The 119,869-nt window shown below is 40.3% G+C and overlaps 2 protein-coding genes and 1 pseudogene across 9 annotated transcripts; 2 read left to right on the top strand and 1 right to left on the bottom strand.

Moving 5' to 3' along the window:
- Positions 1-1,659: 1,659 nt before the first annotated feature.
- Positions 1,660-69,161, top strand: LOC128733587 (probable beta-hexosaminidase fdl). 8 transcript variants are annotated; one of them, XM_053827275.1, is made up of 8 exons: positions 1,660-2,435; positions 13,680-14,025; positions 59,963-60,014; positions 65,849-66,120; positions 66,193-66,734; positions 66,796-66,952; positions 67,028-67,830; positions 67,886-69,161. In XM_053827275.1, exons 3-8 carry the CDS (start codon positions 59,985-59,987, stop codon positions 68,233-68,235), a joined length of 2,154 nt encoding a protein of 717 aa, XP_053683250.1. In that variant the 5' UTR covers positions 1,660-2,435; positions 13,680-14,025; positions 59,963-59,984; the 3' UTR covers positions 68,236-69,161. The 8 variants fall into 8 exon arrangements, with proteins under 8 accessions (XP_053683250.1, XP_053683255.1, XP_053683256.1 ...); XM_053827279.1 differs by lacking the exon at positions 1,660-2,435 and adding an exon at positions 2,486-2,863; XM_053827274.1 differs by lacking the exon at positions 1,660-2,435 and adding an exon at positions 12,115-12,393.
- Positions 69,162-74,370: 5,209 nt separating this feature from the next.
- On the top strand, positions 74,371-93,982 carry LOC128736496 (nose resistant to fluoxetine protein 6-like). The gene is made up of 13 exons (XM_053830981.1): positions 74,371-74,419; positions 74,484-74,629; positions 74,691-75,000; positions 75,062-75,208; positions 75,268-75,461; positions 75,596-75,765; positions 92,383-92,551; positions 92,624-92,817; positions 92,964-93,114; positions 93,254-93,440; positions 93,524-93,666; positions 93,728-93,842; positions 93,906-93,982. Exons 1-13 carry the CDS (start codon positions 74,371-74,373, stop codon positions 93,980-93,982), a joined length of 2,052 nt encoding a protein of 683 aa, XP_053686956.1.
- Positions 93,983-110,173: 16,191 nt separating this feature from the next.
- On the bottom strand, positions 110,174-110,306 carry LOC128738991 (U1 spliceosomal RNA; annotated as a pseudogene).
- Between the last annotated feature and the right edge of the window lie 9,563 nt (positions 110,307-119,869).

A 119,869-nucleotide genomic window follows, 5' to 3' on the forward strand; every position in this document is an offset into this window, starting at 1 on the left:
TATTTTTTCGTGTCGGTTACACATACACTCATCCCCCGCTAATATGAAAAACACCTCGTTCAGATCAGGCGAATTCATTTTAATCTGAATATTTGGTAACTCTATTCATTTTCACACACGCGCAAGGTGCGCACCCTATGAACTTGTTGTTTTGATTTGACGAAAACAAACGTTTTGAAAACATGTCGAATATGCGCGAATTCTTAACATCCAGATTGTAGAAGAGAAAATTGGTTCGACAGTTTCAACTAAAATGGTCTATTTAGAGTACTGGAGAGAGATAAGTTGCATATGAGCTATATTGCCGAAGTTTCTGAGCAAGGGGAAACGTATTGAGATTTTTTGCATTTTTTTAATTTGCTCGGTCAACTTAACCGTCAACTGAGTATGACGCTTGATCAGTTTTTAATACCAACGGGGTTCAGATTAAATATGTTCAGATTAAAGAAGGTCATTCCAGCGGGGGTACACGGTAGTTAGTGAATGACATTCTACCAAACCTGTTCTCTACTTTTCCAAGATAAATAGTGATCCGTTGTGCAGATGGTGTTACTGTTTAACGTATTTTGATTCAAATTTTCGGACACAAGCTTTTTAAGCAAAATGTGTGAGATGTCATGTCGGTTCGTCGGTGTTTCAACTGTACGGAGAATAAAAATGTAGTTTCAACCATATTTATGGTTATTTTACGCACAAACAGAAATTTCATTTTGTTTCCAACTGGTATGTATACGATTAAAATAAAAATATTTATTGTTGTATCAATGTTGGATTCAAATTTGAAAATACTATACTTTTAATTTAAAACTGTTATTCAAATAGAATTTTCTTTTGAAACAGCAATGTTTTCACGCTGTTTTATAAATATTGTCGAGGATTAAAGCAAAAACACTCCTTCAAGAAGACTGGCTACTCTGCCAAAAGTCGAGAGGTAGTAACAGCAATGCTATCTGCCAAGTTAAAGTTGAACCAACACATACTAGTGTGAGTAAATTAGAATATGGATGTACACAAATACGTATGCAATGTATTGCCACGCTCGCACACATTTATTCCCACCAATATATGTATACACATGCTTCAACTTTTGTCAGGAGGGGTGCGCTGTTGCATCTGTTACTCATCATTTGTATGGGCGTGAGGAAAAGATGCCAGTCTTCTTGATGGAATGTTTTTGCTTAAAGCAATAATTATTTTGTTTGAAACAAGGGACTGGCAACCCTATCCCTACTCAATGTGTTTGACAGTAGCCAACATCTACTGCCGGCGTGGGTGTTATTTGCAAAAATCTGGCTAAGATTTGAAAATACTACCCGTCTGCCAGCATACCGGCTTTGCAGAGTGAAACGAACAGAAAGTATAGCGGTGTCATGCTGTTTCATTTACGCAAATGGTTAGATGTTGACTCCAAAAACATGGCTGCTTAGCAGGACCGTGGTTTGAAACCAAGTTTGAAACTAACTGGAATTTTTTCGTTCAGTGTGCAAAAGCAATACACTTGACGATAATACGAACCACCCTGTCGTATTATTACCACAAGTGTACTAAAACTGGCATCACTTCGTACTGTCATTTAGCGACGCAAATGTTTACAAGTTTTGTTTATTCTAGAGCACTGCTAAAATTACTCTGCTCTCTGGTGCACGCAACCCAGCCTATCATACACCTATCGTTCGTAACTTGATTGCGATTTTGTGGCAGCAAGAAAAAACCGTCTTCGATTGTGTTTGTTGTGCAGCAAGCCTGCAACCAGCTCTGCAATATACACGTTCGATTTAATTCCTTCGCGAGTGCCGACGGACAACTCCTACTAGGTTGGTTATCGCGTAGTGATTTCGACCCCGATATCATCTTGCAGAGTGTGAAGATTGCAGTATCCTTCATCCAAGTTAGATATTTGTCTGATTCAATTTTCAACGCGACAGTGAATTCCCCGAAGCAGTCATCTTTTATTCCGTACGACGAGAGCGAGAGCTATTACCGACAGCTAGGTACTTTTACATCAGCAGTAAGAAAAAGTATCTTATAAAAACGAACCTCTTTTGGTCGCCTGTGGACTAAAAATCGAGAGTGGAAGTGCGGGAGGTACTATAGATTGCGAATGAAAGTGCAGTGAAAAGTGCAAATTTTGACCCCTTTCGAATTATAACGTGATATAATCAGCAGGGAAAGTTTTCAATCTATGCGTTGCCAAGTCTGTCCGTCCAGGCCCACTCACAGGATGTGAAATATTGATGTCAGAAAATGTCGAAAAGTTTGCTGGCGAATATTGCAGAAAAGGGTTGCATACATGAATAACTAACCACAGAGTATCGGATTAAGATTTTGTCTGGCGCCAGTGAGCCGCGAAATTTCACGGTAAAGAAATTCGAAATATCTACCCCAAGGGAGGAGCCTGCAGCGGAACGGGACGAAGTGGCAGTAGGACAGGACAGGTAAAGTGGGTTATTTAATCAATATTCTATCGGTTCCGACCGACAGCGACCAATTGTCTCTCTTTCTCTGTTTACAATGGTTCATAATATTCAATACGAGTACGACGTGGAACGGAAGGGAAAACCTTCGCGCATCCACTAAATAAATAGGCCGATAAAAGGAAAAATGCATCTATGAACGCTTTTGCCGTATCCATAGTATTTGCTTCTCGGTGAATGTAGGCAGTAAGCTGTTCCAATGGTGTTTTTTATGTTGCTTTTTTTCTCATTTTACATATTCTACACTTGGCAGGCTGAGCGGACAGTGCGTATATTTCATATGCGATGAGTCGCGTGTTCTCGTTTTTTTAGATAGAGGAACAGCTGTTTTTTGTACGGTTTCTCCTATCTTTAGATACGGTCTAGTGGGTTTTTCCTACAGAACCAAGGTGAGTGGATTGAATTGTTTACTTGTGGGTAAATTGTGCCACTTTTAAATGCATTGAAAGAGTCAATGTCCAATAGAAAAAGTTTTGAGAGTATTAGGTAATTCATACAAAACCATGCAAATGAATCCTTCTGTTCATGTTTTTTTATATAAAATTTGCATGGCCAACGTATTTAAATTTGTTTTAAAATTCAAATCACTCTATTTTTCGTCGAAACGATACGATATTAGGTCACTTTAGAAGCTCTACAGTAGAAATTAATTCCCTTTTTGTCATGTTCCCACAAACAGATACCTACTGGCTTGATGCGGTAATCATTATTTATTCATTCATTCATGTCGTTGACGGCATATAACGCAAAGCAAACTCCGTATTATTGTTAACCTATATACGGTCAATTTCACAGCTAGTTTTACTGAGCATTGAACGATTGTGATAGAGTGAAAAAAAAACGCAAAGTCATACAGCTAAGCGACATTTATACATGCATGCATTAGCGGCAAAATAGTTTTCTCTGATTCTTTTTCCTACATATTCTGACATTCCAGAGCAGCACATTTGGATGAAGTTTTTTTTTCAAATTAGCCGTGCGGTTATTGACCTTCAGGTGGGAATGCACACAACTAGGTTGAATAGGTTGAACTGTTACCAACAGCTGTGTGAAGTTCAGCGCAGCGTTTTCTGATTATCGGAAACTAATTGGCATAACGCCGTATATCGGCGCGCGAAGGGGATTGGCCTTTCACGCTGGCTGCCGCATCGGTTCGCTCTCGTTCGATGGGACAATATTGATTCTACAGAAATGAACGTCAAAACAGAGTTGGAACGATGTACAATTTGCCTCCGCTGCGTGCTGTGGTGATTCACCGTTATTGAAAAATAATAACATTTTCAGCTGAGGTGTAAACAACACCATGCCAGCCAGCACGTGCAGCCAGTCATACATTGTTTGACAAATTTGTATTGGTTTTTGTTATGCTTGCAATTACTATTGAATCAGCTGGTCGTGGTTGTTTTATTGTTATTTTATTTGATGTTGAGAAAGTTACATAGTTAAATTACTACTCACTACTGCTACTAATGGTGAATGTACACTTTTGTGATCAGTATCTTTGAAGTTCTGATAATATCAAACGATATGACGCTGGATTAATTCTATCCGATTAATTTGAACAGCATAATAAGGTGCCTCTAAAAGTGCCCCCCTTATTCGAGTACAAATACTGCGCAGACAATAGATATTCATTTTGATAAAGTCTAGCATAACCTAACAGTAGAAACTGCAATGTGTTGAGCAAACGATAATTTGCTGTCCAAAGCTTTTGTAGTATCGACACGGGTGATGCTAGCTGCTTCCATTCTATAGACAAACGAAATGACATTCCTATTTGTGCAGAATGAGATGATATTGCATATTAGCACGTTCGCGTCAATGCTATTCAGGAAGCTCCAATTTAGCCGGCAATCGATGTTGGATTGTAAGGCGCAGCAGTCAACTATCGATGCTAATACCCGACTGGACTTCAGGTTATCTGCGGACATGGACTGGACAGATTTTATGGCTGCTTACTTATCGCAAAAATATCGGTCGATTATATTAAAAACTCCATTAAAAACATAGTTTTTTACATTACTTTGGTCGTTGTTATCAGACCAGACCAAGTCGCAAAATTTAAAGAAATGAGTTAATGACAACAAACGATCAATAATTTTCTATGCTATATTTTACTCTTACTTACACTTACTTACATGTTACAATAGCCAGAGTTATAAGAAGATTTCGAACGTTTGATAGGTATAAACCATACAGAGCAGCAAATTTTGAACGCGTTTTGCTCGAAATCAGAGTTTTGTCACTTGGTTCGGTCTGACTTAACACCGACCATTTCATAGAAGACGGGACACGTGCCCGGCTGGGTACTTCAGAGGACATAAAATACGACTTGACAATCACAATAGATTCAATTTTGCATTTAAATTTGAAGTTGTATTCGGACTTGAATTTCGACTTGAAATTGGAATTGAACATTGGCGATGATTCAGCCTGATAAAAATATTTTCGTCATTCGTTCATGTTTTCGTCTGCACCGACGCACACGCAATATAAATTATATTTAAACAGTATAGTTTCTTATTAGAACAAACACAGTTCTGATTTAATCCTTAACTGGTTCACGGATTTCACTGAACAACTTACTACTACATATTCGATTCCATTTTTTCAGCTACCCAGCTGATGAGTAAAACGTTCTACAGGACGATAGCATTGGTTCAGCGATATCATTGAATATGCATACGAACACATTATTCCTGGTGCTCTGGTGCTAATTCAATATTAATGAAGGAGGTAAAATAAATTGAAAATAAATTTTCAATAAATCCAGTCAATTTATCTGCTTTGCTGACGACGTGGATGCTGTCGGCAGAACATTTGAGGCGGTGGAAGATCAGTACACCAGACTGAAACGCGAAGCAGAGAAGATTGGATTGCAGATAAATACGTCTAAAACGAAGTATATGCTGGCGGGCGGGACCGAGCGCGACAGGGCTCGCTTGGGCAGCACCGTGGTAATCGACGGGGATGAGTTCGAGGTAGTCGACGAGTTCGTGTACCTTGGCTCGCTGGCAACAGAGGACAACAATACCAGCCGTGAGATTAAAAGACGTATTATCAGCGGAAGTCGGGCCTACTACGGACTCCACAAACACTTGCGGTCGAACAATCTGAGCCCCCGTACAAAGTGCACACTGTACAAAACGCTAATTAGACCGGTTGTCCTCTACGGGCACGAAACGTGGACATTGCTAGAAGAGGACCTACGAGCACTCGGAGTTTTCGAACGGCGGGTGCTAAGAACCATCTTTGGCGGAGTGCAAGAGAACGGTGTATGGAGGCGAAGAATGAACCACGAGCTCGCGCGTCTCTACGGCGAACCAAGTATTCAGAAAGTGGTTAAAGCTGGACGGATACGTTGGGCAGGACATGTTGCTAGAATGCCGGACAACTATCCTGCAAAAATGGTTTTCGCATCAAATCCGGTAGGAACAAGACGAAGAGGGGCACAACGAGCGAGGTGGCAAGACCAGGTGGAGCGAGATCTGGCGAGCACTGGGTGCCCGCGGAACTGGAGATCAGTTGCCATGGACCGAAACAGATGGAGAAATTATACTGCGCAGGCCTTGTCATAAGACGTTAGGCCAATTAAGTAAGTAAGTAAGTAAGTAAGAAGGAGGTAAAAATAGAATGTGATACAACTTCTGCTCGATATGAAAATAAAGCGCGGTAGCCATATCTGTATGCATCATCTTTATCAAAATTTGGTCACTTGCTGGTTCAGCGATACCATTGAACAACTTCTTCTTCTTCTTCTTCTTCTTCTTCAGTAGCATAGAGCCGGGGTGGCTCGAGCCGTGCTGTTTCATGCACTCGTCTCCATTCAACTCGGTCTTGGGTAACTCGTCACCAATTTCCCAGTCGTCTCTACTTACTTACTTAGGTGGCTTGCCGTCCTAAGACAAAGCCTGTTGAACAAAATTTCTCCATGTAACTCGGTTGAGGGCTACCGCTCTCCAATTCCTCGGACACCGAGTACTCTCCGCCAGATCTCGCTCCACCTGGTCTAACCATCTTGCTCGCTGCGCTCCTGGTCGTCTTGTTCCTACCGGATTTGAGGCGAACACCATCTTTTGCACCAGTCGTCTCAGAAGTCGCAAATCGCTTTCGACCTGGTCGAGCCATCGTACACGTTGGGCCTCCCTGTTCCTGGTGCCGGTGGGTTTGTGGAATAGAACTATTTTCGTCGCACTGTCGTCCGGCATCCTTACGACGTGTCCGGTCCACCGTAGCCTGCCAGCTTTCGTTAGATGAGAGTCTCCCAGGCAGTGCCTGTAGCTCGAGATTCATACGCCTCCGCCACTCTCCGCTTTCAGTTTGTACTCCGCCAAGTATCGTCCGCAGCACTTTCCGTTCGAACAGGGTTAGGGTGCGTATGTCCTCCGTGAGCAGCGTCACGGCTTCAAGTCCATAACGAACTATCGGTTTAATAAGAGTTTTGTACATTTGTACGAACGCTTCCTGATCGTAGCGTTTTACGAAGGGCAAAGTAGGCCCGATTTCCCGCTTGAATGCGCCGCTGGATCTCCTTACTAGTGTTGTTGTCCGTGGTCCCCAGCGATCCCAAATACACGAACTCCTCTACCACTTCTAGTTCGTCGCCGTCAACGGTTACCGTCCGTGGGAGGCGCGCGTTTGTTTCCTTTGAGCCTCTTCCTTTCATGTATTTGGTCTTCGACGCATTTATTTTTAGCCTCCTTTTAGACTCCGCTTTCAGTCTGGCGTAGATTGCCTCCGCCGTCGCAAAGTTCCTACCTGTGATATCGAAGTCATCGGCAAAGCCTAGAAGTTGGCTACCCTTGGTAAAAATCGTGCCTCTCGTTTCGACGCCCGCTCGTCGGATCACCCCCTCAAGAGCGATGTTGAACAGCATGCAGGATAAACCGTCACCTTGTCTCAACCTTTGCCGCGTCTCGAAGGGACTCGAGAGTGTCCCAGAGATGCGTACGAAACACACCACTCGATCCAATGTAGCTCTGATCAGTCGCGTCAGTTTGTCCGGAAAACCGTTTTCGTGCATTATCTGCCATAGCTTGTCTGGATCGACTGTATCGTATGCTGCTTTGAAATCAATAAAGAGGTGATGCGTGGGCACGTTGTACTCCCGACATTTCTGCAAGATCTGCCGGGTAGTAAAAATTTGGTCCGTAGTTGCGCGAGCCCCCATGAAACCCACCTGATAATTCCCTACGATATCTTGTGAATCGGTGACAACCGGCGTAACAGGATCTGGGAGAGTACCTTGTAGGCGGTGTTTACCAGCGTAATACCGCGATAGTTGCAGCAGTCTGGCCGATCACCCTTTTTGTAGATGGGACAAACCACTTCTTCATCCATTCCTCTGGTAGCTTTTCCTCCTCCCGAATCCTCGAAATAACCCAGTGTAGAGCCTTTGGTAGTGTTTCTCCGCCATGTTTATAAAGCACTGCTGGTAGGCGGTCCATCCCAGCAATTTTATTGGTCTTCCCCAAGTAACAATTTGGGTTTCATTGTACTCTTATGATGGAATTTAAGACCAAAATTGGCCTTGAAAACCGCCATAAGAGTGCAATAAAACTCACATTGTTACTTTGGTCAGCAGCCCGATTTCTTGTTTGACTTCTTGAAGATCAGGTGCTAGGACATTACTATCTTCCATGGGCGCTCCTACGTTGATTTCCGTTCTGCCTCCTTCTGCGACTTCGCCATTGAGGTGTTCATCGAAGAACTGCTTCCATCTGTCGACCACCTCGCGCTCGTTTGTAATTAGATTCCCTCCCTCGTTCCTACACATATCAGGTTTCGGGGTGTAGCCCTTCCGAGGTTGGTTCACCTTCTCATAAAACTTGCACGTGTCATTAACTCGGAATATTTGTTCTAATTCTTCACGATCTCTGTCCTCCTTTTGGTGCTTTTTCCTCCCCAGCATCGTGGGCAACTGGTTCCTAGCTCGTCGGTATTTGGCCAGGCTCTCTCTAGTGGTAATACTTAAACAAATTTTCCAAGCAGTTTTTCCCCTCCAGGCTCCGATGGCCGAGCGTATTCTGCCCCAACCGTCTTCGAGGTTTGAAGCACCTAACTCCTCGGAAGAAGGCAGTGCCTCATTCAGTACTTGCGCGTAGTTCTCGGCAGCTTGCGGGTTATCTAGCTGCCTGATGTTCAGCCGAGGAGGGCGGCTTTGACGTGTCTGGTGTACGGTGGACAGCTTTGAGCGCACATGTACTGCTGCTAGGTAATGGTCAGAATCAATATCCGCACCCCGTCGGAAGCGTACGTTCGTGATGTTAGAGAAAAACCGGCTTTCTATGAGAACGTGGTCAATTTGGTTCATTGTACGTTGGTCAGGTGATCTCCAGGTGGCTTTGTGGATATCCTTGCGCCGGAAAAAGGTGCTTCGGATCACCATCAGGCCTCGGGAAGCTGCGAAGCTTATACATCGTTGGACTTTATCGTTCGTATCGTTGTGCAGGCTATGTGGTCCTACCACCGGTCTATATATTTCTTCCCTACCGACCTGGGCGTTTATATCCCCGATGACGATCTTGATGTCTCGTGACGAGCAGCTGTCGTACGTTGCCTCCATCCTCGCGTAGAACGCTTCTTTCTCATCGTCGGGTCTACCTTCGTGCGGGCAGTGCACGTTAATGATGCTATAATTGAAGAAACGGCCCTTAATCCTCAATACACACATTCTCTTGTTGATCGCCTTCCAATCTATCACGCGATCCTGCATTTCGCCCAACACTACAAAGCCCGTTCCCAGTTCGTTGGTAGTGCCATCGCTCTGGTAAAACTGGGCCTATCCGCCACGGCTCTTCCATACCTTCTCTCCTTTGCGACAGATTTCCTGCAGAGCTACGATGCCGAGTTTGCGGGGTTCAAGCTGTTCAATCCGCACCCGCTCGCAACCTGCGAAATTTAGCGATCTGCAGTTTCAAGTACCGAGTCTCCACTCGTCGTCCTTGTTCCGTCGCCTAGGTCGATGCCGAATATTCCGCTCCGAATTTGCTTGAATTTTGTAAGTTTTTTTTATTTAGGTGTGTAGCCGTACTGGGGCAACACTACCGAGCGAGTCTCGCGATGGGGCTGCCATCTTATAGTGCCGAGACTCTCTATACCTTCTTCACGACCTCTTTTGGTATAGGCTTATCACTTTGACCACAACATTATTGATCTATTGTAATGTTGCCCGGGTGTATGCTGTATTCTGCACTGCATTTCAGTTATTAAGTAAACGATAAGCTTATATTTTTTTCCATGCGTGCTTATGTGTATGAGGGTTTTACCCTTGCTTCGATGCATGTCCTACTATACTAGGGTTGGGAGTACCGACAGGATTTTTGAGAACCGGTATTTCGGTACTGGAAGGATCCGTACCGGTAATACCGGTACTGGTACCGGTACCCAAAGCTTTAAAATGAAAATTCTTGCTCTTTGAAAAATCTGCTAATACTTTTATTTGAGGTCCAATTCTTAAGTCACTCCACCTCACCTTGCGGTTACCATTTCATTTGTACTGTCACTTAGGTAACAGGAGTAACTAAGGTACTTTCAAAATTGCTTATTGTGTTCTCATTTAAGATCTATGAGAATAGGGCCCTTGTAAAAATGAACAGAATTAGCGATTGCAAAAATTGGAGTGATTCCAAACGATATCTGGCGAAAGTCGGGAGGCTACGATGGGTCGGCAATATCGCAAGGATGACGGATGACTGTGCACCGAAAGCTGTTCTTTTCAAAAACCCCACCGATACCATGAATAGAGGGGCCCAGCGACCAGGGGTGACATTGCGATTCTCGTTTCGAGTGATTTTGGTTCGTTTCACCCATTCGTTTAACGTTGTCGTGGTCGGTTTAACTTCGAGAGCTCAATGAATTGGTGATAAGTAACCTAGGACCAAGTACAGTGAAGACAAATTTTTGATACAACACGACCCCCCGGTTGTATGCTGCTAGAGGAGAAGCTTAAAAAATTCAACTTTAAGATGTACAGAATATTCAGTGTACTGTTCACTATGCGAAAACGAATCTGCCAGACACTGAAAATGCTTTCTCAGAATGTATCGCTGAAGCACAGGCTGTACTCAGGGTACCGAAAAGCATAATTCAATACTTCTTGCTCTTCAATCCTTGAGTTACATCGAAGCGAATTCATTCCGCAGAGTGTTTTGGCGTACAGGTCTAATCGAACTCCTTAAAGCTTGAACTGCTATAGGCGTCTGAAGTCCGTTCTAATTTTTCCCTCATGATCAGCTAGCCATATTCACTAATAACTAACGCTCAACAATTTCCTCAATCTCGTTACTTGTGTTAAATCGTTGTAGTAACTCATCCGCTAGCTTTATCAAAATATAGCGCGCGGAAATTATTTTAAAATTTTTATCTTAGATTTTAAGGCCGAATGTTAGAAAAATTGCATAATTGATCAGTACCGAAAGTACCGGTTTTCTCTTGTGCCAGTACCGGTATTTCGGTACTAGAAAATCAGCCGGTAGTACCGGTATTCCCGGTTCCGGTACTTCCGGTATCCCAACCCTATACTATACCAAACCTGTTTCGCTTCGTTATAGTTAGAACTGGTGAGTCCTCATGAGGTTCAAAACCATTACCTCAATAGGTCCTCATACCAGTATACTAACCATAAGAAGCGTCTTCGGGATAATGTAGAACTCAGCATGAAGGAAGGGTGATGAGGAGCCTGAGAATAAACCCATGCAAAAGTCACTTTGACATCCAATGGCCTGATTCTACTAAGATTCGAACACACGACCATTCGCTTGCACCTTGCGGCTACAGAGCCCCCTTAGTATACGACCTTAGTTTCCACCGGGGTTGGTTACCCAATCTCCGCTAAGGTTGCTCGTATTCCGCCTGGTACCACGAGGAGGTCGGGATCGGAGTTGCTGGATAAGAGGCTAACGCCCACTATGGGGTCTATATTCCGTAGCCTTGCAGCACCACCTATTGAGTTATTCGAGGAATTACTTTATAAGTATTTTGGTTTGTATCGTACAGGCGCCTGCTGGATATAGAAACCACACAGTATCGCAAGCTTAAAATAGCTGCTGCAACCTGATCATAGCCAGTATAACTTTAATTTAAAAGCGTTTTATTAATACCAAAATGTACTCAGATATTCAGGAAATGTTATCCAACCAATTGGTATGAGCAACTTGTCTCGAATATATAGAGTATCACCATAGTTCATGCATATTGTTCTGAAAATACCTTCCCGTACCCGTTTTTTATGGAAATATTTACGGGATTTTATTCATGTGCACGATAATTTATATGCTTTTCAAGTAAATGTGAGTTTCATCTTTTCGTTCTGTGCGACTAAACAGAAATAGGTCAAGGTTTCATAACGGAAGAATTTTGCTATCAGTAGAAAGTGCCGTACTACTACGAGGGTGGTATCAAGTGCTTTGAGAAACTTGATTATTGATACATTTATTTTCTGCCATAACAAGTACCCGATCTCACAATCAGGTCAGGATCTATTTATAGGTTTCATCTGGACTAATAGTAACTCTGAATGACAGCTGAGAAATAAATAAACATGCTGCATTTTATTTAGATAAGATTGCAACTTTATATATTGTAAGTACTACAAATAACTAAGCAATTGACTTTGATCAGCGTTTGATATGGTTTGCACGTACCTGCCTACGGTTTCGATAGTAGCTTTTTATAGCTTTACCGGTCTACTGAAACGGTTCGAAAAGTTCGGTCAATATTTGCCGTATAGGTATCTCGTGCTGCATTATTTCTTATCAGTTGTATTGACTTATGCGCGATAAATGTCACAGCTAACATTTCGGTTAACATGGTTTACGCAACTCATCGTGAGTGTATTATTTTGGTTGGTGGTCCGATGCTCGTTGAATGTGTACAGTATATCACACTAGTCGATTGTTCACTAAAATTCAATCATGTTGTACGTAAAAGTTAATAAGTTAAATTGTAAAAGAGGAACAGATTAAATTGACATTTGCGAAATAATCATTCACTCAGAAGTGACACGATGTCATTACCTGCATGACGTTCGATGGATTTATATCGAATTTTAATCCAAAAATTTGACAGAAATTAACACCAAATTTCTATTCTTATAAGTAAAAAAAATCCTATTCACAATTTCTAATGAAGAAACGACCATGTTTTAAGCTTCAGCATTACCTCTGTTCGTGACCTTGGCTAAATTTGATTGAAAGATTATGTCGACCAGTGTTATGTAACAGAAAAGAGTTGGCATTCATGGTTATCACTTTTGCAAGTTATCAGTATTATTCTGAACATGCTATTGATGACTATAGTATTACAAGTACTCTAGTGAATAGCATAATTTATCAGTATTTTTTTGTTTGATTACAAAATTCTAGATGGTAATTTTGCTTCAAACGTCTGATAATGTCGAAGTCTAGTTTACAGATATGCTACATAGTACTCATGATTAATGTGTTTGCAGTTTGTAGTATTCGGGACTGTCATGTTCTTTGTGCTTCAATGTTACTTATTTTACTATACGCCTTGTGACAGAATTGGAAAAAATTAAAAACATTTTTTTTGTTTGATTGTAGTCACTTTAACCAGCTTGGGTCGTTCGTGACTTCTGCTGGGTTGGAATTTGAACCCGGGTCCTCGGAGTGAGAGGCGTGGATGCTAACCATTACGCCGGGACTGGCCCATTTTAAAAACATTTGTTGAGCTGATTATTATCTACCATTGCGTTGAATCAAGTATTGCTCTATCTTTCGTATTTACGGTGCATTGCCAGTTAGTTCTCGTTAGCGCACAAAGAAAATTAATATTTTCTGTAAAAGAATTCTCAAAATTGAATTAGCTAGTTAATAATCTTTTTAAATCAAATTGGAATTTGGGTTCTAAGCGCGTTGAAAGCGTCACCAATCGATTTGTGGAATATTTTTCGCAGAAAAACTCATTTTTGTGCTTGAATTTTCCCAGGACTCGCGTTTCTGTTGAAAATATTTCAGGTTTTTATTCGGCTGTATGTTCATTTAGAATAAATAGTACCTCGTGTAGCTTAAAAATAAACATTAAAATTTCTCGAACCTGCTTTTATTCGTCCCATTTTTTCACTAATCTAATATTCCAACCTATTACATCTTCATTTAACCGGAGCTTTCCGGTGTGGTCCTCCACCCATCGCGCAATATGCGTCTTGCCAACAAAATTGATCAATTTACTTCTGTATAATTACAGCTCCCGCTGAATTCGTCACGATAGTGCATTTGGCTTGGCTTGGCTTGGCCTTTCGGGTGACCACTCCAATTAGAAAAAATTCAATTACCGCCGCTTAAATACCGTTCGTCGAGTGGACTTGCAACTGTGCATATGTACGTTCATTCTACTACGTAGTAGGCAGTAGTAGTCATTACCAGGTCTGCCGACCGGCCGGTTGTCGTCTGCAAGGCGGGCAAAAGGATGGTGAACTGATTTCTCAGTGAGTTCTGTGGTGCTGCGTTAGCCGTCGAACAAACAAACAAAAAAAAAAAGAAGGGACCAACCCAGCGAACGACCTTTGAATGTTCACACACGTTCACGACTTGTGAGTGATTGTTTTTTTTAATGCTTCTGTTGAGTAGTACCTAGCTAGCTGTAGCCTTTTGAATGGCAGCACCAGTTAGATAAATAGAATCGCTTGATTAGTTGCTAATAGACGCTAGTTGGGCACATTTCTGGGCTAATTAACACCTCTACTAACAACCGTTACCGTTGGCAAAGGTATGCTAATCGGCAAGTTTTGTGTCAAAATTTTAGCACATTTACAAATTGGTAATATTCTGGTTGGATTATATTTTTTTATTTGTGACAATTTCAATTAAATTTGAGTAAATAACAACTTTTAAGCAATTCACTAGCTTATAATAACAGTAATAATCTTATAATAATCTTATAATAATCTTACATCAAAAAATAGAACGGATATTACATTTTTTCATCACCTAGATTCATATCTTATACCCATTTGCAAGAAAAATGTGAGAAGTTGTTTAAGATACACAAAAAAGTTTGCACATGCAATATGTATTCAGCACAAAGTCGTCACCAAGCGTACTTCTGGATGAACGAATGATTCTATTCAATAATTTCTTCCAGTTTTATTCCACATGTTGATTCGCAATTGAGTCCAATGCGAATTGTTTGAGTAAAGCCATTTGCTAATATTTGCCCTGGTAAGCTCCACGCGGTCTGTAGAGCTGGATCCTGTTGTACTTTGGCGTATGTAGCGTAACTATCTTATCTCGAAACCACTTCAATTTGTTCGATTATACTTGTTCGTGTTTTATCATAACGATAAAGAGTCGCATGGTTGCTTCTTTAGGTGCTAATTTTAAATTTTCTTTTCGTTGCGTTATTAAGGTAGGGATGCGCAGAAAAAAGAATTTCGGGCTTTAATAATTAGAGGGAGCTGCATCCGTTTTGCTTTGAGTGATTCGATTGGTATGGAGCCTATCCCATCAACATGCAAATAACTATTGAATGTGACTTTTCAATCAATTCTGATAGTCTTTGTAAAAATGTGAAAGGGGAAATCCATAGCTGTTTAGTGTTGTCGCTGTTCTTTCCAGCGACCAAATAGATAAAGCTGAATTTCTCTTAGGTACAATCGTTTTTTGTTTCATTTAAATGAAATACATCTGTTAGAGGTCCAACTTATCAAAAATGAAATGTCAGCCGACTTTGACGTTCATCGAGTGTGTTTGACAGCACTAGGCTACGGCACCTTACTTCTTACCTCTGTCAGCCGAGAGCCTAAGTGGCTCTTACCGTATCAAGAATTCCTCTCCACTGTACTCGGTCGTGGGTAACTGGTCGCCAATTCCTTGCGCGTCTCGGCACACGCAAGTCGGCTTCAACCTGGTCGAGCCATCTAGCACTTTGGTTTTGTTCAAATATGGCAAGTGCATGCACGTCTTCCGTAAGTAAAGTTACTGTCTCAAGTCCGTAGAGGACTACCGGTCTGATTAGCGTTTTGTACATCGTCAGCTTTATGCGGCGACGTATGCTCCTAGATCAAAGCGTCTTGCGGAGAGAATAGTATGCTCGATTTGCAGCTTGAATGCGTCGTTTGATCTCCTTACTCCTTACTTAAAAAATTATTGTCGGCGGTGACCTGAAAATTCAAATATACCAACTCATCAACCACTTCCAGCTCATCGCCGTCAATAGTCACTGTCCGTGAGAGACAAACGTCGCTTTCTCTGGCGCCTCTTCCTACCGCATTGATTTGTAACCCAATCCTCTTACCTTCCGCTTTTAATCGGGCATACATTGTCTCTGCCGTCTTAAAGTTTCTAGTAATGTTGTCGAGGTCGTCTGCGAAGGCTAGGAGTTGGCTACTTTTGCTGAAGATTGTTCCTCTCGTTTCGATGCCCGCTCGCCAGATCACACCTTCAAAAGCGATGTTGAATAACATACTGGACAGTCCTTTTTCTTGCCGCAACTCTCTGCGCGATTTGAAAGGACTCGAGAGTGCCCCCGAAACGCGCACGTAGCACATCATTCGCTCCAGGGTAACTTTGATCAGTCGCGTCATTTTGTCCGGAAAACCGTTCTCGTGCTTTATCTGCAATAGCTATTCGCGCTCGTGTTACCCTGCGTATGCTACCCTGAAATCCACGAAAATATGATGCGTAGGCAAGTTGTACTCTCAATGTTTCTGGATTATTTGTCGGAGTAAACATTTGATCCGTAGTACCACGGGCCCCTATAAAACCCGCCGAATACTGCCTTTCGAATTCTCTTGCCATTGGGGATAGACGACGTAACAAAATATGAGGCGGTAGGCGGTAATTGCAGCAAACTAACCGATCGCCCTTTATGTAGATGGGGCAGACTATACCTTCCATCCACTCCTCCGGTAGTTGTACCTCCTAATTCCTTCAAATTATCCAGTGAAGGGTCGTTACTAGTGGCTCTTGGCCATTTTTGTAGAGTTCTGTAGGGAGTTGGTCCTTTTTGGTGGCTTCTGCTGACCGATTTTTCGCCAGCTCTCTTCGAGATCGATATCGTTTGTATGCACTCTTAAGTTAACTTGCGTTGCGTCTCGTTCTATTATATCACCGTTGAGATGCTCATCGAAGAACTGCTTCCACCTGTCGACTATCCCGTGCTTGTTTGTGACCAGGTTTCCCTTCTCGTCGCTACACGGATAAAAGAAGTTGTTTATCACATCTACACAAAAAGGGTGATCGGTTCGACTGCTGCCACTATAAGGTACTCTCCCACATCCTGTTACGCCGGCTATCACCGATCCAATCCGGGTTTCGTAGGGAATTATCAGGCGTCCTTCATGAGAGATCGCGCCACTACGGACCAAATTACCATCCGACAGATCTTGCTGAAATGTTGGGAGTGCAGCGTGCCTACGAATGTTATCTACATCGACTTCAAAGCAGCATACCATACAGTCGATCGAGTGATGTGTTTCGTGCGCATCTCAGGAACACTTTCGAATCCCTTCGAGTTTTGCTTCGGGGGTGAGAGTGGTCCAGATATTCACAACTATTATTTAGAGTTACACCCGTTTCGATCAGGAACCATATTCCGAATTCCGATTGACGTATGTTATAGAATTTGTTCTCTGACTACGCGGCTGGAGCCGCGACGAAGCTTATAACAATGTAACGGCTTATGTATCCTGCTCAATATTCAACATGCTTCTTGCGGGGGCGATCCGACGAGCGTTATCGAAACGAGGGGCACGACTTTCACCAAAGGTAGCCAACTCCTAAGCTTCGCAAGTGACTTTGATATAATACCTAGCAACTGAATGATGGCGGAGGTAATCTATGCCGGACAGAAAGCGGAGTTTAGGAGGATTGTGATTAAAATAAATGCGTCGAAGATCAAATACATGAAAGGAAAAGGCTCAAAGGAGACTAACGTGCGCCTCCCACGGACGGTAACCGTTGACAGCGACGAGCTAGAAGTGGCAGATAAATTCGTGCACTTGCAAATTCGTGGGAACGCTGGCGATCGTCGGCAATACAAGCAACGATAAACGGAAAAATGTGTGAGATTTCAGAGAGTACGGTTGTAGTCGCGAGTGCCCTAAATTAAATCGCGTTTTTGCACTGAAATTCAGTGCATTATTGTTGTGCAGATATACATGTATAGAGTGCCATTGTTGTCTATTAACGGTCAAATATCATGATTTCTGATGCAAATAGTGCTAGCACAGACAAACAGACGAGACACTCGCGTTAAATCCATCGTCCTATCAAACACCACTCATTTTTCAAAAAGCATGTTTCGCAACATGGCTACATCGCGGCGCGCAAGTGTTGCTTCCAGTTTTTAGTAAAAAACCATACAAATGTAATCATCCTGAAGCATAAAACCCTGCAAATGCAAGCTACTCCGCAACATGGCATAACAGAGGGTGCTAGTGTGCAAGCAAAAAGTGTAGGACGATGGTTTTTAAAGGATTGTCCTCTATGTGTCATGTCAGACTCGTCAGTGGTGCTAGATTATAGTGTTTTATGAACAATACAGTATGCTTCCCTAGAAAATTGTGTTAATTTGTGTATGTGTGAGTGCAGTCGCTTGATGCGCTTTTTCACACTGACTGTGTTTCATTCTTATTGGAACAAAGAGGAATTTCTCGGGCAATTTTTCAAATAGACCTATGTGGCAATGAGAGATTTTCTTCGCATCTCCTCTCTTCCGCTTTTTACAGCGATACTAATGTATTTTAACACATCAGCTTTGCATGAATCGATTGCCGGAGTCACTAGCTAGCTAGCTAGCTAGCTAAATGTTTTGAAAATTTTCTTTCTATGCATTTATGTAGCCGTGAAAAGTGGAAGAGAGGAGACGTGAAGAGAATCTCTCATTGTCACATAGGTCTATTTGAAAAATTAGCCGGGATTTGATTGTTCATTTGTGATTATGTCCTGCTGTATTAAAGTGTGTTGATATAATTCGTAACAGTCGCGTGGATAGTTTTTGCTTTTGTTACCATGCATTCGGTTCTATGAGAGATGTCGTGTTGCTTCGGGCGGGCGGCCTTCGAATTCGTTGCCGTTTTCGGATAGGTCGTTGTCGATGCATTAAGCTACCGATGATATCACAGTCTTGCTCGCGTATTTTAGTAACACTATGCTGTTCTTTATACTGATGAATAAATAAAGTGAACGTTCATTCAATTACTAATGAGGTACTAGCATTGTAGCTCCGTAACTACAAAAGATACAGCAAAATTGTAGATAACAACTAGTTCTACAAAGGTCATATGTAACTTTGTCAAATTTTGCTCGGCTGCGACGGTATTGTCAAATAAATCAAAATTGAGTCAAAGTGATTGGGTCGTCCCTGAATATAAGTCAGCCATTATGTTCTACTAATCTGCAAGGAACATCCCCTTAAAATGTGGAATAAAAAAACGTAAAATGCTTGAATATTTTGCAAACCGACAATCTAGTTTTCACGTATTCTACGAAAATATGCAATTTAGCATTGTCTATAATTTTGCAAAATATTCTATGTTTATGAAATTAAAGGGTGGCAGCTAAAGTTTTGGATTTTTTCCTCAAGCTGTCCAAAAAAGACAAAGTTACATGAAGGAGACCTGATTTACCGAAATTAAAGATACATTATCCATTGTTGAAAAAAATTAGTGTACATTTGAAAATGGTCCGTAATCGGCTATTCGGCGAAGCTTCCGTTTGATGTCGGAACAGGACCGTTGTACGGTCGTCATGTCAACTTTGCGAATGCATCTCTTGATTCTACCAATCAACTGTTTGCAATTCGTGACTCTTTAGTTATTTTTGACAAAAAGAGGAGAGAGAGAGATATGTTACCCGAGAGTATCTTTAGCCGCAAGTTTGCAGAGTCTGCTTTGACAAGCGAATGTTCGTGGGTTCGAATCTTAGTAGAATTAGGCCATTCGATGTCGAAATCCCTTTAGTATGGGTTTACTCTCAGGCCCCTCATTACCCTTTCTTCGTGCTAAACTCACAAGTCCGCAAAAGTTTATTAGATTATCGCTCACTCAATTGCGATTATAACAAAAAGAAATACAGTAACGTTACTGCAAACACAGTAGTTTGTTTCCGTTAAGAGATTGCGACGTTTTATCTTTAGTGAAGTGAAAACATTATAATCTTCAAATGTTTTTTTAACATCGAAGATGTTAAGCTTGAAACAAAAAAGTTATTTTTCCTATCTATTGCATTACCTACTCAAGCTCCTGTTATCCAATTCTAATAAAAAGAGACACTAATGTGATAATGTCACTAACGTCATTGAGCGGAAACCTTGACAGTTGTTGACGGCTTCGGGATAGGTTCCGCATTTTTGGGAATAGCTTTGAGGATACCAGAGCTGTGCATGCTAGAAAGGATTGCGGACTTTTTGAGGTCGCAGATTTAAATGTATTGTAAATGTAAATTATGTAGTAAATCGATAATTGATTCCATGGGCTGGTACCGAATGGCCGAATCACGAATGGCCGAAATCCAAACGGCCGAATTCCAACAACAGTCACAGAAGGCCGAATCACGAAAGGCCGAATCGTGAAAGGCCGAATCACGAAACGCCGAATTTTCCCGGAATACCTGAATCAACAAAATTTTTATTGCTCATTTTGTTAGACTTTACACATTTTAAATTTACGTTTATTATACGGTGCTAGGCCTTTTGATCGTGTTAGTAGCAAATATTTTCTAGATGATTCAGGGCGAGACGGCCGCAGGCCGCGAGTGTGCGCCGGTGACCCACCGTCGGAAGCGCCGGCCACTGCGAGGGCAGCCCCCTTGCAGAACCCGCTACTATTTTGGTGCAAGCATTTTCCTAGGTTTACTGACTAGTAAGGATTATTCCTTAGTTAAGTCCGAACGAGCGGTAGCGAGTAAGGACAGCATATATCCAGCATTTGTGCAGGCTGAAGGCCGTAATTATTTACGGCCGAATATGACATTCGGCCATTCGTGTTTCAGCCTTTTGTGATTCGGCCATTCGTGATTCGGCCGTTTGTGATTCGGCCGTTCGTGATTCGGCCATTAGATATGTTATGCCATTTGCTATTTCGGCCATTCGTGATTCGGCCATTTGTGTTTCGGCCATTCGTAGGTAATCCGATTCCATTAGTAGTGATAATACAAATAATTCCAGATTGCTACCCTGTGGTATCTCAGATAAATATTTATGAAAGTTTTTATAAATTTGTATGCACTAAATAAAAGACACATGTCTGAATGAATATCGTTTGTAAATTATATTTTTCTGATCCACTCTAATTCTAGTAATCATCACATCATCTAGCTTTGTTCAAGTGTGCTTAGAAAGTAAAATCGAACCAATCCAACACATATGCTTCATTATCATTGCCACTGTACTGCCTTAACAATAATGCTTACCATCAAACTTTATTTCTTCATATTTGAATACAATATAATTTACAAGGAATAGCTGTGTAACTTAATAAATTTATTAAGTATAGTACAGAAAGGTGAATAGAGCGATGGTTCAATCATTAGCTTACAATGCACAATACACCATGTTTCTGTTCCTCTAAAATGTTACAAGATGTTGATAGTTCTACCAAGTAATCGTTTGATTAGTTAGTCTTTGAATATCTAGTCTAAAAGCGTCAAATTCTCTATATCTAGCTTTTTTTTGTATATTTAAGGTCTACATTTTGAAGGCCATTGTGAACAATAACTTACTAGCATAACCTACAAAATACTATACTTTGCTGTTGCCGCCGCTTACGTTCGTCCCTAGACGTATCCGCTTGACTCCAACCGTAAGGCAGCTTCATACGTAGGCAGGCCGGTTCGGTCGATGATGTGACTCATATCCAGTCGAACTAGGCCATTTTCACTCAGATTATGAATGCTGCTGTCGCCTTGCTGCTGCTGCCTCTGTTCAGTAGCGAGTCCGAGTCCGTCGGTAGCGTCAAAACTACCAGTATCGACTGATTTATCATCATCATCAGTAGCAGCGACTACAGTTACTGTGGTTACATTAGCACCAGGAGAACCTACCTCAATGGTTGAAATGTTACCGTCGGTAGGTCTATTAGGGCGATTACCATTGCATCCATCCGCGCAGGTATTGTTGCCGGCCGGCGGGCTTCCGCCATTCATTATCGTTCTTAATGCGGCGGATTCTGCCAATGCACTGTCATTATTAGCATTATTATTATTATTTTGCTCGTCATTTTCGGTGTCATCATCGCCGCTTTTGCGATAACCAGCAGTGCAATGTAGTGTGACATTGTTATTAGTGCAATCCGTAGAATTGAGTTGGTTAGCGGTACAACCGGTACGACTGCTGCTGCTGCTGCCGTGATTCGGTGCATCAAGTGAATGAAATTGCAAATCTTGCGGCTCATCCAAGCCGATGTTGCGCTCGCGGTGTAGGTTTGGATCACGGGGAAGAGTGTGCACGGTCTGAATGTTGCCATTGTTATCAGCCATGTTCCCGGTACAATCGAGCAGATTGTCACCACCGTGAATGACGACCTGCCGGTGCCAATTGGCACCGTCGTTTGCACCGTAACCATCGCTGTAATAGTGGTTATCGCTGGAATGATTTTGCATTACCTCACCGTTCACAAATTGGCCACAGTTCCGGCAGAAAACCTGCAAGCTGTCACTCATTTGGCAATGACAATTTCCGCTCATCACTGTCTCTCCGCAGCCCGGTGATCTAAGAATTTCACTAAAATCGCAAAATTCGGTCCGGTCCGCTGCCGCGCGGTTTCGTTTACGTCGTTGATTAGCTCCAATCAATTCGCACAGTAGAGCATCGAACTTTCCCGCTCCGCGGGTGTTTGAATTCCCATCGAGTGGTGATAAGAGTCCAAAATCACTGCTCTTACGACGTGCCGAAGCGGCCATCTCGTCCTGGGCCAGGACCGTGTCATAGCTCGGCGGTGGTCCACCTGGGTACTGAGAGTGATGCTGGTAGGTCGAGGCCGGAAGCGGCTGGTACTCGTTGCCGGTGTTGTTGTCTACGAAGAACGAACCGCCACCCGTGGTGTCGGCTATTCCCGTAGGTGGATCGTAGCACTATAAACGGAAGACAATAAAAAAGCAGAAAGATGTGTCAGATTCCTCAGTAAACGTAATTGTTATGTGATTCAGTAAATGAAACTGACGACAGCGCAGCTAATTAGCAGCAGATTTGTCGGTCACTTTCGCTCCGTTTCTGCGCCGAGAAGGGAATATAAATCAATTTGGCTACGGAGTTGACTGACTTGAACTAAACAGCGGGACAATTCATTTTAATTATCTCTGCCAACTTGTTTCGCTGTTGCGTTTGCTATCACAGCTTCATGATAAAACTACTTCCGAAGAATGTTTCAGTGAACCAATGAACTATATTTTTTTGCGTTTGGTTTTAATTGTTTAGATTAATTTTAATCTCTGTTTCGAAAAAATAATCAAAGATTGTGGAACTCAGTGAAAAGTTTTACTGGTTTGAATTAACAGTCTTCAATTCGGTTGCAAATTTGCACACTGATTCACTTCTCCGTATAGTGACAACAGTTTACAAAAGAAATTATGCAAGATAAATCTGGGTAAAATTTTTAGCGGGACACTGTTTGTATTCAGGGATAGAGACTTGGTTTCTTCGGCAAAGTTGTAGAAAATGTAAAAACAAGCAACTTTGTTGAAGCAATGGATCTTGTATTTCCATCTGGTGCAGCTTTAAAAAATGCTCTTTCTTCGGAAATTCCTTAAAAATTAATTTTTCACAGTCACTTTTCTTAGTTGCATTTTACAAAAATACATAGTTCTAAGCAATTGTCAAACACTAACACACGTTTTTGTAGAAGACTGCAAATCTCAAGGACATTTCTTTACATCGCATATTCATACTTCAATTTTTCTTAAATTCACGAGCCTGTAGGATAAACTGGACCAAGTGGAGAGTCAGTATACCCAGAAACTTGGGTCAAGTGCTGCAAGCTTGTATAATGTCTCCACCGATTCCATGCACATCGACATCCACTAATTTGGCAAAAATTGCTCGATTAGGTCCCGCCCGCCCAGTTAGTTCCGGGGTACGAACCTGGTCTAACAAGTCAGTCGTCGTATGTTCGAATTGCGACTAGGCGATACTGCTTTAGAGTCAATAGGATCTTTGCACTAGCCCCGTGATTTTACTGTACTCTAATAACCGGCTGCGAAGTCTGTCGATAAAGAAGGGTTAAGTTCTTAAGGACGTTCATACCCATGGCTTTGCTTTTTGCTCGATTAGGAGCTTCTTATAGGGGGAGAACAATAAATTACGTTAGCTTCGTTAGCTCATCAGGTGTACCTGAAGGAAGCAATCTTGGGCCTATGCTTTTTCAATGACATTAGTTATATTATACCACCAGAATGCAGACTACTTTATGCGGTTGATCTTAAACCGTTTTTTTGTGTTACTACATATTGCATTTGTATTAAACTGCAGTTTAATACACAGATATCTGGATGATCTGTTTCAATGGTATTTATTTATTTATAGTGATTTCGATTATTTTTATTTTAGAAAAAAGCGACAACCTTCTCGTCCCGACAGGTTGAAGATTCTTTACGATGATTAAACCTACACAAATTTGAAGACTGAGTTAGGAAAGTGCGCCAGAAAAAGTGTTAAAGCTTGCTTGTCTCAACAGGTCGAAAATTTTTTAAGACTAGTGAAGTTACGAAACTATTGTCTAACTATTGAACTAACTATTGAAGTTACGAAATTGATCCTTTTTTCGCGATACTTAATAATTTTGAATCGATGCCTATTGTTCGATACATTCTAAGTATCGATGCATTTGGATTGAATCTAGAAGTATCAAAAAACCTCACTTACATGAAAAATAAAATGAGCACTAAGCCAGAGCACACAGAAGCCCTTCTTCACAGAAACCCAGAATTTTTTTTTGTAAAATTGCAGAAGTTCCTCTGTTCTTAATGTACGAACGGTATTCGTATAAGTTCGACCGAAGTTCCAATTTTAGTGGTTCTGAAGCTTTAATAATAGAAAAAAGGAGAAACTAAGTTTTTTAGTTAATGATGATCGAGCCGAATTTTCCCCGCAATAATCAAAGGTAAAACATTTTTCGAACTATCCGATGCTTGATTATATTCGAGTCAACTTGAATCGAAAAGAACAGGGCTAGCAAAGCGTTGAAATGCCATAATCTGATACTTTGAAGTACTAACAATCAACCTGTTCTTGCGACCAAGGCTTGAAAAGGAATTGCATGTTGACAGTGACTGTATGAATGCGTACGCTTTCTGCTTTCAACTTGCGCTTCGAACATCGAACAAAAGAAGTCAACAGTCGTTCTCCCGTTTGCGTTCACATTGAAGAGTGTAAATTGCAAACTGACTGGGAGCATAAGGTGACGTATTTTTTTGTTTCTCATTTTGTCTCCGAAGCGGCTAACCACAGTAAAAGTTTGTCGTCCGGCATCGGTCCAACGCAAGCAAAATGCTCGTTTGTGTCGAACGTCGTCTGACCGACTTCTGCGTTCTGCCACTGTTCTTGACGCATTCATTCTGCTGTACAATCGGAGGTATGATTGCGCCAACCGCTGGTTGTATTATGCATACCCAACTAGCAGTTTTATATGTATACTAGCTGACCCGACAAAGGTGAGATCGAAGTAAACCGCGACCGCGAAAGGACGTGAACATTTTTCATGTCAATTTTTTTTTCGTTTTCCGTAGACCAAAAATGATTTTGTATTGTACATGTATTGTTTTTTGAAAATGTGAATTTAGTGTTACTAGCTGCGAAGGTATTCAGAAAAAAGTGCGTTTAGGCGTGAGAATTTTCCGGTTTAAAAGTAGTTGTTGTAGCATTGAATAAAAAGGGCAGAAAACGAAAGGTGTATATGTTCAGCATCCCAAGCCCGTGCAAGACAAGATGCAGAAGAATGTAGTTTGAGGAAATGTGAAACAAGAAGAAACTGTCGCCGGTGAAACAACTGAATTTGAAAGCTGCTATCTTGTCCATCATTCAACAATCAATGGAAGCTCACTGGAAAATGGTGGAGCTGCTGTTACAAGAATTAACCAGAAGCAGCATCAAAATAATTCATGTCACGTCCAACAGAAAGTTAAATTAGTTCCATCCGGAAATAACCTATCTAGTGGATAAATTTTCAACACTGACTGGGGGAGTAAATAATTTCCTCTTATTTATTTATTTGATCATTTCATTAATATTCTAAATAATCAAAACAATTTAGAATATTATTCCTTGCAGAAAGGGATTGTCGTCTATTTTCAGAAAGCGAAATAAGGCGCTATAACCTTGGCCTATTGCAGCCTCATCCCAGAGGGTCCGGAGTATCACTTAACTTTTATTAGCAAAGATACTCCCAACGAAAACAAAGCTATAAATACTCAGAGACGGTTGGTACGAGACGTCCCCGTTTCTTCATTCCCTGTAGATTTAGAAATGCATCTATGTGTGAATAACTTATTCACACAAGATTCATTTCGTATAATCATCTTTGCGGCAATACTTCACAGTTGGCCTGGCCGATTAAACATTTGTAAGAAATCTCTGATATCTTGCAAATGTTAATACAGACAAGAAAATAATTTAAACTATTTCTATGATTAGAAATAATTAAAATTATTTCCAGGAATCCTTTATTGTGGCTGTGACGGTATTAATAAGATAATAAGATAAGAATAAGATAAGTATACTAGCTGACCCGACAAACTTCGTATTGCCACAAATTAAACTGTGTCATACATAAATCCTGAATCTCGGATGACCTTTGTCACAATCTCGAGTTTTGCAAGTTTCTGAGGAATTCATGGGTGTTTTAATATACAAATTTTCCTCACAGTAAAGTAGAAAACAACTCCCCCCATTGCTTAGCCTGATACAATAAAGCGGATAGCATTTAAATATTCGCCATCATTACAAACCATTTCGCCGAATACCATTTTGCGGAACACCAATTCTCGGTTGACCATAACGCGGAATATAGAGTTTCGCAGAATACCATCTCGCGAAAAACCTTACGCGGGATGTACCATTTTACGGAAAATCTTTTCGTAGAAAGTACTATTTCGTAGGGGTGACCCAACTGAAGGAAAGTAATAGATGTCAGTAGAACTAGGAAAATAAATCAACCTAGATAGAGGTGATCTCTAAGGGGGGCTCAATTTGGTTCCATTTGCTTGATTAGTTCTCGAGTTATGCAGAAATTTGTGTTCCATTTGTATGAGTTCTCAAGTTATGCAGAAATTTGTGTTCCATTTGTATGAGAGCCCCTCCTTCTCTTAGTGGGGAGAGGGGTCTCTAACCATCATAAGAACCTTCCCTGGCCCCAAAAACCTCTACATGCAAATTTTCACGCCGATCGGTTCAGTAGTTTTCGATTCTATATAACATCCCGACAGGCAGACAGACAGAAATCCATTTTTATAGGTATAGATAAAAGTTAAAAATCAGCATTGCGTTCATATATACGTGCTAAGAAAACGTATTAGATGCGCAAAATTAGCATGTCCGTGGTATTTTGGAGGCGATATACGTGATGAGGAATAAACCTACGCATTTTGCCGATGTAAGTAATTATATACGATAATATTCGATTAAGCCTGACCCCCTCCGTACTGCTATAAGATTCTGTGGCTGTGCTGAATATCGTAAGTATGTCAGCTATTAACATTATATATGACTGAAAATCAACTTGGGCGGACTTTATTAAGTTTTAGTTACGATTCAGAATTTGTTAGGAGTTAATCACGATAATTTTCGGTTATTGATGTACGATTTGGTGCTAACTGGGTAGCCTTCGTATTCCACCACTAAACGGACGGAATGAATCTGAATACGCATAGACTAATCTCAAGATTTTAGTCTTGACCTTGGAATGAGGTCATACATATATTTAATATTTTTTTGAAACGATGGTTCTACAATTGATGAAGGGACGGTAGGGGAAAGAAATGAAAATTTTTTGGTGAAGGAGGGGGAAGAGCGGAAAAGGAAGGGGGGGGGGGGTATTGGTAGCTATGCTTGACAAGTAGTCATTTTGACTCCTACCTTTTGTCCAATGCTGGAAAGTGCATGAGTCGAACCAAGCTGTAATCTGAGATTATAACCGGATTCGAACCCACAACACCCTCCAGGGCATGTGGTTCGCTGGTACTTGTACCTTTGAACCATAGAGGCGCTGGACCAGCGCCTCTATGGTTCAAAGGTACAAGTACCAGCGAACCACATGCCCTGGAGGGTGTTGTGGGTTCGAATCCGGTTATAATCTCAGATTACAGCTTGGTTCGACTCATGCACTTTCCAGCATTGGACAAAAGGTAGGAGTCAAAATGACTACTTGTCAAGCATAGCTACCAATACCCCCCCCCCCCCTTCCTTTTCCGCTCTTCCCCCTCCTTCACCAAAAAATTTTCATTTCTTTCCCCTACCGTCCCTTCATCAATTGTAGAACCATCGTTTCAAAAAAATACTGAATACGCAGTTGAAGCCCTACTCGTGACACCAGTTGACGAAACTATCCAGCAGCTTTTGTAGATTACGACAATCCTCAATTGATCGTACAAGTAGTTGCAATTTTTCGGTCGTCTGCGTACACTAACTTACAACCGTCACCAAGAAGCAAAGCTATTTCATTGAAGAGCAGCGAGAAAAGTAGTGGGTTTATATTGCTGCCTTGTGGTACACCCGATTTGTTTGAGAATGGGGTAGATAAACAGAAATTGATCTGTACACGTAGTGATCGATCGTATAAGTAGGAGCTTAACATCTCAGTACAGTTGGGTAAAGTAAAGTGGGTTAGAATGTGGCACTAATATGGGCAAGTGAGATCAAGCGGCACCCTTACCAGTTTATAGTACTTGCCCAAAATACTGATTTACATCTCTGTTTGCCCCATGCCACCCTAATCGTGAAGTTAGGGAAAAATAAAGCTTTAGTTCGCAATAATTTACAAGGAAAGGTTTTAGATTTTAGAGATTTGCGGTCATCTGCAAAAACGTGTGTTTTGAGTGTTCCGATGATTACCTAGAAAAATGTGTTCTTGTAAGTTGCAACTAACAAAAGTAAAGTATGAAAAACTACAATTTTTAAGAAACTTCCAAAAAAAAGCTCCATAACTCTGTACCTGAAAGAGTTATAAATGTCATTTCTTCAGCAAAGATGCTTAGAAGTTTTCTACAACTTTGTTGAAGAGCCTCTATTTTATTTTTTTAAATTTTTATCATAGTAAATGATGACAAACTTTTGACACTTTCAGATGGGAGGTTCAAACAAGAATTCCGAAGATACTATACTGCTAACAAAGGCACGGAAAGATAAAGGCACTAGGAAAAAAAGTACTTCTTTATGCCTTTTTGGAATACAGTGCAGTGGGTCTACTAAATATTAGATTGACGCATTTTTTTAGCGGAAACATTCTACGAATTGTTCCTAAAGCAAAATTTAAGCTTACCATTTTCGCCCATCACCCAGCCAAAAGTGCAAACATAGAGGGATCATTAAAGGCTAACAACATTTCTTTGTTGTTATGTATAATTAACATACAGCTTCGATCGTACCTCGAATGTTGCTTCGAGGCGAGTACCCAGTAATAGTTAACAGCGGCATAATTTTGAATATTTTATGTCACTTGCTGAGTTGCGAACAAGAAAGTTGCGTTCGTGGGTTGGCTTTGGATGTGGGGGAGTAAGTAAGCACATACAATATGGGGCCAAACGACAGGGAGCCGAGTCGTTCGTTCTAATTTTCGACACTGCCTCTGTTGATTGATGGGAAATCGTGCGGATGGTTAGAACTTCTGTACGGAGAGTAGGCAGAATTCAGGCACGTAGCCAACTACCAGTAGTGCACGGGTAACTTGATTGCTCCTGCTGTATGGTGTGGTGACATTTAAAATGTTCTTTTAATATTATTAATCGAAAAATTTCTACATCAATATATGTTTGGCATCCTGCTGGTTACTGTGAAATCCTGGTATTGCCGAATAATAATTTTTATTACAACCTTGTTTGGATCACGTTCCCATACTAAATAACACATGCTGGCTACAGGTCTGCCAAATATGCACATGAGTATAGGCATTAAAATACATCAGAGGGAATCACGAGCGAACGTACGTGGTGAATCATGTCAATTATTCCGATATTCATGAAAAATTACTGGAGAGTTACGCAAGATTGGTGTACACGTGCCCGTTCCCGGTGGCTGTTTGAGTGCAGCGTCAAATTCGGTTGGTGCTGTATTTCATTGTTATAGTGGAAGAGAATACGGTACTTTCAGGCAATAGAGTAAGTATATCCTACCTGTTCTACGCTGTAAATTTCCATATTTGCTTCGTTTTCCAACCATTGCTGCCGGTAGATGGAATTCGATCGCTTCTTGATGTTCCGATGGCAGCAGTAACAAACAAAACAAACGACAGTGATGACTACGGATAGCATGGCCCTGAAAGCATGGAAAGTGGAAAATCAATCACAAACGGTCAATTATTGATGAACGGTAATAATAAATGCAAGCTAAATTTGATTTGTTCCAGGGTACTTTGTATCCAGTTAGTTTGTTGCATCCAGAATAATACGTGTCGTTTCTGCTTTTAAGCAAACACTTCTGTGGGTCATTTTTATAATGGTAGTTTTCCACAGAAGAAAGTAATTAAACAAAGATATTGGAAGTGTTAAAAAGAACGGAATAAGGCGTGAAGGGCAAAGAGCGGAAAATTAGGCAAGGGAGGGTGAATGAATGAATGAATGAATGAATGAATGAAAACGCCTATTGACGTAGGATCACGCAGAGCTGTTATTTATAAATATACTTTTACTACGTTCTTGGGGAAAGTGGATACACTTTATACGCTCATAACTCAGCCATTTTCTAACAGACCTTATATATCAATTATCCATTGGTTATATGAGATTCTTAGTAATATGTTTTCCCTTCAGATATACTTGCATCAATCGATCAAATGTTTATTTCTAATCGACTTCGCGAAATCACCTTAAATTTAGTTTTGGTTATATTCAATTTCAATTGCTCATACTTCAACTATCTATCTACAGAATGCAAATATTCATTCAAGTGTAAAACGGCTTCGTGCAAGTCCATAGCTGCTATGAACAACATGGTGTCGTCTACAAAAAGATTGATATCACAAAAATGTAAAGCCCGACACGAGTCATTAATATACATAATAAACAAAAGGGGCCCTAATACACTTCCTTGAGGCACACCAAGATTGTTACCTGGACTAGATTGTTGGCTGGACTAGATACAAAACCATTAAAAGCAGTCCATTGAGATCTACAAATAGCTATTGAGCCACTTAAGTGCGGTGCTCGCAATTCCAAAGCGTTGGATTTTTCACAACGAAAAGAGTCCAGAAATTGTTTCAAAAGTGCGTTTTAGATCCAGGAAAACAGCAAATATTGTGTCTTTCTGCATTTTGCCAATACCAAGTTCAATGCGATTCCACAAGAATGGCTTTCTCGATAGTCCGATTGTTACGAAATAAACAAGGAATTCGTACTCAAATATTCCAGCAGCAGACCTTTAACAGCAAAGTTCTAGGTTTTTTTTTCTAAAGTGGGCAACATGTTAATGGAATGAAACTTTTCGGCTTTATTCGTTCTAGCTACTTTTTGAATCGGAGTAACCTATGACTCTGTCCACACTTGGAACACACCCAATTTGCAACGTTTCATTAATCACGATCAGCAAGGTGTGACCTGAAGGCATTCTTCTAATAACCCTAGCATTTACGTTATTCGTTCTTCCTAATGAAAAGCAAATATTTTTATTCTTTTACGAAAATGTGTGTAAATTTTCCTAAAAATGTTATAACATATTATCTGGAAAAAGTTTTTTATGAAACTTTCCACGGTAGTGCAAAACTTTAAAGAAAAGTTAATTCTACTGTATTTCATGCGACTTTCACAGACACGCGTATTTTCGTTACGACTTGTAATCTTCATCAGTGTTGCACGTTAGAAAGAACTGCCTGACAGTATCGTGAAATTATTACCATTTATTGAATGAATTGACAATCAAGAAAAAATATACTATTAATTTTCCAAGAATTAGTATATAGTTATTTTTGGGAATTTTCCACCACCGAGCCAAGTTTTCTGAATACTTTCACCAGATATTTTGTTCTGGACAGCTAAAAGATTTACTTACATTTTCATAAAAAAAATAGTTACTCTGCGATGCTCGGTTCCTGAGATATGAATATTCAAATCTCGAATCCTGCAAGGCAGCTACTTTGGCCCGCAGCTCTTTTCGATTGTCATAAATGGTAGCGTTTTACGAAGGACAAAGTAGGTCCGATTTCCCGCTTGAATGCACCGCTGGATCTTCTTACTAGTGTTGTTGTCCGCGGTTACCAGCGATCCCAAATACATGAACTCATCTACCACTTCTAGTTCGTCGCCGTCAACGGTTACCGTCTGTGGGAGGCACGCGTTTGTTTCTTTTGAGCCTCTTCCTTTCATGTATTTGGTCTACGACGCATTTATTTTTAGCCCAACCCTTCTAGACTCTGCTTTCAGTTTGGCGTAGATTGTCTCCGTCCAGTAAACTTCGAAGTATGATGCTGGTCTAACAAGCCAGTCGTCGTATGTTCGAATCTCGGCTAGGCGGTGCTGCTGGATAGAGTCAGCAGGATTGTCGCACTAGCCCCGTAACTGTCCTATACTTTAACAGCCGGCTACGAAATCTGTCGATAAACAAGGGTAATGTCTGAAGACGGTTATGCCCAAGGCTTTACTTTTAGATTGCCTCCAGCATCGCAAAGTTCCTAGTTATGATATCAAAGTCATCTGCGAAACCTGGGAGTTGGCTACGCTTGACGAAAATCGCACCTCTCGTTTCGATGCCCGCTCATCGGATCATCCCCTCAAGAGCGATGTTGAACAGCAAGCAGGATAAGTTGTCATCCTATCTTAATCCTCACCGCATCTCGTAGGAACTCAAAAGTGTCCCCTAAATGCACACGAAACACATCACTCGTTCCAAAGACCAATGCAGCTCTGATAAGTCGCGTCAGTTGATCCGGAAAACCGTTTTTGTGCATTATCTGTCATAGCTGATCTCGATCGACTGTATCGTATGCTGCCTTAAAATCAATAAAGATGTGGTGCGTGTATTCCCGACATTTCTACAAGATCTGTCGGATAGTAAAGATCTGGTCTGTAGTTTCGCGAGTAATTTCTAGTTTCCCCGCCTAGTAATTCTCTATGAAACCCTGTGTCAAAACCCTTCGCTCTCTAAAAAATTCACAGTGAGCTACGGCGAAGCTGAAACGGCTTTTCCTGTAGCCCTGTATTTCGTAGTGGACAAAATTACCAGATGAGTTAACATGCCTAGTAAAGCTTCCAATAACATCAATTTTATTTTCCTGTTTTAATTAATTGCTGAATGACAGAAGTACAAAAAGAGATTTAGCATGATTCATTTGTATTTGCTTAAATTAAGCAAAAGAAAAAAATGTGGACAAACGTGAACAAACAAGAGGTGGGTTGAGAGTAAGGGGTGTTGGCAATTATTATTTTTGTGTCTACGTGGTATCTAAATGGTCCTTTACAGTTCAAAAATATAGAAGTAGACAGGACAGTACATGTTCGGACGAAACGGAACAGGACCGGACAGCATTAGAACGAAGAACTTGGTTTTAAATACAGAAAAATGCATATTTTTTAAATATTTTTTTGAAATTTTTTTATGAAAGCTGAAGGTTTGTTAGAGTTGTGTTTTCTTTAGAGTTTTCTATTTGCTTGGTTTTTCAACTTCCCAAACACAGACGACACATGCATGTACATGGACTGGTTACTATGAATCAATTTCGTGCTTTGTTCGTTGCAGTTCAAAAATAAGAAAACAAACAGAACATAACGCATTCGGACAGGTTGGAACAGGACAAGACAGCTCAACAAAATTGTGGTACTAGCAAAAGCAGCATTGCCAAATATTTTATCTAGGAATAAGGATGTAAAAGAAATAAAAATCTGGATTTTTCTTCCGAATTCTTCTGAATAAAAATTTTGTATGCTAATTTTAAATAAAATTATCATATATTGCTTCTTATAGATAAAACTAGCTGAACGACAAACTTCGTAATGCCACAAATTAAACTGTGTTGTACATAAATCGTGAATCTCGGATGACCTTTGTCACAATCTTGAGTATTGCAAGTTTCTGGGGAGTTCATGGGTGTTTTAATATACAAATTTTCTTCACAGTAAAGTAGAAAACAACTCCCCCCATTGCTTAGCCTGATAAAATAAAGCGGATAGCATTTAAATATTCGCCATCATTACAAACCATTTCGCCGAATATCATTTCGCGAAAAACCTTACGTGGGATGTACCATTTCACGGAAAATATTTTCGTAGAAAGTACCATTTCGCAGGGGTTACCCAAGTAAAGGAAAGTAGTAGAGGTCAGTATTTAGGAAAATAAACAAAGCTAGATATAGGTGATATCTACGGGGGGCTGCCCCCCCCTCTCCACCGCAGTGGACGGCGCTTACGACGGCAGGTCGCCGGTAATACTCGCGACCTGTGACCGTCTTGCGCTGAATTATCTAATGTTACTATTGATAGTTTTTGCTAGTCTTGCTATTGATTAATGTTTTATGAAAGAGTCTAAAATTTCTCGAGTTCGATTAGTTTTTGAGTTACGCAAAAATTTCTGTTTTATTTGTATGAGAGTCCTTACCCCCTACCACAGGGGTGAGGGGTCTCAAACCATCATTAAAAAAATTCCTGCCTCCAAAACCCCTCACATGCCAAATTTGGTTCCATTTGCTTGATTAGTTCTCTAGTTGTGAGGAAATTTGTATTTCATTTGTATGGGAGCCCTCCCTCCTTAAAAGGGAGGGATCCTAATCCATCATAGAAAAAATTCATGCCTCCAAAAACACCCACATGCCAAATATGGTTCCATTTGATTAATTAGTTCTCGAGTTATGAGGAAATTTGTATTTCATTTGTATAGGAGCCCCCCCTCCTAAAGTGGGGAGGGGTCTCAATTCACCATAGAAAAAATTCTTGTCTCCAAAAACACCCACTTGCAAAATGTTGTTCCATTTGCTTGATTAGTTCTCGAGTTATGCAGAAATTTGTGTTTCATTTGTATGGAAGCCCCCCCCTCTTAGTGGGGGAGGGGTCTCTAACCATCATAAGAACCTTCCCTGGCACCAAAAACCCCTACATGCAAATTTTCGCTCCGATCGGTAGTTTTCGGTTCTATAAGGAACATAGAGCAGACAGAAACCCATTTTATAGGTATAGTTTTGTATGGGAGCCTCCCTTCTTAGTGGGGTGAGGGGTCTTTTGCCATCGAGAGAACCTTCCTTAGCCTCCAAAACCCCTACATGCAAATTTTCACGCCGATCGGTTCAGTAGTTTTCGATTCTATAAGGAACATACGGACAGACAGCCAGAAATCCATTTTTATAGGTATAGATTGCATCTTGATTGAATTTGCTGGGGATATTCTAAAAAAATTGTGCTTTAACGAAGGACTACGTCTCACGGCAAGGTTTTTCTCGATTGTGTGATTTCAAACAAATCTATCTTGATCAAGTTTTAAAAGTTATTAACTTAGCGGTTTCTTAATCGATTTTCAACATTTTTGCACCAATCAATCGTAAAAATCTTCCACGCGGTGACCTAATCGATTCTTATGTGTACACTTTTGAAAAATTGAAAATAATGAAGTATTGTCTAACTAGAAATTCACTTTTCGTGATTGATTGAAAAACGTCAGCAAAGTGAAAATGTTCTTTCCGGTCCCGCTCATAAATCAATCAGTTCAAAGATTTCGGAGATATTTGCACTAACTGATCGGAAAATCTTCCGTACATCGATTACAATAAAGAAAACTATTGATTTTGAGGTGCGCGCTATTGTAAATTTGGAAATAGTGTTGCTTTGTCTAACTAGAAATTCTCGCTTTGTGATTGGTTAGAAAAAGTTAGCAAGCAATCACTAATGAAGCCTGCAAGTCGTAGACGAAATACGTATCTGTCACGAATAAATGTAAATAGTAGAATTTAATTGCCAAATTTTCGTTTTTATTTAATTTCAGGTAGAAAAACCTTGCTAATTCGCTTTAAAAGTGGTAACAGTTAACGTGCCTATAAATCAGTAGATCCTCAATAGATTTAGGGAGGAAGTGTCTGATGCACAACCCAATATATTTTTGATCTATAGCGAAATTTTACAGTTCATCTAATTAAATCATTCTTCGCATCAGACATCCTCCTTTTCCAAAAAAGAGTTTACGTCATAATCTCGTATAGTCGTATCGTATAGTAAATGAAAAAGAAAAATGTCCGATGGTGGTTTGGTTAATCACACGAAAACTTGCCGTAGCGACTGTCGGCACCGCAGTGCTTGTTTCTATCGCACTGATAGAGTAGATAACAGTCTATCTTTTCGGCGATAGGAACAAAGAGCAGTCATACAAAAATAATATCGTCGCAAGAAGAGTGTGTGGTGCGAATGTAGAATGACATAATTGGAGAATAAAACGAAGCTAGGTATTAGACTACTTAGTATAACAGTGCGGCGGTAGTTTAGCTAGTAAAACACTTGTACCAACAGAAATAGCGTGGATGCGAACCCCAACTGCCATTGCACAATTCAATATATTTTTGGTTTATATCGACATTTTTCAGTTCATCCAATTAAAATATTCTTTGCATCAGTCACTTCCTCCCTTTTCAAAAAAGAGATTACGTCATGATGGCGTATAGAGTCATATACAAGTGAATGAAAAAGGATTAAATTTGTGTATATTGCGGAAAATGTGTGATCGCTCTCATTTTTGTGTTCGCTTACTTTCGCAAGTAGAACAAACGTAAATAAAAACCTCAATCCACATCTTATGTGGCAGGAAAAAGTCTAAACCGTAATGACACCTGCGAGTAAATAATTAGAATATCCGGTGCTGTTTTGTATAGTTTACTAGTACGGTCTTACTTTCTATAACTAAAAACTACCCGATGAATGCATTTCATCAAGAACACATGTAAATTGTCAGTATTCTCATTTCATCTATGTAGGTATAATTACATTGTAGGGTGGATTTAACGCTTGCAATGCATTTTATTCCGAAAAAATTATGAGTTTATTTCGAAAGTTTTTATGATAACCAAGGTTAGATAAAGTACGCTACGGTAATCTAGATAAGTCATTTACATTTGATAAAATTACCATAAGCCTAAATTATCTAGAATACCATTTTCAAGTTTGAGATATTCCTGTTCGCTGCAGTGTTGGCTCGGCATAGAGTAGTAATAAATGGACCCACCCTGCAATGATTTATGCACATTTCTTTTACCTCACAGCGAAGCGTAGTAGTGACAACATTTGCCTGGGGTCTGAACGAATCGGTGATACAGCCATGGACAAATGTATAGGATACAAATTGTCTCGTCGGAAAGAAAGGCGCTAGCAATCGTAAACACTATGTGTCTTATTTTCATGTGCAACATAAAAGAAATTATCGCACATCACTCGGGAAGGGGAAGTTGCCGGAGTTTCCCTGTACTTCCGCAGCACCGCACCGATTTCGTTTGTCCTATCTTGAAGCATTTATCATTCCGACGGCACCGGGCGGGTTGACATATGTGCGCTCACTGTTTCTGTGCCATGGGCTGACAGAAAGGTCTGGCCCTACTCTCCAACAATCCTGGCACCGAGCCTGGATGGGACTGTCATTAGACGCGAAAGGGGGGTGTGACTGCGATGGAAGTACATTTGCGGTTATTAAAGATTTTTCTTCCCAACCGCGTTCCGTTGTGCGGGGATGATTGTTATTGTTCTGCATCTGTCTTCCTGATATGATGCGCTCGAGCTCAGGAGCTGCTGCTTCCGCATCGTTTTCAAATTTTGCGGAGTGATTATGTGTCTTTTCGGTGTCCCAGCCAACCGCTGCTGTTCCTGTGCGAGAAGCTTGGATTCGTAGAGTGCAATGTCTTCTTTGAGTAATACCCAGCTGGAATGGGGCCCCATCTTATTTCTTGCAGAGTTTTTGTTCGAAATGATGTATTCGATATGTTAGTGTATGTAAAATTATATGCACCAATTGCTGTCTGGATCGACTCGCATTGCTCAACTGAGTCTTTGTTTTTATTGGTAAAACATAAGATAAGGCATTATTATCATTCACATCCAGGAGTTAGTTACTGACAGTTGGCATTGTTATCTACTGAGTGCAAAAGAATATAAAAAGTCCCGTAATCTAAAATTGGAAACCAGTTAATAGAAATTGTAGCTTTTACAGTCTTACAGCCTATTATTATTTTTACTGGTTTAGTTTAATGATTACCTGCCGGAAAACATTTGATAGGTGCAAGTCCCATCTTATCTAATAAAATATAATTCGCTTAATAAATCATGAAACGTGCGAGCCCGTGTAAACGTACAGGAATAATTATATATTACATGACGTTTGCTTTATACGATTGATATATTTTGTTTATGACTTAGAATTAGACAACCAGCTATGTAAACTTTGACATATCAAGTTAACGGTGCCGTGCTATTCTCATCAACAGCTAAACGGGGTGCTGCTCCCCTGGCGGTTTGTTCCAATTACTAATGTAGTCATTTTTTTTATTTTCCTGACATTTCGCTAGAACTACCATTTGTCTGTTTCATTTCTGTTCCACCCAATAGCCGTCGCGCAGTCTGCTGTTGGCATTCAATTTGATTGCACTCCTTGCTTGGGTTATGATTCTAAAACAGTAGATTTTCCACTCGCGGCTTTGATAAAAGTTAGACATTTATAGTAGCAATAAGTCTTTTGGGCCTTCCATTTCACTTCGGCAATGTCATATGCTCTTGACCTTCAGTCGCTGTTGGAAGTCGTGCTAAATGACTCTTCGTTCGTATCACGATAAAATTTGATAGAAACTGCTAAACAACAAATTACAGAGCAGTTATACAGTCAGTATATTTATTAAAAATAAATGAATAAAATATTGTTTGAACTCTTGCAATAATGCAGTTAATAGTTCAACTACAGGTCTTACCATAAAATGTATATAGGCGAACTAGAATCTATGTACAGACTCGCTTCGGATAATTCTAGAGTAGATAGTACGTACGACTAGGTAGAGAAGAATTAAATTAATGTATTCTAGTCTTAATTTGCAGCACTAAACATATTTGCATATCAAATAGGCTTTCGTGCCGCCTGCCCTCTGGGGGCGACAGCAATTGTGTATTACCTGTGGAACAGCAAATGAACGCTGCACCTTTCTACGGGTTAAGACTATGACTATGGAAAAAAAACTTTGCAGCGCGATTGTGATCTATACTAACTATAAATTTCAAAATTTATTTAGAAGCACTTAAAGCAGAAAACTGAAAACTTTAACCCATTCCACTAAAAAAACATCACTCATTCAGTTTGGCTGTGGGAATCCCACGGCACGGCCGGCGCCCTGCCTGCCCGTCACGCAACCTACGTTCTCGGTCGTGATCTTAATCGGTTGGCAACTGAAAAACTCTCGGAAAATATGGCGTGCTCACCGAGATTTAATTTAATTGTTCGTGGACGATATCGGAGCGACGAGTGCCGTCGCCGTCGCCGCCGCCGCTTTCAAGTTTACGAGTTCGATAATCGCCCAACATTCAACCCAACTTGATTTGTGAACTACAACAGCACTCAACGGTGGCTTGTTTGTGAGGTACGGCGCGTGTCAGGTTTTATTGTTGGTTTATCTAGAAGACAATTCCGTAACCAGTAATATCTTTATTAGGCTATGTACCATGCATAAACGATAAGATCAAAATAAGCCGTTTGTTATAAAAAGTGTAATAAGTTAGTTTGGAAGATTATAGTCAGCTATTATAGCTAGAAGGTTTGACCAAAAAACTTGAACGTGATTTGTAGTGCGTAGTTTCTTGCGTCGTATTTGTTAGTGACAAACTTTCTACGTTTATATCTTTTGGTTTTTAGAAGTAAGTAATAAGAGACAAACATAATTGTTTGGGGTTAAACGCTACGAGTGAAAGCCGCTCGATTGATTCCATTGTAAAAGCATTTCATCGCCATCGAAATCAATAGGACAACGCATCTAGTTTCTGATAATAAATAACAGAAGTTGGTGCAAGTGTTTCATCATGCACCATGCGTGAGAGTATGCTAGAAACTATCAATGTTTCCCTGTTTAATACAACAGATATCGTTACTTCGTAACGCATATTGTACATTTCTGTAACAGCTGAATTTTGCGCGACGATAAATTTACTGAACACAACAACCTTACTCGCTCATGCATCTCAGTTTCTTTTGTGTTTATCGCTAATCGCAATATAAGGTAAACATTGTTTTTATTTATTGCGTTCATGTTGCGAAATTTAATTTTTTCGAATTGAAATGTCGCAAACATATCAGCTCCTGGCCCTCAACCAGGCTTTTCATAAAACCCTATAAATGAATCTTTATTGGCCTTTAGCTTTTCAGGGCTCTCGGATGACTGGTAGTAAGTTGCCATGGAGAGGTATAGGAAATGTTTGTTTTTTATCAAAATTAGGTAGAAGTCATGAAAATTAAGAATAACAGAGTAACTGTACCATAAATAAAATATGATTAGTGATTGTTTTTCAGGTAGGTAAACATAAATAAGTGAGAAATTTTGATTTTACTACCACTCGAAAAGCGCCATCTCTTGAAAAGCAACGGTTCGTATGGTGCCCTATTGCGATGTTCAATCTGCGCTGCGACGTTGCGTTGAAAATATCCATAGCCTAAACATTTTCACCTTTGTTTCCCCTCTGATATGAAAATATAAATTAATTTTCATTTAGGTACTAGCAATTCGCAGCATTTTGCTTTTAATTTCAGCCAAAAAAAGTGCTCCATTTACACTACTACAAATATGCGAGGCAGATGCGTCTGAAACACGTCTAGCATGTTAAAACAGTTATAAGGACAATTTAATGTACACTAGCGTCTGAAGCAAGCTGATGTCACTGCAAAACTAGTTATCTTCAATAAGCCGGTATGTAAGCAATACCGACATGTAAAATATTCTAGTGTGTTTTGACCTGCTGTTCAACTATCAGAAATCCACCGAATAGGCCCTTGGGTGGTATACCATACTCGTGTTTTTAGTCTTTGACCTTGATTGAGAGGCGGTCAGGCAATAATATGGGTGGTGGGTGGTGCTGTTTACTCTAGAGATGATCGGGTCTCGGGTTTTCATGCCATCGTAGATTGATAGGGAAGACCGTCTAACTGACGATGAACTTGGACTAGCAGTCTGTCAGAGCTTCCTGCTAACCTTTATATTCGGCAAGGCTAACATGCGGCAGGTTCGCAGAAACACGAGAAACTACCGACTTTAGAATACTTCGTCAAGGATTGAGAATGTACGGGCGTTTCTGTTTCTTGCACGTCCGCGCATGTTCAATAGGTCCCCAACAAGCGTATTTTGCATCAACTACCAACGAATAATCGTAAATCTTAAAATTCTCCGAAAAATGCGGGTCGTGTTCCGGTCTCCTGTCCCCTGCAGCAACCGAAACTCTTCCTCAAAGCAGCACAACCGCTGCTGGTGGCCAGTTTCCGGCCAGAACTTGTGTTACCCCATTTATCCTGAATGTGGCAAAATTTGGTCATGTTTTACTGCGACTTCCCAGTTGGTTACGAGGAATGACGCTGGTCTAACAAGCCAGTCGTATGTTCGAATCTCTGTGCTGGGAGAGGCTGTTAGAGTCAATAGGATCGTACCATTAGCTACGCAATGGTCCTGTACAGATAACTGCGAAGTCTGTTGAACAAAAATAGAAGGTTAAATTTCGAAAGTGTAGCAGTTTGGCTTTGCTTTTACTGTGATATAATTAAAAAACTATCTTTTCTGTGTAAGGAGATCGAAACGTAGTTCCACGCAAAACACATAAAACATATGCTTGCTGTATTCTTATATAAGTGGGTGGGAACAAGCGGCACTTATGTAAGTTTGTGGTACTCTACCTAAGCTTCAAGTTGAAACACTAATTTCACGTCTCCCTTTGACCTTCTATCTTATAGGTTCGTGAAATTAAGGGAAAATAAAGCTAAAATATGTGATAATTTTGCAAGACAAGGCCTTAGATATTTGTGGCCTTCTGCAAAAATGTGTGTTTTGATTGCTCCGATAATTGTCTAGAACAGTGTGTTTCTGTAAAATGCCATTGACAAAAGTTAAGTATGAAAAATTGATTTTTGAGTAACTTCCAAAGCCTTATTTACTTTTCTACTACCAGCCGAGAGCGAGGTTGGCTCTTGCCATATCAAGAATTCCTCTCCACTACATTCGGTCCTTAGCTATTGGTCGCCAATTCGTTGCGCGTCTCGACACGCAAGTCGGCTCCAACCTGGTCGAGCCAACTAGCTCGTTCGGCCCCTCTATTCCTGGTGCCGGTGGGGTTCTTGAAGAGAACGGATTTCACTGTACAGTCGCCCGGAGTCCTTTCCGAAGTACAAATTCTCCGCTATCCGTTTGTACTCCGCAAAAAAAGTCCGCGACACCTTTTGTTCAAATACGGCAAGTGCACGTATGTCTTCCATAAGCAAAGTTACTGTCTCAAGTCTGTAGAGTACTACCGGTTTGATAAGCGTTTTGTACATCGGTAGCTTCTCTCTTCTATTGGGTACTTATTGAGGAAGTGACAGGCTGGTTGCTGGAGCGAGACATGTGCCAATCAGGAACGACTAGGTTTATGAACCTAGTACCCTGATCGGCGACGCCAACCAGATCAGATCTTCCCTTTTTGAGATACTGCAGTCTGCGTACTATTTGTGCTACACGATTGCAGAGCAAGTGTTCCGAGGTTAAGTATCATCTTGTACGAAACCGAGATTCCGAAGATGATATTTACTCGGACAATGTCCTGTCGCAAGACCGGTAAGCTTGCTGAGATCTCTCTTATTGAGACTCATCAACTTTTGAGTAACTCTCATTCTCGACGTAATATATTTTATATATTAAGCAGGCTGGGACCTCTCTTATTGAAACTCAGCAACTTTTGAGTAACCTTCATACTCGACGTTATATACTTACTTTACTTTACTTTAGTGGCAACGGTCCGTTACCGATCCTGTGCCGAACGAATTATGGTCCTCCAGTACCATCGGTCCTGTGCTGCCGTTCTCCAATCCCCACGAACACCAGCTGAACGTGCATCGTCCCACCGGGTGCGGGGTCTGCCTATGGCTTCTTCCTGGTTCTCTGCTGAAAATAGTTTTGGCTACTCTTTCATCGGGCATTCTGGCCACGTGTCCAACCCACCGCAGCCTGCCACATTGCACTACCTTCACTATATCAGCATATTTGTATACTTGGTACAGCTCGTGATTCATGCGTCTGCGCCACACTCCATTTTCCATTTTGCCACCAAGTATAGATCGCAGAATTTTACGCTCAAAAACCCCAAGCACTCGCCGATCAGCTTCCTTTAGCGTCCATGATTCGTGTCCGTAAAGGGCCACCGGGAGGATTAGTGTTCTGTAGAGCGCCAGTTTTGTGCGAATTTGCAAACTACGGGACTTCAGCTGGCTACGAAATCCGTAGAAAGCCCGATTCGCGGCTGCAACTCGTCGTTTCACTTCGCGGCTTACATCGTTGTTACATGTCACGAGTGTACCAAGGTATATAAATTCCTCCACTACTTCATATCGTTCCCATCTAACTCCACCTAGGCACCAACACCACTTGAGCTCCCACGTTCCCTACCAGCAATCATGTACTTCGTTTTGGCGGTATTAATGGTAAGTCCCAATCTCGCAGCTTCCCTTTTTAAAGCGACTGAAGCCCTTTTCCACTGCTCTACGGTTGATTCCGATTGATTCCGACGTTATATATTTTTAGATTGTTTGAGCGATTGTACAGCCATCCTACTGGCCATAACTGTTCGGCTCTCCTTTCGTTTCAGCCCACTCTCCAGCACACAGTCAGATATCAGGCAGAGTGAATCTCGACCCGCGAACATAGAGTTGGAGCCACATCTTCGTCGGTCGACTCACAACGAGTCGGCGTATTGAGGATAGACGAGGATCAGGACTGAACCTCTACTAGCGCATCGTTCAAATCCTGTTCCTCCCTTTTTCTCCTCTCCACCTCATTCGTTTCTTTGTTTTTCGGCAGAGAGAGCATGCACGGTAAGAAATCGTCCACTGCATCAGTGACCGGCTTGATGCAGCAAGGGCAAATTACTGTTGAGGGCGCCCTGGTACTCCACAGGCTCCATTGCGGCGAGAGAATTTATAGAACCCCCCCCCCCCCCACCATTCATCGCTCGGCACGGGTCGCGTCACACCTTGGATTAGAGGTTTATCCATTCAAGTTTTTACATAATAGCCATGGATAACAGGTATTAAAACCATCCTCCTTTAGGGGCTTTGGACCCTCTGTCTTACCTCCTACAAGAACCGTCTTGCAGGCGGAGAGTTTACACTCAGCCTTCGCATGAGTGCCCCCTTCTCTGTTCGCATACGACCCTAGCTTCCACCGGTTGTCCGATTTCCACTAAGGAACGTATCCCGGATGGTACCACGAGGAGGTATAGATAGGAGTTACTGAATAAGAGGTTGTGGAACCTCGTGGTAGTTCTGGAGCGCATTATTCAACCATTTACCATCCATCGTCAGCTTTGTGCGACGGCACATGCACCTTGATCGAAGCGTCTTGTGGAGGGAAAAATAAGCTCGACCTCTTGAATGCGTCGTTGAGTCTCCTTACTGGAGATCTCATCATCCACTTCCAGTTCATCGCCATTAATAGTCACTGCCCGTGGGAGACAAACGTTGCTTTCTCTGAAGTCTCTTCCTACCATCCTATTTTGTTTTCGACGCATTGATTTTTAACTCAATCTTCCTAAAATTCGTTTATAATCTGGCGTAGATTGCCTCCGCCGTCCCAAGCTTGCTAGCACTGATCGAGGTCGTCTGTGAAGGCTAAGAGTTGGCTGCTCTTAAGATCGTTCCTCTCGTTTCAAGGGCCGCTAGCCGGATCACACCTTCAATAGCGATATTGAATAACATACAGGACAGTCCATCCCCTTGCCGCAACCCTCTGCGCGATTCTGAAGGACTCGAGAGTGTCCCCGAATCGCGCACGTAGCGCATCACTCGCTCCAGGGTAGCTTTGGTCTCCCGCGTCAGTTTGTCCGTACTCGTGCATTATCTGCCATAGCTGTTCACGTTCAACTGTATCGTACGCTGCCCTAAAATCCACAAAAATATGATGCGTGGGCACGTTGTACTCTCGACATTTCTGAAGGATTTGTCGGAGAGTAAAAATTTGATTCGTAGTAGTACGGGCCCCCATAGGCGGCGTTGACCAGCGTAATGCCGAGGTAGTTACAGCAGTCTAGCCGGTCGCCTTTTTTGTAGATGGAACAGACTACGCCTTCCATCCACTCCTTCGGTAGTTTCTCTTCTTCCCAAATCCTTGAAATCAGCCAGTGAAGTGCCGTAGCTAGCGGTTCTTGGCCATTTTTGTAGACTTCTGCCGGAAGTCGGTCCTTTCCGGCGGCTCTTCAGCTGACCGCTGTCTCGCCGGATCTCTTAGAGATCGGGAGCCAACACGCTGTTAGCACTTGTAGGCACCCCTAGGTTAACTTCCGTTGCGTCTCCTTCTGTTATATCTCTATTGATATGTTCATCGAAGAACTGTTTCCACTTGTCGACCTCCTTGCGTTCGTTTGTAATTGAAACTTTCATAGAAAATGCTATATAACTTTGCACCCAATAGAAATAGAAACGTCATTTCTTCAGCAAAGTTGCCTACTTTTGCGTTTTTTCAGCTTTGTCGAAGAAACCATGTCTTTATCCCTAAACACAAAAAAATTAGTCGGCTGCGGATCATCAGGACCGGGTTGTGGCGTTTGCGTACTTCCCGGACGCCTAAGACGAAATTCGTTTGTTTTATCTGAGATTGAGTGCGACGGAATCTAATACTGGATTCTCTGCGAGACAAATAGCTTTGTTAAATGTAAGAAGATTAGAACAATGTAACGTCTGTATAAATAGAATACTGTTGTCGAAGATAGTTTAGTTGCGTAATATAGATGGTCAAGTACGATCATGCGGTGTTTTATTCTGCCGAAAATTTGTCTTGTTTCGCTGTCCATTGAAAGCTGATACTATTCGTCTTCTGGCCCACAGGATAAGTTCAAAGATAGTGGGTATCGTACTTTCGTCTGCGGATTTATGCGGTCCGTAATTGGTGAGCAGCAACATCGCTGGATCTTCAACACAAATAATGTCCACGGCTATCAGCCATCCCACATACGCGAACTCATCTACCACTTTTGGTTCGTCGCCGTCAACGATTACTGTCCGCGAAAAAAGCACGTTCGTTTCGTTTGAGCTTCTGTCATTCATGTATTTTATCTTCGATGCGTTTATTTTAGGCCGAATCCTCCTAGCCACTCGTAGAGACTCGATCCGATGGACTCTAACAGCCTCTCCCATCCGAGATTTGAACATTCGACGTATCTCAATGCCAACTGGGAGGCAAAATTTTAACATTTGGTTTCTATTACAGTAGGATTTAGAATTTGGCAACAAATGCGTGTCGCCTATATTGCCAAAATCGAAACCGTGCCAAAATCGAGACCCTTTTTCGATATGAAAAAATTGAATGTAAATGCGTCAGAAATTGACTAAATATTATTAATCATCGATTGCAACCATTTTATGTTTAAAAGGTTCGCCAAGAGCTATCTGTCCGGTGCAAATAAGTTTTTGGCAGCCTGCGGTCAGACGTAGTTCTACGGCAATAAAAATATTATTGTTCGAAACATGCTATAACCGCAAACTTTTTTTCATGAACACGCTGAGGGCAACACTTTTTCGTTATTTAAAGCATGTTTACGAAAACTGAGAGATACTTAACCATATTTTTGGAAGTGAAATTTTTTGTGTTGCCAAAAACGGATGCTTTTGTTGCCAAAATCGAACTGCCAAATTCGAAATCTCACTGTATTTCAATATTATCTTTTTAGTCAAAAGAACACGCAATTCCAACCAAAATTGGTTTTAACTGAATATAATTCCCCATTTCCTGAATAAACTCCCCTTACGGTTAGGTTATGTCAGATTTTCTTTGTTAAACCCCCCCCCCCCCCCCAGGAAACATTTCTGGCTACGCCCATGCCTGTAGGGCATTCCTCATTAAATACAACGCGGAACTCCGCGCGAAGGAAGTCCATACCATAGTTAAATTTTGCAAAGCGTTCAAACTATACTTGAAGTTGTGCAATCCCGAAAAGCATTTTCCGACAACTCCAACAATGGTTTTTAAAAAACAAAGATGGGCCTCACTGTTACCAACTCTTGGAAACTTGGATCTTGGCAAGGCCAGGACGTCATTATCTCCTTCTTTTTTTTACAAAAATGAAAATGAATCGGTGCATTTTATCTGCCCCTGTGGAGCTCTCACGTCATCTAGGAACCGCTTCTTAGGAACTCAATCTTTAACTCCATAACCTCAGGAAGGTTATTGGTTTTCATTAATTATGTAGTACCCCATTGGGCATAGTTACCCAGCTCCATCAATGGGTATGAGCATTTGTAAACTGTGTAAAGCGACCCCCGGCACGTCTCCATTTTACTATGAGCGAAATCTAAAACGTCAATACACTGGGCGGGAAATCATTTCATAGAAAATATATGTAGCGGCCATTGTTGTTTGGGGCCCAGCAGCGAAGGACCCATCAGTATGGGGGTACTGTCAAATCATATGTGAGAGTGTGTTGGCTGGTGTCACCAGCCTGGTGTAAAGTAAGCCGAGTCTGCAACAAAAGACAATCTAAATGACTGTCGCAATGACTTTTATAACCCTCTGTTCTTTTGGCACTCAAAATTAATAATAAGGTGTCTGGAGGCATGTTATTACCTCGTTTTCTTTTTGCGCTTTTCAACATCAGTTAAAACATCTCTCTTTTTCTGAAACTGACAACATTTGGAAGCAGCAGTTGGCGTTATTATCGATCTGAAACTTTTAAAAAATACTACACAATGAGAAGGTCATGCTCCACATTAGTAGCTTTCAGTTAGTTAGTTAATCACGAAGTGTAATTACGGATGGAGCGACTATTCGTAACTAATTCAACATCAGTAACTAATTACCGGACCTTATTCCTTGTTCCATAGAAAGTACTTCTCCGTCTTTAAGTATACTAAACCATTTCTCCATAAAATGCCAGACTTTTGTTTGTGAATAATTTACATGAATAATCAATAATTTATATGAACCCGCCAAGGGCACTCGACCAGACAGCCCACAACTGACATTGACATTGACCAAAATTATGCTAATCACCGGAAGGAAGCACATTTGTTTGTAAACATATGATCCTCCACAATCTTTTGTTAGGGTGCGTTAAAATAAAAAGCATATTTTTTTGGTTTTTCTCAATCTTCCCAATTAGTTTAACTAAGCTAGACATGTTTTTGCTTTAAAAAAATGCATTGTTTTATTATGTCTAGCTTCAAATCAAAAGACTGCGCCTTTCTTCCATTGTCCTATACTTAATAAGAATTAAATTGCTTGAAGCAAGAAACGGTGATTCGTTAAATAGAAGCTAAAGATATGACAGTATGTAGAACTGATACTTTTAATTTTTAAAGAAAACAACGAACCTATATTTTTTATAATGTACCTATATGTTTGTCACACAGACTACAATGTAAGGACGCTATTCCCGAGGTTAGAAATGAGGTAATGATAATGTAATTAAGTGACATTTCTGTGTCCAACTACTAACACAGAAAACGCATCGAGATAACTCCCTGGTCAAATGAATAACACGTTGCATGTCGATTCTAATTTTTTTTTCTACTACCCAAATACACGACAATATCAATTGAAGTTTACTCACCCGCCGAGCATGATGTTGACGTTGCCGTGCAGATTCGCCCCCGGTCGCATACTTTGCAATCCTTGGAGACTATGGCTGGAGGTAGCACCACCGCCGCCGCCGTTACCGTTGCCGTTGCTGAAGCCGTTGCCGCCGACGACGCCGCGTGCACTGTTGTAAGTCGTCGTCGTCGAGTGGTTCGCGTAGGCGTTGTAGTAGGAAACCGTCTGATTGCTGAGGCTATTGTGCGTGCTAACAGCAGCGATTACGGCCAATCTTTGCATAGACATTTACCGCACTTTTTTTCACCTAACCGGATGGGCAATGTAGAAGTGGGAGTGGGATGTTGCTAGCACAGTTCGGTTGCTATCGTTGCTAGATTGTGAACGTTTCTCCGAATGCTTTCCTCGTCACTGGTTACTATTGTTCTGTTTGAGAGGTCTTCTTCTCAGTTTCTAGAAATTTTTTCTTCGTGTTTGTGCGTGAATGCAACGCGACTAGTTCTTAAATTCAATTGTCCACCTATCTCTGCATAATAGAACAAGGATCTTTCATAAAAAATGTATTTTAGACTTAGAGTCCAGGAAAAAAGACCGTGTCAGGTTTTGTTCGACCAGAAATTTCACCAGAAATAATAGGCACCGTGTATCGAAAAACACTTATTTTAATGCTTCCCAATCAATCACTTCGATGACGCTTCGTTCCACATCCATCCACGCGTCCAACCTTCACGTAAATTATGTATTCTTCAACCCTGGACGTGCGCTTTGCACAATTGAATTTTACGTAATAATTCGGCCCACTTCCGTCCGTCCGTCCGTCCGATGTTCGCGTTTATTTTGGACCGTAATTCTGTGACCGAACGAAGCATTGAACCCGGGCCAATAATTTGACATCCGGTGTCGGTCGGATTATATAGTGGCTGACATTTCCTCGAGCTGCTGTCCCGCGCAAACATCAAACTTTGATACATAATAAATTTTCCCTTCACTCTAGACCAGCCAGCCACCTCGTCACGAACATTGAGAACGAGAAGTGCTCATGCATCGTCATCATTACGCGACGCTAGCCTAGCTAGACCAAATCGTCACGCAAATTTGGCTCTGTGCTAATGTGAATTTGATGTTTTCTTTTTCGGAGCTCCGTTTCGCGTTGTTTTTCTTCAAGGCCAGAGCAGAGAACTCACGGTGTTTGGAGGACATTTTCGTCGAGCAATGCTATGTCTAGCTTTCCAAGATGCCTGAGCTAACAATTTGAATGTATCCTGAGGAATATTTTATCAATTGATTAAATTCCATACTAATTCCTTTAATAGGACAGACGAAAGTCAGAATAATTGAAAATTATGCTGTATATAAAATATCTTAATTGAAATCGTGAATCAACGAGGGTGTGAAATATTACTTTGGTTCTATGAATACGCATATTTCTATTACTAGATACTTGTAATTTCTTTAGTATGAACAGTTGTGAACTGTGCTTCACTTTGAAGAATCAGTCGAATCATGAGGTAAGTTAACAAATTAAAGCAAATATTGATTCAGCCTTGGAAACTCCATAGAATGATGTTATTGAAGCCAGGAATAATTCTGTTTCCAACATAATAAGCAGTTTGAAAGTATTCGTAATTTTAATATTGAAACTGGATAAAAATTTTAGCGGAAGCTTCAAGCGATTCGCCAATTAGTTTGCTTTCTTCTATAAGAAAACTATTGGAGAGAATAAGAGAATAGTTTTTAACAGAATGATGAAGTCACGCATCAATGAAAACTCAATTCTTGTAGATGAACAGTGATACGTAGTAGCAAAGCCGAGAGCTATTCTGTTGGAGTTGCTCTCCTAGACGTAGTGTTTGGAATAAAGATATGACGGCTGAATTTTAATTTACCAATTTAACTAGTATACATTTTACAAATTAATTCGTAAAACTTTCATCTTTACTTAAGTTGAAGGATCCGCGGATTGAACTAAGCGGCTAAACAGGAGTCAATTATAACCGGATTCGTACCCAATGTTTCTCCTCTGGTTATGCGATGTGAATATCTGGTGAAACTTCGAATCATACCGGACCAGTTCCCCACTAACTCAACGCTTGCCGTCCATTTTATGCGGTTGCACCGGACTGGTGCTAATAACTCGTACTGAAGGAATGCTGTTTGTGCGTGAGATGTAGAGAAGCACGTTCCAGTGTATGCTTGGTTAAGTAGTTTTCCAGTAGTTTCTTTCAGCTCAAACCAAAGGGCCATGAACGTAATGCAAATTTTTCAGAATCAGACTAATAATTGTTTAGCCGTGACTGAAATTTTAAAAATCCGCCCCAATATATATTGCGTGTTACTGTATCAAACCTCAAAGAAGCACGCGAAATTGCTGCATGTATACTTTTTTACGTGGGCTTATCGTGTTAATATTCCTACCCGCGTAATTGAGATTGAAACTCTGGCGAGTGATTTAAGGTTGATCGTCAAGAACCTTCTGGACTTTGGCGTTAGTCGATTCGCGGGTTCTAATGTCCAGCCGGTCAAGATACTACACCAAATACAATTGTACAGACTCGTTTTTCGGTTGACTTTTGCTGGAACTGCTCTGCCTAGCCACGTGTGCGTCTGCCACGTCTGCTCTTGCACTTTTTGTGCTACGAATTATTTGCTGCCTTAATTGTAATTAAAGTGCCCTAATCATAGCCCCCCATTTGCCCTCGAGATGGCAACTGGTGTAACGAACTTTTCATCGCATGTTCGAATCTCGATAGGGAGAGGCTGTGAGAGTCGATAGGATCGTCGTACTAACCTCGGAATTGTCTTGTACTGTACTATACTGTACTGTACAACGGGTTCGGAAGGTCAAGTTTCGAATACGGGCGGTAGCATCTGAACTTTGGCTTTGGGTAACTTTGGGTAATCAGATCTTGCAAGGGGAATCATGCAGGCGGATGATACCTGTGAAGAACGCGCTGAAAAGTGTGTCTATTGTGAAGAGATTCTGCTTGAGCTCACCTTCTCACGTCGTTTGACGAGTGGGACCCTTTTTAGCCAATATTGGATATGCTCGAAAGAGGAAAAATGTTTCTTCTCCTAGACTTCCCGTAGAATGGAATGAAGATATAACATAAAATATTTGTCATTGGACGCACAACTTACGGTTGAACAGACAAATTGAATAAATAATCTGAGCTATCATTTACCACTGGTTCACATTAGTCAATTTCCTTGAAAATATTTAAAATATTTATTGTAAAAATTGCGTTTCAACTAACCCTGTTTATCAGTTATTTCGCACTTGATAGCAAAACATCAAACAGCGACAAATCAAATGCCCAAAACCTATTTTCGGATCAGACAGTCGCGCATTCTTCCTCACTTGGGGCAGCACGTCACATGCATGAATATTCCGTCAACTCCTTTTTCATACAGGACATCACTTTTGAATAAATTCTTGCAGTATGTGGATACAATCGGGCGAAAGATAGGGTTGGTAGCTCAATTTTTTATAACTGTTCATTTTCAGGACATCAAATTGGACTAGGTTTATCGCGGTCCTAAGAAATCTTGTTGGGATGAGGAGACCTATCACTTTTTCTGGCGCACGTCCCTAACACCGTCATCAAATTGGTTTAGGTTTATAGCGGTCCTAAGAAATTTTGTTAGGACGACAGGCCTTTTCGTTTTTTCTGGCGTACTTCCCAAGCACAGATACCAAATTAGTATAAGTCTGAACGTCGTCAAGAATCTTCTCTCTGTTGGGCCAAGCGAGCTTTGTCATTTTTTTCTCTAAAAATAATGTAATCGTAATCACAGTAAACAGTTGGTTTGTTTAACTATCGTCCCTGGCTGTGAAGGAAGGTGATCACGAAGAATATGTATGGGGATGGGGATATTTGACCCTGTAAATTTTAATTAATTCAATAGACACCACATAATTGCTACATCTGTTATAAGTCGATCAGTATCTAAACTATGAAAATCCATTCAAAATTGGCAGAGAGCGTTCAAAATCTTTCATGTTTCTAATGACGGTAGCTAAAATCTATTAATATTTTTTGAACCGGTGGTTCTACAATTGATGAAGGGACAGTAGGGGAAAGTAATAAATGTTTTTTGGAATGGAGGGGAAAGAGCGGGAAGGTGAGGAAATGGGGTTATTGGTAGCTACGCTTATCAAGCAGTCGTTGTGACTCCTACCTTTTGTCCAATGCTGGAAGGTGCATGGGTCGAACCAAGTTATAATCCGAGATAACCTGATTCGAACCCACAACACCCGCCAGGGCATATGGCTCGCTTGTATCCATGTACCTTTGAACGACTGAGGCGCTGGACAAAAGGAGACTGCACAACCCCCTTATTAAGGTAGTGACGTGTCAGGTTGAGTTGTTTTTTGACACAAATTGTGCCTCTTCCTCCGTCTACTGTAGAAACCACCGACCGATAAGTTTTAATTGAACTTGTTTTTACTGGTAGGACGACGACACTATGCAGGCCCTTGCGACTAACAAGGTACTGCGCGTGACGCTGTTCGTCTGTTAGCCGCGATTCTCAGCATGGAGTTTCGGGGAAAGGCTCCGTTCCTATGAAATAGACCACCTTCCAGCATTGAACAAAAGCTAGGAGCCACAACGACTACTTGTTAAGCGTAGCTACCAACCGACCCCCCCCCCCCTCACCATTCCGCTCTTTCCCCTTCATTCCAAAAAAAAATTCATTACTTTCCCCTACCGTCCCTTCATCAATTGTAGAACCACCGTTTCAAAAAATATTAATATGTAGGGGAGTGTCGTCGTGGTTGGGCCACATTTTAGAATTCGCCCATAACTTTCGTTTCAAAGGGAATTTTGGAAATCTAAATACATCGTTACAAAGGTCTAAGAATAAGGTATATTTTCGGCAAGTTTTGAACTGATTGCATGAAAAATAAAAAAGTTATATGCATTTACGTGAAGACGAAAAATGTTGTCATAGTCGGGCCATATTGTACATGTTGGGCCACCGCAGAAAATCTAAGACATACATATTGAAATTCTATATAGAGACATGAAAAGAATGAATTCCGTGAACAACTGCTCATATAGGTACAAATACCTTATTTTTAATTGCATTTGCGATCTTGTAAAATCAATATTGCTACAATCGCCTTTTCCGAAGTGTACAATTACAATGAAAAAAAAAAAAAAAAAAAAAAAAAAAATCTAGGTTTTTATCGTATTAATTGCGCTTTATTCCATCGCATTTTACGTGACTGACATCTCTAGCGATTATTGCGCTTCTGCGCTTAAAATTATGGTGGCCCAACCATGACTACTCAAGTGGCTCGACCTTTACAAATAGCGCTTTTGTAGTATTTCACCTTAGCCTTCCAAAACACCTTACTGGAGGGGATTTTTTATAATCTCCGTATGCAGCACAACACACTTCATACATTTTCAAAATTTATCTCGTTAATTGCATTTAATGAATCATTTCTTGAAGAAAAGTTCATTGCGCCTGAAAAACTTTTTTTGTAAGATTTAGTCACTGAATTCAGTACGGGTGTTTTGAATACACGATTGAAACTCACAATATTGTGAAAAGTTAGCTATCACACTAAGAAGTTTTACAATGGTTGTATCATAGATATCATGAGTTACTAAAACTGTAAAATCGTGATGGCCCGACTATAACAGTGGCCTGACGATAACGACCATACCCTATGCTTGACCGCATTTCAAGGTTAAAACTAAAAACACGAGGTTGGTCAACTAGAATCTAATTTATGGAATCACACCTTGCGGTAAGACGTAGTCCCACTTCAAAACATACCCGGTGTTAGTTTTAATACGAGACTTGCCGTGTAAACGTCGGGACCGAGTAAATAACAGAAACAAAGAGGAGTCATACAAAAATTTATATCGTCGCATAGGGAAGTCTATGACGCGTATCACGGAATGTGATATAAATGGGAGAATAATACAAAATTAGGTATTAGACTACCTAATATAATGGGCGGCAGCAATTTAGTTAGTAAAACATTTGGGTACGAACCGAAAAAGCGCGTATGCGAACTCCATCTGCCGTTCCTCCGATATATTTTTGGTCTATATCGTAATTTTCCAGTTCATCCAATTAATCATCCTTCACATCAGACACTACCTTACTTTCCCAAATAAAAATTTAGAAGTCAAAAGAAAGAAACGTTAGTACGAACGTTAAAACCCAAAAAAACAAATGTCATACCACCTCTCGATTGTTTTTCAATAGTTAAATAGTGCATTTTTATAAACAATTGCAATTTTTCAAAGCTGGAACTTTTTTTTCTCGATTTTTTTTACTTTAAAATATTTGTTCATCTCTCTCGAAGAAGCATGCAAAATTTGGAAATGGAGAAATGAAAACTCTAGAAGTTATGAATTTTTATATCGAAGCAGGCACGTTAATGCAAACGAGCGGACGAGCGCGCCCGCTTCACCGACACGTTACACTTAATAGCATCAAAGGCGGCCTCGTTATGAAGGTGCCCGTGGGTTAGAACAGCGATTGAACATTACCGCTCGCTTCACATTAACACACGCGCTGAGACATAAAAATTCATAACTTCTAGAGTTTTCATTTTTCCATTTCCAAATTTTGCATGCTTCTTCGAGGAAGATGAACAAATATTTTAAAGTAAAAAAAATCTAGAAAAAAAAGTTCCAACTTTGAAAAAATTGCAATTGTTTATAAAAATGCACTATTTAACTATTGAAAAACAATCGAGAGGAGGTATGGTATACCAATTTTGAAAGCTTGTGGAATAGTGAATACATCTGGCAGAAAGTAATTTTTTGATATTACAAACTACGTTTACAATCAGTATTTAAAAAATAGTGATTTTTTCGGATTACAATACTTTAAAAAATCATATCTTGCGAATTCCAACAGTAACATCGAAATACAAAAATACGTGTCGATTTTTTTTGAACAAAGAACGTAAAAAAAATATTCCGAAGAGAAACAAAATTTTGACTGTAAATTTCCCGTGGAATGACCCATATGTAAATATGAAGTTACGTGAATTCCATAACCGAAATGAACAAATTCTCTCAAAAAAATTAACAGGTTGATAACGATTCGCTTGTGCCGATGATCACGTTACGAAGATCAGAATTTTAAGTTATGGAATGTAGAATTATTTGGGAATTTCTGTCTAAATAAGACAACCTCCATTCCAGAAAATTTGGTTATTTTAATTTCGAGCAGGCACTTAGTCTTAAACTCCCCACGATAAAACTGAGCCTCGTCGTAGTGTAGGGCTTTTTAACTAATCAGTAAATGAACAGCGGTCACATTTACTTCTGAATGTGGGTATATATCAAAATATTTTTGTGATTTCAAGTGGGACTCGGGGTAAAAATTTACCAAATGTGATTGTTGCGTTGTTCAAAAAGTGCTTTTATTCCGTTTAAGAATAAGGCCAGTACGGGGAGCTCTGATAATTGATAGATAAATATTTTTGGGGTTCATCACTATTTATCACAGCTGTCACAAATATCTCCGAGAAATGTCGGATTGATTGGGTCGGCTGGGGGCTTAGAGTTAGTAAGGGATGTAAGCGGGATACCAGATCCGGTTTGGATGCCGAAGGAGCACTCTAGAATGATTACGGGTTTCAAAATTTCATAATTCATAATAATAGTGTTTCTAGCGGTCGTTTTTCGGGGTTGGGCGACGGATTTCCGTTATAAACAATGCACTAGCTCTTTGGTTTCGAGGATTGGGAGACGGGTGCGACTCTACATTTTAAAGCTTCTTTCGACTACCGCGAACGTCTGGGTTGTGCTGTGCTCAATTTAATTAATTTTGTTTCTTGGGACAGTGCATAAATGCTGGGGGGATGAAAGATTGAATTTCCTCTGATAAGTTGATAACCACTGGTGCCCCGAAACTTGTCTTTACTATTAGTTCATTTGTGGTTGCTTGTATTGGAAAGTTGATTGTGGGCACGCGGTTGAGGACCGGCGGTTAGGCGGGGCTGATGAAATCTCCACTTCTTCACTATACTACATTTTAGAAGTCAAGTAGTACAAAAAGTCCAGGGCAAAGCATATTTACAAATTTGATCTATCATTTTTCTTCTCATCATCATCATTATATTTAAAATATATGGCATTCCGGCCTTTAGCAGAGAGATCTTAGAGTCAGTTCGTGGAGTCCACGCAAGGCCGGAAAGCCTCCGCTTGCGGGCATAGGCGTCACGGCTATGCTTGAGCTCTACATGTGTTTTAGTGGACAACATTGCCTGTCTCGTCAGGTAGAACTGATGTTTTAGGTCTCCCTGACACTTTGTTGACATCACAAAAGGGCTCGGTGCCGAGTTTTATACGCTATTAAGCGACCAGTTGAATAACTCGAGAAAAAGGAAAAAAGGAAAGGAGTACTTAGGTACTTAGCCTTAAACTAAAATATTGCCTTCAAATATTTAACAACTATTTTCACTGATTTCACTTAGAATATGAGGTGGATAATATGAGTGACATCGTTAAATATGTTCAAAGTCTTTTTTTGTTCCTTTATCAGTTGGGTCCCTTCCCTGATACCTATGGTTCTATGATCAAATGTTTGAGATTCCTGAATTATACGGTTCAGAGAGGCTATCTTTAGCTTCATAAATTAAAAATTGTAAATTTTTCAGTTTTTCAATTTTCAAACAAAAATATCAACGAATCTTTAACAGCGGAATGAAGAGACTTCAATCCTTCAATGGGCTCTGTGTCTGCAGCATTCATTTTCGAGAGATAGAAGGCTCAGATAAAATCACGAAACCAATTTCCTACATCGAGCAAGATACACAGAGAGAGAAGAACAATGCAAATCAGAGCTAATCAGTGGAATGTCTAACGCGGCTAACTCTGTTGTTCCTGACGTCGAAGCGTAACTGATTATATTTTCAAAGCGACAAATATTATGTCGACGATAACAGCCGGCCCGTTTGACACTGCCCTATCGACGAAGCGGAGCTTCGCCCCTTAACAGCTATATAAATGTTAATTTGCTGTCGCATAATTTCCTTTCGTTATTCCCGCACCCCTTCGGGCTGTGCTCTGTACGCCGAGCTTACCGCAAGCATTGGCAAAACGATCCAAAATTGCGTTTTCCGTTTCCGCACCCAGTTTTCCACCCTATTATTCTCGTCACACAGTTTCACACGGTTTCAGCGAACGCACATCGGTTTGGCAAGCTTGAAGCTTGATGGCAGGAAGCGACGTCATCCACGCGGGGCCACTAGGGTAGTACTAGATCGATAGTTGACTAACACTTTTGCTCACTTCTACGTTGTCAGCTCTTGCTTGCCGCTGGCTAGCAATAGCGTGTAGGTACAAACTACCGTCTTCGGGCCTACCAGCAAATGCCCAGTTCCGGCGAGAACAATCGCTATCCAACGTGAAGCTTACCGCAGCACCGACGATGATGGTGGTTGGTTCACTGCAATTACGCGCGCGAGATATTCGATCATAAATAATTCAACGTGTTATGTTTTTTTTCATGTTTCCTTTTCCGATTTTGTTTTCTTCCAAACTACACGCTTCGGGCATCCATCAATTTCCAGGAGTTGCCTATGTTTAAATAGCACCAAATTTCCCGCCCAATTATCGGGCAAAGCATGGAACAGGATTTCTTTTTCATCCAAAGGTATAACGCGAACTGAGCTTCGTTTTGGAGGCTATGTCGTATTCAAGCTGTGCATTGGGAAACTAATTTGCTTGTATAAAAAAATCCGGTTGAATCCCGAATCGTGTCGTTGGCTTCTACACGGGATAATGATGACTGGTAGGTCCTAAGCACTTCAAAACACGCAAATCAAGTCTTCATTATTCAACCAAATTACTTAGTAGGGTGATTCACACCGACACAGTGCACATGGTTTTCACTTTCTTTTGAACGGCAAATATCAGTCTACTACACATTAATGACCGTCATCGATAAACGTAGATTAGATCATCATCGTCGTCATCATTATCATCGTTATGATGTCCGTTGTGATGGTAATCAATGGGTCAAAACAAAGCTCGGCTAGCTTTTTTCTTGTATCCACACTTACGCACAGACTACGAAGTGTCAAACTTTGACAAGGTCCTTTCGAACTGCTGCCGCCTGCTGCTAGATTCGTTTCAAACGGAAAGCATTTCCTTGAACGCGCGCGACGACAGTGAGTGTGAACGCGGGCAGGCTGCTCCAGAACAATGCGATGCGAACGCCACGCTTCCTTGACTAGGACTGAGACCGAAAAGAAAAATTGTTTTCCATTTTTCCTACTCCGCGAAGCGGCAACAATCAGGCGGCAACAACGGTTTGGAGCGCGAACGAAGAAGACGACCGAGTCCTTTCGCCACTGTTTCTGGTAGGTAGTAGGTACCTACTACCAGTTCATCAACGGCCAGCGCGCAGAGTGGATTGGTGCAGAGTCAGAGGGATAGACGCGAGCACAAAACGATGAATACGCACGGTACTTTCATATCCTTTCGTGTCGTTTAGTGGTTGCTGTGCTGTCTGTTCGCGTCACTGCCAGCCGGAGCGGCGAGGGCGTTGGAGCGATTTTTCCTCATTTCTAGGCTGCCTTTTGGCAGACAACATCGGTCCTTGTGGTGGTGGTGGTGGTAGTAGTAGTTGTGCATGCTTAGAACCGTAGTTTGCGGGTAGAGTATTTAAAACGTCGTGTGTAATTTTAACTACAAAAGCCTCGTAGGGGTTGACTTCAACGCTGGTATGGAAAACTGCGGAACTCGATCGTGGTAGGATTGTCTGTGTTGCTAGCGTCCACGAATACTACTCAGGTGAGTTTTACTCAGAAATAGTAGTAAACGATTCAAGCCAATCAATTTTTAAAATTGACTTGTTTGGTCCACTTAATTTTGTCACTAAGAACTAAGAAGTTCATATTTATTGACGTTTCCTTGGACATTTAAAAATAATTATGTCGGACCTGGCAGTTTGGCAATCTCAATTTGTTCTGTTTTCTTTTTCAAAAAAAGAAGTTAAAATAAATTTATAAATATTATTATAATTTTTTCGAATTAACATTCAAGTTCTTTCAGAGGCCAGTATAAATCCTCACACCGAGCAGGTAGAAAGTTTAACTGTCAAACACAAATAAAATCCGATTAAATAACATGTTTTGTTAAAAACTGACACTCCGGGCACGTCCCTGCCGCAAACCTAGGTCAAAATAAAAAACAACTCCACTTAATCCTCTTTACATTCGATTCGATTACTTTACCTTCGATAACGGATTAAAAATTCAATCTAAAGTTCGGCAGCAGCGACAGCGGCGCGCGGCGTCCGTCTGTTTGCGGCGTGACTTGTCTACCGCCTAAATCGGGATGACTTTCCTTTCCCGTTGTTGTTGCAGTATAATTGCGGAAGGGTTTTCACCTTCCAGTACTGCTGTTATTGCTGTTCCAATTTTTCCACCGGCTTGTCGCAGATGTTCTCCCGCTGCTGTATGGATTGCTGTTGCATAAATCGAATTCAATTATTTCGAGTGGATTGAAATTTCATGATTGATTTCACTGCCGCCTTCCGTTGGAATCATGCGCGTTGTTGGGTTTGGGCGATCGCCTAAAAACCAATATCGGTTATGTGATAGGATTCCGGAAATTATTCAAAATAACAACGAAACTGATGTTCATTTCTTTTTGTCTCATTTCAGGTATGCCAATTAGATTTTGAGGATGTTGTTGTCAAACGACTATTTCAATAAGGTTAGTTGATTTGGGTTCAAGTTAATTTAATAAAATAGATAGCATATTAATAATTGATAGTATGGGAGTAGAAACTTGCTAAATTTGTATTTATCAATGTATAATAATAAACATTAATTGACATCTCGCTCCATCAGTACATTGCTGATTAGGACTACGACGAAAATTCCCAACACACTATTAGGGTAGAGGATCCATATTTCGCCAGGAGCCATATTTCGCCAGTGTGATGAATCCAAAGCCTTTTTGCATATTTTTGGTAGACTTAGAAGAAATTATTTGACGAATTGGTAAAATTGAGGACATCAATTTTACCAATTCGTCAAATAATTTCTTCGAAGTCTACCAAAAATATGCAAAAAGGCTTTGGATTAGAAGAAATTATTTGACGAATTGGTAAAATTGAGGACATCAATTTTACCAATTCGTCAAATAATTTCTTCGAAGTCTACCAAAAATATGCAAAAAGGCTTTGGATTCATCACACTGGCGAAATATGGTTCTTGACGAAATATGGATCCTCTACCCTATACTAATTTCAGTGGTGCTGAACATATGTCTCGATAATGCCTTAAAAAAAGTGAATGATAAGATAGACGGTTTGATGACTGCCTGTCTGAGAATGTGAAGGCCAGATTAAAGCACCTTTTGCGGTTCTGCTGAACTATTTTAAAATTTTAGTGAATAAGGCAATAAAATACCCAAAAACCTTTATAAAAACAGTTTGCATCGCGGTCTATATTATTTCATTTAAACTTTAAAAATGATTTCGAATGCGTGACCTTTTATTTTTGCTTTTGAATTTTAATTTACTTACTCAAGTGTGGTTACCTCTATTGGTCTAGTATGGAGCATGCACGCTATAAAAATAATATAAGAAACAAAAACCTTTTTCTTCATTCGAATGTGTCTACTTTCTTTCTCAGTTCCTCTCCAGTTGCCCTCGAGCCATTTGTAAATTCTTCTTCTTCTCGGAAATCCCTATAAATCGACACAATTCCCCCTTTCAGAAATCCTACCACAACTGCTATTGTTCCAAATGCAAGAGAAACGCGCCCTTTTACCCCCTTGTTCCCCCCTTGTAAGAGAAAGTCTCCCTCTTTTGACAACCTCCCTGAGCTGTTTAGATGTTCCGGAGTTATGGCGGAACATACATTCATACTCACATTCCTCTCCCTCCCTTTATCGGCTCCTCCTTCTGTCACGTAGGTAATTATGCATCAGTTTGCTGTATGGAAATCCCTAGAACGGAAATGAAGGTTTTTTTTCATATATCTCTCCTCGGAGGGACTCCCCTCTTTTCTCACAGTCACTTGCACAACTGCAATCGGTCTAAATGAGAAGAGAGAAATACAACTCCTTTTACTTATTTGGACCTCCCCCTTTTGTCAACCCCTTAGTGCTGATTCCCTTATGCCAAGGAACATGTGTGCCATATTTGATGTAGAACCGTCCAAGTTTTTCGGAGTTATGCCCCCTCCTGTTAGGGACCCCCCATTTTGTCAATCCCCCAGCAGGGTCTACCCCCCAGCCACATATAATTCTGTGTTTTTTGTTGGAAAAATCTGGCCATCTGTACAGCGAGGAAAAATATCTGTGCAAAAATCTGTCCAATGAAAAACAATGAGAGTGAAAGAGACGGAGAGTCATTTTAATGACTATTTCCGTCTCTTTCACTCTCATGTAAAAGCTCAAAAATCTGTTAAATTTGTGTAATTGGCGAAAATCTGTATTCTATGCATACAGATTCTGAACAGGCGATTTCTTTAAAATATCTGTTAAACATAGAATAATCTGTGCATGTGGCAACCCTGCCCCCCATTCCCTTATGTCAAGGAACATGTGTACCAAGTTTGGTCGAGAACATACAAACATACTCACGCTCCCTTTTATATACGGTAAATTGCCAATTGTTGCACAGCTAAGCAATCGTCTACAACAATTTGATGATTTTTAACAAATGAAAGCAGATTTTTTTGGCAAAACCGCTTACTATGCTTATAGACTAATAGGTTTCCATAGCCATCTATGTGGGATTCCTTATAAAAATCGTTTTTGCATAGCAACTCTTCACCCAATTATTGCACACTAAAATAACTTTCAAATCCCTCATGCCCAATTGCTGCACAGCTTTTGTTTTGACTTTTCCTCATCATTGCATTCCCATGCTTTCCCAATATGTCAAAGTAGTTTTACATCACCTAGAGAATCACTGCTTAAAAAAAAGTTATTTTGCTTATAGTTTTACATAAAAAATGGGGTATTGCTTGATTTAAAACGCTGTATCTCGGGATCGGCGAAATACCTCGGGACGATGAGTGATTCTTATATAAAAAAATCTGCGAATCACAATGAAGTTGAAATTCTTGAGTTAAAGTTGTTTTCATTGAGAGAAAAATGTAAATTTAGTTTTCAAATTGAGTTTAAAAATGTTTGGCAGCACTGGTGCTTAAAAATTATATTTTTTTCGAATTCCTTGGGTGATTTCCTTTGAAAATGTGAAAATAGTGTCTTTCTAAACTTAATATTGCCGGAGGTACAACCAAAAGAAAAATAAAATTACATAGAAATGGGGTATCGCTTGCTTTAAAACGCTGTATCTCAGAATCGGCAAGGATTCAGGGCGATAAGTAAAAAATCTGCAAAACTGTTGCAGCACTGTTGCTTCAAACTAATATTTTTTTCGAATTCCTTGGGTAATTTCCTTTAAAAATGTGAAAATAGTGTCTTTCTAAACCCATTACTTCCGGAAATATAAGCAAAGGCAATAAGAGGTTTTGACAAAAAAGGGTATTTTCCTTAAAAATGGAGGTGCTGCCATTAATCGAGGGAACGTCCGATCGGCACCAACATTTTGAATTTTTGCTTTCTGACCGAAAACGAACAATCTGGCGAAATTTGGTTGAAATTCGTGAAGGTCGATTACACGGGGCTCGGACACTTCGCGTGGAATGACCCATATACATACTTTAGGGTTATTTTACCATCCATTATGGACCTGGAAACCTCGCAATAAACGGTGAAACCGGGAAAAATCGCGATACGGAAAACTACGGCTCCCACCGCTTGCGTTGATAAACAAAAAGCAACACCGCAGAGAAGTGAACTGTCAAATGCGCTTTGCAGAAAAACAAGGGAATAACATGTTTATTTGCATCCGTTCGGTAATAGCTTATTTTGTAAATTTTCTTAATTGACAAGAATTGATTTGACAAGAAAATCGTTTGGAGAAGAAGGCGTAATTGGGACACATGTAGGAAAATTTATTGTTACGCTTAAAAATCACGTTAATTTCCAGAAAAAAATCAGAATATTCAATGGATAATGAAATTGTATAGCCGACGTTGTTGTCAAATTACATTTAACAAAACAAACCGTCGAGAAAAGGCGCGATCACTACGAACTGTGCAAATAATTGGGTGGTGTGCAATAATCGGCAAATTACGTATATATTATTGTACCATTAATGAAGAATGGAATATCTAATTCACGTTTTTAGATCGTAGAAAAATCAAAAAAATTGGAATTAACCATTGGGAACCCCACAATTATCACCAAGATTGAATTTGTTTGATATGGATGTTATCTATACTAGACTAACAGGAGGGGATTCGCCCAATATCGATTTGATCAATTGAATAGAATGGGGATCTTTAAAATTGCACGTTGCCACAGTGATTAAGCAAAAGCAAATAAGTAATTCATCGGAAAAAGGTTATCTTATCGAATTAAACATAAACCGAATCAGCTCACAATGACCCTGTAAATTTGGTTTGATTTTCAACTTTCATATGTTATTGCATCAACGTATAAAACACAAGTGGTTAATGCAATATTTTCTATCAAACGGCATCCAATGGCCTTCGAAACTACGTTAGCAAATCATGGAAATAATTTTTTTTATAAGCTACATGTTTCAAATAAGGTATCATTTCCACTGTGGTCCATCGGGTGTAGAGTTACACAGCATGTTCTTTGGAAGCTCCTTAAAAATTAATTTTGCATACTAAACTTTTGTTTGTACCATTTTACAAGAATACATTGTTCTAGGCAATAATCGAAGCACCCTAAACACACGTTTTTACAGAAGGTCGCAAATTTATAGGGCCTATCCTTGCTATGTTATCGCAAATTAATGCTTCATTTTTCTTAATCTTTCTGAGCCTATAGGGTAGAATGGGGCAAGTGGAAAAGTGAAGCCAGTATTTCATCTTGAAGCTTAGATCAAATACTGCAAACTTGTCTAGGTGCTGTTTGTCCCCACTTCACGTCTTATGGCGCTGGAGATTTATCTGTATAGACGAATGAGAGACTCTACGAAACCTTCACAGAAAATAGTTTGGAGTACAGTCAAATGACATAATCTGAGTGGCCAATTTACAGTTCCAGAACGAGAGATCAAAGTCGTCTCACATATGGTCCATTGTTTCGCGTGCTGTGAGGCAAGTTGCGCCGTCTTGTTGAAACAACAACATATGCCCAGTAGAGTAAAATTCGTACGAAATTTATCCACTGTGGTTTGTACTGTTCGCTCGCTGCTTAGGCCCATAATGACGACAATGAAATGGAAACCCATTTTCACAGAGCACGTGTTTTGATGAAAAATTCAATGATTTGTAGACGTTAGTCGAGTGTAAGTCTTTCCACGATGAACTGTGCATTTTTTACTTTGACAATTTTCGCGTGATTTATCAGAAATGAAAATAAAATAAATTGAAAATGAAACCCCAAAAACACCCTATATAACCTTAATGAGTCCAAGAGATTTTCTGTAGCTTCCAATTAGCAAAATACAAGAAATACGTGTTGTTAGAGGTTATTTTTTATTTGTAATTGTTTACTTATCTCATATAGAATAATAATTGTTTATTCATTTTGAGACTGATTAGACATCCTATGGTTTCGATCCGAACTATTCGATGACTAGTCTTACTAAGGAATCAAATGTTCATTGTGCATTAGCATCCTTCGTAAAAGAATGGGCTGTTACTGTAGATTTCCATTTATTCGTCGAAGACAAGAATGAATCGAATAATCTGAACATAAACTTTTATTGTCATTCGAACGGTCGATATGATGCAGCTCTCGGATCGAAAAGTGAGCGAGCGACCATTGTAGAAAGACGACACAAGGAAACCTGAATGCTCTTGAAGATTATGTTTTACAGATTTTTTCTTCCTTTCTGCGATTCGCATCCTTTTGGAAATTGTATGGAAATCTGCTCGTCAGTGGTTCCGTACTCCGATTTATACAAATCGGCCTCAATCGACTGGAAATTGGCTCAACCGGAGGACGTGATTCGTTTCGGAAAATGCGCTCGTCTGGTAGGCTGAGGATTATTACGAGTGGTTGACAGTTCTATGCCTAAGTTGTTTATATCAGAGACAAAGCAGCATTTTATTAGTGTTTGAATAAGAAAGTCAGCTTTGTGGAAGTTATTTTGGAAAAACTGTTCTGTTTCAGTTGTTTCTTGTTCTAAATCTAGTGCCATATTGATAAATGATAATAAATAAAACAGGGAACAATGTACCATTTATTTTTTGGTCTATTAAGTTCAATTGATTGTAATCACGACATGTCTTTAGTAATTCTATTTGTTTAAACCGAATTACATTTAAGAAGAGCAGGAATATGCACAATCTGGAAAAGCCTCTTATTGGCTGTGGTAAGAAAAATAAAGGAAACTCAATATCACACATGACTGATATTCGGAAAGCACTTACTTGCTGATGCTGCATCAAGATCATGTCATTTTTCATGTCATCAAGTAACGGTTAATTTGTCGTGCTGTATCAAAAAATCATTCCATCATTTTGCTACTCTGGTTTTTGCAGAGAAACCCTCACCAGCGAAATCTTAAAACCACCATACTGACGAACTTCATCAAAAAGATGGCCTTCACTGGATCCCTGCGGAAGACGCTGTTCGGACTGCTGCTGGTGATGGTATTTCTGGTGATGGTGCTCTACTGGAATGAAAATCAGAGCCCACTGAAACCTGCCACCCAGACGTTGCTGTTTGCGGGTATCTTCAATCGGGATGCTAGCGCAGGTGGTGGAGCTGGAGGAGGTTTACTAAATGGACCCCCACCGCGGCCAAAGATAAAGTAAGTTACGTTTGATAGTAGAGTCAAAACCAATTTACCTGACATGAGGTTATGATTTTTTTTCTATTGAAGTCCTTCGGAAAAAATGTGGACCTACAAGTGTGTGAACAATCGCTGCATTCGGCAACATTACGTAGATAAAGCGGAAAATGCCGGAGGTAAGCGAGTACCCTTTCTCACCTGCACGATGACCTGCGGTCCGATTAATATCTGGCCCCAACCGACGGGAAAGACTACAATAGGAAGTAAGGTTTCACGCTTCCGCGTGTCGGATTTAAGTGTATACATAAAAACTAGCTTCAAACCGGTGGAAAATCTGCTGAGGCAAGCTTTCGATGTGTTCCGGGAAGAATTGCGAGCTGTTCTCATGGCCCACGGAGTCAGCAAAGAAGACGCGGCGAGTTATTCCTCCATGGCAGATGCTAGCGAGGGGACTAGAGGAAAAACGTCCGAAGGAGCTCTGTCGGATGATCCAGGGATGATTCGCTTCTACAAAGCAGAAGATAATAACCGTTACGACCTGGATAAGTTCGATGTTAGGATCACGGTTCAAAAGTCACCGGATATTTTCCTGTCGCTGCACACAGATGAAAGCTACAATTTAACTGTGACACGTGGGTTTAATTCGATTCGGTTGTTTTAGCGTCACTTCTTAAGTTTTAATTTCTTCCTTAGATACGGCACGTACCTTGTCGGTGAAGATTTTTGCCAACAGTTTCTTCGGCGCAAAGCACGCTCTCACCACACTGCAGCAACTGGTGTGGTACGATGATGAGGAGCGCCTCCTGAAAATACTCAACAAAGCCTTAATTGAAGATGTGCCAAGATTCAAGTAAGCAAACTTTTCCATTCGTTTTCTTGTCACACACTAGCCAACTGTTGCTTAACACGTATCTTTCGCTTGTAGCTTCCGTGGCCTTATGCTGGACACATCGAGACACTATTTTTCCGTAGAGTCGATAAAGCGAACACTTGTCGGAATGTCCCACTCCAAGCTCAATCGGTTCCACTGGCACATTACGGATTCGCAAAGTTTTCCGCTTGTGTCAAAGCACTATCCTCAGTTGGCTCATTACGGGGCTTACTCGGATAATGAAGTTTACACCAGCGATGACGTGCGGGAAATCGTAGAATTTGCAAGAGTGCGTGGTATTCAGATCATACCGGAAATCGATGCACCAGCTCATGCCGGCAACGGATGGGACTGGGGACCGAAACACAACATGGGAGAACTAAGCTTGTGTATCAACCAGCAGCCGTGGAGTTACTACTGCGGGGAACCACCCTGCGGTCAACTGAATCCGAAAAACAACAACACTTATCTGATACTGCAAAAGCTATACGAAGAGCTGTTGGATCTTACAGGGCCATTGGATTACTTTCACTTGGGAGGAGACGAAGTGAACCTGGAATGTTGGCAGCAACATTTTAACGAGTCTGACATGCGAACGCTGTGGTGTGATTTTATGCAGCAGGCTTACCACCGGCTACAAGTAGCAAATCAAGGCATCGCACCGAAATTGGCCGCTGTCTGGTCTAGCGGACTGACCAACTATCCGTGTCTTTCGAAAAACGCATTTGCAGTACAAATATGGGGCGGCAGTAAGTGGCAGGAAAATTACCAACTAATCAATGCAGGTTTTCAACTAGTGATATCACACGTGGATGCCTGGTACTTGGACTGTGGCTTCGGTAGTTGGCGATCGACGGGTAAGTTGTAAAACAACAAAAAACTTGACTATGTAACCCAACCTTCCGCTTTCAGCTGAGGGTGCCTGCTCTCCGTACCGGAACTGGCAAACGGTGTACAAACATCGACCGTGGGATGAGATGAAACTGACCTCGCTCCAGATGCGTCAAATTCTCGGCGGCGAGGCATGCCTGTGGACGGAACAGGTCGACGAATCCACGCTGGACGCCCGCCTGTGGCCGCGAGCAGCCGCCTTAGCCGAACGACTGTGGACCGATCCGGTCGAGGAAATTTACAGCGAATCGGTGCCGAAGGAAACCTTCAATCGAATGTCTGTCTTCCGAAATCATCTGCTCGAGCTGGGCCTCCTAGCGGAGCCTATATTCCCGAAGTACTGCGCTCAGAATCAGGACGAGTGTGTATGATATTTCGTGAATCCCTTCTACTAGATCCTATGAAAAAAATGTGCGATGTTTGTTGCTAGGTTTTTGTAAGAGTTGTACATATTTGTAAAACCGCTTAGGATAGGCAACAATTGATTATGGTTTCAGCAAATAGCGCGCACCTATTATAGTTTAGCAATAGCGTAAAAAGTGCAAGCAAAAGTGAGAAACTAGTGTCTACCAAACACTACACACACAGATGGTTGTAAACTAAGCAGGACGAGACAAAACGTGCGTTCACATGATATTTCAAAAGTGGTATATTTTAATACTATATTTTAGGACCTTAACTAAGTGTCACGGATAAAGCTGCCTTGTCGCGTGATCTGTTGTAGTAGTAGCGATGATAAATGAGCTAGGAATACAGTGAGGCTTAAACGCCATTTAAACGACGGGCCAAAATGCCACGAAACACCATAGGTACTTACTGTTAGAAGCTGTAAGTTTTAGTCTTACCGTTGCAATTTTCAGTGAAATCAGTCAGATCAACTTGGCAGTATTTTTGTTCTAGCTAAATAAACAATTATGTGCAAACTTAAATCTCATTAAAGAACGACGATTAGGTATTATAGTTAGAGCTGTTATGTCAATTGTAAATAGCAAGCAAATTATGTTCAAATGCCTTTGAAGCAACGTTTTTGCTTTCCAATATTTTAAGGGAGCGAATTCAAAAATTGTTAGAATTTATCGAAAACAAAACAAGCATGCAAACAAACAAACTAGATTTTTCGTTGTTATAAGTTATGACAAAAGCTGTAAAGCTTAATTCAGAGTTGTGTAAAATCTGGTTGAGTTGATTGTAGATAAAAACCTAATTAAATTGCGATAAATCTATTACCAAAGCAAGGCGTTTGATCTGGCTCTTGTGCTCTCTTTTTGTTAGGAAGTTGGAAATAAATTAAATTCTTTGGACAAGTTAAATGTTTTTGTATTTTACGAAAAAATGTAGGTTTGTAATAGGATATTTGAGAGATATATTTCCTCTCTGCCGCAACCAGTCAATCTACAACATATAGGGACTTCTCATGGATCTATCGTCATCGTCAGCTATTTGAAGTAATCGTCTCCAATCAAATCTTACTTATTTACTTATGTGTCCATGTCCGCCGGTCCGGCAGAACAAAGGGATGAAATCAGAGATCTCCACTGCTGACGGTTACCCGCCATGGCTTTTACCTGTCGCCAGGTAAATTTTTGTTTTTGAAACCGGGTATGGGTCGGGTCGGGTATCTCTATTGACCACATTTAACACTAAAGATGGTCGGGTACCCGGGCCCGTCCCGTACCCGTCGGGTTGCGGTCGGGTTCGGGTATCAAAAATAATAAACTTGCGGGTTCGGGTCGGGTTCGGGTTTTCAATTTTTTTCTTGATCGGGTACGGGTCGGGTTCGGGTATTCAAATATTCATACCCGACCATCTCTAGTCTACAGCCCGGATGTCGTTGGCTAAGCTCCGTCGCCATGAGCCTCTGGGTCTGCCTCTTCTACGCTGTCCTTGTGGATTCCAGTCGAGTGCTGCTCTGCAAACCTCGTTCGCAAATCAAATCCAATCAAATCAATCTCCAATAATTCTTGTCAGAACTCAACCATGTTTGCACCCGCATGGCATAGAAGGTGCTGATTTTTTTATTGATTAGGTAGATGAGAAGGTGCTGACGGGGTATTCGAACTGTTCGAAAACAGACAAAACGGGGGCTAGGAGGATAGGGTTACAAATCAATTCGTCGAAAGCCAAATATAAGGTAGAAAGAGACCCCAGAGAATGCAACGTTTGCCTCCCACGGACAGTGACTATTGACGGCGATGAACTGGAAGTGGTTGATGAGTTCGTATATGGGATCTATGATCACCGGAGTTAATAACACGAGTAAGGAGATCCCACGACGCATCCAAGCTGGAAATCTAGTCTACTTTTCCCTCCGCAAGCCGCTTCGACCAAGGAGCATACGCTGCCGCACAAAACTGACAATGGACTGACAAGAGACAATAACTTTGCTTACGGAAGACATACGTGCCACTTGCCGTATTTGAACGAAAGGTGTTTCGGACTATTTTGGCGGAGTACAAACGGAAAGCGGAGGCGTATGAATCACGAGCTGCAGGGACTGCTTGGAGAGATTCCCAGCGTACACCTGGCGAAAGTTAGGAGACTACAGTAGGTCGGCCACGTCGCACGGATGCCGGACGGTTGTGCAGTGAAATCCGTTCTCTTCAAGAACCCCACCGATACTAGGAATAGAGAGCCCCAACGTGCTAGATGGCTCGACCAAGTTGAAGCCGACTCGCGTGTGTCGCGACGCGCAAGAAATTGGCGACAAAAAGCCCAGCACCGAGTACAATGGAGAGGAATTCTCGATACGGTAAGAGCCACCCCGGCTCTCGGCTGCTAAAGTAAGTAAGTAAGGAAGTAGCTCTCAAGTTTTAGCAGCTGTATGCTCAATCCATGTACGAAGGGGAAATGTGCTGGAAGCGAGTCCACCTTTATTGCAGCAGATCACGATAGGTCCATTGATTCTGCTTTTCTTGGCTTTTCTTGGATTAGTTCATGTTGTCCGTATTGTTGATTACGAGTTGATAATTCCCAAATGTTGATCATAAAAGCAAAGAGAACTTGTGTATTTGTATTTTTTGTGTTCTAGAGTATCAATTCCAAGTAGCCGGTTGCAATACGAGTACAGCACAGCGGGTCGCTGAAGTCCTCGGAGATTTTTTTTTTATATAAAGGCAAGTTATCTTTCGTCCGAATTTCATTGTAGTGAGATTTGAAAGTCAGTTTGCTGTCAAGTCTAACTTCTAAGTCTCTAAGCTGGTTAATCCACTGAAGCATGAGTCCCGAATTTGAACATACAAACATGGCCGGTTTCTGTGTGCAACAAAAGGTTTTCACAATGTATGTGTTGATGCTAAATGTCAAAAAAATGTTAACTCTGCATACGATCTATAGATTTTAGATCACTTAGCTACTTTTAATTATATATTGTATATTTTGACATTGTTGGCGCAAAACAGGCAGGTGGCACTGTATAACAAGAAGCTCGTTGTTAAATAGCGCAAACAAAAACAGGCAAAGATTACTCCCCTGGAGTACGCCGAAAACATTTGTAGACTTTGCAGAACGAGAGTAGCCAAGCTAAGCTTTTCAATCCAATTTGAGTTTTTCAATCTTGCTTAACAAAATTCCGTGATTCACTCGATCAAATGCTGCCTTGAGATCAGTGTAGACAGCATAAACTTATCCACCATTGTTCAGTGTGCGAACGCAGAGTGTCGCAAATTCGGTCAAATTTATCGCAACAGATCGTTTTGTATAGAATTCATGGCTGAGCAGTTGAAATGTAATTCTTACAGGAGTATAAAGGCTCTTCATTGAAAATGCTCTCAAAAACTTTAGAACAGCATCATAAGGAGGTTACACTTCGATAATTTCGGACGTCTTTCTTGTGAACGTCTGAAATTATTTTGTCACGTTTCTACATAAATAAGAACTTCCAAATGTCAGGATATTTGTTCTCCTGCAGTGACTTGTTGGATAACTTCGTAAGCGCAGCAAGCAAGACTTTCGAACTCATCTTCCTGCGTTGCTATCTGAACTAGCAGTATGTGAAAGGTTTTGACTTTTGGGGTGCAGACATGACGATGTGTCCACCAATTTGAAACACTAGGACCATCGTTAGCAGCAGTCGCCAATTGGTCAGATGCGACAGAGATTTCGTTGAATAAATTCAAGAAGTGTTGAGCAAAAAATTGCACTTCTCAAGGTCAGTGTTAGAAATTAACTCACTTATAAAAACAAACACTGGCGAATCAGCCTCTATCTTTTTGAAATTGACGAAATACCCGAATTGTTTTGGATTCCTGCACAGAGACACAGACTGCGTATGAAGAATGCATCGTTGGTACCGAAATTTGTTTTATATCTTGTAGTAGTTAATCGTACGGTTGAACTCCTGTTTTGTAGAGCGACAACACTTCCGACAGTCAATCTTATTTACCTGGTTTGTTTGAACGAAAGTGCATGGTATTTTCCATTCCACTAGCAAAATCAATGGGCGAAACAACTCGCTCGAAATAAGTCGAACGAAATTGAGAATTTAAGCCCGTGAATCGATTCAATCTGCGCAGGTGACTTCCAGGACTGGAATTTTGTACAGTAATCGGAAAGGTATAGGTGGCAGACATTTTCAAGCAGATGAAACCGCCGAAGTTTGCTAATCAATATCTGGTTTGGCAGGGTACCTCTATTTGTACTTTGAAGGCGACATTTTCATCACAACCGAGACTTTGAACCAGAAAATTTTGCATAAACGAGTGTAAACTGGCAAAACGTCTGGTACATTCTTGAAGCATCACGATTGTTCAGTGTTGTTTTACCCAAATTGGTATCCTGTCAGTTCATGGACTGGTATGGCGTCGACAATGTACAGGTGGTGCCCGTGGATAAGATCCCTTCCAACATGCCAGAGCTTTATTTAATCGTTAAATACTGGGCCATTATCCAGCGGAACCTGAAAAAGATCCAAAAAACGGTTGGAAGCGAGAAGCAGTTTAGGGTAAACTGAAGTTTTGCGACAAATAGAGTCGATGAGGTTGGTAGTTGTTACGAAACTGATGGCAGTAGTTGAACAAAAGGCCTGGCAAAATTCAAAAATAATTTAATCCATCTACACACATTGCGATTTGAATTTTTATCGTAACAACACTAAACAAGTAGTAGTAGTTGTAAGTAATTTAAATTGTCTAGACAAAAATTTTATTATTTATCTTTAACTTCTGTTCGACCAAAAGAACATGTAGTTCACAGCTATATATTCCAATTTTTACTCAAGACTTTTTACATGATATAAAATTTTAAAATAACTTAAGCGAAGCAAATCACGTCGAAAGTTTTGGTATAATTGCTTGTAACAATTATACCCAAGTGTGAACCCGGATATGACTCCGGGTTCGGTAAAGACTTATCAGTTATCAGCTGTGGATTTTACTTTCCTTTAATTGTTTTTTAAAAGGGTAGTTCTGTACAGAAGAAGTTCACTTTCTGAGGCAGAACTAATTAGTTTATTAATGTGAATAATATGATACATGCGAAAAATTCGAATGCTATGTATTCCAGCTGAACAATGCTTGGCATAAAATTTTGTGAAATCTTGGTAAATAAGTAAAAGCTACTCAAGCCACATGTGTTCACAACTTCATTGATGAAGCAAAATTAACCATGCAGTTGACACTTCAATTGCAGTTAACAACTTAAAACAGTTTTTTTGGTTCAGCTATTTTGGTTCAACAAATTTAACAATATGTGCTTGTAATCGCTATCATTCGACCTTATTTCACCTTTACAAATATTTCACAATCGCTGATCACAATATTAACACATTTTACAATGTTCTCTTTAGGTCGATAAACTATTTGAATGCTTTGTAACCTTTGTGTTGTTTTAGATATTCAGTGATTTGATAAACGGCATGATTTACAACCTATTTGACACTCTCGAGAAAATGAACTAGGCAAACATTTTTATTGCCTTTCATTATTACCTTCAGCAGCAGAATTACTCTGCTGTGGTACACCGTCTTTGGAAAGCGTGTTCCCGTTTAATAAAATTCCCAGACTATCTTTCCACAATCGATAGAGTTTAATAATTTATAATTACTTCCGAAGGTGAATCGAATCGTTTTTTTTTCTTTTTCCTACATTGCATTGCGTTATAAAAACAGTTGCATTGTAATGTCTACTCTTCTCGTCTTATCTAGTTGTTGGAGACAACCAGCACCGATTTGCGCTTACCCAGACAATAAGTTCAAACTGGGTGGAAAGTTTAGAAATCTTTGCTCACTTTAATTGTCGGTTGCCAGCCCTGTTATTATCAGAGGTGACAATGGCCGTTCTAAGCAAAGGGTGGCAATATTTGCGACCACTGCACTGGGTGCACTAATGAATGCAATCGACGATGCTACCTTAGCCATTACGAGCTATTTATGTTATTTTTTCTATTTATGAGTTATTGCTGGAAAAAAAATCAGGGACTTGTAAGTTATGTTTATCAGTAGTAGTTGAAATTTGAATCGAAAATCATTGCCCGTGAAAATGGCACACATAAGTTACATATTTGTTGTGATGATGGGTTTCCTCAATTGTTACGCAAACTCACTAATCGCAACTTTCAACAGTAAGTCAATTCAGTTGTCAAGTTACTCAACAAATTTACATTGCAAAATACATTTTTTTCACAGTGACAGAATATTACAAACTTCCGAGTTTATACAAGTACGACGACTTTGACCGCTGTTTGCAGGAATTCGACACCCCGGCTGTGTACTGTTTAGTGGATACAACCATCAAGCCCAATTCTACGGCTTTGATCTGGCCCTTGATTGAGGTAAATTAGGACCTTAGGTTTTTTATTTGACTAAAACAATTACAAACTCTACGGTGTATAGAAATATTCCAACGACACCAAACGTAGCTTCCGGCATGATCGGCTCCAGCGGGGCATCTGTATGAATTGGTGCAAGAAATTGATGGACCGTTACGATCGGATGACCCAGATGAAGTACTATCTCGATACGTTTAATGAAACCAGCGAAATAACGTTCGATGCGAATACGTTCCGTCAAGCGCTGGACTGGCGAATTAAGTACAGGAAACTAGCCAATCAGTGCGTCAACTTTGAGCTAAAGCGCCAATATTCAATTATGGGACACTCGACCGTTGAGTATTGCGTTACTAATCGAGAGTATGACCCGATCGGTAATATTTACTGTTCAATTAGTATTGAGACCGTAAATCTTACAACTATTTTCTATTGCAGATTATTTGGACATGATTTTTCTGATAGTTTTAGGCACATTCATTCTAACTGTTGTTTTATCTTCGTTTTATGATTATAAGACGAAAAAGAAATTTTCAGTTGATATCAAAAGTAGTGAATATTATCGTACACCTGCTCGGCATGGATGTACGTAACTGTTTTTTCAGCATTAAGTAGGAAAATGTGACGATTTGATTTTGTTACAGTATCCCAGTTATTAGTGGCCTTTTCATTCCCCCGTAATTGGCAAATCCTGATGGCGAAACGTCGTACGACCCTGAGTAAAGACCTTCGCTTCCTGCAGGGAGCACGTTTTCTTGTCATGTACTTGGTGATCGCCGGTCATTGTATGGTATTCAACTGTATCTTTCCACTAGTCAACCCGGAATACGTGGAATTTGTAAGTACCGATACAGATTGCCTTTAGGTAATATGCCTTCGTAATATGTATTCGCAAATTGCCTTTTCTCGGTATACTCCTCGTGGGATATTCACGCATGGCACAACATGTGCTGCCTGTCTGCCAACACGCAGAACTACCGACGGCTGGTGACGATGCTGCTTTTTAACGGTGCCACTGTCATTCAGACCTATTTTACAATTAGTGGATTCCTGTTGGCGGTGCAATTTGCTGATTACTGTGAGAAAACTAAGTCATTTACGGTGAAGGATTTTTTCGCTAGCATTCTTTATCGCTATTTAAGGTATGTGGAATTAGCGCAAATAGAAAGGTGATTAGTTGAATGTTACATTTTAATGGCACCTTAAGTGATTGATTAGAAAAATGATTACCCCGCCATTCTAAAGCTTGTAAATTATTCTATACTATGTATCTATAGTATAGTTTTTCCTAATGATCTTGCATATGTATTTGAGATGAATACCAATTAGCTAGCTGCAGTTTTGGGATTCGATTCATTTTACAACCTGTCGATTTATTTTTAAAGTTCATGTACAGTTTTATTTTGAGTTTTAAAAACGTGTTGGTTATTATGATACACATTCAATATAATTTTTGGTACCGACAGCATGAAAAGATGGACGGCTAGTTAGCAAGAAAGTTTACAGTTCATTTACAAAAAGAAAAAAAACCGTAGTCTAAGGTTGCTTTCCTGTGGTATGCCAGAGATGTTGCAAAACGAATCGAAAAACTCGGACCCGATCTAGGTACGAGTATAGCCGCTTGCAAAACGATGCGGTAACCTCCAGCTTCTTAAGTCTTTGCAAGGAGGATACCACGATCTACACAATCAAATGCTGCTTTCAGGTCCATGTACACCTGCATCAATTTACCCTCCTTCATTCATGTTACACAGGTAGACCGAAATGAAAACTACGAGATTTGTACAGACTGAGCGTTTTAGACAAAAAAAAAACCATACTGGTCCTTGGAAACGCTGTGTTGACAGCAAGCCAACAAAGTGTCGTTCACGACTATCTCGAGCGCTTTAGAGCTAAAGCACAACGATGTAATCCCTCGAGAGTTTTCAACGTTGCTCTTATAATTACCTTTCTTGTGTACAGGGTAGGGAACTTACATTGGGTAGGGATTGAAGCATTGAACATTGAACATAGTGAAAGAGGTCTAGCGAGAACAGTCGAACACTTTTCCAGAACATGTCCGGAAACTTACGAATATTTTAATTTTCCGTTGACAGTTTCGTCAATATCCTCAGTTACCCAAAACCCGAATTAATCCACCTAGCGGCGTGACCTAGCCTTTCTACTGCCACAATAATCATTATTTAATTTCTCAGGAACCTCTATGTATAATTAACTTGACTATATTTTTAAATATCCGTTCCGTATTCCTCAAAATCCTTATTTGCCAGTAAAATTCCCAACGTATTGCGTAGAATAATTAAATTTTCTTTCCTTGGGTGCGTAAATACTTGTAACACCTTATTTAGTTTTATAATCGATCAGCCTTAACTTTCGGGCTTCAGAGCCACATACGAAACTTGTTTTGAATTGACAATATGAAATATGTGTTCAGAACAGATTTTTTGATAATTAATTAATACCATGTGTTCAAAAGTTAGCATCTTTGAAAAACAAGAGTTCAGAAAAATTATTATTATACTTCGCCTTTGAAGACAAAGGATATCGACAACAAAATGATTAATCTTAAAATTTTACTATTAGTTTGCTTGGCTTCAATTTTGCAATATATCTGAATTAGAAAAAATAACTGAATAGAGCATTAGATATGAAAAAGAGAAATTGAACTTTTTCTTAGCTGGCGCTCCTTCAGATAATTATTTTTGCATGAAAATCAAAACTTATGCTTCTTTTGAATGTACTTTCATGAAAAGATAGTCATTAGCTTGATCGCATCGTTTTTACAATGTTGGAGGGTTAGGAAAATAAGAGGGTTGCAAAAGCTGCGCCTTAAACATGCTTGAGAATGGGAAATATGATCGTTATGATTTCCAGTGCTTGTCATTTTTGATTTATTTGTTGAAACATGATACATGACATAAGACATCTGTCCTTTAAAATGTCACTAACGAAAACAAATCTTACAAAATTACTACCGTGCAACGTTTACTTCCTATTTTTCATATAACATTTCTAAGCTCTAGTATCTATTGATTGAAAAGAGCATATATTGATACGCAAAATATGTTTGAAACTTGTATATATTTATTTGGAAAAATCAACTCACTAGTATTTTTAATCCTATATACCACTATACCTAAGGAAAGAAGGAAAGCCTAGGTGCTACATTCCGTTATCGAAACTTGACCTTCTGTTTTTATACGACAGAGTTCGCAGCCAGCTGTTAGAGTGCAGGACAATTGCAGGGCCAGTTGCTACGATCCTATTGACTCTAACAGCCTCTCCCAGTCGAGATTCTATACTATACCTACATGCTTAAATTAACTGCTATTCTTCGCTTTTTGCTTTTCTTGTACAATTGTGAGCAACAGCAAGTGAAGAAAATGACAATTGAATTCTGAAACCAAAGAAAAGAAAAAGCTTTTCGATTGAATCCCACTATTTAATATTTATTTGCAACAGATACGTAGTTCGCCTACGACGTGCAGGCTTCATCAGTGTCTTATTTCAAAGCGTATACGTATCTGTCGCGAAAAAATATCAAATAGTGGAATTTAGTCGTAAAAGTTGTTTCTTTTCTTTAATTTCAAATTTCGTATTCCACTAAGAGGTTTCAAAAATTTCAGACTATTGATTCAGAAAAGTGAGAAACATCATTTCTTGAATTTCAATGCAAATTTAAAAATTGCAAATTGTCATCCCAAGTAACAATTTGAGTTTTATTACAATCTTATGATGGCATTCAAGACCAAAATTGGTCATGAAAACCAGCATAAGAGTACAATCAAACTCACATTGTTGCTTGGGATCACATACATACACATACATACATACATACATACATACATACATATATACATACATATATACATACATATATACATACATACATACATACATACATACATACATACATACATACATGCATTATGGTAGGGGAATGGGAACCCCATCCAGCGCCATGGCGTTACCGGTTGATCCACCCGGTGAGTTGGATAGGTGTGGTGGGGCGAGCCCTGGGCATGGCGAGTCTCCTAAAAAATGCCACAAAATTCCGAAACCAGCTCGTCAATGCGATCTGACACCGCTATAAGTGTCTTGCCCCGTCCTGATAGTGCTTGTGACGTTAATCAATTACGTACGGTGAGCACATTAGGATTAACGCCAGTAAGATCCTAATTATGGTATACTGGTTACTGGAATGCACGATTGGATTTGACGCTAAGAAGCTGGCTTCTGAGCCATTCTACTCTCTGAGTAAGGAAGGGTGATACCTCCCTGAAATGGCGAGTGGGCTAATGACTTGGTTGCCTCAGTCCCGGTAAAACCTTGGCAGGCCTTCGGGTACGTTCAAAACTCGTTTCCAAAGTGGTGCTTTGGTAGTACTAGGATCAGATGAAACATTCCTGATTGCGCCGATCTGGCTCTGAACATGGTTTCCCATAAAGGACCATGTCAACCCTAGCATGGCCTCCCTGCTTGCATAGATAACCATGGGATCACATTCAGGCGACTATGTACAACGAGCGGAGATAGCGGCCCGAAGGGGGGACCCAACAATATGGAAAATAATCGAAAATATCAGAGAGATGACGACGAAGGTGAGATGGACACGACCGACAGTGATGCAAATGTGTTTGCAAAAAGCGGAAAATTATTGCGATCGCCAGTGTTGGAACGTGCGGTGTCAACAATTTTCACCAACAGCGGTGTTAATGCTGAGCAGCAAGATGCGCACATAAACGGTAGCGACTTTACCGAGATGCTTACACCGAAGTCTAGTAGAGGACTTCCAGGAGATGATTTCAAAAACACGAGGTTGGCACAGGCTATGGATAGGGTCACTAACCTCTACGAGTTCGTTAAAGCGAGAAGCAACGTCCACAATGAGATTAAGCAGCAAGTGATTGGTATTCAAACTGTTCTGAATGCCGCCAAAAGGGAGTACTTAGCGCTGATAAACAGAGCCGCAACTGCTGAATTAGCGCTGTCAGAACAAGCCGAGATGGTAGAGGTCGGAGTACAGGTTACACCTCGGGCATTTCGTAACTTGCGTACCGAGAAACGAGATCGTGACTCACCAGGGGACAAGGAATCCCCAGCGGACAAGAAACGTAAGGACGACCAGGAGGGAGATAACGTACAGGAAGACCTTGACGAACCCGAAAACCCAGCAGAAGAGAAGGAGGACAGCGACTGGCAGACCGTCGAAAAGAGAAAAAAGAAAGAGATGGAGAAAAAAGCGAAAGAAAAAGAGCGAAAGGAAAAGGAAAAGGAGAAGCGTCGTGAGAAAAAAAGAGGCGATGCCCTAATCGTTGGTGCAACGGGTAAATTGACATATGCCGACATCCTCCGGAAAGTAAGAGCCGACCCTGACCTGAAGGAGCTTGGGGAGAAGGTGATGAAGACTAGGCGCACTCAGAACGGTGAAATGCTGTTCGAATTAAAGAAAGACCCTACGGTCAAGAGTACAGCCTTCAAAGAGCTCATTGAAAAGGCTCTCGGCGAAGAGGCGAACGTGAGAGCCTTGTCTCAGGAGTCAGTAGTCCTATGTAGGAACTTAGACGAGGTTACAACAGAAGAAGAGCTAAGGAAGGTGCTGACGGAAAAATGTGACCTTCAGGGTGTACCAATGACAATCCGATTAAAGGAAACGTATGGCCGCACGCAGACGGCAACGATACGACTCTCGGTGATGGCAGCTGAAAGGGTCCTGAAGCTGGGTAAAGTGAAAGTGGGATGGTCTGTGTGCCCACTCAAAGCCATTCCTCGCCCGAGTAAAGAAACGGAGAGATGCTTCAAATGCATGGGCTTTGGCCACTTAGCGAGCAGCTGCGATGGACCTGATAGATCCAAGTTATGCAGGAAATGCGGTCAAGAGGGACACTTTGCTCTGAATTGCAAAAACCCACCAAGGTGTTTGCTCTGCAAAACAGAAAAAGACCACGCGACGGGAGGGTTCAGATGCCCAGAGTTTAAGAAGGCGGCGGCGTGCCAGAAATGATAGAGGTAGTCCAAATTAACCTCAATCATTGTGACACTGCGCAGCAACTGTTGTGGCAGTCGACGACAGAAGCAAAGTGCGATGTTGCAATTATTGCGGAGCCATATCGTGTTCCTCCCGATAACGGCAACTGGGTGGCGGACAAAGCAGCTACCACTGCAATTCATGTAATGGGGAAATTCCCGATCCAGGAGGTAATAGACAGATCGCATGAGGGGTTCGTGGTTGCCAAAGTCAATGGAATCTATATATGCAGCTGTTACGCTCCACCAAGATGGACTATGGATCAGTTTAATTATATGCTAAATGAGCTAACCGAAGAGCTTATCGGACGGAGGCCAATCATCATCGGAGGTGACTTCAATGCCTGGGCAGCGGAATGGGGAAGTAGATGTACAAACGCAAGAGGGTACAGTCTGCTAGAAGCTCTTACGAAGCTAGAAGTTACACAGTGTAACGTAGGTAACACTAGCACATTTAGAAGGAATGGGCATGAATCCATTGTCGATGTTACTTTCTGCAGCCCGCCGCTAGCAGTAAGCATGAACTGGAGAGTCAGTGAGGACTTCACGTACAGCGACCACCAGGCGATTCGATATACCATTGGTCGCAAGAATCCCGTGGTACCACGAAGAATTAGGGACTGCGGACGGAAGTGGAAAACGAAAGTATTTGACAGAGAACTTTTTGTCGAGGCTCTACGTGTCGATAGTGACTCCCTGGACCTGACAGCGGATGAACTGACAGAAACGCTAGCAAAGGCATGCGATGTCACAATGCCTAGAAAACGGGAGCCTAGAAACAGACGGGCACCTGCTTACTGGTGGAATGACGCACTCGGGGAACTTCGTGCTGAATGCCTTAGGACCAGAAGAAGCTTTCAACGGGCAAAGAACACCTCTGAGAGAGAGGCACGGAGAATAGTGCACCGGGTGGCCAAGGCAGCATTGAAACGGGCAATAATTCAAAGTAAATCCAACTGCTTTAAGGAACTTTGTCGAGATGCTGATGCTAACCCCTGGGGTGACGCATATCGAGTTGCAATGGCAAGGATAAGAGGTCCGACGACGCCCACAGAAACGTGTCCAGAGAGGCTAAAGATCATCATCGAAGAGCTTTTCCCGGAGCACGATACAACGATCTGGCCACCTTGTCCATACGGTGAAGTTGAGGAGGTTGACGCCGATGAAAGACGTGTCTCCAACGAGGAACTCGTAGCTGCCGCGAAAAGTATGAAAGTTAGGAAAGCGCCTGGCCCAGATGGAATCCCCAACGTAGCGCTGAAAGCGGCACTGCAGGCATTTCCAGACATGTTTAGACCGGTTTTACAAAAATGCCTGCAGGAAGGCTGCTTTCCAGATCCATGGAAGACACAGAAGTTAGTACTCCTACCGAAACCAGGAAAGTCCTCAGGAGATCCAGGTGCTTACAGACCCATCTGTCTGCTGGACACACTCGGTAAACTCTTGGAGAGAATTATTCTCAACAGGCTTACAAAATACACGGAGAGCGAACATGGACTGTCAGCGAGGCAATTCGGATTCAGGAAAGGAAAGTGTACAGTAGACGCCATACGTACAGTGATCGAAAAAGCTGAGAAGGCAACCAACCAGAAAAGAAGAGGAAATCGACACTGCGCCGTAATCACGATTGACGTTAAGAACGCTTTCAATAGCGTCAGTTGGCAAGCTATCGCTGCAGCGCTGTACGCAATGAGGGTCCCTGCCTATCTGTGTAGGATCCTCAATAGCTATTTCCAGAACCGCTTTCTGGTTTATGAAACGAACATCGGCCAGAAGGCGTTCAGGGTTACCGCGGGGGTTCCACAAGGCTCACTTCTCGGCCCATCGCTCTGGAATGCTATGTACGACGGTGTACTAACACTGAAACTGCCTAGAGGTGTGGAAATCGTCGGTTTCGCGGACGATATCGTAACGACGGTAATAGGCGAGACTTTGGAGGAGGTTGAAATGCTGGCATCCCAGACAATAGACGCGATCGAAACCTGGATGAAAGGAGTAAAGTTGCAAATAGCCCACCACAAAACAGAGGTACTATTAGTTAGCAACTGTAGAGCGGTGCAACGGTTGGTACTCAACGTTGGTGAGCACACTATAGCCTCTAAGCGTGTGCTGAAATACTTGGGTGTGATGGCCGACGATCGGCTGAATTTCAACAGCCACGTTGACTATGCCTGCAATAAGGCTGCCAAGGCATTCAACGCGATCTCCAGAATCATGCCAAACAGTGCTGGTCCAAGCAGCAGCAAGAGGCGTCTTCTGGCTAGCGTATCCTGCTCAATCCTAAGATACGCGGGTCCAGCATGGAACGCAGCGCTGGAAACCCACCGGAATAGGACAAAGCTGAACCGTACCTTTCGGTTGATAGCTATACGAGTTGCTACTGCCTACCGAACCATCTCGTCGGAAGCAGCTTGTGTTATCGCCGGAATGATCCCTATTTGCATTACGCTGGCCGAAGACAGTGAATGTTATAGGCGGAAAGGTACTAGAGGAATACGTAAACGGATGAGAGCGGAGTCGATAGCCAAGTGGCAACAAGAGTGGAACACTGCTACGAATGGAAGATGGACACACAGGCTGATACCGAACTTGGTCAGTTGGGTTAACAGGAAGCACGGAGAAGTGAACTTCTACTTGACGCAATTCCTATCAGGGCACGGCTGCTTCAGGCAGTACCTGCATCGGTTCGGGCATGCAAGGTCCCCCCTATGCCCCGAGTGTGATAATGAAGAGGAAACTCCAGAGCATGTAGTTTTCGTCTGCCCAAGATTTGAGTCTGCGCGACGCGAGCTGCCATCTCTTAACGTAGATAATATTGTCAGGGAAATGTGTAGAGATGAGAACATATGGAATGTTGCCAACAGGGTGATAACACACATCTTGTCCGATCTGCAGCGAACATGGAGAGCCGAACAGCGCTCCAGCGGCACCAGCTAGCGTCAGAAATCCAGCAGTGCTAACATCCAGTCGGGGTGGATAATGATGACGATGCAGCCAATCGAACAAACGCCCTTGGGCCGCATATGACATCTTAATCCAAAGCAACGCGATTCTGGGCGCGGTAAAACCCTTGACCGGACTCATATGTGTGGGGATGGGCTTCGTACCCTAAATAATCCCGGTACCCATTTTGTGCAAATGTTCATAACTGGCGGAGATCCCTGCGAGGGTGGCTGTGACGGAGTGCGCGTCGTGATGGAGGGCACTTACCAATCAGTACACGTCTCGAAGGGAGTAAAGCACCACGAGGGTGGCCGTGACGGGGTGCACGTTATGAACGTAGGCACTTTCCAATCGGTACACGTCTCGATGGGTGAAAGCATCCATCATTAATGAGAAATCCTGCGAGGGTGGCTGTGACGGAGTGCGAGTTATGGTGAAGAGCACTTCCCAATCAGTACACGTCTCGACGGGTAGCAATACCCCGCGAGGGTGGCCGTGATGGGGTGCACGTTATGATGACAGGCTCTCCCAAATCGGTTCACGTCTCGATGGGTAGCAGGTGCGTCGTTATTGGAGCAGTGCATAAGCACAGCCTCTCCCCGAAGTAGTCGCCTTGTAGCGGTCCCGGGGGGATTTTGAGCTAGGAGCAGTGAGGTTTTTAGTGGGTTAGAGTCCCACACCGTGCCACGTGATGAATACCATCATTAGTGTGCCAGGCATAGAGCGTTTCCTCACTTAAAAAAAAAAAAAAAAAAAAAAAAAACATACATACATGCATATATACATACATACATACATACATACATACATACATACATACATACATACATACATACATACATACATACATACATACATACATACATACATACATACATACACACATACATACATACATACATACATACATACATACATACATACATACATACATACATACATACATACATACATACATACATACATACATACATACATACATACATACATACATACATACATACATACATACATACATACATGCATACATACATACATACATACATACATACATACATACACACATACATCACACACATTGAATACAATCAACATTTGTTTTGAATTCACACGTTTTAACGGTTTAATACACGGTGCTTAAGTGTTAAAGTTTAAATAACTTTTGAATGAACCGTCCGATTTTCAATAACTCGGTTTTGTTTGATAGATCTCAGCAGTAATTTTCAAATAATAATAAAATGTGTGATGTTTTTCATTGAATTAATGCTTATATGTTACAAAAATATGTTTTTAATACTGTTTTTTCACATTTCTTTATGTAACTTTCAAACTACAAGCCCAATCGTCATGAAATTTGGAAGTTAAGGGTTTGCAAGGCTCCTCTTTCATATGCAATCAATTTTGTTCAAATCGATTAAGGGACCTATGAGATAATGAAGTCCCATATTTTTCATATTTTTATACATAACTTTTGAACTAAAAGTCCGATCAGTATGAAATTCAATAGCGACCAATGGGACACCTAGACCTTTCATTTGACACTAAGAACATTAAAATCGGTCCAGCCATCTCCGAGAAAAGTGAGTGAGATTAAAAGCGTCACATACACACACACACACACACACACACACATACACACACACACACACACACATACACACACACACACACACACACACACACACACACACACACACACACACACACACACACACACACACACACACACACACACACACACACACACACACACACACACACACACACACACACACACACACACACACACACACACACACATACATACACACACACAGAAAATGCTCAGTTTTCGAAACTGGGTCGAATGGTATATGACATTCGGCCCGCAGGACCTTCTTTCCATTTCCGGTTTTCCAAGTGATTTCTATACCTTTATACTATATATTTATATAGTAGAAAGGCAAAAACGTTAAGGTTGATGACTTCGTTAGGAGTGTTTTTAACAGCAGAGAAAATTTATTCCAAGGAAGCAGGAAAACTAGGACTGAGACGTTTACTCATAGCTGCTCAAGTGCTTCATAAATCGGGGCTGGGTCGATGGAGCAACGTAGTTTAATTAAGATGGTGATCGCACCACCGCCATAGGGTTTTCCGCTGTTCAACGGGTTACGATCACTTCTGAAGAAGGAAAATGTGCATCTGAATAGCTGTTGCGAGTAAATGCACTCGTCAAGCCAGGTTTCCATTAAGACGATTATATCGGAGTTAGACCCAGTCACAGCGAAAAAAGTAGTCGATTTTGGTTCGCAGTCTACGCAATCAGCAGCAGATTGGAGAAGATCACAACTACGTCGAAGAAACAGGAGCTACATCACCGGAAAAATTTTTATAGGAGTTGTTTCACTTACCTGGTCGGGAATTTTGGGAGCCTCATTCCATACACCCACACGCAGAACCGGAACGACTTGACGTAGAGATTGACATGTGAGGGTATGCTTAGGTCACTGGAAACAATGTGTGTATAAGCGGTAGTGAGGAAATAATCAAACTGATACTTGCCAGGGTTTGGAGGCTTCGTTCCGTACAACTGCACACATGCCCGAGACAAAAAGCCGGATTATTTTCATAAATTCGACGCTCTGGCCGCATATCCAGAAGAGATTCTTGCGCTTATGGAGAGCTTTTATATCCTGTATGACTCGTTCATCTTCCCAAGTAGCACACTCCATTTCCATAGGTACAATTAGTTAAAGCAACCGGATTACAACTGAAATTACTCATAATTCGGTTACCACAACTACTTTGTAACAATCGTGCAGCACGACTACGACTATCGTGCTAGTTGGGTTGTTATTGTGCATAACGGGTGGCAACTAAAATTTTGGAATTTTTTTCTCAAGCTGTCAAAAAAAGACAAAGATACAGGAAGAAGATCTGATTTACCGAAATTAAAGAGACATTATCCATTGTGGAAAAAAATTAGCGTACATTTCAAAACGGTCCGTAATCGGGTGTTCGGCGAAGCTTTCGTTTGACGTCGAAACAGCAGTGTTGTACGGCCTTCATGTCAACTTTGCGAATGCATCCCTAGATTCTACCAATCAACTGTTTACAATTCGTGGCTCTCCAGTTATTTTTGTTCACCAAGGAACTCAAAACCCCGAAGAAATCTGCGATTGGGCGCACTGAGACAGGTTTTTCGGGTCGTGGTTCTTGGGTAAAAATGGGATCGAATGGGTATTCAAGAACGATTGTGTTTTTTTGGCGTAATACGATGATGCTGTATCCGGCCAAAACACGTATTGTCCATCTGTATGATGTTTTTGTAGAAACGGGATCAAAATTTTCTCCAAACATTCATCTGGTGCATCTTAATTAATAACCAAATCAAAGGGGTTGTTGTTGAAGAAACGAGAAAGAGAACGATGTCCTTCTGCGTCAATAATTTGGGCTTGTCTTCCACTACCTTGCTTGCGAATAGTTGTTGGGCATCTGAGGATATGGTAAACAGTCGAAGCCGCAACATATTTGCTTTTTAAATGTTGTACCGTATACTTTTTGCCGAAATTTCTGTTGCAGTTCGTAGAAATGTACAACGCGCTCCCGAAACGCTTCTTGTTTCGCCGCCATTTTTAGCAAAACTAGGCAAGCATAAACAAAACAAAAAATATTAACAAAAAGAGGAGAGAGAGAGAGAGAGAGAGAGAGCTAACACATACATACTCTCATTTCTCTCTGAGCTCGTTTGTTGTTGAGCATGAGGGCCGCGAAAAAATTCCAAAATTTTAGTTGCCACCCGTTATTTCTGATATAACCATAGATAATGAATAATTCCGCAATCAAGCGGCTTCACAATTATTACTTGGCATGGAACCACGCTGACTGAGCATAGCAATTGTTAGTACATTTATTGCAATATTAGTAGAGGAACAACAAATGAAGCCTGCTTGAGAATCTGCACAAAACCTGCAACAACGAAGTCGTAACGCTGCAGGAAACTTTCCGGGTAAGACAGAAGGTTGGTAAATCGCTCCATCGTGTAGCTATCTTCTATCAGAGTTGTGGCACAATCAACGAGCTTGGAGTTGGTTTTAAACAGCAGAATGCGCTAACGTGTAATCTATTGCAAGCCAGTCCTGGTAGTTAAATTATTTTGAAACTCTTTTTTGATTCGTTTGAAAGTTTTTTGAGATTCCTTTAAAACACTTTAAAAGACTTTTTTGATACTCTTTTGACATTTTTGAGACTCTTTTGGGACTCTCTGGAATCTATTTTAAGATTGTTTTGAGATTCATTTTAGACTCATTCGAACCTTTTTTGAGGCTCTTTTAGAACTTTTTCGATACTCTTTTGAGAGTCTTTTGACGCTATATAGGGATTCTTTCGAAACTGTTTTGAGCTTGATACTTTTTTGACACGTTAGAACCTTTTTTGATCGTCGTTTAAAACTCTTTGGAGACTCCAATAATGCTCTTTTGAGTCTCATTTGAGACTTTTTACCCACCCAGTTAGGTCCGGGGTACGATGCTGGTCTAACAAGCCAGTCGTCGTATGTTCGAATCTCGACTGGGCGGTGCCGCTATAGAATTACAGTAGTCCCCCAATAACGCGGTTTCGAATAAGAACGTTTCCAATAAGGACGGCCTCGAATGATTCCATTAACGCAGTCGAACGTCCTAAATGGAGTCTACGTAGCATATGGGAATTGAGTTAATTGGTTCCAACATGGAATAACTCGTAATCCTGACCGTATAGAAGGTTGGTATCTTCGACAAAGTTATTCCGTACATCAACGAGTTTTCATTGGATTATATTATTGCGGAATTGTCTCACTACTTGGCGTTAGTGTATGTGTAATACTCTTATATAGGCTATATCTTGCGCTGCTGATTATCTAGAAAGTTTCGGTCTTCGGGAAGGATGCTCAAATGACTACCACCTTGAAGATGGCACGAAAAATAGCGCAGAACTGACTCACTACGTAGCGCTAGCATACATGTAATATGCTTAGACAGGCTGTATCTTACGCTGCTGACTATCTAAAAAGTTGCGGTCTTCGGGAAGGTTGTTCAAATGACTGCCACCTTCTAGTTGGCACGAAAAATAGCGCAGAACTGACTCACTACGTGGCGCTAGTGTATGTTTGATATGCTTAGACAGGCTGTATCTTGCGCTGCTAACTATCTATAAAGTTGGAGTCTTCGGGAAGGTTAATCAAATGTTTGCCACCTTCCAGATGGTATGGAAAATAGCGCAGAACTAACTCCTGGCGCGTATTTGTAGTATTCTTATATAGACTATATCTCGCGATGCTGAAAGCTCAACGCTCAATTTTGTTCTCTAGCAACATTTACTGACTGCAAAAAAAATCTATCGTGCTAATCTACCAACTATCTATGCTACTTCCTAAATGGTCAGAGAAATACTGCCAACTCACTTATTCAATTAGTCACAGTCACGTTAACACATTTCCAGCTACTTTCTAAACATTCTTAATGATTCATGAACAATTATATTTACATTTTTATCACATTTTTTTTAATCGAAACTTGTAACAACTTAATAGGTATTTATGTCACACTGTCACACAGCATTAATAATCTGAAGTCAACGACATACGTAATGTTACTTTTAGTAATTCAGCTTTCTTGAGTTGCAGTATATTTTTCATGTCCATTGCAAGTGGAATGCGAGCAATGAAAAAATTCTAAGGAATATCATCGACTGCCAACGTTGTATTTTGCTGAAAATTTTTGTAAGCGATCAGCATTTTGTTAAATAACGAGCAAAATATTAGCTAATTTTCCAACTAGTTAAATAACCACTGTCACTTAAACAACCTTTCCGAATAAAGCAACTTCTTGTACATTACCAAAATCATGAGTTATGGGAAACACAAAAAATGTCACAAATACACTAGCGCCGTCCGTTGAGACAATTCTACATTATTTTCCATACCATCTTGAAGGTGGAAGTTACCTGAGTAACCTTTCCGAAGACCGCAACTTTCTAGATAGTCAGCAACGCAAGATACAGCATGTATATAAATATTACATATACGCTAGCGCCACGTAGTGAGGCTATTCCGAATTATTACAATCCAACGAAAAACCCTGCTTCGATCTGCTGAACAACTTTGTCGAAGACACCAATGCTCTATACGGTTAAGATCACGAGTTATTCCATGTTGGAACCAGTTAAGTCAATTTCCTTATGCTACGTAGACTCCATTAACACGGTTTCCATTAACGCGGTCCCTGTTAGCGTCCTTATTGGGGGGATTACTGTAATAGGATCTTTACACGAGCTCCGTAATACTGTACTCTTATAACCGGCTGCAAAGTCTGTCGATAAAGAAGGGTCAAGTTCTGAAGGACGTTTATACCCATGGCTTTGCTTTTTTGAGACTTTTTTGATACTCTTTAGAAAAACTATTTTGAGACTTTAGAGTATCTCATGAAACTCTTTTAAAACTCTTTTAGAACTCTTTTGAGATCCTTTTAAGGCTCTTTTGAGACTCTTTAAAGATTTTTTCGAGACTCTTTTCAGATTACTTTGAGTCTTCTTTTGACCCGTTTGAAACTATTTCGAAACTATTTTGAGCCACATTTAAAAATTTTTGCGAAAAACTGGTTTGAAACATTTTAAGACTTCTTTGAGACTTTTCGAGACAGTTTTGAGACTTGTTTGCGACTCTATTGAGATTGTTTTGAAGTTATTTTGACATTCTTTTTAGACCGAATTGAAATTTTTATTTGAGATTTTTTCGAAACCCTTCTGAGACTCTTTGAATTATTTTGATACTCTTTACAGACTTGTTGAGACTTTTTTGAAGCTCTTTTAGAACTCCTTTGGGATTCTATTGAGACCCGTTAAATATTCCTTTGAGACTCTCAAGAATTTTTTTTGTGGCTTTTTGACTCTGTTGATGTCCTTTTGACATTTTTTTAATCTTAATTAAAACTTTTTTGATAATCTTTTGAGACTATATTGAGACACTCTTTTGATTCGCTTGAAACATTGTTAAAACTCTTTTGAAACTCGTTAGATCTTTTTTTAGACAACTTTCTTCGTCTTTTAGCTTATTTGGGACTTTATTTAGACTCTTTTGAAACTGTTTGAGAATACTTTCAGGCTCTTTTTTGATTTCTTTGAAACTTGTTTGAAGTTTTAAATATGTAAACCGAGGGATTACCTACGAATGACCGAAACACAAATGACCGAATCATAAAAAGCCGCAACAGGAATGGCCGAATGTCATATTCGGTCGAAAATAATCACGGCCTTCAAACTGCACAAACGTTGGGTAGATGCTGTCCTTACTTGCTGCCACTCGTTTGGACTTAACAAAGGGATAATCACTGACACACACTGACAATCAAATTGACGAAATATTCTTCTCTGAAATTATAGGGTAGGAAGGGGCAAGATGCCCACCCGGAGCAAGATGACCACCCTTCCAAAAATCGTTATATACGCTATAAAGGTATTTAATTAGTAACCGTACGCGTAGATAAACACTACATCTAACAATAATTCAAACAATTACCAAACTAAAATCATTGAACTCTTCGGTAACATAAAAAATAGATCGACGATTGAAAATACTGCATTTATTATAAGATTACGCAGCCACAAAATAAGGTTTTGATCATAATTTTAAAAACATTTCATCTAACGAATGAGTTATCGTGGCATTGATTTTCGTCATGAATCAGGTGTTGATATTGCAGCAATTATGCAGATAATGTATTTACTACAAATTGCTTTTAAAAAATACATCTACTTACGGGGCAAAATGCGCACCGCTTTATAGACCAGGATTGCTACCCTGAATTGCATAACCATAACCTTAAATCAGCAACAATCGCTACATAAAATATTTGTAACGGAATAAAGATGCATATTTATTTGTTTTCGATAAAAATACTTTGTTTAACATATTTCTGTCTAATAATGATCACAGAGGAATACGTACATTCAATGAACAACTTTTTTATGGTTAACTAAATACTCCAAATTATTCAAATAATGTTTAAAATAGTTTATGTGCAGCTTGAATCCATAATATTTATTATTTAGATTATACGTGAAATATAATGGAGGTTTAATAGCTTTTGGAAAGGATGGTCGTCTTGCCCCGCAAGGGTGGTCATCTTGCCCCGCAGGTTGGTAAAATTCCCAAAAATCGATGAATTTTTGTTCGTGAATATTTGGTATGCGTTATAACTTTTAGCACCCAATATGCATACAGGTTATAGAAAAGACTGTAAAAGATAACCTAGCGAGAGTTTTGAACCCTTTTGTGTAGATTTCTTCGGATATATTGATAGTGAGCTTAAGGTGGGCATCTTGCCCCGTGCTATAGCATACCCTAGGGTATACCCTATGTATCGCAGAGCAAAAATAGATGCGCCGCAATTTCCATATTTGACCTCGTGTCAGTAGTATTTGTAAAAGGCCTAACAAATCAGTTTGGGTCAAAGATACATTTTCAACAATTAGTAAAAACAATATTAAAAAGAAAAAAGTTAACAGGCAGGTATTCCAAAAAAATGTTAACGATCCATGTATTATTTTACCTTGTATTTTAGACAAAATCCTACTGCTTGCAGTTTGGATAAATATGGTAAAAAACGTTAAATAAATATCAAACAGCTCTGTTGTCTTACCTAAATGTATTCATATGCTTATTTGGCTTTCACTATATTTGGCTGGTAAAGCGGACTGTCAATGATTACCATGAAAAAAACACTGCCTTTGTCAACATATTTTACATTATCTATCCGATAACTTTTCAATAACAGATTAGCACCACTGTACGCCTTTATGATTCTCTGTGACGCAACCTGGCTGTTCAAGCTTCAAGATGGACCAATCTGGAAGAGAGTGGCCGAAACGGAACGAACCTTCTGCCGAAACAATTGGTGGGCCAATTTACTGTTTGTCAACAACTATTTGACCGTTGATGAGCCGGTTTGTGTTTGGCCATTTCAACATAAAAACCCGAAATGAAAGGAATTGTCATTTTGTTTTTCATCTTTCTAGTGTCTCCAGCAGGGCTGGTACTTGGCTACTGATTTTCAACTGTTTATCATCGGACTAATGTTGTTGGCATTTGTGAGACGATTTTCCAAACTACACAAAATGACAATGACGGTTGCGGTCATCCTCGCTTTCATCTCCCCGGCTCTCGTAACATACTTTAACCACTTCGAGGGGGTGGTTATGGTAAAACCGGAGTAAATTTTCAATTTTTTGATTGTTATTTCTTATCCCTTTGCTTTCTGATAATCCTAATGGATTTTTTTTGGCTTTCGTGTCTGTTCAAGACAATTTGCATAATATTTAAGTCGAATCTAATAATGATTATTATTGTTCCCGACAGAGCACTCAAGTATGTCCTGTGGTATGACGACAGCTATCGAAAGATGTACATTCCGACACACACGAATTATGGCAGCTATTTGGCGGGATTGATTGCCGGTTTGGCGTATCATAAACGGAAGCAGGGTGGTTTCGATGTTCGCAAACATAAAGTAAGTGCATATTATCTTGTTTGACATTCTCATTCGCTGTTGTCACTCAGTTGACCCGGTCAATCGATTATGTGCGGTGGAGAATTATTCGGACATAAAAAACCTATTCTGCTGGTTAATACTGCGTTCGTTTTTGCAGCCATTTCTGCTGGTATGGTATTTGGCCCTGCCGGTGGCTATTATGCTGTTGCTCTCCGCGTATATCTTTTATGCATATGATTTTGAGAAACCCGCTGTTTGGATAGCGTTTTACGCTGCCATCTCCAAAAACCTTTGGGGCGTCATTTTTGCGGTTCTGTACTTTGGACTTGCCTTCGGAGTGGGATGTACGTATTCAAACAGAGATATGTTAATGGTTGCTAATATTTTAACCATTGTCTGCTTTACATACTAAAACGATTGATTGCAGGGTTTTTCAAGCGTCTGCTGAACAATCCGATATTCAGACCATTGGGGAAGGTCACATATGCGGTTTACTTGTGCCATTTGTTCATTATTCGGGCCACGCTGGGTAACATTCGACAGCCGATCTATGTCAGCGATGTTAGAATAGTAGGAACTTACGGTAAATAGGTTTGAATCAAGTAATTTATGACCGTCCATGACTTTGCAGCTGGTGTCGACATCGTCAACGCTCGTCTTGTCGTACATTCTCGGACTCTTTCTGTGTTTGGGAATTGAAATTCCTCTGTCCAACTTACAGAAGCATCTGTTCAAGAAGAAATCAGGTTTGAATATGTATTGAATATTGTTATTTGAGCTTTTCATTAACCGGCATCCGACTGTTTTAGAAACTTATCATGAGGAAAACGTGGAGCTGACCAGAAATGGACCGAAAGATGTGACAGTGAACCATCAATTATCTTAATGAGTAGAAGCCGTTCGATTCACCATGCTATAATCACCATAGATCGATATTTAAATAAATTTTCGGAGTCAATAATCATTTATGTTAATTGAAACGAACAAACCCATAATATACCTTTTTGACGTTTTCTACATACAGTTTGTCAAACAAGTAGAAATTAGCGTTAAATATTAATAAATGGCTTCTTTTTGCGTAAACATATAACTCCGCTGAAATAATCTAAATCTTAAGTTGTCTTTATTCATAAATACATAATTTTTCTTTTTTTTAAAGAACGGTATATTTTGCTTCCGGGACTGTACAACATCATGGCGGTGTGATTGATCCTCTGCTCATTTGACTAACTAAAAAGGTTCGATCACTTTTCTAGTAGGGAACAAGTTTTTTTGCCACTTGTAAATCTGTTCAAGTGATGATGTTCATACAACAACGTTCAAAGTGCTTCTTCAAAACAACAGTGACCTTGTGCTTTGTCAATACAAACAACATAATTACACCGTCATTCGCGCGATAGGCCATTCTCGCCGTGTGTTCGATCGTTGACATAATGATCATGCTTCATTGCTAAAAAAAATTAATCCACGAATGTTTGCATACACATTCGATAGACCATACGGACAATGCTTTCATTTTCGAATGATTTCGTTAATCACCACAACCAAGTCCAAACAACATGGAATACTAAAACCATGCCTATTCCATCATCATCATTAATGATGAGCCCATGTGAATGAACCGGACAGCCAGCTGTAAAGAACATAGTTTTTCAGCACCGGCATACTTTATTTGTCTGTTTCTGTACCTACTGATGGATATGCGCATCGGCTTGAGTATGCAAAATGATCGAACTTAGAGCTTCAGCCTAATGATTCCGATTGCATGAAACAAACGTAACAAAAAAGACTTTTTTGAGTTACTGCAACGCAATTGACATAATAACGGGTTCACCACCATTCGATGGTCAAGCTGCTCTCACTCGGCATTAAAATCTCGACCATACTGATTGAATCGTTGAAGTTCTATGAATGGCAGCCAATGGCTTATATGGCATGCCAAGTAACTAACAGACGTTTCTCTCACTAGGCATGTAATGATCACCATCCAGCCTAGCTGCTGGTTTATAGTTTTGCTTGCTAGATTCGCAAATAAAACTGTACCAATAACGAGTGGCGAAAATTTCACAAACACTTCATGGCTCTTCGGACGGCATTGAACGATAAGTAATGTTTTCCTACCGAAAGAGATACCTCATCTGCATGTCTGTGGTGGTCCATCCTCTCGTGCGTACAGAATATAGGTACGCTTCACGGGATGTTTTTCTTTCGGTTACAGCGCCGGACAAATGATTTGAACAATACTGCAAAGTTTATTACAAAGCAAATCAATAACAGAAACACAAGTCTCGCTATCGGATTAAATAATATCTTTGTAACAATGTAACATTGGTCTACTAAAACAAAGTTTTAAAATCAATTCCACCAATATTTGTAGCCATAAACCTGGACAGGTTTTTGATTTTTTTTTGTAAATTTTTGTTTCATTAAACAAAGAAAAAATATCATTTTACCTGAAATATTTTATACAATTTTTTAGCAATATTTTTAGTATATTCTAAAATTATAGCCCTTAAGATGATTAATTTAAAAATAACGTCCGTATATAGTTTCCTTACAGCAAATATGATAAATTTTGTATTGCTACGCTTATGTATTGCTTTGCCTTGTTTGCTGTATATTGGAGCTGTTTTATAAGAGATGTTACATAGCCAACTAGTAACCCCAATAAGCCTTAGAACAGTTCAGCAGTCAGCTGTAAGTATTTCATATGCCTCGTTCTTTATAGCAGGCTGTATGACTCCCATAAAGCTATAGGTAATGGTTAATAGATGAGGATAGAGCCAAAAGTACCCTAAATTTTGATATCGGGTACGTGAAGGTTCAGCTCGTTGCTCGTACCAAATTGGGGACTTGTCTCCATTGTACTCAGTCCTGGGTAACTCGTCACCAATTTTTTCAGTGTCACGACATTCGCAAGTCAGCTTCAATCTAGTTACGCCATAACGTTCTTAGTTTAGCCAGAAACTTGTTTACCATTTGGTCGTTTGCTCCGAACACCCGGCCCAAGATGCGGAACGATGATGCCACTTTGCGGTCTTCCCTTTCAGCAGCACCATCGGGCGGCCGAAACCAGGCTTCCGTTTGACGCTCATGTCTTTCTCCAAAAGGGCAAAGCCAAGTGCCTCACAATTTCTTCACTCCGGGGTGGAGCTAGCAGTATGAACAAAGCATCGAGCGCAGTTGGTTAACTGTTTTTCCATGATTACTGCAAATTAATTGATGACACTGCCCATTTTTTCTGTATACAACAAGGTTGCTACGATTGGCAATGCATAGATGGATTCACCATTCACCTGATTCGCCAAAATCATTGAAATCAGTCCATTTTTTAGTGCATACGTTAGGGCACCGACATCTTTCGGAAGTAAACGCATAGTTGAGTCAAGTCCGTAAAATACAAACTGCTGCATGGTTCTTTTGACGTTTTGTACACCGTCAGTTTCGTGCCGCGGTATATGTTCCATGATTGAAATGCCTTATGGAGGGCAAAGAGCAGCCGACTTCACGTTTCAAAGCGTTATTGAATCTCTATATTCGTGTTTTTTGTCAGTAGTGACCAGAGATCCCAAGTATATGAACTTGCGATTACGGCAAGTCCATTGCCGTCAATAGTTACTGTTCGTGGGAGGCGAACGTTGGTTTTTCTGGGCACTCGTCCTACTCTATATCTGGTTTTCAACTCAATGAATTTTTGCCCAAACACAGATGGCCGAGGTCATTTGCGAAGCCTGCGAGTTGGCTACTCTTGTTGTATATCGTGCCTTTCGTTTCGATGCCCGCTCGCCCATTCTCAAACTACTCTGGAAAGCAGCAATGCTTTGGGCCGGTGTGGTACCAAGACTGATATAGACAGATAGATCGGGAAGGAAAATGGTAACGGTGTGGGTCATCGGAATGTTTGGCGTTCAAATTAGAACGCTTTTCCGACCAAAAAATGAATTGTTAATTAAATAGTGTGCATTGGCGGAGACAACACGAAAACTTTAAGCTTTCGTTAACCGTTGCCTACGATACGTCATTCGGGCTTGGTGGCCTGACACTTAGATATCCAATTCGGAACTCCATCGTATAAGTCACCAGCGCTCGAAAGCAACAAAGATTCGGGAGCGCAAGTGGAGGTGGATTGGATATACCTTAAGCAGAGGTGCGTACGATGGTCTGCAGGGATGCACTCAATCCGCACGGTGGGCCGTGGGCGCAGAAGAGATCAAATGCTTATAGCGGTGTAGTTTAGCCGACGATATTCAGGCTGTTGATGCGAACCTCACTTGGCGATTGATGAAAGCCATGGCCGTCTACAGTATAGAAACTTGACTTTATCCCTTTTTTCTACCGAACCAGCATACATACGAGGTTTGCAGGTTCAGGTTCTGTCACGGTCGCCATGTAATATTTGTTTCTGCATCCGCCTAACACTTGAGCATCATCTGCTGAATTATATTTGGTAACGGTGATATCTGTATCGGACTCAATTTATACGACTGTATCGTGTCGTGGATCAAACAAGTATATTTTACAACCCTCTTCGAGAATCGAGTTTCGCAACACGACGAGAGTAGGATAAATTAACCATTAGTGGACACTTGAGTGGTTCTCTTTTATGAATTATTTTAAACTGGTGATACTAAATACCCAATCGATGGCACCAATATTGCAATACTAATAATTTTCGATTTAACCTAATTAACCCTAAAAAATATCAATTTATGTTGCAAATCTCTACGTTTTTCATAACAGATTGGAATGTTCGTTATCTTTTTATGGAGTTATGGTTTACAACTGGGTTTATTATAGGAATTTTAGTTGTTTAAAATATCGATTTAATATGCAGCTGAATTTTTTTATACTAAAATGTGTGTATTTTCTGTTTCATGTGAGCTTGGACTTGAAATAGGACTTTATTTTAAAATATCAGGCTTCAAACTGGACTTACGTTGCGCTTAAAGTTATACTTTAAATTAGACTTGAAATTGGAGTTAAAATTTGACTTAAATTTGACTCAATTCTATGAAATGGGACTGAAAGTTCAACATGAAATTGGGCTTAAAATGAACTTAAAATAGCACTTGATATTAGATTTGACTTGAAATTGGACTCATTAAACCAGAAACAGGACTTGAAATTGAATTTAATTAGAATTAAGTTTGACATTGGACTCGAATCAGTTATTTTTGCTTCAAGTGTAATTGGATTTAGAATTAGACAAGAAACTGGAATTGTGGTTGTACATGGATTTGTACTTGAAATTAAACTTGAATTTAAACTTCAAATGGCTCTTGAAAATGATCTCAAATTGGAATCGAAATTGTACTTAAATTAGGATTTAAAAGTCTTAAGACTGACTTGAGACTGACCGGATCTACTTCTTTAACTATTCCAACACACACGACACGTACGGCAGTTGACGATGAATGAAATTTCCTGCCATTCGAAGTAGACCAGGAGGATGCCATCGCCGAGATCATTCTTCTCAAGTGGACTGTGAGTGAGTCAAGAGACGTACTCTACAATATCTGATATAAGTAGATCTGTTTCTTTGTATAAGATTTCGCGAGTGCTAAAGTGCCAGAGGAACGCTAGACAACCCATCGTTGTATGCAGTCAACGTTACCCCAGCCACCTGGAAGAATCCGTGAGGGAAGACCAGAGATAACCGCCAAGCAGCCACGTTATCTAAGAACCGCCGTAGTGTCTATCGCTAGGTGTCCTGTGCCACCGGGATTGGTGGATAAGGTGAGTTTGGCCCGTCTTATGATCCGAGTCTGCGTATTTGCTGATGGTGTGAAAGGTGGCCATACACACCCATGAGTGGTGTCTTATGGGGTGAACTTCACCTATCGCTCTCTTTTGTTTCTTTACAGACCCGCCCTAATTTCATAGTTCTCCCGACGCCATCGACTGTTAAAACAAAGGAGGAGTGTTTCACAATACACTAAAATAAACCAAAGCTACCGATCTTAAATATTGTTTTCTTTCTGGAAGCGGGTCGATTTTCACTTGCACTTCTACGCAATTAATCTACTTTTCGCAATATACCAGCTATTTAAATGACAATTCGGTACTTCCGGGTTACATTGCAAGGAATTGTTGTGTTCTATACTAACTTTTTATAGTTGGTTAGTCACTTACCCCAGAGTACCGCAGTATGTGCTCCTCTATCACCTCGTACATAGCATTTCTACAGCCTTTATTGCACTGCTTCATTACTAGTTGAGGAGCTGTTCCAATTTTTCTAGATGGTACTGTAGTATTCAGCACAGTGGAGAGTGGCGAAGAAAAACAGTGCACAGCCGTTTGGTTTTTGGCTGATAGGACACCACACCGTGCATACGAGACTGACTAGGTAGCCATTGGTACACAAATCTATCGGTAATAATAATTGGCCGGCCGAAATGAATGCCCGGGCCGCGCACTTTTCGTGATTTGTTTGGTTGTACACGGTGAAGATCTAATGGTCATGATTTGTCTAGTGGCTTCGAGCTGCAAATCTTCGAAACTATTGCAGTAACGTGGTTGTGTATGGTTCGCGTAGTCGAAATTCTTTTGGGCTCCGGAGTTAAATCTATCATAAGGTCTAAAGTTCTAAAATCAATCTATGTTTAGTGTACCTGATATGTGGAAAGCAGCTGGAAAAAGCAGTTATTCGACCTCAGTTGTGCTTCTTACACTGATAATTAGTGCGTTACGTGGAAACGGTTCTGAACATCACAGAACAGGTTCGTTACTTTAGAAGGGTTTGATTTATACCGAAGCATTGTACCTACATGTTTGAATCCATATCGACAGAATTCAACAACAGTTTAATGCCGCATCTCTACCGGTATGATAATTATGAACAATGTATGGATAACGCTGGAATCTACTGCGTAGCTAGAAGTTTACTCCAGCCCGATCCATCCAGTGAGCTTTGGATGCAAATCAAGGTTGGGTTGAGTGTTGTTCACGCGAAAGCCTAAGGTAATGATTGCATTTTAATTGCAGAATATTAGTGCAGATGTGCGCTACTTCCGGCATAACCTCTTGGATCGTGGTGTATGCATCGGCCAGTGCTTGAACAGTTTGAGTGGCCTGACCAAAAAACAACGAGATGAATTGTTCGTGGCACCAATTGAAGTGGACTTCAATGTAAGCAAAAACGAGCTTAAGTGAATTTTGCCTCAGTCCCGGTTGGAAAATTTGCAAATGAAACACATTGAGGAACAATTATATGCAGTTTATTTTTGTGATAGAGTGATTAATTGTAGTTTTAGTAATTTACAGTTAAAGAGTGATATTTTTAGAAGACATTTATTCATTTGCTAATTTCGCCTTAAATAGTTGACATCAATTTTATAAGTAGAGTCTCACTCGAAGTTTTTGCTTGCAGTTTCGCTTTAAAAGAAAGTACTTTCGTCAATCGGAGCAGTACCGGCAGCTCTACGCAGAGGTTGTGAATGAATGCATTAACCTTCAACTGCGGTCAGTCGAAAGGTTACAAGCATACTCTGACATAGAGTATTGTCAAGATTCGGCTAACTTCTTCGAGTCCTTTGATTTTCTCGATATTTTTTGTACAGCCATCATATGTACTTTGTTTGGTCTGGCCCTTCTCAGTACAACTTTTGATTACTATCTGCGCAATAAATTAGATCAAGAAAATTACTTTTCTATACCGCATAAACAAATTGGTGAGTAGCATAATACACTAGAATCTCGTTTTACGTCCGTTCATTTTACGTGATTTCGTTTTACGTCACTTTTTTTACGTCCAAATTTTGAATTAACGTCCTCTCGTTTTACGTCCAAAATTTGAATTAACGTCCACTTTTTTTACGTCCAAAACTTGAATTAACGTCCTCTCGTTTTACGTCCGAAATTTGAATTAACGTCTTCGGGAAAGTTACTTAAATGACTGCCGCCTTCAAGATGGTATGGAAAATAACGCAGAATTGACTCACTACGTGGCGCTAGCGTATATGTAGCATTCTTATACAAGCTGTATCTGGCGTTGCTGACTATTTAGAAAGTTACGGTCTTCGGGAAGGTTACTCAAATGACTGCTGCCTTCAAGATGGTATGGAAAATAGCGCAGAATTGACTCACTACGTGGCGCTAGCGTATATGTAGCATTCTTATACAAGCTGTATCTTGCGCTGCTGGCTATCTAGAAAGTTGCAGTCTTCGGGAAGGTTACTTAAATAACTGCCGCCTTCAAGATGATATGGAAAATAATGCAGAATTGACTCACTACGTGGCGCTAGCGTATATGTAGCATTCTTATACAAGCTCTATCTGGCGTTGCTGACTATTTAGAAAGTTACGGTCTTCGGGAAGGTTACTCAAATAACTGTCGCCTTCAAGATGGTATGGAAAATAGCGCAGAATTGACTCACTACGTGGCGCTAGCGTATAAGTAACATTCTTATACAAGCTCTATCTGGCGTTGCTGACTATTTAGAAAGTTACGGTCTTCGGGAAGGTTACTCAAATAACTGCCGCCTTCAAGATGGTATGGAAAATAATGCAGAATTGACTCACTACGTGGCGCTAGCGTATATGTAGCATTCTTATACAAGCTCTATCTGGCGTTGCTGACTATTTAGAAAGTTACGGTCTTCGGGAAGGTTACTCAAATAACTGTCGCCTTCAAGATGGTATGGAAAATAGTGCAGAATTGACTCACTACGTGGCGCTAGCGTATATGTAGCATTCTTATACAAGCTGTATCTTGCGCTGCTGGCTATCCAGAAAGTTGCAGTCTTCGGGAAGGTTACTTAAATAACTGCCGCCTTCAAGATGGTATGGAAAATTCAAGGTGGTATGGAACCGGCTGCACTAGTGTATGTTTTTTTGTATTTGCCATAACTCATGATCTTGGTTGTACAAGAAGATCCTTTCTTCGGAAAGGTAGTTTAAGTTACCGAACCGTCCATTCATTTTACGTGATTTCATTTTATGTCCGAAATTTGAATTAACGTCCTATCGATTTACGTCCAAAATTTGAATTAACGTGCAAGGATTTTTGGGGCCGGGGGAGTTTCTTAGGATGATTGTTTATTTTTTATCCCTCACTTTCCCGCTTGGTCAACCGTCCATAAAAATTCTACAAAATTTACACCCGTATTTTTCCATTTGGCACTTAGGGAACCCCGTTTTGAGAAAGAGTGGTCCCAAAATATCCCAACTTTTGCCAAGCTTTCCTTCTTTAATAATTTATCACTTTTGAACCACTGAATTGATTTTTATTATTTTGGTACCAAATATGGAGTTAAAGCTCAAGGTTTTCATTGACTGCTCAAACATTTAAAATAGTTTGACGTAGGACTACGTCTTTGCTTACTATACTGGGACTGGGTACCACTTTGTGAAAACGAAAATAGAAGTGTAACGTTTGAATGAAAGATTTCAAATGCGAATAAAACTACTAAACTACTGAACGAAACTGAACGATTTATATGTCGTTGGATAGATAAAATGACCAGCAATTTTATGGATGGGTGAAAGAGCAATTTTAAGGAAGGCGTAAGAGGGAGGGCTCCTACACAAATGCAACACAAATTTCCTCAAAACTCGAGAAGTAATCAAGCAAATGGAACCAAATTTGGCATGTAAAGGTTTCAGAAGCCAAAAATTTTTTCTGTGATAAATTGAGACCCCTTCCCTCTTTTGGAGGGGAGGGCTCCCATACAAATGAAATACAAAATTAATCATAACTCTAGAATTAATCAAGCAAAAGGAACCAAATTTGGCATGTAAGGGGTTTTGGAGGCAAGAATTTTTTCTATAGTGAATTAGGCCTTTGTCTTCTTTAAGAAGGGGGATCCCATACAAATGAAATATAAGTTTCCTCATAACTCGAGAACTTATCAAGCAAATGGAATCAAATTTGGCTTGTGGGTGTTTTGGAGACTTGAATTTATTTTACGATGCTTTGAGACCCCTCACCCCTATGGTACGAGGATAAGGACTCTCATACAAATAAAACAGAAATTTTTCCGAAATTTCCCGAAGACCGTAACTTTCTAGATAGTAAGCAGCGCAAGATACAGCTTGTACAAGAATGCTACATATACGCTAGCGCCACGTAGTGAGTCAATTCTGCGCTATTTTCCATGCCATCTTGAAGGTGGCAGTCATTTGAGTAACCTTCCCGAAGATCGCAACTTTCTAAATAGTCAGCAGCGCAAGATAAAGCTTGTATAAGAATGCTATATATATACACTAGCGCCACGTAGTGAGTCAATTCTGCGCTATTTTCCATACCATTTTGAAGGCGGCAATTATTTAAGTAACCTTCCCGAAGACCGTAACTTTCTAGATAGTCAGCAGAGCAAGGTACAGCTTGTTTAAGAATGCTACATATACGCTAGCGCCACGTAGTGAGTCAATTCTGCGCTATTTTCCAAGCCATCTTGAAGGTGGCAGTCATTTGAGTAACCTTTCCGAAGACCGCAACTTTCTAAATAGTCAGCAGCGCAAGATACAGCTTGTATAAGAATGCTACATATACGCTAGCGCCACGTAATGAGCGAATTCTGCATTATTTTCCATACCATCTTGAAGGTGTCAGTCATTTGAGTAAACTTCCCGAAGACCGCAACATTCTAGATAGTCAGCAGCGCAAGATATGGCCTGCATAAGAGTACTACATATACACTAGCGCCACGTAGTGAGACAATTCTATAATCCATACAATCCGACGAAAAGCCCTTGATCTGCTAAACAACTTTGTCGAAGACACCAACGTTCTATACGGTCAGGATCACGAGTTATTCCATGTTGGAACCAATTATGTCAATTCGTCTACTTTTTTTACGTCCAAAACTTGAATTAACGTCCTCTCGTTTTACGTCCAAAATTTGAATTAACGTCCTCTCGTTTTACGTCCGAAATTTGAATTAACGTCCACTTTTTTTACGACCGATTTGATTTACGTCCCCCCAGTAGTGGACGTAAAACGAGATTTGAGTGTAGTTAAATTTCGGAGAAACAATACCTGACAAACCTTTACATCATTTAGAATATCAATTTGCTACCATTTGTTCCATTCCCCGTAACCTAACATCACTGACTGTTCCGGCGAGATCAACTGTGGGACAGGATTTTCGGTTTATAGAAGGGATTCGGTTCATTACCATGACAACCATCATCTACCTTCATGCAACGGTTATGCTAATGCATGTTCCTTCCGAGCATCCGGAATTGTTTGAACAAGTATGTAGGAGTATTTTGATTATAAAAATAGATCTAATATTGATTTTTTTTTATTTTGGTAGACCTTAAAGAATCCAGTTTTGGGTACACTATCGTTATTCACCCCAAATTTGGTTCAATCGTTTTTCACCATTGGGGGGATCTTGATGGCAGTCAACTTACTGGATTCATTAGAAAAAGATGTTAACGCACGGTGGAAACTTTTGCTAGACAAACTGAAAAATCGACTGAAACGAATCCTGCCGTTGTATTTGTTCATAATTCTACTCACAGCTTCCGTTTACCGTCATTTGAAGATCGGCCCCCAGCATGGTAGGGTTATTGGTGTCGAATCACAGAACTGTCGATGGAATTGGTGGGTAAATCTCCTGTTTTTAAACAATTACGTAAAGGTTGATGAAACTGTAAGTAAACTAATAAATGTCTGTTTAAAAAATCAAAATAACAAAAGGCTTTATTTCTATTTACAGTGCGTTCAACCCAGTTGGTATCTTAGTGCTGATATGCAATTGTTTACATTCGGTTTAATTGCTCTGAGCACCATGAAAAGGCGAGCAAAAGTTTTCAATCTAGTTTGACCATCAACTTTACACATGTGCAATTTTAGGTACCCAAGTTCCAGCAAATATTGGATCGTAACAATGATTTTATTAAATTTTCTTGGACCCGGTCTTACGATGTGGATTTCGAAGCTGCCTCCATTAATGGCAACTGGGACCAGGTATGTTAAGAATTAAACTGTACCACTTGATAAAAGAAGTATAGTCTACGAAAATCATATTTACATGTGTTTATGTATTATGTGTTTCTAAATTTGTATACAATTGGATAAACTAGTACCATTCCCAAGCGACAATGTAAGTTTTATTGTACTCTTACGGCAGTTTTCATGACCAATTTTGGTCTTAAATGCCGTCATAAGAGTGTAATAAAACCTAAATTGTTACTTGGGTTGTTTTCAAACCAATCAACTGAAAATAAGTAACGGATTGGATCATTTGATTTCGTATATTTTTTTAACCAAAATATTTTAAGGGATGCGAGTCAAAATACACTTATAGCTTGCTGAAAAACCATAATAAAACCGTTAGTTAAGCCAATTAATTGTGGTTGCTTATATTACCACGATAAAACTAGTTGACTGCAACACGTGCGGCGTAGCAATGCAATATGACGCACCAATAAAAATTGATCTTATAATGGTTGCTTGACAAACTGCAATAAATCTGTTAGTTTTATAGAGCTATTAAAACGGTAACATCCTGACCAAAAAGATTTATTGCTGCTGTGATGAAGAATATGAGAGTCCATGCTGCGCAGTTTGCCTGACTGTTGACAAGAAAAATGATTGATTCAAGTAATCGTCATTTTCCAGAATACCTTCCAGAATTGGCTGCGTTAGTGTGAGATTAGATTAGATTAGAGGCAATATTGCCGTATTCTAGTACAGGAATCCCCCGAATAAGGCGATGGGTGGTACGACCATTGAAATATTTCAGCTGTCCATTAATCAATAAAATTGATTCTTGGTAGTTGACAAAGCGTTTTGCAGAGAGAAAGTTATTATCAATCGGTTTCGCTTTCACAGGATGCAACTTAAATGATTTTTGTCTGGAAATTAAATAAAAAGAAAACTTATCCAATTTAATTCTACTATGTATATTTTATTCTTGACAGATACGTATTTCGCCTACGACTTGCAGGCTTCCTCAGTGTCTGTTTTCGAACGCTCCAAAAACTTCAGTAAACCATTTTGCTAGAAATTGTGATTACCCAACTGAATATATTTATTTTGTTGAAACAACTAGTTTTCGAAAATTGTTAAACTTCTATGACGCGTTGATTTTATCCACCTATTATATCAATATACACGATAAAATTTAATACGTGTATGCTGCAAACCAACGGAGACTGCTTAAAATTTATTAATATTCTATGGGTTATTTTAGTATGGTCGCTCTAAACCCAATCGATCAGGATGATCCGACAGGAAAACTTTAACTTTTCTTCCCACGAAGGTATTTTTAGGTTAACCCTTTATAAAAGGCACAGCATGTGGCTGAAAAACGATTATACACATAAGCATTCCAGTGAGGCGTGAAATAACCTCGACGGAATAAAACGCCGCTCTTGTAAAAGTACGATTTTCAAACTTGATGTACCTATTTCTCAGAAACTACACCACGCATTGGACTAAACTATTTTTTGTTTTGTTGGTAGAAACTTGGCAAAGACTTTTATAACTTTTGAGCTTTGTAAACAAAACACAGTTTTGGAAAAACGAAGAAGAAGAAGAAAAGATGGCTAGAAAATAAAATTTCTTCTTTTTCTTTTTTCTCTGGCTGTGTTTCGTTTACAAAGTTCAAAAGTTATAAAAGTCTTCGACGAGGACACGAGGAACGTGAGTATGAATGTCTGTTCTGTCATTGCTCCGGAACACCTGGGCTGTTCTTCATTCTATACAAATGAAAAAATGGGTTTGTTTCTTGCATTATGAGAATTTTCGTTACAATAAGAGATGTACAAGTGACAGAGATACAAAGGGGCCCCGAGTAAGGTCGGGAAATCTATATTTTTAACTAGATCGCATCATAGAAATGCAGAATTGGTACACTAAAAGTGGTTAGGATTCTAATTTTCAGGAATAACATTCATCTTCTTCCAGTAGCATGGAACCGGGGTGGTTCTCGCCGATCTAGAATTCCTTTCCGATCCTGGGTCACTCATCATCAATTCGTTGAGCGTCGCGATACACGCAAGTCGGCTCCAACCTGGTCGAACTATCTAGCTTCATGGCCCTCTTTATTCCTGGTACCGGCGTGGTTCTTGATGAGAACAGATTTCATTGCAGAGTTATCCGGCATCTTTGTGATGTGTCCGACCCATCGTAGTCTGCCAACTTTCGCTGTACGATGGGAATCTCTCCAATTAGTGCCCGCAGCTTATGATTCATACGCTTACACCACTCTCCACTTTCCGTTTGTACTCCATCAAAAATAGTCCGGAACACCGTTGGTTCAAATACGGCAAGTGTATGTATATGTTTTCCGTAAACAAAGTTACTGTCTCAAGTCCATAGAGAACTACCGGTCTGATTAACGTTTTGTACGTCGTCAGCTTTGCACGGTGGTCGGCGATCGAAGCGTCTTGTGGAGGGAAAAGGAGGCTCGATTTCCAACTTGAACACGTCGATAAATTTCCTTACTCGTAATATTGTCGGCGGTGACTAGAGTTCCCAAATATAGATATGTATGTAGATTGCCTCCGTCGTTCCTTGGTTTCTAGTAATGATATTGAGGTCGTCTGCGAAGACTATGAGTTAGCTACTCTTGCTGATCGTTCCTCTTGTTTCGATTCCCGCTCGCAGGATCACACCCTCAATAGCGATGTTGAATAACATACAGGAAAGTCCATCTCCTTGCCGCAGCCCTCTTCACGATTCGAAGGGATTTGAGACTGCCCTAATAACCCGTACGAAGCACATCGCTCGCTCCAGGGTAGCCCTGATCAGCCACGTTAGTTTGCCCGAAACCCCGTTCTCTTGCATTATTTACCATAGCTGTTCGCGCTCGACTGTATCGGATGCTGCCCTGAAATCCAATGCCCTACGAATTCTCCTGTTATTGGGGATAGGCAATGTAATAAAATCTGGGTGAGCACCTTGTAGGCGGCGTTGATCCGCGTAATGCCACGGTAATTACAGCAATCGAGCCGATCACCCTTTTCGTAAATGGGACAAGCCACACCTTCCATCGACTTTTCCGGTAGTTTTTTTTTTTTTTTGAGTGGTTTTAACCCAAAGGGTCATTCACCACTTATATGTATATTTAAAACTATTTAACTAATTACAGTTGATTACAATTTATACATCATTATAAATATTGCATACTTTCAAAAATTCTAGAATTTTATCTTCGCGTGAAGAGTCGTTTGCTAGGATGTTTCGAATGGTTTCGTTGTCTAATAACTCATCTCTGGATAGTTCATATTTAGGACATGTGAGGAGGATATGTTCAATCGTTTGCTGGATGCCGCAGACCTCGCACTGATTCCTGCAGCCGCTTTGGAAAAGTTCACGGTGGGTAACTCGAGTATGGCCTGTGCGGAGTCGCGAGAGTATTTGTTGGTCTCGTCGAGAGGGACGGTCAACCCATCGTTGAATGCTGTCTTTTATTTTTCGCAGCACGAGATCTCTTCGTTGCCACCATTTGCAGTTTGTGTTGAATAGTACAGTGTTGTGAATTTCTTTCCTGAGATCGGGTCCGGGGATATCCAGACTATACAGTTGACCTCTCCTTCCTAGGGCGGCAAGTTTATCGGCTTGTTCGTTTCCTCTGATTCCAGAGTGACCGGGGATCCAACATAATGTTGTTCGTTCAGTCGCGGCGGATTCAATCGCTTGTACCCAAGGGTGGGTGGAAGCTCCTTTTTCAACTGCTTGAAGAACGGAGGCCGAGTCTGTGAAGATGACCGTGTGTGAAGTCAATTCGAAATCGGTGGTTAAGGCATAATAGATTGCTGCTGCTTCCGCCGAGAACACTGAGCATGACTCGGGTAATCGATGAAAATGGGAGGATTCTTTTTTTGATACGCTAAAACCGACACTGTTTTCTAGTTTAGAGCCATCTGTAAAAATTTGGTCGTGCCAATTATAGTTTTTTGCCACGTGTCGAAGATAATATGTTTGGGCTTTGGTAGGTGGGTCTCCAGCTCTAAGTAATTTCTTCAATGACCAGTCTACTTTTGGTCCTCGATGGTTCCATTTTCGATGTCCATTACGGGGAAGCCTGGATACTGGGGATGTTTTTATTTCAGGAAACTTCAGTAGTATTTGACGAAGAGGGTAGGGGGAAAGATTTTCATGACTTGGTAGTCGTTCTGAGTAACTGACGAATCTTCTGGCAGCGGTAATAGCTGCAATTGCATCGAAGGGTAAGACTCCTGCTTCAGTACAGGCGCTGAAGCTGGGTGTGGTAGGGAGAAGGCCAGAACAGAGTCGAATCATATTGTTGTATGACGGACTAAGGATGGTAGTCAAGTTTTCAAATTCACGACCCGTAAGCTCTATTCCATATAACAGTTTAGTGGTTAGTATACCACCGTTACCCACCTGGATTAACGTTCTTCGATTACCATTTTTATGCCTTCTGCTGATAGCTTTGATTAACCTTAAACGACTCTGAATTTCCGCTCTCGTTTTGTGTAGATGTGGTTGAAAACTCAGTCGTTTATCGATGGTGATTCCCAGTATTTTAACCGTTTTATGGAAAGGGATGGTATTTTCATTTACCGTCACAGGATTTCTTGATGGAAGGTGTCTCTGGTTGCAGATATGAGATATAGTACATTTTTCTAAGGCAAGCTGGAAGCCGACACTGTCAGCCCATTTGTTGATTTTTCGTACTGCTCCTTGTAGTCTTCTTCGTGTTAAGCGAATCGTGTTACCGGTTACTAAGACGAGAACGTCATCTGCGTACATGAGGATGTGAATGCCGCGGGGAATGTGGTTGAAAAGGTCGTTCATAGCAATTATAAATAGAGTAACTGCCAAACTGAACCTTGTGGTACTCCATTGGCTTCTATGTGCGGTGTTGACAGGGAACCACCCACGGCTACTTGGAACTCCCTGTTTTGGAGAAAACCTACGATGAATGATACTAGTCTACCTGAGATGCCCCATTGGTTTAGTCTACGAAGGATGTTGTGCCTCCAAACTCGGTTATAAGCTTTGGCTAGGTCAAGCGTTGCAATATCCACATGTTGGTTGCTTTCCAGTGCTTTGTCGATGATTTGGCCCAACGCTGTGAAATAAGAGCCCGTGCCTTTTCCCCTTCTAAAAGCGTGTTGTCGATTATCGAGAAATCCTTGTTCTTCTAAGAGGGTGATGAGTCGGCGGTTTACCATTAACATGAGGGATAATCGCAGGGGTCAACTTAACCGAAAGTGCAATGGAAAGGCCTCGCCCTGGGGGAACCGCCTTGCTGATCACGGTAACCCCTGTGCCAGGTAAGTATTTTTTCCGGTAGTTTCTCCTCTTCTCAATTTCTCAAATTATCCACTGATGTGCCTTTGCTCGTGGTTCATGACCATTTTTGTAGAGTTTTCCCGGAAGTCGATTTTTTCTGGTTGCTCTGTTATTCTCCAGCTGACCGATTTCTCGCTGGATCTCTTTGAGATCGAAAGCCGTCACGTTGTTATCGTTTGTAGGCACTCCTAGCCTAGGGTAACTTCCGTTTCAACTCCTTCTGTTATAGAACTGCTTCCATCTGTCGACCACCTCGCGCCCAGGTGTCCCTCCTCGTCCCTACACTTATCAGGCTTCGGTGTGTACCCTTCATGAAATTGTTACCCCTTCTCATAGAACTTGCGCGTCTCATTAGCCCAGAACAGTTGTTCTAGCTTTTGTTCCTCAGGACTATCTTATCTCATTCAGTGATCATCTCGTTCTGCGCTCGTCGATATTTGGTCAAAACATGTTAATGTTTATTTTTAAATTTCAGATTAAACCGAAACTATTTTATATCTTGCCCAATACCTTCTACCAGTAAACCTTCTAATTCATTAACCGGTGCCTGCGATATATTATTCGTGCCTGGTGGCCTGATAATTGGATATCCAATGAGGAACTCCATCGTCGGTGTCATCAACGGCCGATAGCCACAGCAATTCGTGAGCGTAGGTGGAAGTGGATCGGACACACCTTGAGGAAAGGAGCGAACGAGGTTTGCAGAGCAGCACTCGACTGGAATCCACAAGGACAGCGTAGAAGAGGCAGACCCAGAGGCTCATGGAGACGGAGCTTAGCCAACGACATCCGGGCTGTAGACGAGAACCTGTCCTGGCGACAGGTAAAAGCCATGGCGGGTAACCGTCAGCAGTGGAGATCTCTGATTTCATCCCTTTGTTCTGCCGGACCGGCGGACATGGACACATAAGTAAGTAAGTAAGTATACCTTCTACCAGTCTGTTCCAGTGCCATAATGTATATATTTTTTTCAACAACGAACTTTTCAACTAATTCATTGTCTTGGAGCTTCCTCCTGCGTTGGATATAGTAGACAATTGAAAGTATAATAAAGACATTTTGAAGGCAAATGGCTACTTCAGCATCAGTTCCAGATCATTTATAAAGATATTCATTTAGAAGCGCATTCATTTATGTATCGTAATTCGGCACATAATATACAAGCACCCCGTTTTACGGTTCATTACAAATTAAATACCTTAGATACCCTAAAATCATCGAATGTCCGGGATTTTATGCGACTGACGCTGAAGTGGTTATTTGGCTCCAAACTGTCCCCATCCCCATTGTACTTCCACTACTCTTATTTGATCAAACCGATATGATTGGAAGTACCGCAAGATGAATTATCTTAAAATCCAAGAATATGTTCCGCCATTCTGAGCTAATTCGTTCTGCGACGCAGAAGTAGCCATTAGTGAACAAAATATTCCCCAACTTACCTATTTTTCATATGAGGCAAAGCAAACGAAATAAAACCATAAAGGACTGAATCAAGAGGACCCAAAAAAGAAGTCTATTTACATGGCTTATAAGGGAGAAGTCTGGTCACATTTTGGCGACGCATAAACGATGTTAATTGAATCTGGGAAGGCAAAGTTGATGTAATTAAGCTTATCTGCAGCTGGAGGTGAACATAATGGTTGTTATAGCATAACAATTTTTTATGATAGTTTCATTAGTAGCACTATCGTATTGGGCATGGTAGAACAAACAGATTATAATCATATTTATGACTTATTAAAGAATGGTTAATCATAAATTACATGTTAGAAGAATTAGTTGCTGTATGCACATATTCAACTGCATTGCGTTATTTTACTGCATAACTGCGTAATTGCTCACCAATTGCGTTTTACATTAATTATAAAGTCGTCGGTTGTGCTTTAAAAGTAGTCACGGCGTTTTTGGATGAACCATTCGAATAAACATTGTCTTTAGTTGCTTTTTTCAATACTTTAATGTTGCTGTATATGACAATACACAATTTTCTGTTATCAAATTTGAATATAGATCCCACTTGCCCCGGTGAATGGGGCAAGTGGGACCTATCGCTATGATTTTGAAAATTCTCCTTAGATGCATTTAAGTTTTACATTAATAGTCTTTTTTTATAATTCAACCTTTGAAGCGATACCACTGAAGAGTTTCTGAACTGCAAGAAATTAAAAATAATCATAGGTGTAGATTACACAGTCGAATAAACACTAACTTTGCAATTTTTAGGTCCCACCTGGCCCGGGGTACGTTATTTGTAATATCGTAGCTATAAATACTATCTGAGACACGAGAGCATTATCAATCTATCAAAATATTGAAAGAAGTCAATAAACTAATGACCCCGGTAATAGTCACCAGCGTGGTGGTTCGCACAAATTATAAGAACTCCATCCCTCAAGTTAAGACAGGTGGTAAAAATTGCGCATTTCAAATTCCATACACAGACATGCATGCACACCGGTTCATTTGATCGTGACATTGTACCATGAAAGTAGGCTTTGTCAAGGCTGTTGTTTACTGTCGATATGCATAGTTGACAAACGGTTGTTTGTGATTAGTTATATCAAACCGGTTCGACTGCATGTCATAAAAGGGTAAATGGAACTAAATGTTTCTTCTATAGTTTGCTATGTTTATTTAGATACAGTATTAAACCCGATTTCTCGAAGAACTCGCAGGATCCTCAGGACTTTGGGCTTAATATTTGAGTTTAACAATTCAAAACGGTCTATTTAATACAAATAAATCCTATACATCGTAATGTTGATTTTTTGAGTTGTTTGTGTTCCAATTTCTAAGTTGTCTGATATTTTACTCGTTCTTTGAAAAATAACATATGTCTAAATAGGAGACATTTTCGAGGTCACGAGGATGGTCAACACCGTTAAATAATCCATAAAAACCGCCTAGGTACAATATATTCTCACCAACTCTAGTACGCAATCTTGAACGGTAAATAGTTTTTTATGCAATAGTGCATATTTTAACGAAAAACTGAATGTCGTGAAATGCACTCTTATGTGCTGTAAAGGTATGCAACATTTTCTATTTTTAGAAAAATAATGAGTTCTTTTGCACTTTATCCGTTTTTGGTACAATTCAATGAAATGAATAGAAAAATTGTAATTAGCAATAATCATTCTGAATGACGCTTTCATTTCATTATCGCACATCACGCACTATTCATCGTACTTTCCAGACCCGTCCTGCTGTTGTTCACCGATGATGAATGGTTCGCACGGTTGTACAAACCGTTTCACACGAGTAGCGCCGGCTATTTCTACGGCGTACTGGCTGGGATTGTGTATCAACGCGTCAAGCCCACCGGGCAAGCCCTGCTCGGCCGGAAGGTACGCAGTTTTCTACTGGAAAAAGGGAAAGTAAAAACTTAACTTACCCCCGTCTGTTCACAGGTTATCCAGCTTGTAAAACTGTCGGCTTTGCTAATTGTCGTAGGTTGTTATGCCCCTTCCTATCTGGTGTATGAAATCGACTGGAAGTTCTGTAGGTGGGGACCCATTTACGGTGCAATTTCCAAGAACTGCTGGGGCTTTTTCTGTGCGGTTCTCTTTATTGAACTGGCGTTGAATGCGCAGAGTATGTAAACCATCCTGTCGCCTGTGGTAATTTATTTCAACGACTAATCGGTTCAACTTTCAGATCGCTTAAGGATTATTCTGGAAAACGACTTTCTGCTACCACTGGGCAAGCTGACTTACAGCGTCTACCACAGCCACTACCTGATATTGATGGCATTTTCCAGCATCATACGTGCTCCATTAGCTAACAATGAGCTAACGCCGGTAAGTTGTTGTTTCGTCGTTCATATGCTTTGTTGCTCCATTGGCCGGTGGAAAAAAAAATTTAAACTTTACTTATATGCAAATGAAGTTGAATTCTAATGATTTGAATGACTGACAAACAAATAGAGATCGTAGAGATTCATAACCATTTTGGTCATCATGACGCATGTTTTACTACGTATTTAATAATATATGAGCATTTCTATTTCTACTGATGCTGATTAATATTCTATTCTAGAGTATAATATTTTGCATTATATAATCTAATGAAGCAACGGAAGGCTTCACTGATTGCCTCAATAATTCTTTTCGTATGCATCTGTACGCAGATTCTGTTTACGGCGATTGCTCTTGTGCTGTCATACGGTTTGGGATTGGCAGTTTTTCTACTGATTGAGCAACCGGCAGCTAATCTATTGACCAGCGAGAACAACTATCTGGAGCGAATCGTGCGACGGGTGGTGCAGCATTCGGAAAAATATTTGAAAAAGATTAATAAATCGTAATCATGGCAGAAATATCAACAACTTTTTTATCCGAAAAACATTTTCAGCAAAATTTGATATTTTGTTCCGTTACGGACTGTCTATCTCTGGTGCAAATTTGTTCCAAATGCTTGATTTGTTTTAATCTACTGTTTCTTTCCAGAAAGCGCCCGCTTAATCAGAATCCAATAGCTTTCGATTGGATGAAATTCAGGATAATTAGAACGACTAGTGATTTTTGGTAGTATAGTGACTTTATTGGCTTCATGCCATTCCATCGCGGTTTTAGCATAGTGACTCGGTGCCAAATTGGGTCACAATAAAAGAATATTATGATGCCTTTTGATGAAAGACAGCTTTTGAAGGCAATCGTTATAATAAATTTCCTTGTTGATTGACTTTTCCTGCTGCAACTGTAAATTGCCTATAAACAATGTATTTTTCGAGAAATTTTTTCAACATTTTTGTCCTGAAGACATCGGTGTTGCATTTCTGGCCATGGCAGGGTAGACCAGGAACTGGATTCCTGCAAGTTGTTTAAAATTTTCAAAGACATGAGTGTCATCATCCATTCTGCACACATTAAAATATCGACAATTAATCATAATACACTATTTGAGCCCATGATTTTGCCGCCAAATTATGTTTATCATTGCATTTGAAGGATTTTTTGCATTTTATGAAATCCGGAACGTAGAAATATTGACCTATTAGCAGGAATTCCTTCTTTAATAAGCACAAAGAAATTCATGACCTGGAAAATTTTTATAACAAACTTCATCAAAGTCCAACTACATAGGAGTTATTTTCAGTGTTTATTTTTAATGTCTTTTCTATAGTTATAACTCTTTACTTTAAGTAAACGTTGAAAAAACAGAATGTTCTTTTGAGTGTGTATGCAGGGAATCAAAATATCATTGTTCATGCCAAGAAATAAATGCTTATAGAACAAACATGCGTAGCAACCAGAATGTATCACGACAACAAAATAAAGGGATCAACGATTGTCGGCTCGCGGGTATAAGCAGGATAACTTTCTTGTTTTGGTGTTGCAGGTATTCAATAAGACATGTGTTTGTCGCTAGTCGACTGGTTAATGACAATATGTACTTTATCAGTAACTTGAACAAAAGGGACAAACAGCAAAAAAGTTAAGAAAACGACTGGCTTGCTTTGACCCGAAATCTGACGTACAATGATTACCCCTGGTAAGTTACCAACGTAACGTTGGTAACTGCCAAATACTCCCGCTGCCGACAAAGTGTGATATGATTAGATTTGCTCTTGTTGAGTACAATACGTATTGCGTACAACAGTGTGTCTCTTCCGCAAGCAACAGCATGGTTTTCATGAAACATCTGTATCCATGGTAAACAGCTACGATAACTTGTTATTATCCTTACTTTCATGCAACACTGACAAACTTTCATCACACTTTGTCCCAATATTTTGAAGAAGAACACTATCATTGTCTCTTGTGCGTTCGTGATTTTTGATTCCCTGTGTGTGTGGAAGCAGTACGGGGCAAGAGGGCACCAAATGGGGTCTTTGCCAAGACCGCCACAATGTCGCGCTACGGCGCTCTAGAACCAGATCTGGAATCTGATCCAAAACCTGATAAAAAATGAGGTTCAAAACACGGGCCACATTCTAGTCCAAATCTGTTCCAAAATCTGAAACAAAATTTAATATAGGGTAAGGAACGAGTTAAGCAGTGTTACCTATTTTAATCAGTTGAACATAAATGATCCGAAAATGCACTTTTTTATTCATATTTTCAAAATCTTTTGATAGGATCATCTTCACAAATCACTTAACCATACATTTGATTCACACAAACACAATTTACTGGGTTTCCGACAAGAAATATGATGAATTAAAAATTGTTGTCCAAAACCGTACATTTTTCAGCTGCTCTTCAGCAATCGCCACCTCGCTACTAACGAATTCATCAAATTTTCAGCACTGATTACAACCACTCTGAAAGTCAAGCACTCAATTGTCACATACCGTATTATTCAGTCTCTTTTTTTCTATTATCTAAGGCTTTGTCACTAGCCAAAAGTTTTATTATTTTCTAACAAAACTGAAAACAAATTCTGAATTGACGGAACCTGTTCACCACTAGCAGCAGCTGCAGCACAACTGATGAACTATCGTGTTGCCAAGACACTGTTTCGGTTCTGGAAATAAAAATTTTAAGTTTGAAATTAACTGAAACCTCCTATGGTGAAAACGTGGTTCAATACTTTCAAGAGAAATGTATGTTCATAATTAATTTTTCTTTATTAAAAACAACACAAAAGACAGCTTTTTCAATAATTTTCGAAGATTTTCTCAGTGATTTAATAAAGCAACGATGTGTTTCAATGTTATTTGCTTTGACAACACTGTTCTGAGTCGGATCGTTTGTACTGCTATATGTTTACCTCTTTTGTTCTCCCACCATCCTTATGAACAGCGAGTGAGACGTCAAACTCGCAGTTTCCCATAAGAACACCAGAGAATAAAAGAGACGACGAATACCGTTTGCCGAACGGTGCAGTGAGTGTATGCCCCGATAAACAATTTAGACAGATGGCATTTTACGCATCTATGCCGATACGCTATGCCGATTACGCATCAGATGCCGATTAGTAGGTCGCGGATAGGAACGCGAACTTACTGAATAGGAGGAAAAGTTCGAGGGATTTTTTAACGGGACGTAAAAAAATTCAGATTTCAGGATTGCTTAAAAAAGCACCTTGCGGGTGAAAATGGGTTCGGTGTGTTCAAAATTAGTTCCGCTGCTCCAACTTTTAAAGCGAAAAATCAAAAGTTTAGCTCAACAATAGTGTCTTCCAATGGTAACAGCTTGAAGAACTAAAGATAGCAAGAAGATTGGTATGCTGATATCCCCCACTTAGTCAACCCATCGCTTGTAATAAGGTAAAACAATCAGTGACCCGCTTAGACTGCTTAAAACTAGTTCTTTACCCTAATATTTGGCCCAAGTCCACAATCTGGTTAAAAATCTGATTCAAAATCTCGTTGCTGGTTTAAAATCTAATTTAAAATGTGCTCTAGAATCTGGTTTCAATCTTGCCCAGTTTGAGATTCTGGTCCAAAGTTTGATCCAAAATCTGGACCAAAATATAATTTAAAATGTGCTCTAGAATCTGGTCCAGACTCAAAAGCTTGTCTTGGTCCAGTATGTCGTTCAATCTTTACCCAAAACCTGCCCAGACATTGATACAAAGTGGTCCAAAGTGTGGTCCAAAATCTGGCTCAGATTATGATGGAAGTCCAACATCTGGCTCAGGTTCAGAGTCTGGTCCAAAATATGACCAAAATCTAATTAAAAATGTAGCCCAAAATCTGATCCAGAAGCTAGTTCAAAACTGTTCCAAAATTTGTTAAAAATGTTTATATGTTTAAATGATTTATATTCTAGTCCAGCTCCAGAAGCTGGTCCTAATTTTAATGCAAAATCTGATAATAAATGTGGTACAGAATCGAGCCAAGGTCAACAATATGGTCCAGATCTACAATCTGGTCCAAAAATGGACTACAGGAAAAATGACGCCGCATACGCTATTTGCAGGGAATTCAACAAGGTGTAAGAAAAGACTGAAGAACTTTAATTTGTCTAATTAGGTATAGGGTAAATTAACCATTAGTGGATCAATTAGTACTTGAGTAGTTTTCTTCCACGAATTATTTTAAACTGGTAACGCTAAACACGCAACCGATGGCACTTACAATACAGGTAACTTTCGATTAACCCTAAAAAATATCAATTTAGGGTAAGTTATCCTATACTGGACCCTTTACCTATAATGGACCTCGGGTACAGTTTCGGCGTTTATCAGCTTGTGCTTCTTATTTCCGAGGATATATGACATGAAACAGAAAGTACTAAACATATCACTCATTCCAGTTTATAAAGATTTAGCAGCATTCAGTTATTAATGCCTCAAAATCGATATTTTCAACAAGTGTGGGTCCATTATAGGTTAACAACGCAAAAGATGTCGCCTTTAGTGGACCCTCTCCATCCAAAATACACTAGAATTCCTATAATGGACCCGGTCGCTATCCTATTGTAAATCACAAGGTCCATTAAAGGAAAACGGACATTCCAATCTGTTTTAAAAAATGTGCAAAATATAAAGATTTTCAACATAAATTGATATTTTTTAGGCTTAATCGAAAGTTACTCGTATTGTAAGTGCCATCGGTTACGTGTTTACCGTTACCAGTTTAAAATAATTCGTGGAAGAAAACTACTCAAGTACTAACTGATCCACTAATGGTTAATTTACCCTATGCTGCGATTCTCTATATTTTACGGCACTGCACGTGACGTTCTTCGTCCGTTAGCGTATTAACTGCGATTCTCAACGCGGATCTTCGAGTTGAAGGCTCCGTTCCTATGAGATATAAAACCAACCTTAATAAAATTAGGAAGGCTTAATAAAAGTAGGATGTAAGGAAAATTTGTTTCATTGAATTGTCTTTTATATTTTATCTTCATCCGAAATAAGTTCATTTGTAAAAAAAAGTCCAAATCCATATTGTAGATAATAACCAATTTTAAATGTCCCATATGCTTGGCAAAGACGGTCAAAGTTATCGAATCATTCCGGTTCACAGCTCAATACTTAAGCGGAAATAAAAATGTTTCATCGAAGAAATCATCCAAAAATATTCTTTCTCTTAAATGGCTAAATATAAATAAATAAATAAATGTACACCAATGCAAAAAGCGTAACAGTTAATTCAATCTAGAATGTTTACCATATAGAACGCAGTGGATTCATACATTATTTCGTTTCACCATGAAAGCTCGTTGTCTAGAAAATTATTTTACTGCATAATTTACCTCTATAAGATAAGAGTCTACACTTTACCGTAATTAAAGAAGCACTTAGCTTTACGTAGCTCTATTAGCGTTTATTAAAATCTTGTTTGTTTTCCGTGTGTCTGCCATAATTGAGCCAATCATCGACGTCTGGATGACCAATTAGTCATAGGATCCTAACCCAGTAACTGTTATTTACTTCCTCTTGCGACGAAAAGTGTCACCAGGTTAGACCCCGACGTCGATTGCAGTGATTAATTCAAGTGTAGTTTAAGTGAGCAAATCTGTGAGATTCACTGCTCTATAAAAATAACAATCTTAAAACGAACTGATCAGCTAGATAAGGAGAATAGGTCAAGTAGTAATGACTTAAAATACAGAAGTATTATATAGGGGAAACAAGGGAGACTTGATCCCCATT

The sequence above is a fragment of the Sabethes cyaneus genome, chromosome 2 (genome assembly GCF_943734655.1).
Source record: "Sabethes cyaneus chromosome 2, idSabCyanKW18_F2, whole genome shotgun sequence".
In the NCBI taxonomy this organism is placed as follows: Eukaryota; Metazoa; Arthropoda; class Insecta; order Diptera; family Culicidae; genus Sabethes; species Sabethes cyaneus.

Bases quoted from the DNA above. Each gene is read 5' to 3' on its own strand.
- LOC128733587 (XM_053827275.1), top strand. From the start codon at position 59,985: ATGTTGTTGTCAAACGACTATTTCAATAAG. The intron at 66,953-67,027 runs GTAAGCAAACTT...TTTCGCTTGTAG, and splicing joins GAAGATGTGCCAAGATTCAA to CTTCCGTGGCCTTATGCTGG. The intron at 67,831-67,885 runs GTAAGTTGTAAA...TTCCGCTTTCAG, and splicing joins CGGTAGTTGGCGATCGACGG to CTGAGGGTGCCTGCTCTCCG.
- LOC128736496 (XM_053830981.1), top strand. From the start codon at position 74,371: ATGGGTTTCCTCAATTGTTACGCAAACTCACTAATCGCAACTTTCAAC. The intron at 74,420-74,483 runs GTAAGTCAATTC...TTTTTTTCACAG, and splicing joins ACTAATCGCAACTTTCAACA to TGACAGAATATTACAAACTT. The intron at 93,441-93,523 runs GTACGTATTCAA...GATTGATTGCAG, and splicing joins ACTTGCCTTCGGAGTGGGAT to GGTTTTTCAAGCGTCTGCTG.